The 141,196-nt window shown below is 43.0% G+C and overlaps 1 protein-coding gene across 1 annotated transcript; it reads right to left on the bottom strand.

The window, feature by feature from the left end:
* Positions 1–4,986: 4,986 nt before the first annotated feature.
* thsd7aa (thrombospondin, type I, domain containing 7Aa) lies at positions 4,987–96,753 on the bottom strand. The gene is made up of 28 exons (XM_037473338.2): positions 96,277–96,753; positions 65,694–66,867; positions 60,967–61,215; positions 59,235–59,416; positions 55,039–55,194; positions 52,080–52,283; positions 44,873–45,067; positions 37,251–37,491; positions 35,815–35,930; positions 34,610–34,742; positions 34,192–34,295; positions 32,876–33,070; positions 32,345–32,611; positions 30,850–31,028; positions 30,659–30,664; positions 30,340–30,473; positions 29,679–29,832; positions 29,026–29,167; positions 28,757–28,872; positions 28,562–28,679; positions 24,184–24,329; positions 22,748–22,922; positions 16,718–16,891; positions 16,014–16,109; positions 14,356–14,438; positions 11,786–11,999; positions 10,773–10,860; positions 4,987–7,586 (listed from the first exon to the last, which is right to left on the bottom strand). Exons 1-28 carry the CDS (start codon positions 96,428–96,430, stop codon positions 7,499–7,501), a joined length of 5,283 nt encoding a protein of 1,760 aa, XP_037329235.2. The 5' UTR covers positions 96,431–96,753; the 3' UTR covers positions 4,987–7,498.
* Between the last annotated feature and the right edge of the window lie 44,443 nt (positions 96,754–141,196).

Raw genomic sequence — 141,196 nt, forward strand, 5'->3', positions numbered from 1 at the left:
ATTGGATTTGTTTCTCATTGATAGAGACGCGGGTCAACTCGATGCTTTTTTCCGAGCGCACCTTTTGGTTCCCATTCAGTGCCGGGGGGAGGAAATGACAGGGTAGCCTTTTCCTAATAGCTTACCATCGGGCTGAATAGAGGAGGGACAGGAGATAAAGACAAGAGCGAGGAAGAGGATGATTGCCCAGCTGAGAGATGCTGGCGTGCTGCGGCGTGAATGCATTTTGCTGGCTCTGCTCCATCGCCCGATTGTGAGGGCAGATGTTGCCGCGGGCCCTCAGGCGTGGCCGTGACGTGGTTGCAGCAGGTTTTTGACCGTGGCTGCCGCCCAACCAGCTGCCATCTGGAGTGTCACTCCTCGCGAGTCAAACTGGGCCTGACCAGAAGGGAGGGGAGGAGGGGGGGGGCGAGGGCGCGTTGCCCGCCCACGTGTGGCGTCAAAAGGGCCAGCGGTTGGCTGGTCGCAGTCGAAGCTGCCAGCACTTTTTTAGGGGATTGGGTGAGCGTGGGCGGGGCCAGGGCGGAGCCGACAGAGACAAATGGCTGAGCGAAGCGCTGGTCACAGGATGCAGCTGCTGCACATCAATTGCTTCCTCACCACAATTAGAAAGACTGCCGAGGAGCGGGGGACGGAAGCTCAGCCTTCCGTTGGGCTTATTGAAGGGTGCCAATGCACGTCTTCAAGTGAAAATGCAGCCGGGGATCTGAGACTCATTTTATCTGAAAAACTTTCTAGAACTTAACTTGGGAAGAGTTGACCTTTGGTCTTCATGCTGCTATAAGCCACCAGGGAGCCTGCCATAAGAATAAACAATATCGTTGTACTGCAATATGGAGGTACTTCATTTCATGATACTATAAACGTTTTGGAAATAATATATTTATTTGACAACAAAACAAAATACTGCTAGTTACTTTCTATTTAGATTAGGGATATACATGTGGATATAATAAATCCTTCTCAATTATTATTATAGATTGAGATATTCATCTTTATATATAAATGTATATATGCTCCACCTTTACCAGATGCATCTTTTGTAATAATGTTGATTCACATTAACAATAACTTGATAATAGAGTACCTTACTTTGGGTACCATACGTTGCTGGATGTGTGCAAGGATTGACTGTGGCTTTGAAACTGACTGACTGACCGTAGGCACATTATGATGCTGATACTTTTGTAGTTCTATGTAAGAGTTTTACCTTTTACTGCCTGTATGTAGTGACTCCAGTATGTGTGCGTGTAGTGTGTCCAGCCGCAGAGAGAGCGGAGTAGCCCATCTAAGCCTTATGGCTTTCTTTGGGAATCATGGAGTTAGATGGTATTCAGATCACACATTCATCCAAAGGAACTAAAGCAGCTGATTTCAAGGTTAAAGAGTAGGTTCGTCCTTCAATCAGAGGATCGACAGTTTGATCCCCGGCTCCGCTAGTCTTCATCTTGATGGGTCCTTGGGAAAGACACTTAACCCCAACATAGCTTGCGTAGCTTTGACTAGGGTGTGTAAATGTTAGTTACTGATGGGCAGGTGGCACTGTGTATGACAGGTCCTGTCATCAGTTTCTAAATGGGTGTGAATGGGTGAATGATGACATGTAATGTAAAAGTGACTCAAAGCAATACAGTGAATACAAGTACTGTCTATTTGGGACTTAATAAAGGACATTGCATTAAAGGTTTAAGGATGTTTAGGAAGGAAGTCACATCTTAACCATTACGCCTATCTTAACTTACTAACCCATAGCTCTCGTTTTTAGCGTACTAACCCATAGCTTATATTTTATTATACTTTTATTTTATTTTTATCTTATTTGCACTATGTCGTCTTTATTGTACTGTCTTCATGCACCTTCCGCCAAGACAATTTCCATGTATGTACAACATATTATGGCAATAAACGTTTCCTGATTCCTGATTCCTGAACAGTTCTTTGTACAAATCTATCATGGAAATCCACCTTTTCTGCACAAACAAGAAAGAGACAAAAACAAAGATTCACTCATTTTTGCCACAATGAAATTCTGTTTGCAGTGCAGGATCCTTTTCCAGTTGAAAACCAGAGGAACCTCCTGTTACACAGTGCGCTGTGTTCAGTCTACTGATATTAACGTGTAGAGTCTCTGGGCACTCTCGATTAAAGAGCTCCTTTCTGACCACCACCAGATGTAAAGACAAGAAACGCAAAAAAGATGAAATCAGAACTGTGAAGACAGACCTCCACCTTCTTTGATTGAGGCAATGCTTCATTTTATCAGGAGATTATCAGTTAAAGGGGAAGTCTCTTTATCTTTGGCCCCGGAAAAAACAGAACCCAGAAACAAAGAATGCTACCCTATATGGTCTTTAGTGTTGGACCTAGTATCCTTAATCACATTCTTCTCCAGATCTTGATGTCTCTGAGGTCGCAGCAAAGTCACCCGTTTGAAGTGGGTTTTACAACATGACTTAATTGATGAGGGCAGCCTTTTTCCTTGGCAGAGGGAATTTAATTGGACAAGAGAGAAACGTGATTATGTGAAGTGCTGATTAAATGAGTGGACCAAAACCATGTACCGTGTGTCTGTTTTACTTCCCAACATCTGATCACAATCAAGGGCTGCGCTGGTAGAGGAAATGACATTGACCTCAACAAGCAGAGGACACTCATTTAACCAATGGACGAACAGAATAAACACACCTGTTTTTGCACATGAGTGCATCAGGAGAGAATTGTTGGTCCATAGCCCAAAACACACCTTTGTGTCAGTAATAGTATAGTACTCGTTTAGAAAGACAACTCTTTGCATATTTCTACCAACCAGTTTATCAGAAAATGTCACCTGATACGCAAGGCACCAACGGTCACACATGATGCAAATCATCCATCTCCACCGGCGTTCTTCCCCTTTCGATCCAGGTAAACACCTCCTATTTGACAAAAGGCCTCTTGTAGCAGCAATCTGCGAGCTCTCCTTTACGACATAACACATCCGCCAGTATGTCATGTGTTAGTCCATGTCTTTGGGGTAAGTTCTATATGCACTCACTCTGGAAACCAGTATCCTTCAGTACAAAAAGCTGTCCATCAAAAAGCTGTCAGCCCTCTGAGAATAGAGAAAAACAGGTTTATAGGCATCATTGCATCGCTACAGCAAAGTCTCTCCTGCGGCAAGCTGAGCTGACTGCACACCGTTAGCTGTATTTCACTGACCTCTGCTGGTCATATGATGCTTCATTTTCAGTTCACAAAAATGCAATTAAATACATTATATTCAATTGTCCATATTTTAAATTATTCATTCAAATTCCTTAAAATCATTGTAATCATCAAATTGTGAAACCATTGAATTGAATGCTGTAAATTGCGTGAATATGAATGACTGGGTAACAAGCACTAGCAATAGGTTCAAATATATGAGATTCATTTACCTCCCAAAAGCACCCAAGCCCCCTCTGGAGGGGCCTAGAAGAAGACATAGCAAATAACTTGATGAATTCAATGCTTACAAAGTTATGGTTGAAGTCTCATATGAGATTAAACAGCAGAACCCGGGCCTGAGCCAAAAATATTCTCTTCTCCCGAGTTTAGAAAGATATATTGTGAGTTGCGGGGGGGGGGGGGGTCTTTTTACTGTACTGTACTGTATTTGGATGTAATAAACACAATAAGTGACATACAAGTGAAATATATAATTTAGTACATGAGAAGAAAACGCCACAGATGTGACAAAACAGCTATTTTGGAGATCTTGTCTGAACTGTCAATACTGAAAAGTCCCTAATTTTCTTCTGCTTCAATAAATCGAATCCAGACTTTGCAGAGCGAACGTTCACGTGTGGAGAGGTTTAAAGCTGCAAATCTATCATTGGTTGCATTAATGGTTCCTCCAATGACAACAACCCAAGGGGAGGGTCTGGCCTACGGGGGCACTTCCTGCTTCCCGTCATCAGCGTTTTCTCTGCTGCTCCCATTGCCTAGCAACCTGCTGCGCTTAACAGTAAAAACTAAGAGGGTCATATCTTAGTTAATTCAATTTATTTTGGGGAGTTTTTCCTGTGCCGATGTGAGGGTTTCGGGACAGAGGATGTTGCATGTGTACAGACTGTAAAGCCCTCTGAGGCAAATTTGTAATTTGCGATTTTGGGCTATACAAAATAAAATGAATTGAATTGAATTGAATTTAGAAAGATATTATTCATCTGTGGAGCATGATATATTTTAGGCTGAGAGAAATACATTTTCCAGTAATTTTAATTAAAAATGAAGATAATAAGCAGTGTACTTTTAACTAAAAGTAATATTACTATCTTAAGGCAGAGGAAATCAATCAATACTGTCATCAACCACAGCAAAAAACACTTATATGCACAGATTCTTTATTATTTTCTTGCATATACGAGCCCAATTAACTGTAACCGTAGGATGTAACAGAATTTGTCCAAGCTTCAGTAGCTGAATGTCACCACACATCTTTGTGTGGTCCAGGTTGACCTGAGCCCGCCTTATCAAAGAGGACAGTATTAAGTTTCATCTTAAATGAGCTGACCGAGTCTACCCCCCAGACTGAAAGTGGAAGCTGGTTCCACCAAAGAGGAGCCTGATAACATCCTACTTTTTAAGAAGTAGGAACAACAGGTTGTGGAGCTCAGCCCTCTAGTAGGGCAATACGGTGTTATAAGCTCCTTAAGATAAAACGGTGCCTCACCAGCAAGTGCCTTGTAGGTGAGGAGAAGTACCTTCAATTATATTCTAGGAGGAAATTAACCCACAGAGATTTATGGGATTAATATGTCTGTGGTGACCTGGTATTTGACGCCATGTTCACCTGTTCTGACAGCTTGAACCTTTGCAAGTAAAGGCGAGTTGTGCTGGTCCTGAGCTGTACGTCCTTGTCTTAATGGCGGACTCAGCGCAAACAACTATATGTGTAGTGTATGTGTGTGACATCTTCTTCTTTTGAAATGTAGAATTGGATTTGAATAAGATATAAAACAACAGTAAGCTTTCAAATATTCCCTGTTTATTATCAGCAGTTAATCAAATACATATAAACAAACAGTAGGAAAAGGACAGTTCATCAGCAACGTTGTTTATCAGTATCGCGTTAATCACACCCACATTCAAGCCTCCTGTTTTTTTTTTGCATAAAAATTGTGCAGTAAAAAAAAGGAAACACGTTATGGTACATGAACAATAAATAAATAAAAGAAATATTTAACACTCTATTTACAACTCAGTTTAAGAGATATAAACTAAACATTCCATCAAACTACTAGCAACAAACTCCACAGAATACTGGAATGCCATTCCCTGGCAATGATGATGTCTCACATGGATTAATAACAACGTTTTTGAGGTTCAACCTACTGTTAATAAGAAATACACTGATTCCCCTGGACGGATTTTCTCAGTGGAAAAGATTCTGAATAGTTTGTTGTGTGTGTGGTCTGTGTGACCAACAACAGTTGGAATTCAGTTCATTTTGAAGACTCAAATGTATTGTTGAGAAGAAGTAACCAAAGTAATAGCTCAAAAGTTCTTTGGAAATACCCTGTGATGAACCCTTAGTCCAGTATGGCCATGAGTCCAAGGAGTGCAGCATCAAACTGGAAAACGTTACTTTGGATTCTTATATGACAAAGAACCGTCCTCCGTCCTGGACGCTTTGTGCTCTTGCAACCTGCAGTTGGTTTGCATGTGTAGAGGAGATGTGAACATAATACATGTGCTACCATTTGGCCAATAGGAGGTGCTCTAGCAGCGTTATCATACCACCAAGGAAGGAACCATGGTGCTCTCCTCCTGTACTGTAGTTATGCATAAGCCGAGCAAACTCCGTATGATCCACCTCCTCAAAATGTGACTAATGAAATAATGTCATAGTTTCTGATTGTAAACTTGATGACAAAACAATGGCAGCTTGATCAGTCCCCCTCTCTGCATGCCCTCTACCAGTGTGTGTGTGTGTGTGTGTGTGTGTGTGTGTGCATGCTTAGCTGAGCACTTGTGCCCTGAGGAGTACAGAGAAGACGGCCGTCTTCCCGGTTTGACCAATATTATTTTACAAATGAGTGATGGTAAAACAAAGTAACGCTCGCATCGAATGCACCGCTAGGAGGTGCAGTAGACCTAATGAAAGTCCAATGAAAGAGGCACATTTTCCATTGGCCAATACAGCACAGATCCTTGTATGGGCTTCTTAAAATGATTTTATTAGTAGTACGTATAAAGTAAGGTCTGAGCTCCAGAGAAGGTGAAGTGGTCCACGATAAGAAGTCTTTCAAATGAACTGACAATTTGAACACTAAAAGAAGTGAATCCTTTTTCGGTTGATCTACCCGTTGGGCCATTGAGTATCTAATGAGATATAAGACGTAAGAAGGGAGACTGAGAGATGCAGCCAATAGGAGACGATGGTGGTAGATTTAGATCACTACTGCTTTGAGACATATTCCAGTAATTTTTAGAAAAAGCCAATTTAAACAAATGTAATATAAAGGCCTTTTGAATGAAAGAAATGCGCAATATAAGATGAATCAATACTTCCATATTATTTGTTCTCACTCTTGCTTTCTTTTGGAGTGTTTCCATGAGTGGGGTGCAGACGGAGCTGATGACAGAAACGTCAATAATCAATAGTTTACAAAACTTGAAGATCCTGATCTTTAAACGACAGTCAAACAATCTTCAGCGAATAAATTAATCCAGGCAGAGTTTGTAGTTTAGCTGTACACTTTAAAAAGGTAAAATTGAGACCCCAGAAAAAAGCTTCTATTTACATGAAGTCCCATCGTATCACACGTAAGAGGTAATCAAAGAAAAATATTAACAAACATCGGTGAGTTCCAATTGCAAAAAAAGTCTACTTTTTTAACATTTCTAGCACACGACTGTACACCATCTTGTATTGAGAGGCAGTTTCCTATGGCAAAGCTAGACATTAGTACATATCATGCTGCACTAATATAGTGCAAAATTATGCCTGAAAACAACAAAGGGAGAGGCAGGCAGAAGTGATGGTGGCTCAGGGAACCTTGACGCTTTTGTTCTCTGGGCTTCTTATCTGACCAGATGGACCCAGGCCACAGCAACTGAACGTCCTCGACTGGACACACAATGACAGGCGTCGTGAGAAGAGGCGATTCCACACGGCTGTGACAAAGTCATAAAAAAGCCAAATGAAGATTGTGTGCTTTTAGAGGCAAATCTTTGTCCAGTGACTGGGGTTAGGGTGTTACCGGCAGTGGCAGAAAAGCAAAGGCAAACTTCCAGAAGAAGATACGAGAATTCATGAAGGCTCTTGTGAAACAAAGTATTCAAATGGGAATCAGAAACAAAGAGGCTTGCGAATGGACGGGGATCCCTGGAGGTCAGTCTTTCTGTCAGAATCGTCTTCCCCGGGGTTCGTCCACGTACATGTAGGAAGGGCGATAACCCGCGGCACAAGGGTTCCTTCCCACCCTGCAGGAGGATGCACGTGTGTAGTTCGCTCTGGTCAGAGGGAAGACTTCTACATGTCGGCGTCTCCGTCGTAGGCCAGAGTCAGCGGCTTCAGCCTGTTGTTCATCTGCCGCCGCTGTGGCTTCTTTGGCTTTTTGCTACAGAGCAGACAAACCACAGGGAAAGGACGTTTAGACAATGGAGCCGCAGCCAGATCTGTTTTGGCTCCATTTTAAGCCAACACTATGGTTAGGGTTTGGTCAAAGGTGTTGGTCTGTGTCCCTGTCCCTTAAACTAAATGACATAACGTCAGATGCAGAGTCTGAGGGTCAGACTAGAGGGAGGCGGAGTCTATTCCTACCGCAAGGGGGGCACAGCGAGCCACGTGGCTTATTCATACCGCTGTGGTCAGTTCGGTGTACAATGTCATCGACGCTGGTCAAGCACACATCGATAAGTCATTGTCTCACATCCCATCAAATCGTCAAGCTCCAACTGCTCAGCAGTACTATGCCTTTGTCACAAAATGTTCCATTCAGTAGTGTTTAGTTTTAGTTTTCAGTTTAACACTAGGCCGATTTATTTTGGACAATATTGGGCAGCAGAGTGGGATTTCAAATTCTTTGTTGTTTTGTTAATGTTGCACATAGGTAAGGCATATAAGTAAAGACCTATTAAACCCCCAAAATGACCACTTCTATCTCAATTTTCCTTCTGTGTTACCTTGACTTATTGGAGAAAAGTTATTTTTGTATTTTTGGCTACTATCACGGAACGCAGAATAGTCTTGTTGTAATGTAAGTAAATGTGGCCCATGTTTGAGAAGGCAAAATAAATTGTAAAATGTCTCTGTTTTTGGTTCACCGTGGAGGCAAAAGAGAAGGACCACATTTCTAATGAGAATTCAACTGATAAATATTTGATTTTTTAGTTTTGCATTGTTTTTAGTTCACAACATGCTCATTGTATTCCCTTTGTAAACACAAAGGTTGGTCTTCAATATATAATATAAAAAATATCTAATATGCTAATTCAACTACTTTTAAACTCAATATATTCAATTTTCACAGGTACAAATCCAAAGTGTAGAGCTGGAGTCACTGTGTCTGTGCTGCAGAACAAGACAAGCTGCATGGATGGATGCACTGCTAATCAAGAAATAAGCCAACAAATAACTTTCCATCTGATTGGCTACTACCGATTGCATTGGTTGGGTATTGGCAGAAGGAGTGACATGAGTTAGAGTAATCAGACCCAACCAATCAGAGGCAGATTAGGGTTGGCCCTAGTAGGAAAATAAATAATCACGTGGCGTTACTACGTTACCAATCAACGCTAGTTAGGTTAGATTTGTACGCTGTATCTGTAATTTATAGTAATTTATTAATTGGGCTTTGCATTTTGGCTGGCACAAAACATACTTATAAGAAAGTGCAGTACTGTGAAAATGAAATGGTTGATTCATTAGAGTGGCTGTTAATACATAGTAGTAAAAGCTTCCTGCCCTAAAACATCATGGTCGTATCATCTATTTTACTATTTTACTCATTTTACTTAAGTGCTAATTGAGACCACAAACTAATGTTTACTACAATGTTTACTGACATAATGGGGTGATGGTGGCACATGGAGTAGCAAGATGCTCTGCGAGCCGCAAGGTTGGTGGTTTGAATCCCGGCTGCCCCATGTGCGGCGTTGAAGTGTCCCTGAGCAAGACACCTAACCCCTAGGTGCTCCCCAGGCAAAATGTAAACCATGGGTTTAAAAATGCAATGTCGCTTTTGATAAAAGCGTCAGCTAAATGACATGTAATCAAGTGAGTTTAGGGTCATTTTCTCCTTGACTTCCTTTTTCGCAGCCGGAGGAGTCGCCCCCACCATTCTAGAAAGACACTTCAACATTGGCTTCATTTGGCAGAGGTCTACCTTTGGTCGGAACCTAATGAGCCAACGTATGATGTTTGTAGTGACAGGAACCAACCTACAGTGGTGGTGTGTCAGATGGAGGGTGGGCTGCTCACCTACAGAAAAGTGATCCACGAAATGAGTGAACAGCCACCGAATGTGAACGGGAACATAAGAATGTCAGGCACAACGAGTTCCACCAGCGCAGCCCTGACTACGTGATGAGAGTTTCAAAGGGTGGCGCTGGAGGTGCCGGTGCTTGTTGGGATGGTGGGGGCTGTTGGAGCACTGCCTGATATTGCTGCTGCTGGAGTTGGCAGTTTCTCTGTAACTCGTCGTGCTCATGTTTCTCACAGGCAGGACACGTGTAAGGCGCCGTGAAGCTGTTTTGGTCCGTCCAGTAAACTCCGTCTGAGGGGGACTTGGAGTTCGACTTGCAGCAAAGGCAACAACCACAATAGCTGAGTAGGCGAGTGTGAGGGTGGAGATGGGGATGGAGAGAGAAAAACAGAAAATGAAGGGAGAAATGATGAGGGAACTCAAAGTGAAACAAAAGGAAACAAAATGAATAAGCAAGCAGTGATGTAATGGAGGCCACACGTTCTTATTAGCAGGGACGGTTTGCCTTCTTTTTTTGGCTTACTCAAATATTTATTCCCTATGGACCTTGAGAAGCCACATTGATGCTGCTCTCCAAACAGGGATTAAGCTTGGACTAAAGTCTAAGACTCCTATTATAAAAGATGGTGTGGAAGAAATAAATATAAAGGGATTAGGTAGACCGGATTATTGGGAATTTGAAAGTATAATGTACTCCTGTATTGCTCATTAAAGGCAGGACAAAACAAGCTTGATTTTTAATAATATGGTTATATTTAGCGTTCAAATTTGCGCTGGTTGGGGCAGGTTTAGAAAGATCAGACTTTAACCCAAATTCTAATACCCAAAGTTGACTTATATCCCATCTAACCTGGCGATCCCCAGTGTAGCCAGTAACTTGTTGCTATGCTAACGGAAGAGTATGCTCACTTCGTGGTGATTGATTAAAGGAGCCCCCATAAGCAGGACAGCCTGCCTGAAGAGCAGAGACATTCAATAGGCTAAAACATGAATGTGGAACATTAAAACACAGCAGCAACTGGGAAGTCAAGCTGGATTGGAGAAAAGAGTATATATATTCATTCAGACCATTTCATTTTAGCAGGCTTAGTTCACTCCAGCATCATTTACAAGATTGAATCTATTTATTATTTATTATATAACGTTCAAGCTTTGGAACTTATATAACTCTCAGGTTAATATTGTTTTTTATGAAACATTTGGTAATTAAATGGCAATGACATTATGATCTCCATTACATCACTGAATGCAGGTGACAGTGTGCTGATGGGAACAGACAGACAGTGATAACACATAGGAGGAGGTGAGGGAATACGTTACCATGCTAGGTACGTCATGGAGATGATGAAGACGAGCAGAACAAAGGCTCCTGCTGCTACTCCGTACACCCAGGTCTTCAGCTTCCCATCTAGAAGAGACAATCCCACAAGCTCACTGTTTAACGCCACAGGGACACCTTCACTTCCTTCTCTGGCCTGAAGGAGGCAGCAGAGTTACACAAATCACCAAGCGACCAACGTGACGGAAGCGTACAAATATCGACCAAATATTATATTAAATGTCTTTAATCAACGCCAATGGTAAATGTGTTATTGCATTGAATGTAGATATGATGTGTTAAGGTGAAGAGCTGCTAGTTATTCTAATGGTCACCATTTGATATCATGTATATAACTATTTAGATTATAGCTGTAAATGTCATATTGTGTCTAGGTCCTTTACTTCCTTACTAGCTTCCTGCTTGATTTCTTTCCCTGGTCTGCTTTCTCTTTTCCTAAATGCTCCTCTGATTACCCCTCTCTTCTTTCTTTCCTTTTGTTCTTCTCTTTTCTTTTTGATTCATCGTGGATTGTCTTTGTGTTCCTGTCTTTATTCAGCAATTATTTTCCTATTTCCTATTTATTTCCTGTTTTCTTTCTTCTTGTATTTCTTATTTTTCTCTCCATCCTCTTCCTTTTTATTACCTTCATCATTTATTCTTGTTTTCTTTCCTTTCCCGCATACCTCTTATTCATTTGCAATTTCAATCTCTGTTGTTTACGACTCCTCCCACTTCACCGAGTGTGGCTTAGTAAGCAATAATTTTGTATTCTCAGCAATTGCATACATGTCCTCCTTAAATTCCCCAGTTTGAATACATTTGAAATATTTGGGCAAAGGCTTACAGTTCATTTCTTTGTCTCACTCGGTTCTGCTCCTTTTTCCATGAGCATGAAGGCTTTCCTCCGCACACCCCGATAATCTGTCTTTTCCTATTCTTACATTTGGCTTAGTCTTAAATTCCCACACTCGTTATGCCCTTGAACAGGATACAAACACGTCACTGACAATACCTGGGCCAAAGGGCTGCAGGAACCACGTGCGTCCGGCCCGGCCCGGGGAGCTGGCTGCCGGCTGGGTGGGGTTGAAGGCTCGGATGGTCTTGACGTCGGCCCGGTTGTCCCCTGCAGTGGGGATCTCCAGCACCGGGATGACTGTGCACTGGTCCAGCAGGCCATCTGACGTCATGATCTCTGTGTAGCCCTCCTCACAACCACAGACTCCCGCCTGTGGGGTGGAAGGAACCGTTACATGTATAGTTACCAGAACCTAACATACATGTGTCTTTGTTGATCATGTGACGAATCCAGCGTGACTACTAGCTACCTGTCACCCAACTCTATGAAACAACAGCAATAACCTGTGAAATGACACAAAGGAAACAACAATACTAAAGAAATTCTGTAAAAAAAAAACCCGGCTTCACTTCATCCACTCTGTTTTTTTTTACAGAATTTCTTTAGTATTGTTGTTTCCTTTGTGAGGTTCATCCACTCTGGAGGGGAAAACAAAGATGATGAAAGGACTCTTGGGTAACTTGCTGACGTTCACTCTCCTCAGCTCAGTAACCCTCTGCTCTTTAACATACGTTCATCTGTCTGGCCCCTCGTTTCCATTCCATTCCACAATTGTGAAATCTCTTTAAAAAAAAGAAGAAGAAGAAAACCATCCAAAAAGTCAAGTAGGCGTTCTTTAGAAAAGGGTCCTGGAGCTGATGGCAAACCACATACAATGTGTTTGTGTTCATGTTGAAATGAAATACATACAGCATCTTCAACAAACCATTGAGCACCTTTATTCATTTGACCGCCCAGTCTCATTATAAAATCATCGCAGTCGGATGCTGGTCCGTCTGTTTTGTCAAACCAAATGTGTTTGATTTTGTAGGACACCATGTGTGTGTCTGTGTGTGCACACAGGGAAGCCAACCCTCCTCCACATCTCTTCCTCATGCTGGCTCTATCTATCTCCCTGCAGGGGGTCCCCTGCTCTCCGACAATCAGCCCCCAGAAGCCCCTGCTGTGCAAACAGCAAGTCCAACAGCAGACTGAGCGGGAAATGAGGAAATGATCATTAAAGTCTCCTTAGTGGCAAACAAAGGGACAGCAGTGCACTTTAGGAGCGTGTTAGGATTTTTTTATATGTGGGTTTGGTCTCTAGAGTGGCTTGCTCTAATATTCATTCATTCACATCCTCTTCTCCCCCAGGCACCGAGCATCCTCCTTAGCCACCACATCTCTGGATCGTCCAACCACAGGCTAAAACAAATCTGCTTTTTGTTGCAAAGATATGTATATTTATGTGTTTGTGTGTGTGTTTGTGTGGGTGTGTGTGTGTGTGTCACCATTAGGTTTGTCCACCAAATACATGTGGTGAAGTATTACATACATACAAATAAACTGAAACAAAGAAGTTCAGAAATAAAGTTATGTGTAATAATGGGAAAAAGTATTGAAGAAATTAAAAATCAATCCAGACCCTCAGTGCAAATTAATATCAGCTGGTTCAGTCCCAACTGATGGCCTACAAAAAGGTCTCATTGCCAAGGTGTCACACACATCCCATGATGGGTAAAAGCAAAGAGCTGTCTCAAGACCTTCACAACCTAATTGTTACAAAACACAATGATGGCCTTGGTTTTAGGCGTATTTCTAAGCTTCTGAATGTTCCTGTTGGGGCCATAATATGGAAGTGGAATTTCACCATTAATTTGTTTCGACCAGGTGCTCCTCGCAAGATTTCTGACAGCGGAGTGAAAAGAATAATCAGAAGAGTTGTCCAAGAGCCAAGGACCACTTGTGGAGAGCTTCAAAAAGACCTGCAATTAGCACAGTACTGTTGTTTCAAAGAGAACACTTAAGTAATGCACTCCACCACCATGGCCTGTATGCACGCTCATCACGCAGGACTTCATTGCTGGAAAAAAGTATGTTGAAGCTCGTTTAAAGTTTGCTGCACAACATTTGGAAAAGCCAGTGAAATACTGTGAGAATGTAGTGTGGACACATGAGAGCCAAATGGTATTGTTTGGATGCCATAATACACACCGTGTTTGGAGGAGAAATGGCACTGCACATCACCCTAAAAACACCATACCAACAGTGAGGTTTGAAGGTGGCAACATCATGGTGTGGGGCTGCATCTCAGCAAACGGTACTGGCAAACTTCACATAATTGAAGGAATGACGAATGGGCAAGTTTACAGAGACATTCTTGAGAGAAATCTGCTGCCATCTACCAGGATGATGAAGATGAAACGAGGGACAACGATCCCAAACACACATCCAAGGAACCTCTTAACTGGTTTCAAAGAAAGAAAATAAAGCTGCTAGAATGGCCCAGCCAATCACCTGACTTAAATCCCATTGAAAATCTATGGAAAGAACTGAAGACCAGGATTCATAAAAAAACAATGCAAACAATGCCAAGAAAACCTTGAGGGCCAAAAACCCCAAAACAAAAGACACCACAAGAAGCCGGAGTCCTATCACTCAATTCCTCCTCTAACAGCCCATCCGGGGCAGCAATGTAGCAACACGGTGGAAGCTGGATGGTGGGGCTTGTGACTCAGTCCAAAACTCACCTCTGTGCACAGGGAGCGAGGCTTGGTGCAGCGGGGATCACAGGATCGGTCAGCCATTGGCTTAGATATCACTGGGCATCCACCTGCAAAGCAAAGGCCAAAAGGCCAAACCCACGTGTCAGATGTTGGCAGTCCAAAAAATACACAAACCCAGGTTGCCCAGTTTTTAAAGCGCTCTCCTCTTCAGCCTGCTGAGCTCGAGGCCACTATCTATCTATTTGTACATGCTGTGCAAGCCACATGTCAGCCGGTTTGCTAAGGACGTATGAACCCAATTAAACAGATTTTTGCAGTGATTTAACCAAAATAAACGGACAAAAGGGTAACAAAATACATACAGTACATACACACATACATGTATACACATAGTGCGGTCTCTACTAATATCAAGTATTGTAGCTCTCTGTATCCACCTACGGTACAATAATTGTTCCTCTATTTTTGCTGATTCAATAACGGCAGGATACCCGTGAGGACAGGAGGAGAATCTAGACGCAGTGTCAGAGGAATTTGTGATGTTAGCTTTTGATTTTATGTAATCTACTCACACACAAAAGCTTTGTCGCATTTGGTGTACACAAAGCATCGCGAGCAGCTTCTAGGTTTCCGTCTCTTTCACAATTTGATACCCTTGGAATACTATTTATTTTCATTTTTGCATTAGCACTGAGACCTTTTGGAATTGTGGACTATGGTTTTGAAGTCTCAGTTTGTCACAACGTGTTCAGATTGAGGCTGTACACTGTGAGGGGTAAAGAGTGTGTATTCCCACTGCAGATAAAACAAACTGGATGAAAGAGACAGACAACACCGACATAGATCCAAACTGCAAACATATCATCATAATCTGTCAGAGCTTCGTGAATATTTATTAGGTGGCATGCCTGCAAAGAGAGTTCAGTATGAATATTTAGGGGAATACTACCGCCTGCAAGTACACATCTACAAGAAGGAAAATCTAGCAGTGTGCCAATCAAAGCTGACGCACTGGAGCAGTGGAGCAGTGGAGCAGTGGGTGCACAAGCCCAGAAATGTGACATGGCTCCAGGCCTTTGTCAACATGCATTGTAAATAAAAGCAGATGGCCTGAGGAGAGAAATCCATTTCCTCAGGTATCTCTTTGATAACTTTGAAGAACTGGGAACAATGCTATCAACACTGCGTTCAACCCTACAATGTGATGACAATGAGATTGAACATGTACTGCAGCACTGCTACAGACTAGAACCTCATCTGTTTTCATTTCCCTGGGACTCACTGAAACACGCTGGAAGCGGTTTGGGACGTTGACGCTCAACACAAGATGATTTGAGTAACTCGATATACATGATCATCCTCTTCACACACTGCAACCCCCCATGTGAATCAGCTGTGTTACAAAGCAGCTGTTCAGTGTTCCATGTGTCACACTGAAACTCTAATTATAGTTATAGACACTAATCTGAATTGCCCAACTGTAAGCATTTCATTAGTCTAAAATAAAGTGACGTTCTAAATGTATTCAGTAAATATTCGAGGGGTCAGTTTAGGGTTGGAGGGTTTTGCTGATAGAAGAATGTTTTGGGTTTTTTGCAAACAGTGAAAGGTTGTGAAAGTGTCCACTTTACATAATTCCAGTTCACAATATGTATCATCACTTACTAGGATATTATGCTTACCTGTGACATTGAGTCCATCCGACCGCTGACACCAGACTTGGCGAGATGACCCTCTCCATGGTCCAGTCTTCCACTTGTATTCAAAACACTGACCCTCTACAAGAAGAACATGAACGATCAAGACTGTGTTAACAGCTTTTAGAACATCTGTATGTGTACGTCTATAATGTGCACAACCCAGTTTATTCAAAAGCACATGTGGCACCTTGCGTGCAAGGCCTCTGCCATGAATGAGTGAATGAGTGTGAATGGGTAAATGGCATGTGCTGTTAAATGGGCTTGGAGTGGTCAGAACACTAGAAAAGTTTATCATCCATTCGACCATTGTTTAGGTTAAGATTAAACTACTTGCTTACAGCTCGAAAAAGCAAATCAAGGTTAAATGAATAAGGTAACAACAATGTAACTAATGTGATTAAAAGCATGCTATTGCATTACACTGAAAGCATTCAATGTTACGCAACAAGCCCAAAGTCAAAGATAACTTTGGTTTCCACACAGGATTCAAACGGCCTTCTTCTAGACGAAGGTCATGTGTGTTTGACCCATCAATCACCTCTCCCATCCTTCGATAGAGCCCGTGTTTCCTCATCATATGTTTATTGTCCAAAAGTATTATTCATTTGTGTGCGACAATTCTAAATATTCATCTGTGAATCTCGTTGGTGTCTTTCTGAGGTCCAGCTCGAGTCTGCCAGACTTACCTGTACACGGTCTGGCCTCCAGCTCTTGTTCTGGACACTGCAGCAGGTTCTCCGGATCCTGGGCCACCACCGCTCGGGATCGGACCTGGACCGAGCCGAACCCCAGGTCTTCCCCGCTGACGCAGCTCAGCTGGCAGGGGCTCCAAACAGTCCAGTCTGTGAGGTAGCACTCCCCTACGGATTTCACAGAGGGTTCACAAACAAGAAAACTCTAAATCCTCGTCCTGCAAAAGGATTTTTTTGTTTTTGAAAAAACAAAACAAAGTATATTTGGTTGTAAATGATTATACTGTGCACCCATTCTTATTACAGCTGATCATCATGAATGGATCAAATCCAAAGAAGTATTTAAGTAATTAGTTGGGTCATGCAAAGCAAAATACAATCTAGGAGCGTTTAAAAGCATCGGGGGGAGGGGGGGTGGAATTAACTGCAATGTCTCGTAAGGATTTCTTCAATCAATTCCAATTGTGTTTATTTCACTTAGTATCATCCATACGTCACAAATCAGAGCTGTCAACTACATTGAGAAAAGTGAGCTACTTCCATCATATCAAAGTACAGTTGAAAGAATGAAAAGAAGTGAACCTTCTTTTGTTCTAAATCCATTTCTACCACAGAACTTCCTGAAGATGGTTCACATTAAAAAGGGAAGAGGGTTTTATACTTTAAATAAAAATATTTTAACCTTTGAAGGGCATACGTAACCACAACTATAAAAATCAAATAGGGCAGTACGGAATTACTGAACGGAAGCTAATAAAGCTATAATACAGTTATTGTAAGTCGCTTTGGATAAAAGCGTACGGTGGCCAAGAAGGTTCAGACAAATACAAAAGCCACAACACACCTGCAAATGCCACAACACAACACGAACGCCACAACACAAAATAAAAAAGCCACAACACAATCGCAAATGCCACAACACAACACAAACGCCACAACACAAAATACAAAAGCCACAACACAATCGCAAATGCCGCAACACAACACGAACGCCGCAACACGAAAGCGAAAACGGAAGTAGCTAAGAAACTGCCCACGGGAGCGAGCGTATTTTTGACCAACGGTGTTACGTGCCTACTGGTTTTTGAACCTACTGGTTTGGCTACGCGTGCGTGTTTGTTTTGCCCCGACAGCAGCAGATGTTGTCTGCCTCGGTCACCAGGGGCCTGTTTCAATAAGGAGGTTCAACCAACTCTGAGTTAAAACTTGAACTCTGAGTTGACTTACCCTGAGATGGGAAACTCTGAGTTTTCGGTTACAGAACAGCTGAAATGAGTTAGTTCAATCAACTCTGAGTTGACCTACTCTGAGTTAAGCGCGTGCACCACAACTATAAAAAGCCATTATCAATGGAGCGCAGATATTACGAGTCACCATGGCAACAGCGCCAGACAAAAAGAGGTCTTCATATTTTTCACCAGCAGAACTGGATGTGCTTATGCAAGCATATGGAAAGTACGAACATATATTTTTTTTAAAAAGCAACACGGCTGCAGCGGCGAAGGACAGAGAGTTAGCTTGGGAGAAAATAGCTGCTCGAGTCAATGCGTAAGTTTACATTTGAATTACTGTTATACAGTGTTGTGTGTAATTAATTTCTATGTAATCTAAAAACTGTAATTTAATTCCGTAATTTAAAGTAAAATATGATTTAATTGCATTAAATGCTGCATAAACTATAAAGCAATTCTGTATAAAACAATAGTGGATTTAACATCAAATTTTAAAAGATATATTTTTTCAAGAATAATTCATGCAATTGTATAATGTTTATTTGAAAGCATTAAAAGTGCAGTTTCTTGTCTCTCCTTGTATTGTTCAAGTGGTTGAGGTTGATATGGGATTTAGAAAGTAATTAGTAATAAGTAGATCAATACTTTCTAGAGATAGTCATTATTACATTAATCTAATTACACTGTTGAAGAAGCCAGTTGTAGTTAGTAATATAAGTGACTTGCCCAACTGTTATAATATCAGAAGTGAAACTGGAAGAACAGTGTGTTATTCAACCTCATTTTAATTTTCATGTAGGTGCAATCCTGCAGGCATTAAAAGAACATGGCAGCAGCTGAAAATATAAATATATAATATAAAAACATAATTCAATCAGGTAAGGCTTGAACATATCATGGTTGTAGTCTACCTGACTTTACAAACATTTGACATATAAATAACTAAATAGCATCCAGTGTCTAGCAGTGCAGCAGCATTTTTGACATGGGTCTAAATGTTCATTCTCATTTGACTACTCAGCCAACAGAAAGAAGGCAGAGGCTCGCAAAACGGGGGGAGGACCTGCACCACCACCTCTGACAAATGCAGAGGAGATGGCCCTGAGCCTGAATGCTGGAAGGCCAATGGCTGAGGGAATTCCTGGAGGGACACTTTCCTTACAACTCTGCAAACAGTAGCCTTACTGATATGTTCTGCATCCCCAATGTTATACAGAAAACTACCATTTGCAAAGAAACGTAATGCAACGCAAAGCATCTGCTCGGATGTTAGAGCACGGCCGCGATGGCTGATGTTTCTGATGTAAGGATGGATGAGATTATGGATGTATCTTATTGACTGTAAAGAAAAACGGTACCGCTCAAATAAAAATGAATATGGATATGACAAAAAATCCACTCTGGGTCTCAAAATCCTCTCCCGACGTAAATGCAACTCCCTACGGATTAATGCAGCCTCTTCATCCACAGGATTGTCCATAAAAGGACATGCCATTTCATTCACTTGATTTGATGCGCTCTGCGTGACTGAAATGTGCGCAATGAATGAATACCGAAAGAATGAATGAGGTGATTAAATACCACTTCCTCTTTAAAAAAGGGGAGGAGACGAAATAAACTCTGGGTTTCCCGAAGAAAACCTGCTCCCGACCAGGTTAGGTTCACAGAGTAAGTTGCCATGGTAACTGACTCTGAGTATAAGTTACCTCTCTTTCTGAAACAGGCTTGACTTACTCTGCTTTCTCAGGTTTAACATACCTCCCATTCTGAAACAGAAAACTCAGAGTTTCCCTCATTTCAGGGTTAACATACTCAGAGTTTTCACTTAACCTCCTTTCTGAAACAGGCCCCTGATCCGTCACACATTCGCAAACATATTGCTGAAAATGTTCAAAATGCATCCCATATCCAATGCAGCGATTATGATTGTATAAGTGAACCTTACATCACTGCCACGTATAAATAAATAAATAAAAGAACATACGTTTATTAAAAGATCGCCACAACCTGGATTTGAACCCATGCAGTCGAGCAAAACTTTATAAGACGGCGGCACTACGCCGTCGGCCAACCGAGCTGTCAAGTGCAACTGCTGATTTTACTACTTATCATGAAATTGCAAATCGTCAGTGGCAAGAACATCTTTTGGTTCATGGTGAGCCTAGACAACTGGTTTTTGGTGGCGTAGCGTGAAATACATAGTTCTGTCAGGTTTTCTAGCACATTGCCCAAGTAGGATTACTCTCTTAATAACATCTAAACGCGTAGCCAAACCAGTAGGTCCAAAAACCAGTCGGCACGTAACAACGGAGCTGGAGGATGCCAGATCGTTTAAGAAGTAAGTGAAACATGATTCCTTACTTTAACTGTAGCCGCAAGGAATCATGTTTCACTTACTTTTTAAACGATCTGGCATCCTCCAGCTCCGTTCCTCCAAAATACGCTCGCTCCCGTGGGCGTTCCTCCAAAATACGCTCGCTCCCGTGGGCAGCTACTTCCGTTTTCGCTTTCGTGTTGCGTTGCGGCTTTCGTGTTGCGTTGCGGCGTTCGTGTTGTGTTGTGGCATTTGCGGTTGTGATGTGGCTTTTGTATTTTCGTGTTGCGGCGTTCGTGTTGTGTTGTGGCATTTGCGGTTGTGATGTGCCTTTTGTATTTTCATGTTGCGGCGTTCGTGTTGTGTTGTGGCATTTGCGGTTGTGATGTGCCTTTTGTATTTTGTGTTGTGGCGTTCGTGTTGCGTTGTGGCATTTGCGGTTGTGTTGTTGCTTTTGTATTTGTCTGAACCTTCTCGGCCACCGTAAAGAAGTAAGTGAAACATGATTCCTTGCGGCTATTTAACTAACAAACTAACGTTAGCTAAATGGCGCCACGCATCTTTTAGCTAACGTTAGGTAAATTCTAACTGTAGCCGCAAGGTTCATGTTTCACTTACTTAAACAATCTGGCATCCTCCAGCTCCGTTCGTCAAATATACGCTCGTTCCCGTGCGCGTTCCTCCAAAATACGCTCGCTCCCGTGGGCAGTTACTTAGCTACTTCCGTTTTCGCTTTCGTGTTGTGTTGCGGCGTTCGGTTGTGTTGTGGCATTTGCGGGTGTGTTGTGGTTTTTGTATTTTGTGTTGTCGCGTTCGTGTTGTGTTGTGGCATTTGCGGGTGTGTTGTGGCTTTTGTATTTTGTGTTGTCGCGTTCGTGTTGTGTTGTGGCATTTGCGGGTGTGTTGTGGCTTTTGTATTTGTCTGAACCTTCTCGGCCACCGTAAAAGCGTCAGCTAAATGACATGTAATGTAATAAACACAAACTCAGAAATGGTGAACATGACTGTTGCTGTACCATTGGAATTAGATTTTTGGAAACGGAATTAAATCATTTATCAAGACAATAGCCAAAGATGGAGGAAGTGATGCTTTTGCTTTGACAACTTTAACATGAAATGTGGAGGTTTACTAAGATATGGAATATAGAATATGCTTATAACACAGTGCTGTTAGACAATAGATAATAGACAGTAAAAGCCTGCTATTAGCACTCTAGTCACAAAAATACTTGGAGGACAAGAAGATGTCATTGATGGCTGTCATTGCTAAATTCATTTTTCACCCTAAACCATGAGATGCTTGGACCCTGAGGCAAATCCTGAAAACTGGATCATTTTGCATTTTTAAAACTCCTGATTTTTTCTAAGACATCATAGAAGATAGGACATGTTTCATTATAGTTACACATGCATTCAAATATCAGCCTCACTTACTTACAGTGAAAGGTTGTTTGGTGGGACAAATTATACCGATTGAAGGGAAATCTAAATCAAATCTATGATTTAATATATTTTCCAAACAAAGCACAATCCATTTTTCATTCATATCATCTGCCCAGAGGAATGTCATTGTTAGCAAGGAGAGGTTTCTCTGTTAAATAGCTCACATTGTTTCCTTTTCAATATCTAAGGCGAATTGAGCATATTTCTACGCATTCAGTTAATGACAGAGCCAGAAATCATATAAACCAGGTTTATATCAAAGCCAAGGTGTTCTTTACTGAAGTCAGAATGAACACAGGAACCAGATTGGACAGTCCTCTTTGACCTTGTGGTCTTAACTAAGCCACTTGACTTGATTACACCCACACGCAGTCCAAGCTGGAGTAGTCGTTGTAAGTATCCACATGTAGAGACACACACTCGAGCAATGCCATACACACACTGCAGGTGCTGGTACAGCAGCCAGTTTGCTTTTTTACAGCAGCTAGGTCGCGGCAGAGTGTTGCCATCAGTGTTGCATTGTGTGGCACACTCTGGAGCTCTTGAAGCTCCTACAATCAAACACACTCATCAGTAAGTGCTTTGTTGTCCTCGTGAAAACCTGCCATTGGCATTGTTGGTGCTAACATCATACTGACACCATCTGGTTTTAGCCAGATTTAACCTTGAACTAGTTACACCCAAATTGTTTGCAGAATCTGGACACCTTTCTGCTTTTTTAGACAAAGCAGTGCAGTATTTCTCCTTGTGTTAACAGTGTTCATGATGTGGTTGTTTATTGATATTGGGGATAGAAAAAAACTAGTAACAAGCATTTTGAATAGACATATTGGGTTTTTACAACATCATGCAGTTGAAGTCATTTTCAGTAATGTTGCTTTATTCAAGTAGATTTGTTTATATTATTTTTCATAAGTACATGAATCCAAAATTGCAATCATTTTTAATGCAATTCCTGGGAGGTTGATTGATGCAGGGATGATACTCGTAGACTTAATCTTTTGATTCACTGTTGTGAAAGTATTGTCTTCTTACCTGGACAAGGTACAGTGCAGAGCTCCTGCAGGACGATGTGGGTGTCTCCATCTACTGAGGGCTCCAGATCTCCACACAGCTCATCATCTACCAGGCTGCTTTCCTGCTGACCTGACCCGTCTGACACAAAGCACGACACGTTCCTGTAGCGCTGTCCTTCTCCACATTTCGCCCCCTGATTGAATACAAGACAAATAGATGGACGGGTCAAGCATGCAAACCAAATACCTCATAAAATGCATCAAAATCATCCAGCGATGGCCATTAGTGAAGTAAAGATAGAGATTTGACATGTATTTCCTCAGACATACAGCAGCATGTCAAATGAATGGACTTGCATTTGTACATCCCTTGGTCTTCTGACCACTCTGAACACCTTGTACCACAGCCAGCTCGTAAGAAGGAAAACAAGAACAACACCGAATGTGAGAAAGGAAATAGGGACGAATGAGCCAGAAAAAACTGTCAAACAACATTGGGAGGTGAAGTTTGTCGATGTCCTTTCTTAGTGAATCATGTATCACCCTGCTCTCTTTCCCCAAATGTCACACACAAAGTTATGTGAATGTGTAAATCATGTCTTAGTCAAACAGTGAACTACCGGTTGAAAGTCCTGTGTCTCCATCCCCCTGCCTACGTGGACTTTGTCGATTTTGTTAGCGCGAGATTGACGTTTTCTTTCTATTTTGAGGGGGTGGATGATCGTTGTCTGAAAATGTCAACAGACTTGTCTGTTTGAGTAGCTGGCTGAAAAAAGAAAATATTAAGCCATGGTTTAACTGCACTACAGGCTGAGTCCTTGTTTATCTGAAATGTGCACTATATCATTTTATTTTGCACCGCACTGTTTGTCAATGATTTTTTTCAGTAAAATTTTGAATAAAGCAAGCCAATCCACTTTTCCATGTTGATGAGAGCATTAAAATAAAATAAAAAATTAGAAGAGAAGGGACATTTAGAATAGATACACATTTGCAATTCATTTTGAGATAACAATGACGTAAATGTGATTAATCGTGATTAAATATTTTAATCGCTTGACAGCACTAATAAATATATATATTCATGGTATATAGATATAGATAAAATACTGTGAATATATACCATGGACAAAACGTTTATTGTTGATGGCCCTCCAAACCATATGTGGGAAAAAAAACTCTATGCATTCAGCGGAATTTCCATCTATTCAATAAAAATATATGGGTCTATTGTTATGGGATTGAAACGGTGCAGTTATATTTTCACAACCTGTGGGCAATGAGTATTTTCACAGATATTCAATATGTTTCTGTAGTCATGTAAAAGTACACACACGGTGGCTTTTAAATGTTATTTTATGCTAACTAATGCTGATGCCTGTGCAGTCCCAGTCGTGCAGGCGATACATGGAAAAAAGTAGCTTTCGACTGACAGCCGGACGAAGGCCCTCTCACCTCAGACTTGCATTCAGACCAGGCACTGTATCTCCAGCTGTAGCAGGGCTTCACAAGACAGGGCTTCCACTGCTCCATCTGGGAGGGGCAGGGCCTCCCATCACCCTGGGGGGCCTGGATCACTGTCCGCCTCCTCCACAGCTTGCCTGCAGTACACCAGAAAAAAGAGAATGAATTATGTATTCATGAGGATATTGACTGAGGAAGACATTCAGGTCGAAGCAGCTGGAAGTGTGTGGGTGTGGAGTTATTTGGAATAGTATATCTTCTGCCAAGGTGACCTCTGGGCTGGTCAACACACAGGTATTTCTCAAATCAAAGCTGGCATTAAGATGATGGCCAGCATGATTCCAGAAATCCCAGGTGATAAAAACAATGCCAGTGAAGTTGTTCCTGTATAACTCATGTGAAATTCAGCACAATGAACATTTTCTGTTTTGTCATTCTCATAACAGTGTATGAATGCATGAGTAAAATGGTTAAAAGTAACAATCAGTTTAACATAAGGGGGCACCATCAAAACCATGTGTTATCTGAATGGCAGTAGATTAAAGGTCACTGGACAGGATAGTAGGAGCGCCCTTCACCACATTCCCTCAACAATGTGGGATGTGAGAAAATTCTCAATGAGCTGCTGTCTCCTAAGGAGTCTCCTAAAACAAATAAAACATCAGCGATAATACTACATTTGACATAAGATAGGAAAGTAAGTATGAATAATAATTTTTTTTTTAATATATACATAATAATGATACAAAAAGAGCATTTTACTATTCTTTGGATTGGAGTTTAATTTACTTTAAATAAGTCATTTTCTGAGCTCTGGGTGCATTTAAAGAAATCCTTGACTGCCATTCTTAAAAATACATGCAGGATTTATTAATATGATCTCCAGTGTGTTGTTACTGGCAAGTCCCTGGATGATGTTTCCCTAAACCGCAGGCGCTGCAAGCTCATCTGCCAGCAAACCAACCAACGTGCATTAAAAAAGCTCTCTCAAAAATCCCATATGACTTTCTTGTAGAAACAGCTTTAAGGAAACTGGTTTAATCTTAAAGCTGCATTTGGGAAATTAACTTATTTGCTCACACTGTCATTTTATCCTCATAGTAGTAAATTAAATATATATCAAAAATAACATGTTCATCCGCCTCCTTTTATTTCCCCCAATAAATAATAATAATTCCCGCATTAAAAAAAAGTCAAATTCAATGTCGATCCCAGCTCATTAACGTTGTGTTCTCCCAGTAAATAGCCATCTAACCACTGATCACCTGTGAATCACAGTTCTGTTAGTGCGTCTATTACTGCCCAGAAACACATTTTAGCCTACTGTACACACATTGAAAACAGTTGATCCAAATAGACCTGATCAATCCAATAATGTACACACATGTACTGATGCACAAATCTTAAGTGAATCCGGGCCCCAGAGTGCTTTTCAGAGTGACTTGGCTTCACCTCTGTGTGCTCTTTTGTTCACCAGTTGCAATGCAGCAGTGGCTTGTCCCCTATGCCGACAGGAGCCAGTTACCATTACATTTTATTCCTTTTGCAGTCTCCCTGTGGCCGCAGTGATGGGGATGGTAGTGGTTGTCTGCGCCAGCTGTCCCTGTCAGTGTTTGGCTCGTGATCACACAATGTCATGATTATCTATGCACACAAGTTGGAAAATAGCTGTTTCTTTACTCTGCCTGATTGAAAAAAAGCACCTTGCTGCTTCCAGATGGGATCATATTTTTAAAATCATAAATCCATCTCATTGCTATTTTTTTCTCAGCTAGAAAAATGAACCTGTCCCTCTGCTCCTTTAGCTTAGCTGCTGTTTCTCTGAAGGAGGAAGAAAAAACCATCCTTCTCGCCTGGGGACAGATTAATGTTACCACAGTATATAAAGCCTGTATCGGTTTCATATCTACTATTTGCTCTTGTTCCACCTGGCAGCTGCTCTTCTCAAGGACTCGGGGAGTGCAGAGTGCTCCCATAGCCCCAGAGCACCTCCTTGTAATGGACCGTCAATCAATGGCCTGACCCAACGGAATTACATGCACGGCCGTCATTATCCCCTACTCAGTTGGTTTAGGGCTGGAACGTCTATGTTTCTCACACCACAAAGCGTTTCTGGTTTCCACCATTACCGTAGAGGCCAGCCAGTAAGAGCGGATCACTGCAGCAACAATGATGGGAAGCATGATGGGAAAGCTGTGGGAAGACGCTACAATGCAGGAATTGCAAATAATAGAATGGGCTTTGTTAAAGGGAATGTGTAGTTTTTCCAGGGTATTGATTAACAGGCATGGAATTTGATATTCATAAGATTTCTCCATACTGCCATGAAGAACATCTGTCATTAAGCCAGCGTTGCTTTTTTAAAACTGAACCACAGAACAGTGGCATAATGCTGCCCCAGTGTTTGATTTGGGAACAAATGGCGTCATCACAACGTCTACTACATTGTTCTTTAACTTTATCAAAATGAAAACGTCCTATTTACTTTGGAAGCGGGTCCGTTCATCGAGTCCGCCATGATGAACCACCATGTTTCTACGCTAGCCCGGAATGGACAAAGCAGTCACTGCTTATACATAAAGTATTACGCTACAGAAGGCACGATTATGAAATGACACTAAAGTACAGTAACCATAGGGGGGCCAGCGTCTGACTGCTGTCCTTCCTACGCAGTGTTATTACATGAAGAAGACCCTCTAAGAAACAGGACCAGCGTTACCCTTGTTGTGCTCTTTTCTGGCTCACGTTACTACAGTCTTGGAACAAGGAGGTGCAACAGGAAGTGTATAGTGCAGTTTCCTGCAATCTGCAACCAAAGCAATGGTTGGTTTGGTTGTCAGATTTTACATTTTAATTATGTGGTTTCTCGAGTAATCCGACCTACGGCACACCTTGGGGAGGTTCCTGCCTCATTACTTTGTGAAAATGTTTGACTGTGGTTTACAAAACAATTAATAAAATTGTAATGCAGTTTAGATGTGGAGATCAAATAAGTGGGATTAAAATGTTTATTTTGTTAGAGAACAGAAAAGGAGAGTGTTGAGTCTGGATGAAGCATCCAACCTAGAACCTTTGCTTTTAGAACACATGGACAAGAAGCCTTTGAATTGCAACCGGGCACAATTAAGATGATTTACATATTGTAATATTATCGTTGATTTTTCCAATCTTTGATTTAATTTTAATAAAGGCATAAACCAACAACATTGTCTAAAATGTACACATTCAAAATGTACAAAAGTACGGAGTCTCAACCAAGACAGCAAAATGTATTACTACTTTCAACATTGGCAAAAGCTGCACAGCCCTGCTCTTACCTATGAATAAAACCAAAAAACTTTAAAAGAAATTTGAGTGCCTGACTGTTTGACAGAGGGAACTCAAATGTATTCATAACAATAAAGTAGCTGATAGCTCAATGGGCTATGCAAAAATGTCCTTCAGACAGACTTGTGGGGGTCATTAGCCTCGCAGTGGCAGGCGCTCTGCCTGCATGTATAACCTTTTATTGAAAGATCGAATTTGGTTTTGATGTAAAAAAGGTTTTTGGTATTTTCATGCCATTAACTCTCTTTCAGATAAATGATAACCGGCAGAGCATGTAGTCAGACAATTTGTGGTAAATGTGACAGCTACAGTACAAGAGGTCTTTGAGAACAGCCTGTGCTCTGCATGAGCTTGAAGACTTCAAACAGACACACTGGAGGTTTACCTGTACTAGGATCAAACCATTTGGATCTATTAGCTCTTTTGGCTGCTAATTTAAAGAAGACATATCATGAAAATTCCCCTTTTTTAGTACACGTTAATCTGGGTATCTGGCATATCTACCGATCCAAAAACTCTGGAAAAAAAACACTCCCGTGATTTGTTATGGTTCTTGTACGTCAGAAACACCATGTTTGGGGGACTGCGACTGAGCTTCTCATCACTATGAAATGAGAGTCTCTCTTACATGGCCTTACAACCGATATCAAAATACTCTTAAATGAAGGTTCACACTTCTGTTGATGTCATGAGGTTGTCATGGGATTATAGTCCTTATTATGCTTCCCTGCTGCTGATGTTAGTACTACTAATACTGCACTTTTGACTTTTGTTTCTGAACAAAACTTTTGTTTTTCATCCCCCTCAAGATCAATCTAGCAACTGTTCTCAGACTTTCCATGGCATTAAGATGGAAATGTCTTTGAGCTTTTTAAAGTGGGTGCTCATGTGAATTATTCATTAAAACGTATATTTATGGGAGAGGAAAGCTAAACCAACATTTGTAGGTTCAACACAGATGTTTTGTGTTGAAACAAAAACTGCAACCAAATGCTTGGAACATTCCCCTAACCCTGTTAATGTGCCTACAGTACACACGTACCGGCCAGCCCACAGGTGTGTGTGCACTCAGACCACGTTGACCAATCAGACAGCTGGCAGTTGACTGGACATTCCACAACACACGAAGAATTCATCTGCCATTTCCTCTCCAGGCCCAGCTGCAAAGAAAAACAAGGTTACAGTTAGTCTTTGACAAAAACTAATACCTTTTTAAAAGAAAAGAAACCAAAGTCACCTCTTCACAGAACTTGAGGTCTACAGATTTGCTGTCGCTGCGCACACAGTCCAGCATGCGGGTTTTGATGCCATTTCCACACACCGCTCTCTCGCTGAGCTGACAGGTGCTCCAATCTGCAAGGATAGCTTTCATCAGCAAAAATATTCACAGAGACAAATAGCCTCATGCACCACCAGCATTACATGCGTTGCAATGTAATCCAGCCTGAGTGTGGCTCGATGTTGTTCCTTCCCATGTCGATGATAATTGCATTATATGGGACTCACCAGTGATGTTGTAGGCGTAATGGAAGCAGTTGCTGTTGAGTTTGCAGACTTGTGTCTCTTGAGTTGGAGGACACTCCTTCCCCTCTCCAGGTTGGCGGAGTGGGAAAGCGCTCCTCTCTCTAGAGCTGTTCCCATTGCATGGCTGAGGAGCAGAAGGAGGAGCCCGGCTCAACCACAGGATTTCAGTGTGCGCACAAAAAACCCTGTGTCATTTAGCAATTGACAACTCAACCAATGTTGACCAAAGCAAAATGATGACCTTCTCAAGGTCACATATGTCAGCATATGATGTATACCAGATTACCCGTTCAAATGATAAGAGTGACGGTTGCTGGAGCTCCTAGATGTATTATACTTTCAGTACTGAAAGGACTGGAAGTTGAAGCATCTGGTACTGACAGTCCACAGCTAAATGGTATGGTTAATATTGTTTGGATATGCATGAATGATAGTCAACAGCCTTGTGGAGTGTTTGTATATTCTAACCCTAACCCTAACCCTTCTTGAATCTTTAGTGAAATGAAGGCGTTTCATGTATCATGACATTGTGTTCTCTCATCTCATTAACCGACCAAAATGCTTGTGATAGTGACAGTATTCACGTCATATCTAAATACAAAGCATTGACAGAGAAAGTACTACGTCATTTATACCAGTGGACATGGGTTCCAGGCTCCCCAGTCGGACAACACACATTCCTCTGGGCAGGGCAACTGGCTCTTGCGGGCCCCCAAAGGCATCTCCTCTGGGTCACACAGGTAGTCCTCCACCGGCTCAGAGGGCCCGTCGATTGAGTTCAGCATACATCTAGACACAAAGGAGCAACATACAGTATGTCTATATTTTGAGTTCCTGCCCATTGCTTCTGTCTTCTAAAGACCTACTATCTAGTTCTGTTTGTCTTCCACAGTTGTAGAGGTGGACATATTGTGTTTATGTATTTTAATTGGTTACAAATCCTGAAGTCCATAAGAAAGAATGCTACTTTAAGACAATTCCTAACTGGTCTTCACTTTCTACTACTTCCTATCGGAAAGAAGCCTGGTCCACTGAGTGGATTCTCAGGGAATCGGATGACATATATTTTCTGTCTCATGTCAGCTTCATATGTGAATAAGCACCCACTTTTACGTAAAGTGACAACGACAATGATACTTCTGTAATAATTTGGAAACGATACAAATTTGAATTGAATGGCCTCAGTTAAAGGTTAAGGCTACAGCACAAGGTTTAACATGCAAAGATACAACGATGAATTGACACTAGACAATAAATAGTTTCTCGTAGGTTAAGAAAAGCCTCGCTTCATCTTACCTGACTTTCCTGGTCTGAACACCTTCCCCACAGTTATCCTTCAGGTCCACATTGCTGACCTTCCAAACACTCCAGGGCTCTGCCACCCAAACATACTGCCCACAGTCACTGAGGCACGGCACCACCTCATACACCTGACACACATAGAAGTGACACTTAGGATTTTGTTTAAGAAATATATCTTATTTCCTCAAGCTCTGGAACTAATCTGCAGTTAACAAGAGGAATATTTATTCGGACTAATAATTATTTACAAGAAAATCTAGTTTACACATTCATGCATTGGACATTCAATAAAAAGAAGCCACCGCATACTTACTTGAGCCTGTAGATGGAACCCATTCATCAAAGAAGAGAAAGGAAAGATGAGAGAAGAGAGATTATTGTACTCAGATGTCAACCAAAAGTTTCTCTGGCATTGTAAGAACATAAGACACATTCAGCCTCACCAGGACAAGCATTTTGTTTAAAACATCACAACAACATTGTTGAGAATGAGACCTCTCGCACCTGGTTGACATGGTCCAGTTTAGGGCACGGCCTTCCACCATTGTAGGGCTTTTCTCTGAGCCACTTGGAGCGAACTTTGACCCCACTGCCACAGGACTTGCTGCAGCGCGACCAGTTGGACCACTCGCTCAGTTTGCAGTCAGATGGACAGGGGATGATGCAGGCCTCCTCGATGTACCCTGTATTTATTGCATGATAACAGGCTTACTAATCTGAACATAACTGACTTTCCAAAAATAGACTGCCAGCCTCGGTGACAATCAGTGACTTCTCAAGCAAACATTCTCTCTATTACTCACTAACTCCAGCTTTGCAAATATAATGCCTTCCCGGACTCTAGCATCTTGATCTGCTGCTGTAGCCAGAAGACACATCTTTTAGAAAAAGGCTCCAAAATTCCAGGAGAAAGCAGCGGAAGCGACTTTGAGTCTAGAATCTTTTAACACTCACAGGCTCAACCAAGCCGCCAAATACTGGGACCAAAGCAACCACAGACACACTCGTTCCCCTCAGTGCTTTGATGTTTGTCCCAAGGCTAAAATGCAGAATACGCCAGCGCTGTGATTCAGAATTCCCCTCTCTCCCTTTGTTGGTTTGTACTGGGAAATGTTAATACAGCAAAGTGGCCTCACTCATTTGGTCAGCAATCCATCCCAACTGAACAAATTCTCTTGTTGATTTAAGGGAAATGATCCAAGATATTGGGAAGCGATTACTGATGAAAAAGAATGTACAACTTTAAATATTTCAGATAATATATTCCGTATATATATTAATTTGGTATTTCCTATTGAGCCTGGTGAAGGAGCGAGAGAGTGAACAAGGACTCTGAATGCAAAGCATTATAGTGTATTTGTAAACCCCACTCCATTCTACTCTCTGAGAGGCCATGTGCAATGCAGTCACTAGATCTGCCATTGTACCAGGGTTGTGTTAAATGTCCGCCATGGTGGTTTGGCTCAGCTGCAGAGGGGACAGAGTGGGGGAATGGCTCAGGGAACTGTGTAATTAGCCTCAGCTGCATCTTGTGGAGTTAATTGGTTCTCTACCTTTTATAAGCAGTAGTGGTAATTCAGTGGGGAGAGTGAAAAGTACAGACGAGAGTCCACAAGGGAACAAAATTATAATTCCCGTGATCAAATACACAAACAACAGTGTTTTTATCCGCCTCCTTCGTGCACCCAGAGAACCGACCGGTAACCAGACACGTTACATATGCATTGCAAAGGTGTTTGTGATATAAAAGTAATGTAATAGTAGATGCGCCTCAAAGTCAGCTACAAGTTTTATCAACAATATCTATCAAATGTTTGCCAGCATAACATAACACTATTGGTCAAGCGTGTTGCAATAATTTATGACAGAGAGGTAAAATATACATTCTTTGACAGAGACACTTTGTAATAAACTTGGTCACCACTGGAACTTGATGATTTGTTGTTTTACAATGTGTTTGTACACAAGAAGAAGGATTCTTTGAGCATATATAACTCACCATGGCTGTTGCAGCGAGAGGTCTCCACTATGCGATTGTCCTGGTCGTAGCACACCATGGTTTGGTACCGATATCCTTGGCCACACTCCTTGATGTCCCCTTGGACCTTCATGCCCAGTTGACCCTCCAAACGCCCCCCCTCGGGTAGGACGCAGTCCGACCAGTTCCCCACAGGCTGGGCGTTGTATTTGTTACATGGGCAGTACTGGGTCTCGCTCTGGGGGTACATCTGGTTGTTTTTACACTGGTCACGCTTTTTGCTCTTCCCTGGGGAAAAAAACAAAAACATAAACCATTATCCTGAATAAGGTTCTGGTAAATTATGCCGTTTCATTTCGTTGCCCCTAGCTGGTTCCTTGAGGCCGCTTAGTGACTGCTCCCTGTGGAGCAGCAGACATTTAGGTGTAGAAAAGAACATGGTTGTTTGTAGCACTCTGGCATTATACAAATTAAAAACATCCCATTCACTGATCTTACTCTAGAGGTGCATGTCTTCTTGAAGTGAGATCGAAATCCAAGTCTGTCACTCACCGACTAGCATCCTCTTGCGAGTCCTGACGCCCACGCAGTCGGCTGTGCAGGAGGAGAACTTGGACCAGCTGCTGAGTTGACAGTCTTCCTGGCAGGGCAGCTGGCAGGACTGTGTGAGAGGCGGCATGGAGCTGGCTAACTTAAGACAAGCTTCAACGTCTGACTGCCCACCATCCTGCTTCCGGCACGAAACGGCTGCAGTAGAGATAGAGCAAAGCCAGTTTAATGATGGCGGAAACTTATCACTTTGATGTTAATGATAGCAACATCATCCGTGTGTTCACAGCAGATTGTTGCGTCTGACGCCCCAAACTGACTCCACACTTCCAGTGTCCTAAAAACAACTTTGTACATACATTGTCAATGCATTAAGTACCTAGTGTACTGGGTACTTTGACACATTATTGGATGCCTAAACAAAGTAAACTTTATTATCACCGTTCTGCTGCTATGTTTAGAGAACAAATTACAATTACATTGTTTAGAATCCAAAGTAAGTTTTGATCATTTGTAAAGGTGATCCAGCTGTAAAATGTATGTCCATCTCAATTTTCATGGAGAGAAACATGCCCTATCACTTACCTACTTGTTAGTCATACTTTGTAGATTTGATGTGTGCACAAAAGCATGTGGATACGCCAATACATTTTTAAACTTGCTGAGAAATGTTATCTTCACTTAAGATGATATGGATCAAAGGTATATTTTCCTTTAACAAGTGGAGGACATCATGGAAATACTACTGGTTGGATGGGAGATAAAAGCGCTAACATCCAAGCATCATCACTGAGTCTAGGTTTCTTAACCAAATACAAACATTCATGGGACATACTAGTAAGATGGCTGCAAACTTCTCCATGTTGTATCGAGTGAGTGGTTCAATCGGAAGAGGCTTGTTTCTCTCTTCTCAGAATATACTATTACAGGTAATGGAGGAGCAGGATGCTCATCATTGGAATCTAATAATGGTCTCAGGCTCTGACACAGGAGACTAATGGTGTCACCCCCCACCCCACCCCTCTACACACACACACACACACACACACACACAGATCTCAGCCTCTGGCATTCAAACGCATAATTCAAGTTTATTGGTTTACTGTAGTTGAGAAGGTGAGATTTGAGAATCAGTTACTCTTGGACTGAAACATTCACCTCCTTCATCTCAGACCTAAGACATCGTCAGGTAAATTAAAGTTGTATTCAAGCACCAGGCACCGCTTTGACGTCCCCTGCTCTACTCCAGGCTCTCACAAAGACAGCATGTATACGGAAGGATCTGATCATGTGTAGTCTGTGCATGTCTCTGTCCTTACCTCGAACCTGCAGTCCGGGCCCACATGTCACCTGAGCTCCAGGACTGTCCTGTCGAACTGACCATGGAACCAGCTGGCATCTCCGCCACTTGTGGGTTTTCCATCTGAAATACAATAAAAAGGTATCAGAATCACAAGTGTGTAGAAACCAAACGAGGCGAAAGGGAAAATGTTTCGAAGTTTTCAACCCTGAAAAATTAGCGCAAAATGCTCCACTATCAATGAGTGCTCGAATGTGGGAATAATAATCCATAACCAAGGCCATGATTAAAAGAGTCATTAAATATGCCATGGGAAGGCTTTGGGCAGCATGAGGACATCCTAATCTTCCAAAATGACTCACAACTATGACTTGTAGGTTAACAGGGATGTTGTCACTATGTAATGTGTGCAGGTGTGTAAATGCTGAATAGCCTACCTGTATCCTTGACAGACTGACGGAGCATCACACTCTCTCTCCTGGGTCAGAACTTCAGGACAGTCCTGTCCCCCATTGGCTGGTATCTGGATCATAATACGTTTCCTGTACTGCTTCTTCTTGGTGTTACCGCCTCGGGAAGAAAGAAGAAAACAGGTGTGCATTTGAGAGTCTAGTTTTAGCTTGGATGTGGTTCATGTGAAATAGCATGTCTCAACTTTCAAAAGGTACTATTTGCTGTATTTCAGTTAGTTAATCATCCGCCCCACCTATACTTAAGCCCCAATCATTCACCCAACAGCAAGCCAGCACGTCCTCTTCAATGGTGTCAGGTTTTTATTAATGTCACTTGCCCTTTTTTACCAGGATGTCAAGTCGCCTCGTGCATGTGCAGTTTTTCATTTGTTTTGTCAAGAAGAGTAGTTTTTCAGTAAAATAAGAACCCTGCAAAAAGGTCTATTTGTTGTTGTATGTGTCATCTCTCACAATATGTCAATGTATCTATCTGCTCACTGTAACTCACCACGTCAAAGGGAGGATAATCATGACAGACGGGGATTTAGAATATTATCCCAAGTCTACACGTGCCCTTTGTAGCTCTTTAAAATACCTCAGTTGCTCTGACTCTAATAGCAGAAAGCAAGGTTGGACGGAAAGAGCAGGAGATAGAAACACCAACCAAACTGTTAATAGATGATCTGCACTCATTGCCAGAACTACTGAGCAATGAGACTGACCCATTCATACTGTAAACAGATACAATATGATGTGTTCAGTATGTGCCCTAAGGGAGTAACTATGCCAATGCCTAAAGCAAGACTCGGGGGAATAACAGCCACAAAATGATGAGGCTGAAAATAGTTTGGAGCTCTCTTACTTAACATAACACATTGGCTTGGCACGTGGGTTCCAGTCTGGTTAATAGTAGTGGTGAGATGGTGGCGCTGTGAGCCGCAAGGTTGGCGGTTTGAATCCCGGCCCACCCCATATAAATAAACACAACCATCTCTACCCGTTTCATCACAGAGTCACAGGGTTGTCAACGGCCTTGACCCATTCTTTTCAATATCTGCACACAGTTTTCTTGTTATTCCAATATTTTGGTATATTGCATGACTTGAGGCTTAGGTGCACTCCCTCTCCTGACACTGGTGTGTTTGGCCGTCTCACTGTGTGCGCTGAGGCCAACAGAGAGACAAACCTACCTGCTCGACACGTTGCTGGGCAGAGGCTCCAGTCGCTGTACGGGGTTACGATGCAGTCTCTCTTGCATGGCAGCAGGCAGGGTCTGACGGTGTCTGGGCGCAGACTCTCTGGACACCTGGAAGTACATCATTGACACGCTCAGGCAAGTACACAGAAACCCCCTTAATGTCCAATAGAGATGAGCCGGATCAGAGCCAAAGAACCATGCTGGGAGATCACTGAGAGACTCCCATTGTGCCTGACCTCAGCTATGGATACTTTGACTGTGTATGTGTGTATGCTGGGGCATAGCATTGTGAGGACAGGCAATTCCTTTCATCAACTTAATCTTGTGATACATCTTGTATGCTTTAGCCCTTGCTGCAGCTTGTTACTCTGAAATTAACCAAGACTAGGACGTTTCAGCCAAGACTATACTCCTAAAGACAGTACATTTTACTTGAACGACGTGAATGCATTTACTAAACACTTATCTAGTGTTTTTCAACTTTGCAACAATGGTCCCAAACTATCTTGTTTTAGTTCTTAGCTTCTCAAAGGATATGTTCCTGAAAATGTTTGCATTCTGCATTTCCACTCATCAGCAGTAATTTGACAGGTTGCACTGAAACTGAATCCATTGTCAAATCCTGAAAACCCATAGAAAAAGTAAGGCACCAAGTGTGTGCCGAGCCATTCTCCAAATGCAGAGAAGTGAAAAACCTCTATGGCAAACAGACATTGGTACATGTTAAACATGTAAAAAAACATTTGACCAGTATCCCAACGCATTATTGAGAAATCCAATGCCAATTCCTGTTCAGTGCCGGTGGTCCCCCATCCTGGTCGCAGCTGGTGCTGTTTGTGAGAGGCGGTGCCACTCTCTCCATTGATGTCTAAGTGTGTCCCAAGGCTGTGAGCTCACTGCTCAGAATGTAGCATTGGCTTTAGCAAGTGTAGGAATAAAAAGTGATATTAATTTCCATACACAGCGTGGGAGATGGGGGTTGGTGGTGGCTGTCAGAATAATGATCACTTTCTGTTGAATAAATAAATATATAATTCAGCAGCTCATCAGCTAATACATCTGTTGGAAAGCAACAAAAAAATGACCAGGAGAATAAACTCCACAAAATGCCATAAGCAAACACTTTTGCAACTAAAAGCAGTGAATACCTTTCACTTCTACCAATGGAAGCTTTTCAAAGCCTGCTGCCACTGCAACCAGTTGTTCACAAGTTTGGTGTTTTTAAGCTTGGTGTCTGGATGCTTTTTTTCTGAAATAAGTATTTTAAATTGGGATTATTTTCCCCTTCCATCAAATCAACAGACTCGTACAGAACATCATCTATACTGCCGCCAATTTGGTTAAACTGTTTCCACCCGGGATGGAATGACATTCAACTTTTTGAACACACCTCTATGTGTGAGAAGTAGAAGTTTGGTGAATTCTTACTTTTTTGGAGGAACCTGGCCCACATTGACCCGGACACAGATGACCTTGCGGGTCTGCATCCCCACAGAGCAGGAGGCATCGTCGCCGCGTGTCCTGCTCGCAGAAGTGTTAGAGGCTGGAATGGAGGTATCCTCTATGCACTGCCCCCACGGGCCGGTCTGCCAGTGGTACACAGTACATGGGTGATCGTTGCAGTTCCTCGCCTCCTGCAGAGCACTGTTGTTGGGGCACTGGATTCCACCTGAGAAATGACGAAAAACAAAAAAGCATCAATGTCTGAGCTGGGCTACGGATGGAAACATAACCCAATAGTAGACTACAGTAATACACAGGGATGGGAAACCTCTAAGTATTTGAAGAATTCTAGATTTCTATTTGAATTCTAGAATTCTTTTTGAAGTCTACAATTCTTTTTGAATTCTACAATTCTACTAGAATTATATTCCTCAAATTCTAGAATTCTATTCTATAATCGTGAGTGCAATCCATTTGACCACAAAAGAAAGGTATCTTCAAAAGTCTGGTCTCTTCATCAAGGTTGGTCTGAGACGTTCAATGACATCGTAATCGCCGCTTTCTAATTGTTTATTTGACGCATATTCTCTCTTATCTTGAACATATGTATATTTGACTGAGATTCAACCCATTATTAACCCAAATATTTGATCTGTAACTGAGAAACAGAACCAACCTTTCACAAATTTTCATGAGGGAAATGTCTATCAAACATTTCAGGTAGAATGAAAAAATATTAAGGCTACGAAAAGTCCAAATATGACATCCATTTAAACCCCTTTTTCTTATAACATGGTCAAGGAAAGATTAAAAGGAGAACTCATGAGCAGTTGGGAAGATGAAATTGCCGTGTTTACAGAATCTGACTGAACTTTCACTGAGCTACAAAGTTCTGATGTGAAAGCAGGTGAATGAAATTATCAGCAGCGATGAAACTAAACAATGCTTGTATTTTCCAACCACTTTTTATGAATCATCGAGGACCACCAATGTTGCTCACGGAGTCCCACAAGGTTCTGTGCTTGGACCGATTCTATTTACCCTGTACATGCTTATCAGAAAACATCTGCATAAACGTTTGTCATATATAACATTGTTATGCAGACGATACTCAACTGTATCTATCGATCAAGCCAGAAGACACCAAACCAGCTTGTTAGACTTCAGGATTGTCTTGGAGACATCAAAACTTGATGACCTGCAACTTCCTGATGTTAAACTCGGAAAAAACGGAAGTTATCATGATAGGCCCAGAGCGCCTTCGAAGTCAGCTGTCACGTGATACAGTCTCTATGGATGGAATTGCTCTGGTATCCAACAGCACCGTCAGAAATCTTGGAGTTCTCTTAGACCAGGATATGTCCTTCAACTCTCATATAAAGAAGACTTCAAGGACTGCCTTTTTTCATCTACGTAATATATCAAAAATCAGAAACTTCCTGTCACCCTTCCTGAACTTCCTTTCTCTCAAAGTGATGCAGAAAATCTAGTTCATGCATTTGTTACTTCTAGACTGGATTACTGTAATTCTTTGTTATCAGGCTGCTCTTGTAAATCGCTTAAACCTCTTCAGCTGATTCAGAATACTGCAGCACGTGTATTGACAAGAACTAAGAAATGGGATCATATAACTCCTGTATTAACTTCTCTGCACTGGCTTCCTGTTAAATCAAGAAGGTACTTCTCCTCACCTACAAGGCACTGTCTTATCTTAAAGAGCTTGTTACACCGTATTGCCATACAAGGCATCTGCGCTCCGTAGATACTTGTGGTTCCTAGAGTTTTAAAAAGTAGGATGGGGGCCAGAGCCTTCAGTAATCAAGCTCCTCTTTTGTGGAACCAGCTTCCACTTTCAGTCCGGGGGGCAGACTTGGTCAGTTCATTTACGATAAAGCTTAAAATGTTCCTCTTTGATATTGCTTATAGTTAGGGCTGGCTCAGGTTAGCCTGGACCAGCCCTTAGTTAAGCTGCTCTAGACTGAGACTGTCGGGGGACTTCTTAGGACACACCGAGCCCCTCTCTCACTCTCACACTCTCACTCTCTCCTTCCACAATCATCCAATGTACATCACTAATTCAGCTTCTTTCTGTGGGTTCTTTGTGCTTTCTCGCCTAGCAGGTCTCCGTGGATCATAGTTTCGTGCGGACCCCGGTTCTGACTCCTGGCAGGGCTCTGCTGACACCTGCTGCTGCCATCATCATTACTTTAAATATGATTCATATTACTGTCATCATAAACCAACATATTTCTGCTCTCGCTCCCCACAGAAGCCTCTGTTGATGGTGGTTCGACCTGATGGTGGCTGTCCCTGCAGTGGTCCTGCCGTACACTTGTTCTGCTACTTGCAATTACTTGTATCATTTCTGTTAGAGAAATTGAATGTATTGTACATTTTTACATTGTTGATTCTGTACACATGACATCCATTGAAGTCTGTCCATCCCTGGAGAGGGATTCCTCCTCTGACGTTCTCCCTAACGTTTCTTCCCTTTTTTCCCTATTGAAGGTTTTTTTCATATTTTGGGGAGTTTTTCCTGTGCCGATGTGAGGGTTTCGGGACAGAGGATGTTGCATGTGTACAGACTGTATAGCCCTCTGAGGCAAATTTGTAATTTGTGATTTTTGGCTATACAAAATAAAATGAATTGAATTGAATTGAATTACCATCATGAAGATAACTTTCTATTCTAAAAGGACTCTTGGATGGTAGCCCTGGAGCCCAGAGGGAGTTTGCCAAGATATCCAAGTGCTATGCATGCTGGTGGATTCTAACCAAGATGCACTGGCTTCTTTTGTCCAGTGCTCTGCTATATGTATGTACAGATCTAAACTGGTAACCACTTTACTTGTCATATTATCCATTAATCAATTTCTTTGAGCATTCTTTCACCTCAAAGACTATTTATTTATATTCATGTTGTATGTGCTCTTTTGATTTTCATTCAAAATGCATTTTGAATTGCACTGATTGCATGAATTGTACTACATCATAACTTATGCTTATATGTGTATTATATTATCACTTAAATACATTTAAATGAGGCATACTAATGAATGTTTCAACAAGAGGAGTGCCTCTGGTCTCCACACATTATGAATACAAAGGACAAATTCAAATACAAATTCATTTTCTACACACTTATACAAATGCTAGCACCTGCAGCCTTTACTGAGGAGCAGAATGACTGGGCAGCTTGTAACTAAATATCCAACTTGGCTGGACAAAAGGAAAGGAACTACAATCAGAAAATGAAGTCTACAGAAAATCCAAGGATATAATCATAGCAATTATTGATTTGCAGGATTTAAAAATGATGGACCTGTATAGCAGATAACCAAAGATAATGAATTTTAGTCATTATAGTATATTATAATTGACACTTACTTCATGATTGGATCATACATCATACTATATTATTTTGGTTATCTCTATCAAAGGCTCAAAACATTAACAGTAAGGCTACAGATCAGCTTTTAGCTTTGATATTCAGCACGATCAATCAGAGAGAAGACAGCAGAGAAGAGCTGACCCAAGGTGCCGAATGTCTACAAAGAGCCAGGAGCCAGATATGGACCCAGCTGGGGTGTGCACACTGTGTGACCCTCTTCACAGCAAAGCCCTGTCATATGAAGCAGACATCATCTTGGGAAAAAGAGAACCCTGAGGAGAACGTCATCCATTAACGCCTCAGAATGCATCGAAGGCCATCTCCAGTCAGCAATGGGGAGTCTGTATTGTACACGAGAGAGAGCCGCAGACAGAAGATATGGCTGACCTCTGTGTAACTGCACAGGGCTAATGTCATTTATCAGGCATGGAGCTCATTAACTCTTACACTGAAGAACCATTATATCTGCACTGGATGATTTAATAGTTCATTGATAGTTATTTAAGTGCTACCAGTTAAACTCAAATCATATTTAAGAAATTTGAAGGTCCATGTTAAAATAACTGACAGGAATATGAAATTAAGATAAGAAAAGAAATATAAGAAGGAAACAGATTTTGACAGAATGATTAGAAGTCTTATAGTATGTTGTTTGCCAACAAATCAGAATTTAATTTTTTAATATAATAAACCAATGATTGATACATTTCCAACATTGATCATCGCTTGCTGCAACCGTTGCATTTCTTTTCAGTAAAAGGTTCAAAATAAACTTGCTGCTCTTCTTCTGTCTGGGCTAAATTATATTACGGCGTTGGGCTCCTACCATAGCGTAAAACTAAGGCTGACTTTCCAATGCAGTTTTCTGCTGCAGGAGATAAAACCCCAGAAAGGAATGTGCCTTCACACCTAGGTGTGACTTCTCTCTCTGGGTGGAAAAGTTCTGAGATCCGAGCGGCCAAGCCACAGACATCACAGGGGTCCCCCTGGTGTGGACTGTGAGCTCCCTCTCTCAAACTTTCTTTCCGAATCAACTTGCGTCGATGCAAGGTTAATGACAGTATTTCTCTTCAAATCCCTTTCTGAACTGGCCTTTGCATGGTTAATCACAGCCTCTCCTGAATCTTTTGCTTTCCAGGCTGACCTCAGGTCAGTGTGAGGTTAAAGACAGCCTCTCCTGAATATTTATTTTCCAAACTGGCTCCACAGTCCGGCTGCCTCAGTCTTCACTTCCGGCCCAAGAAACTCGCCAAGAAGGAAAACTTATTCTACTCCCTTGGATACAACTTGTGCGTTACAAGAGCACAAAACAGCTTTTGCGCCAATAAGAAATCCAACGGTCCTCATGATCCCCAATCGATCCCCGCACCAAAAGACAGAGTTAAACGAGACTCGAGAAACACAGAAAACCCCATTAATGCACAGTAAGGCTACGTCTGGGCAGAAATTAGATTAGCTTGTGTTGTCAATTTTGTTTTTGTGTTCACTGTATTGTTTAACGAGATATTGTGTATCTTTACGAACCGCTATTGTGCCTCACTGTTCCGAATAGGCTATGCTTTGCTTTGAGTCTTTCCTTCTTTCTTTGATTTCTAATATACTAACCAATACACCTGTAGCTCCACACATAGAAAGTTACCTACAGACAGAGGTTTAACTTTGTGAGGAACACACGTGGTCGACATACACAGCCTATTACCAACACGTTTGCCATATGCTTTGCCAGCTAGCTCCCTTCCTGAGCTCTCCCCTCCTTATCTCACACACACATCCCCCTCCACATGCATGAATGAATGTTTTAATTTGTTGTTTAGATATTAGAATATCGTATAGTAGCATTTGTTGATTCAAATGGTATCGATCTGATTAGTATTATGTAGTCAATAAAGCCCGTTTTACTTCAAGGAGAAGTGTGTACTGTAGTGCTGGTTAGAAAACATAGTCAGTGTACAAAATCAAACCTTAAATTCCTTGCTCTTAATGAGTGAAAATCAATTATGAGACTTGATTTATAATTTGGTTATTAGTCCCTTTTTAGGGTGGTTCCCTGTTATTTATTTATTTTGTGAATTATCTTAGCAATTATCAATAATTCTATTGATGTCAATGAGGTAATTTCACACTAGCTATTACCAACCCATTACCCCTACATCGTGCCCAACAAATGGTCCCCCGCATAAGGCCCAACAACGGCAAATGCTACTGTTAGTAATCTTATTCCTTTCAGGTTCCGTGACGCATATGTTGAGTCTTTTATTGTGATAGGTTAGAATGGAAGGAGTCAACCATCTTGGCTTTGAATAATGGACTATGTCTTGAATATGTCCGTTCTGCACTATGGGATTAGTTCTTATTTTAATGCTCAATACTTGTATCAAAAGCAACATTTTGAAAAACATATAATGCATGTGACTTAATCGCAAAAAAAGTCACTGTTGTTTAAAGGTCTTAACACTACACTGTCTGTATCCTAAAGCCTAAGCTAAAACCCAAGGAGCATGCAGCTTGCATTGGGTTCTGGTTTGCAATCCTCCCTGTGTCCAGCATGTACAAAGGAAGAGTATCTATCTACATGGAAACCAGCGTGCACACTGCCATGTTGCAAATGTGCCAAAGACAGCAACACAACAAGAGCTCTTAAAATACCAGCAGGGATGTAAAAGATAAAATTGTGATCCGCTGCCAAGCCAAATGCCAGCCATTTGTGCAGCATCCAATTTCCTCTCCCGATGAGGTTCCTTGGCTCAGTTCTCACAGTTTTGAATGACAGCTTGGATGGGCACAGCTTTAACACAGTAGCACTCACGTCAGTCTACTTACAGCCCCCTTTAGATTACCAGTCCTCACCTGGAGTTTGAAGCTCCTTAATGGTAAGAAATGCTCAATACTTCTTCTAATTTGTACGAGATTTCTTTTCTATTCTAAAAGGAATTTTGCTGGGCCAGCAGATCAATGGAACAGATTACATGGATATAGACCTACTTCTACCTCCCCAAAAACAGATGCTTTTGTCTACAAACATTGACCAATGACAGCAGGGAAGGACCTTTTCCTGTGCCGATGTGGGTGTTTCGGGATAGAGGATAGGATGTCGCATGTGTACAGACTGTAAAGCCCTCTAAGGAAAATTTGTTATTTGCGATTTTGGGCTATATAAAATAAAATTAATTGAATTGAATTGAACAGAAGTAAAGGCCACATTGTTGTGAATTAGTTGAAACAAAAGGAAATGTTATACATCAACTTTTAACAATGTAACTAGAGATGGGCGGCTACCCGATCAGCTGTTCGCCAATCGCTCACCAACTCGCTCGCAACTGGCCAGGAGTTAGCTTGTTAGCTTGTTAACTCGTTAGCGCGTTGTTGTTGTGGTGTTGCCACCAGAGGCAATACCAGTGGCTCAACAGGCTTTGCAATAAATCGTTTTCTGATCCAAATTAGGTCTGATTTTCCAAAACCAAAAACCCTCCAAACAGACAAAGCTCCACTCTCAAGTTGTGTTAATGCATCTCTGGTCGATTGTTGTTCCTCCTTTTTCGTGTTTTCATGTAGCAACAAAGTTAACGTTACTTCTTTTTTGAGCTGTACCCAGAATGCAGTTTGGCGTGGTCATTTTTATGAATGTACAATTATTAGTGTTTCAAATTGTTTATGTGTCACAAGCTGTTGTGTTGTGGTGTTTTACCCGGTTAAAGAGAGTTTGTTGTGGGTTCTTCATTGTTGTTATAAAGTTATAACGATAACTCAATCTCAACACACGTGAGACGAGTAGCTCCGATCACTGCAACCTCGGAGATGAGGTGTGAAAATATATTCTGCCGCCTGCCGAAGAGCAACGCCAGTTGTTATGGCGTAACACCAACCGTTATACCGCCCAGCCCTAAATGTGACAACAACCACTGTGCTTTAGGTTTAGTGACAGCTAAGCTGGCCTTACAGTCATATCTTACCCTGCGTCACAGTAACCCAAGCCACAACCTTTGCAGTATAATAAGGAGAGGCAGATGAGATATGAGCAAAAATTGACATTCTGAAACTGGCATCACTGTGGTTCTGGCCAATAAGGCTTTGTCAAGACAGATTCTACTCTTTACCTGGCATGTTTGTTCACATCACATTGTTTGAAAAGTCCACATGGGTCACATGTATTGGCAAAACCATCTATCTGTTGGACACTGTGTGTTTTGCCCTCCTGTTTGGACTTAGCAGTGCTTACCTTCTCCTGCGTTATAGGCGAGAATAGAGCGAGCTCTGGTCTGCTTGCCCTCAGTGTTTTTCCCAGAGCAGGTGTGGGAACACAGAGACCAGGGGGCCCAAGGACTCAGGGCACAGTCCTTTGGGCAAGGCACGTCACAGATAGCCGGCATGGGCAGGATGGCGTCACGGCAGAGTTGCCTCTCCACATATTCACCTGTGAGGACACAATTAGATTAATGGTTAAAATAGATGTACAAAAGGTCACATGAATTTGTGAAAATCCAAATGTGCTTAATATTGACATTATTTCGGAATATTAAAGTTTTTAACCAAAAGAACAGAATCATATGGGTCATTTAAAAAGTTTCAAATAAACAATTTCGTACTACCATAAAATGTAGAGATTATTGTATTATTATTTTTGAAGCACCGCATTACAACATACTGCATTGTTCTGTTCTAGACAAAGGCCAAAAGATAACTTGGCAAAAGGACATTAGACACTGATTCAGGGTTATCAAAGCAGAAAAATAATTTGATCCATGAAATAGTAAGACGATGTGTGAAACAGCACTCCCAGATTTATCGCAATCTACCAACAGACAAACTCACGAGAGAAAAAGACATATAAGTGGCAGAATAATCACCAGAAGCCATAAAGGACAAGAAGAATTCCAAAAACTTAAGATAAAGCAATAGCTTGCAACATCAAAGTTGTTCAAAATGAAACAGCCGCCCCTCAAGGTGTTAATAATGGGCAGAGCATTCCCGAGAGGCTTTTGTAATGTTGTTGTTGAATAAAAAAACCTGGGACAAACTTTAGTTGTTTGTACCCACACTTGAGGAGTTGCTTACTGGATCATAGCAGACACACTAGGTTGTGTTTACAAAACTTACTGAACCTTAAAGATCATGTTGGCATGAAATAGCTTTTTAGTGTTTTCTGGCTCTCTTATCTGTATTTTTTCCCTTACTTAGATTTAATCGTCTTTGAGTACCAAGAAAAGCGCTATAAAAAACGCAAGTATTATTATTATTATAGCTATGAGGCAAAAAAACATCCACAAAACAATTAGTTGTAATGATTAGTAATGATTTTTATTGAGTACCGATACCGGGCAGTTTCTTTTTTTATCTGTTATAAACAAAAAGAAGATGTTGTTACTGTGTTATTGGAATTTTTGATTTGTTTATGCTAATAGTTAGTTTGTCAACATCTGTGTCAGGAATTGTGTCAGTATGTGTGAGCAAAGCCCAGCATGACCTCAAAAAGGTAATAGAATGTATTAAACGAATGAATACAAATACAAAAAAGAAAAGTATTACAGCACATATACGAAATCATACTATATCCTTTTATTTGTACCCTTCCCCCAAAACAGAAATGACCATAGATTAAGAGTGAATTGGATTGAATCAAGCACTAACATGTTCATGTGTCTGAGCGATGATGATTTGAGTAATCTGACAATCCTCATTGGAAAAGACGGTCTACGGCACTCTGTCTACATGTATGTCTCTGGAATAGACAAACCAATATTTTGGTAGATGTTAAAATGTAGGTAAGCTTCAGAAATCTGGAAAGTATTTTGTGTCAGTCTAGTCCAAAATGGGTTTTTCTGCTCTTTCAATCACAGCAATACATAGAGTACAAGACATAGTCTTTATACCTATGAATCATTTGTATATGTTCAAAATTGCACTCTCGGCAGTTGTGAGTGTTGTAAATGGATGTTTGAAAATGGATGTTTGAAAATGTAAGGTCAATATTTAAAAAGGTCTGTAATTTACAGAGCTATGTTTGAACTATTACTTTATTTAGTAATATTTTAGGGATGTGAAAATGTGCTTTTCTCTCCAAGACATCAACTCATGTCTTTTCCTTCTTACCATCGTCAACCGTCATCAAACTGGCCGCCCTCCTTTTGGTCTCAACAATAGTGAGTAGAACCGTAGTTATATTGAATAAATATAATCCAGCTTTGTGTAGAGCTCAAAAACATTCTCATGAAACATGAAAGAACAATTCTCTGAAAATAAATTCAAATTCTTCAAAAGATGTCATCCAAAAGCTCAGTCTGATGAACTATGAAAATACAATGAAAAATTCATCGAATTGATAAATTAATGACTTTTGCTGCAGTTCCCAAAAATAAACAGTAGGGTTAGGGTTAGGGTTAACTGTTGGTTAAAATGATAAATACAACCTTTGTTAGTTGTGTGAGTTATAACTCATTGTTGGAAAAATATGTTTTTTATAGTCTAATGGCACTAACTAATTTCTATCCTGGTGACCTTAGTTTTTCCTTTCTTTTTTAGGGCAGCTGTGATGCTTGTGTTTCCAATATCGATCAGGATCTGCAGGCTGTCCTCACGCTCACCTCAATCTATCCCAGTCAATCCTGCCACTGATATCTGTGAAAATCTTATTGTGGAATGGCAACCACTGAGTTAAATGACACGTCTGGGACCCCGGGGAGAAAACAGATCCATTTTCATCAGAAAGAGACAACAAAAGATCAATAAGAGGCAGTCAAGAGATATTCTGAGGGATACCACATGGCTGTGGGGGTGGGATGGTGCTGGTTACAGGGCACAAATGGAGCAACGGGATGGATGCTGAAAGAAGTCATTACATTTTCTTTTTTGAACTGATGGCTTCGACAAAGTCTTTTGTTAGAGGAGCACTGCATGATTGGGCTCTAGTTCTTGAGAATTTAACACAGGTCTACACTGCTCAACACAAACTAAAAAAGCAAGCATAACGACAGCTCCAAGTGGAAAAGGAGGGACTGTGAAAAATACATACTGTCAATTATCTTACCAGTGGTACTGGTGACCCCTTTTCGTTCTTAACTGTTTTTTTCCACTAGTAAATGTTGGTCTATAGTTGGTCAACGCACCTAACTCCAAATGTCTACCGAAGGCTGTGTCATCGTGGTGTCAGTTCTTGCTTTAGGTGAGGTTTTAGGGAGGTGTCACATGTCAGCTGACAGAAAGAAATATACAGGTAAAATGATTTAATTAATAGGTGGACGTAGTAAAAAATACATGTTTTAATTCACTGGTGATTGAAAGAATTTTAGGGTAAAAGAACCATATCAAAAGAGAAATTGTGCTATAGCAGCAAACGAGTCTCGAAGAACGCACCTTCTTCCAAAATCGCTCTGCTTATTTTACTGATCGAAGAAGCTGAGGAGATATGAGATCACTCTGAGGTCAAGAAGCACTGAAGGCAATCAAAGGAACCCTTTTTTCTTTAACTTTACACACATTAGACAAGTCAAACCACTACCTGAACCTTGTTTGATGGAAATGTACCAGACAGAGGTGGACATCTCCTCTATTCAATTGTGCTACATCCGGGGGAGATTGCGTCTCTTGCAGTCAGAGGTAATGGGAGAGAAAGGAAGACAAAATCCAAACTGGCTGTGCTAATCTAATTCAACAATATGTATAAGTTAATAGGGCGCCATAAAAAGGAAGCCTACACCTCTTTAACTGAGTGCCTTTCAGAAGATGGAAAAAGATTAAGAAAGAGAGATATGAAGATGAAGATGAAGTCACCTTGAAGACTTGTTTATTAACGGCTTAGACTGAAACTACTTCCCTGGACTTATTCACCAGACATTTAAATGGTCAGATATTACAAAAAGTGCCTCAAGGAACAAAGGGATAGAAGGAAGGTATTATATCCATCACTTAGCTCCTCAATGAATGATTATGTGAAGGTTGGATGGCAGAATCTGAATCAAAATATAGCTTTATTTGCCATGTATGCTTATCACTTTACTCTCCAGATACTGTTCAGTATATTTCTTAACGTATACAAAAGGGAAAACACAGTTTTGAGCTTATTCCTCTCCAGATAGTTCTGCCCTCCCAGAAGGCCAGCTATTCAATCTCTTCTCTCTGATGAGGCCGATCACCATTGTGTCATCTGTGAACTTTTGACAGTTGGGTCTTCTGAGATTGAGATGTTGTTGAAGAGGGAGAATAGCAGTGAGGGGGCGCCATGCTGAGTCCGGGTTCTGGAGGGGATTTTTCCCAGCCACATCTCCTGTATCTGGAAGTTATACAGGAGACTGGAAAAAGAGTGAACTTCCCTTTTATCTGATTGTTACCCCAACTCTCTGAAGGAGGCAAGAGTTAACACTCTCCTGAAGAAACGCAACCCAAGAAAACTACAAACTACTCCACCGTAACAACCTTATAGACCACATATGTCAAACTCTCTGGGCGTCCAGCGATGTGTGGACGACTTTGCCGTACTGTCAGCGCCACCCCCCCACCCTGCTGAACCATCAGGATCGCCGGTTGTATCGTCAATGCGGATCTCTGCCTGTCTGACCGACAGAGGCAGAGTTGGTAGGAGAACCTTTCCCAGGATAAAGATCCTGGGAAAGGTTGTCCTACCAACTCTGTGTTAACAGAGACTTTGACTGCTAGGAACCTTGGTGTGACACTCAACTACCAACTCCCCTTGACTCCCAACATTACAGCGACAATTCGACCCTGTCGGTACACGCTCTACAACAGGGGTGCCCAATTATTTCGATCGCGATCAACCAGTGAATCTCAAAGGCAGTACCAGTCGATCACATGCCATCGATAAAGAAAAGGTCGTCACGTCACGCATGCGGGTCCAGTCTACATTCAGGATATGTTCAAACCCTACATCCCAACCCGCACACCCCGCTCTGCATCTGCCAAACTGCTTGTTCCTCCCTCACTGCGGGCAATTTAGAGCCCTTTTTTGACCTTGGCTGCGTGTCTCCATACTGGGGTATTATTGACAAGCATGAGGACAGCTCGAATTCTGTATCCAATAATGGTGGACTGAGGGCAGGACACAACAAAGATCCTTTCCTTTGCTAGTAGTATTACAAGAAATGTTGAGCCAGGCTTTGTGGGCAGCCTGTTGATATGTAAATGCAAACTATTAACATGTTTGGATTGGAAGGATCACTTTGATCAGCAAATTACTCTTACGGTCACCTGACGATGAACCACAGAAAATAGGGATCCCAGAAGCGCATTAGAAAACCTTTACTTCTAAGGACCTTACATCTTACATTCAGGAAAAAGAGAATAAAGATAATTAGCTGTAGAGAGCCAGTGGGTTTGGGACGAGAAGGAGGGTAATAACTGCTAAGGAAACGTTGCAGAGCACAGCAGTCTGCAAAAGGGTTTGACTATGAGTATAATATGGAATCCGATGAGCAACCCCATCCCTCACTCTGCTTCTCCCCAGAGCTCTCATTAGCAGCTGCTGTGGTATGGTTCAGCAATTTACTCCTAATTACCATGGTCCGACAAACACACACACGCACACACACACACATAAACGCAAACAATAGGGAACTAAAAAGATTAGATGAAATTACAAGATCTGGGTTATAATTGATTAATTGTTGAAAAGTGAGTTCCTATATTGGCTCTTTGGGTTACATAAAATGTTCTTTCTAAAGAGCTGATGTTCAACCCAGATCCACCAGCTTCTGAAGATAGCTCATAGAACACAAAAGGCTAGAACCATCGTTGGGTTTCAGATGAAACCCTTGGAATATGAAATGGTCCTTTGTAAAACCTCTTTTGTGAGTTCTTGTTAGCACACTTTAGAAGGTTGTGGATGTTCTGAATAGAGCTGCTACAGAGAATATGTGAGAGATTGTTAGAGAATATTGGCTTTAGCAACTCTTTGATTTACCCTCGTCTGAATAACAAAATATGCCCAGAATTCCAGTTGCTTTCTGTAGCCACCCAATTTATCAATGACTTACTGAGGAAGTTTGATCTCCTTTGCTTAAAGTACAAAAAAGTCCTGCAGATGCAACTTTTAATTGGACCCAGTGGCATGTTATGTATAATGCAGCATAGAGGCTAGTGGATCCTGCTCACTGCATTTGCTTTTGGGAAGTCCCTTAAATTATTTATTACTTTGAAAATGAAACACACAGTCATTATGAACATTTCTCGGCCATGCTATTTGTTCTGTCACTTGTTTTAAATCCTTTTTTCATGATTGGACAGAGCCATTTGAGTCAGTCTGATACTGTATCGCTGTCAAAGCTTGACTCTGAAACACATGTATAAGTGATTCATGCAGGCAAAATGAAGTGAGATTTCAGTGGAGGGACACCAAAAGTCTGGCACACAGTTTGAAGATGTCAGTTTCTCAGCAGCTCCGTTGTCACCCTGTTTTTGAGAAACACGTTTAAATTGTACTACTTAAACAATAGATTTGGAAGTGTAATAAAGTGCTCTTTATGATGGCGGCACATGGAGTAGTGTGATGCACCTAATCCCTATTTGCTCCCCAGGCAAAATGTAAAACATGGGTCAAAATGCAATGTAACTCTTTAGATGAACGCGTCAGCTTGTAACGTAATGCTCTTGAGACCTTTTCACTGTTGATTTGAAAACAGTCAAACTAGGAAGCATAATCAATGCTTCTTATATCCTAAATATCCTTTTTATTGTTTTTGGCATACTCTTGTCTATTGACGATGGATTGGATGAATGAAAACACAACTGAATACTACAACTTCTGTGTGAATCAATACGTGAGGCTACCTCAGTAACCACTGCTATAAATGAAGCAAGTTTTTCTGTCTTCGTCCTACTTTCTTACTTATATATTTTATGTTCTCATGTGGAAAGCATTATATCCCACCCATTTAATCCTTTTTTCATGAAAAAGCAGATTGTGAATTTAATTTTTGAGAGATTAGTCATTAAGAAAACTTAAAACAAGTGAGTGAAAAGGATCTGTTTTGGTTTGTTGCCTGAGACTCCTGGTACCAAATACCAATTATGCACAATTCTTCAAGCTTTTGTGCATCTCAACAGTCCTATTTTCTATCTTCCTTTACTGTAACGTTATGCTACTCTTATATTTGAAAAGTAATGTACAAATAATGTATTGTTATTATTAACATTATGGAAAAATAAAAAAAGAACAAAATAACCAAAATGAGACCTACAATTGTTTTCAATGGGCATCTGCAAACCATGTTTGACTTCATCAACACATCAGTAATGTTGATTTCCAATGTCCCAACAGGAAGGGAGCTAAATCTTAAGAAAAGTAATGTGTGCCTCAGACTCTGATGCAATATGGGCTAGATTTACAATGGTAATGTACCGTTGTTTTCATTTTGTCAGAAACAAAACAGTATCATGGATAGCTGCTTCACATGTAAACATGTCATGTGTCTACTCACCGTCACTGTTGACACACTGCACTTGTGGCATTTGGGTTCCGGGTCCACAAAGCTTGTCATTATCAGGGACGCACTCCTCTAGTTTAGCCACGAGCCACTCGTAGCAGCTGGGGTCTTCACACGGAATCGCCTCCATCAGGTGGGGGCAGTTGCCTGTCCCGCCAGTCGGCTCATTTGTGATCTTCCTCTTCCTCATTTTGAAGCCTGTTGAGAACAACGGGACCTTGATGAATTAACTGAACACAAACCACCCTGATTGATAATCCAAAACGTTTTCATAGTGCTCATTTAGGGAGTCACTGTCTCGTCCTTGTTGAGGAGTGCAAGGTGCCAACCAGGCAGAACCATACAACACTCACACTTTGTTCCTCATGTTTACTTTAATGTTAGGAGACCACACATTGGATGTGATTTGGTCTCCTGCCTTTGCAGATGCAGCGCTGATACTTGACCTGCGATCTGACAAAGAAATCTAACAGAACGAGAGAAGTTGTTTGGCTGAATTCTTCTAGATATATTCCTAACCGGGCTTCACATTTTAATCACGTTTTTTCTCCATGCTAATCAGTTGCTGATTACAAACTAATGTAATGTGTGCGCAATAGCACATCAACTACTGTATATCATAACATTATCACAGCAATAGCACTAACTTCACTCTGTGACCACAGTGTGCCTTGATGATAACCGTAATATTTTATTTAACTTGACAGTCCAATAAACCTGAAGTTGAATGAGAATCCAGGAACAACAAAATAATGAATGTTTTATACGATATATCATTAGATTAGCTTTTATCCAAAGTGACTAATGCATTCCATTAATCCAGCTGGGGTTTGTTCTCATTGTGTTGGCCGTTTCCTCTGCTCAAGGGAAGGGGATTCTATGACCCAGGTCATGGGAAGGGGGGGGATGTCTGCTTCAGCCAAGACAAGGTCATCCGTGCCCTAATCCACACTCCTGATACAGCCCGATAAGTCAGTCCTAGAGGGAAGCCACAGAAATCCTGTTTCCATTTAATTTTTCTCTTTCCCTTTGCAAAAAACTGCATTTAATCAGTCAGGTCGTAGAACATACACCAGCATGCGTGTAGACCCTTTTGATAGAGGTTTTATCTTGGAGGTGGGGTAATAATAGGGGAGATAAAGCTTGGGGTGCAGGGAATTCAATTTGATCAGGCAGTTCACAGTCACTGTGTGCAGGGTAGATGGCAAGGCTGCAGTCAGACAGAGACACATGGAAGCAATCACATAATAGCTCATATAACCGAGGGCTCTGCAATTATTTTAAATCAAAGATGAAGGACTAAATAAAGGGTTAAAAACAAGTTTTTTTAATTGTTGTTAGACCAAGCTGCAATTTGAAATAGTCAATCATTTGTGGCAACGTGGCAATATACAGTATATATATACAATGTGCTTTAAACTCTGTATGGTCACACATAAATACTTTATATAGTATATGAATTGTTTGAAATACTATGTATTGATTTAATAATCGGTCCTTTACATTTTTGTATTAATACCGTTCATAAGACATAAATATCACATATATTTAACAATGCTTTTATATTACAAAAAATATCAAATAAATAATCATTGACTACTAATGAATTAGATTTCATTGTTTGTTAAGTTAAATGTACTAATTTGAATAGTTAATTGCTCATTTCAGCTTTAGAGGAGGCTATGTCGGAGCTGATGAGAGCAGCCTGAAAAGAGGACTTTACCACAATGTGATTTGGTTGTGGTGAACTAAATCATTGTGTACAGAGTAAACACAAATAGAGAACTGTGTATTACAGAGATAACTGAATGCTTTTTCACTTGTTGAAATCACCAAAGAAGTTTAAAAAAGCACGTAAATGAAAACTGTTGAAAACAGAAGTAATTTAAAGCACTTTGCTTGTTTGAAGACTATATTGTGGAGATGGTGTCATGTGGGATGAGATTTCTTATGAAAGCAAATTGGTATTATAAGACAAAGTGAGCCCTTTTTAGATTTTTCTCCAGAGCTGGAGAAAACTACGCAAGACAACTTCTTATCGTTAGGTCTTTGGTTTAAATCTGTATTGGTTTGAATTTCAATTCAATTCAATTATTTTTGTATCGCCCACAAATCGAAAATCAAGAATTTGCCTTTTTTTTGAGAAAATAGGTGTGTGATGCAAACTTATTTTTCAAACCAAAGTTCAAACAAATGTGAAGTAAATCTCAATTTCAATATGAGGGAGAAAGGATACAGTACAAACGAACCATCAACAAACTAACGAGTTGTTATCAAGGCCAAATGATTCCCATGTTCCATCACAGCAGGATAGAAAAGATCGTATATCTGAAGTCCATATACTCTCTGGTTAATGAGAGCCATGCTGTGTGCGTGTATTTGTTTTTATCTTCACATTCAGTTATGTACAGTAAAAATTTAGCAGAAGGACAGAAGCAGAGTGGTGAGGAAATGAGCTAGTGGGAGCGGATCCATCATTAAGATGCATGCTGGAGAATTTCAAGGCGTCCCTTTGATTTGAAGCGCTTCATTAAGGCACAGTCAACACGCATTTGTCATGGCTGCTTTTTCAAGGATAATTAAGAGGCAAGGCAGCGGCCGCTGGTGTACCAGCTCAACCTGCTACAACAGCTCAACAAAATATCAGTGTCAGATGTTTTGTTTAGGTTGCGTAACATTTGGAAGACCAGTGAATACAGCTCTTCCCAAAAGTGTTGTGTTGCCTCAGTTTTCATGGCTGCGATGTTTGATCTCCAGGCTCCGCTAGCCACTTAACCCCAAATCGCTGTGCATGTGTATGAATGGGAATGAATGGATTGTTAGACGTGGCCCATTGCATGGTAGCCCCCGCAATCAGTGTACGATTGTGTGTGGGTTTATGAATGAAATAAAGTGTTAGCTGCTTGACTAGAAAAAGCGCAGAAGTACAGATACATTTGCCATTTCTTCTTACCTTTTTTGGCTGCCTGGTCCTGGCAGTTTTCATAGGTGCAGGGTCCCCAGGCACTCCAGGAGGACACCTCACACTCAACAGGACAACTGATATGGCAGAGCTGGGTGGTGTTCAAGGGGACACCCAGACACAGATCACTGTCCATTGGCCGCAATGCTTTGGAGACACAGATGAGAGGAATATTACATAGGGAAACATGGGTTTCTATCACAACAAACTTCAATGAAAGAGACTAAAATAAAGATGTTCCACAGTTCGTGTCATTGAAAATCCTGCAGACACTATTGATGGCGTAATCAAACTCAGATAACTAGTTCAGTTTGTTAAATGAAGAATGAGGAATGTTTTCCTCTGCCACACCGGCTGGGAAATATTGGTTTCTGACTCGTACATAAGCACCTTATAATCACAGTATACCTCATAGAGTTAAATTAACTCTGTGGGATTCAATTTTAACTCTAAGATGCTGTTTATATCGTCCCGATCTTGTCAGTGTTAAATCAAACTCAACGAAGTGTTAACTCGTGTTAAGTTAACTCGGAAAAAGTGTCAAAAATAAATCTGCTTAGTGTTAAATACATTACACAGCATTTTTGCTGAGGCCTTTATCCAAAGCAATCCCCATTGCATTTTAACCCATGGCTTTTACATTGAGACAAGTTGTTTATTGCTTTAACAAATGAGGATTATTGGCAGAGAGCCCTGAAGGTAAAATTCTCCTGTGCTTGTTTTGGCCACAGAAGGCTTAAATGTACCCTACAGTTAGTATATATTCTAAATGGAGAGAAAAGCAACATTCCCACCTAACAATCCTTCAAAGCTCACCACTGATTGGTCTACAAATTTGGACAGGGTTGAGCTAATTGGCCGGTTAAACTAAGGAAAAGCTGACTGAATATTGGCAAACTGTGAAAATGCCAAATCATTCTAATTGGTTATAACTTGCAGCTGGGAGGAATATAAGGCTTGCCACTGAAATACCAGGAGCTGAATTTAAATCCAGCAGTCCCATTTCTTTCCCATGGGCCATTGAGACATTTTGGAGTGTAATAGCCTTTTGTTCTCTTCCCATCTTGTCCAGTCTGAGGAGCTCTTCACAACCACCACAATGGTTGATTGATGGAAACATCCTCCCAAACTGACCTTACTCAGGTATCTCTGTGCCAGATGGTTTATTCTTCCCTGTGCAGCGCATCCACCCGACAAATTAGGAACCACATGCCACCTGCCAATAATGACCCAACTCCCAGTTCCTTTTCAGTTGAGCATTCAAGGCATCCGATGGCACAGCTGTTACATAGCATGTCCCCGTTCGCTCTCCAATTATGACCAGCATCGATCGGAAACCAAATTGGAAAAAAACTGTAACAGGAAATTTGTTTTTCACAAATAATGGAGATTAAATGTGTGCCACCACGGAGGATAAACAACCAAATCCTCTAATTGAGTAGCATTGTGATAAGCAGTGATACTGCTGGCTGTAATCACTGCATTTCTGAGTGAATACTTTGCTTTCGAACAGTAAAAAAATAAAATAAAGATAATAGCTAATAGTAATCAGGACAATCCTGTCTCTCTGGGATTTACTGATCATGTTTAAAAGCAAATGAGACGATTGACAAGCTTTATTGGGGAATGGAATTATGCGCTAAACTTCCCAAGCCTCTGTTTAAGTATTTAAGTGTGGTGGGTCATTTCTGTGATTTTTATCATGTCAAGTAGACTACAGTTGAACAGCAATTACTGAGCTTTTATGGAAACATTCTTGTTAGCAGCCTCTCGATGATTTTCTTTTAACTATTAAATAAAGCCTAGCAACAAAGAAAGATACTCATGTTAACATCTTTTTTATCTACTTTCATTAGATCTCCTGTCAACTTTGTCCAGTAGAATTAAGATCCCCGAAGTGCTGCTGTAACTAAAAAGCATGGAAACTGGACTATGAAGATCAGAACCTAGAGCTCATACTAGTAAAAATAGAATATAACTTAACCAAAATTCATTCAAGCATCTATGTAGCGTAAATTTAAGAAGGTTATTTAATAATCATAATGCAATTGTAATAACGATTTCATGAAGTTCCACAGGATAATATAAGATTGAAATAACTGTTGAAATAAGTTCTCATATGACCAATTTGACCTGAAATAAACGGCTGTGTGCAAGAGTGAAGCAATCAAGTGAGAAACGTCTGACAAAATGAGGAAGTTGATCATTTTGCATCTGCGTGAGTGTGTTGACAAGGAGATTGCTCAAATGGACAATAAATGGACTGGATTATGGAGTTGGGGTTCGGCTTTGGACACCAGGAGGAACGGCAGTAGAACAGCCAGGCGCGTTATCTCAAACCTACAGCTTAAAATAATCTGAGGTATCCCATCAGTAAGGAAAAACCCAGCGGGCTCAGTGATCCTGACCCTTTAAGTGGAGAGCTGGTATATTTTATCATGACTTGACAGCTTTCATATCGAGTAACTAGCAAAGGTGTCCCTTCCTTTGACACTTTTTGATGCCCCACCTACACCTGCTGGCAGATTCTATTGTCCATGTGGTTTGTTATCTGACCAGACATTTCATTTCCTCAGGCCGATTGGTCAACATTATGCAAACATAAAACAATTTTAATCAATCAATAGTGACATGGCCACCATTGTAAGCCTCCAATGGAGAGTTCAGATGTAACCAACACAGAAACAGCTAAAAGAAGGAAGTGAAAAATTGAAAATGGGGGACAAATATAAGCTCCTCATTTACAACCACATCTTTAGCAGGTAGTTCAAATTAGACGACTCTTTCCAATCTACCACCATCCATCGTTTGTGACCACTTAAAGTCATAATACGTTAATGTCCCTCCACGTTTCCTAAAGAATTACCATGGTGTAATACAGACAGGTTGGCATGGCTAGAGGAGCAACTACTGCTTCCTATCTCATCCTAACAATATACATAAGAGGGAAGTGTCAGTCAAGACTGATACCACAATGGGCAATATGGAATGTTAAAGGCGAAGGAGGAAAGCGCGTGGCTGTGTGTGAACGTCCGATCGGAATCATTTCTAGCAGCAGATGCCAGTTGCACGTCCCCGGCCAGATGGACTGTGTCCGTGCTGGGTAAGCATGGGCTGGCTACCAGGCCACTTGCAGCCTCTGTGTGCTCAGTAATGCCAATTTATGTGAAAGATCCTATTTCATCTGCTATGTGGTTTTTGCGCTTACATTATGATAGTCATATAGTTTATTCCCTAGGTTTTATATGATGGAGAAACCTCTCGAACTATGTATTCTGGGTCACACATGGCTATCGGCAGAGCTGGAACAAATGACAAGGCTAAGCAGATGACGCAAAAGCTCATCAAACTTTTTGGGGTGTGCTGATGGACCCTCACACATTTGATGCGTTTTTTAACCAGACCTAGTCAAAACATGTGTCATTAAAAAAGATGACTCCTCTACAAAACATTTTGGTTAGATCTTATGTAATGATTACAATGCTAGAATGAATGTGGTTTTCGTGTGGATTCGTGTTTTGTGTCCCAATTCTTTAATTTGAAGAAACTTACATGGCGACTGATCAAACGTTCAAAAACGTGTTAAAGGTCACTTCTTAAATAAAAAATGTTTTCAGCACAAAAAATAATGAATACCAGGCACATTAATATACTAAAAGTGTTCTGTGGGAGGAGTAGTGTGCTTCTGGTCGTCAATCATAGTGACCTAGTGACAAAAGCAAATACACCCATTTGGAGAATGTCCTATAATGTCAAATGTAAGGTGTGTAGACCACTAACTGAAATGTATTTAAATCAGTGTAGCCGATCTTTTTAATTAGGTTCTGTCAGTATTTATTTGCAAACGCGGAGATGCAATCTCAAGGTCCCTGGATGCTCACCACTCCTTTCTGGTGCCAAGGGAAAATTAGCATGAAAAATAGCAAACATGTCTGATACAGAGGTGAACACTTGTCAATTCCCCAGCACCAGGTGCCTTCGCTTCAGACATCTTGGGAAAGGATTTGTTTTCTCTTCATTTCATTTTACTTTACTTTTTGATTCTTCTGTATTGGGTATTCCACACCGAGGATGCATTAATACACACACAAGACAAACCATCAAACTAAATGGAAAAAAACACTGGATGGTGAACAAAGCACATTTATAGTAGATCAGATTTCAGGAAAAGAAATGCTGCAAATCACCTTCTTTGCTGCGGAGTGAGCCGCGGTTGGGGGGTGTATCCATGCTGGTCTGGACACAGTAGACCTCTCGAGTCTGAATCCCTCCTCCACACAACCCCGTCTGGTTTCCACGCCGTCGGTCCTGCTGGCTCAGCAGTACGTCCACCCTGCATTCTGTCCACTCTGTGGTCTTCCAGTTGTAGCTGAGGACAGAGGAGGACAGACAAAGTGGTAATCTGATAGAGATTATAAAATCTTATTGTCTTTCCTCAAAAATAAAATTACATTAGTGGAATATTATCTATGCAGCAAATACTGCTGTGGGTCGGTATCAGGTTTCTAAAAAGAGGCGCACGGGAAAGGACATCGACTGTTGTGTAGTGCTGCCATAAAAATTAAAAAAATCGATTCGGCCTGTTGGTCTAAATTGACTAATTAATAATAATAAGAATATGTTTTATTTGTATTGCACTTTACATGTGAACAACATCTCAAAGTGCTACAGGTGCACAGGTAAAAACACTAAAAACATAAAAACAGTCAACAAGAAACAAAATTATATTAAGAAAATGCAGTAAAAAATAATTAGGTCTGTAATTTTTGGATTGTGTGCATATGAAATCAGATCAGAGCTTAATTTTCTGTGCTTTCTGTGCCCAATCAATGGTTACATTAGCCAATTGTGAAACTCTTCGAACAGTATCACAAATAGCGAACAGCACAGTACAGTAAAACAATTTTTTAAATCTTTTTACAGAACTGCCTACTTGTTTTTATTTTCTTATTTAAACTGTAGCCTTTTGAGATCCGCTGAAGTAAAGGGCACTACAAATAAAATGTATTATTTGTTTTTTTTATAGAACATTGAGATCTATCGACATCTTTTATCCTTGGAATCATTTTGACTTTTGCTATGTAAACCTCCAGAGAATGATTTAAATAGTAATTAGAATTGTTTCCCAAGTTATGTGCCAGGAAATTTTATTGGCTACCTAAATAGTGCATCAAATAAAAAATAAGAACCTACCAATGTCCTTATACATCCAGAACCTGTTTCCTGATTGACTTTATGTTATACACATGTTATGTGTGTTATATTATCCTTAATAAAAGAATTTTGTTATCTATAATATTTGGAATTAAAACTATTTCTGTTATTGAGATGTATTATGTTGGGAGTCAATTTGACCCCAGGAAAAACACACACAATTTATGATTTTAAAGGATTTTAAAGAATTCTTGTCCATAGCACTTGTCTCGTGGCGAATAAATTGCAAAAGTGATTTAAAGTCAACAGCAATGTTTACTTTCCAAAAATGATGACCCCGTTACCCAATTGACCTAGTTATGTGAAGATTCATGGACAACAGATAAGAGGAAAATCACTTATTTTAAAAATCTGTCTAAAGGGATAGAGTTTAAATTCAAAATAAGCGGACAACATGTGACTTCAGACTTCGCAATAGTCCTATCTAATAGTTTTTTAATCACAAAAATGTAACACCATAAATGTCAATGTCGCAGTAGCACTAGATGAGTAGTCATCACTGAAGTGGGTTCATCCTCTGAGGGCAGTGAATGTGTGAACTGAATAGTTAACACAGATGTCTAAGCCACGTAGTCAGCAACGATAAATATTGAATGTTCAAAGGGGTTAAACTTCAGCCTGAGTAACCACAAAAATTGTTTACAGAAAGAAATGTGCTATTGCTGTATAAGCAACACTTATAAGCAACACCTGTCCTGTACTTACACAATGCAGGGTGGCATTCCGTCTCTCTGGGGGCTGCAGGGTTCCTTCTCCTCTAGCTCTGGACATTCTGCTCCTCCATCGATGGGGAACTGGCTAACTTTTCTGGTGCGAGTGCGTTCCCCTTTGGGCCCGTTGGGGTCGTAGCACTCCTTGGAGCAAGCTGACCATTCAGACCATTCAGTCACGTCACAGTCTTTGGTCATGACGCAGGCCTGGAAGGTCACTGGCAATGACTCCTGAGAGCACAGGCTGGAGAAAATGAAATGCCGTAAGACAAGATTTAACGTATACACTCCAATGTAGGATTGGAAAAGACAATTCCATGCCATTGACATTGACATGACAACAACTATTCACACACCCAAGGGTAATTAATGAAAATATCTGTTATCGGGAAACAAAGGGGGAACTTGCAAACTCCAGACTTCCAGCCCCGAAATCAAACGCCAAAACCTCAGCAAACCCCACAATAGCTTCAAATATATTACTGTAAAAAAAGATCCTAATTTTATGGAAAATATATTTTCCATAAAATTATATTTTATTATGTACCAAACTCTGTAAAAAATAAAGATATTATCTGTATCTGAACAGTCCAACTGTAAGTATTATGCTAATAATGACAAATTGTTTACGGACGAAATACTGTAATTATTCTAGAGTATTTTACTGTTTTCTTATGTGACATTGAAATCATGTCAAATAATCTTCAAATGACTGGCAGCAGTGGCTGCCAGACAAAATCTGACAAATTAAGGTAAAATAACTAATTTCAAATGAAGTGCGAGAACCATAAATTTACAGGATTTTGAAATCAAAATGTGAAAGAGTTAGAGTGCATCCCATAGTTAACTCAAGTGTCTCAAGTTTGTTTCCTTTTTAATTATTTGTGATGACGAGTTTGCACTCTTTTCATAGTTACATCTTAACCATGGTCTATTTGCTATCACTACAACCTTTTCACATAAATTTGAATGAGATTCAATATTTGGAATTATCCCCAAATGTTTAGGAAATTAAATATGTTTCAGGTAGCAAACACTCCTTGAGCTGCTGCTCTGGTTAAACATTAGGTAGAATACCTATCAATATGTTGGAGTTAGTAAACTCTAACACCTAAAAATCTTTTTGCGCAGTTGAGAGACGTGGCCACAGACATTCATTCTGTCATCACTGTATTCGCTCAATGACCGAGGGCGTGCAACGTTTGTCATTATCATGAACTATGAATGAAGAATCTAATCGAACCTTCACATAACATTCACACACTGCAGGAAAAGCAGGAATAAATTTGGGTTAAGTGCCCTGCTCATCGCCGAAATCAGACTCATTTGGTTTTTCACATATTTTACGATAGTTAGATCAGGAGTGAAAGAGAGAGGATGGACTTTTTTAATATCATAATCATTTAGAAGTCTGAACACATGGGGATAATGAGCTAAACTATCCACAAGATCAAATGCCACAATCACAGCACTGTAAATAAGCTTGACTCTGGGCCACGGTAAACATTACTATGATCATCACTATCAATTAAGCCTCTTTGAAGCTTTTAGCCATCTGTGCATTCCATGACATACTCTACTCGATTAGAGGAGGCCCTGTGTAAGTATATTCATATGTTGTTGTCTTTTAGATAAATATTCCAAAGTAAACATGAATAACATGCAACGCTGGGACATGACGAGTGCCATTTGCTTGACGTTTGAATGGTTTATGGATTTTGAACTTCTCCATGACCTTCAAGGCAAATGTAACTAAAGAGCCACAGTTTTCTCAGGATGTAAAGGACTGTGCTCAGTGGCCTATATCAGAGCCCAGCCAGCACAGTGAGACAGAATGAGGCCAACCCTCTCCCAACAAAGAACGTGGCTCTCAGACATTAGCTGGTGAAAAACATGTATTGAGACTGTACATCAAATGATGTTCAACATTGACTAACTGGAACGGACTGCAATTCTTGTTGCGAGCATTGGTTGTGAGGCCACTCACTGTGGGAGTATAAATGATAGGTATGTATGCCACAAATTCTCTAATTAAACTCAAAGGTTACTGCATGATTTTAGAGTAATTTCAAATAACCCTGAGTAAATATTGTATTAAATGCAGAAAAAAACATTGTTTTGATGAAATGAGCCCTAGCATGTGATGTCATTCACACCAGAGACAAAATTGTAAACTGCAATGTGCTCAAAAGGATCTAAGATTAGATTAGAAATGAGAAAAACTGAAATTATTTTTTTTAAATTGCTAAAAATACTGAAAATGTAGTACAGTAATGGCAGTACTAATTGCAGTAGAAATACTAGTTGTAGTAGTAGTATTAGTGTTAGTAGTAGTAATATCAGTTGTAGTATTATTAATAGTACAGTTAATTAATAGTATAGTAGTTTAAGTAATAGTAGTTTTAGTATTAATGTAGAAATACAAGTAAAGCTTTCATTGTAGTAATAGTAATAGTGTTAGTAATAGTAGAAGTACCATCAGTTGTATTAGTACTACTTGTAATAGTAGTTGTAGTAGTATTCAAGCAAAGCAGCTTCATTCTAAGCCTCATGCTAAGGTACAGATTATCATTGAGGCTTTATTTTTTTTAAATGATTGGATTGTGTGAGGGATAGAGGGGGTCAGGAGACAGAATGTGTGTCCCTCTATGGGGATTTTATTTTGAAATGATGGGATTGGAAAAGAGAGAGAAACGGAGAGAAAGAGGTGAAGAGTGAGTAAGAACAAAAGGGAGAGGGGGAGAGGCAGAGATGAGTGAGAAAGAAAAACAGGGAATACATGAGAGACAAGGATGGACAGAGAGACAAATAGAGGGAAAGAGGGGTTAGTGAGTAGGAGCAAGAGGGAAGTAGAGGGGGGGGGGTGTCCACAAGAGAGGGGTTTTGCAAGATGTTGGTCTGAGTTCACTGAATAGCTGTGTCATGTGACTCCACTTATCAGCTAATACCAATAACCTGTGTGAGAGACTGAGTGATGTGCGGTTGGTTAAGAAGCTGATTAAAGGGGAGATAAAATAACAGATTTACCTACAAGCCACATCTCCAACAAGTTCCCTTATGAGCAAATATATGAGTAAAATCCCAAAAATAAGAATATTTTCTGAGATCCAAGACTCTGACGAACGCAAATATATACTTCACATTTCGAACAAGGACTCCACAGGCAGTTTCAAAAATTTGTACCTTCTGCTTTCTCTGATAAATGTGTCACCAGATTTAGATTGATGTCCTTGGGGGCGAGAGTTGGACTTTGTTTCGGTCCTAAAGGGCTGTGGCTAAAACTATACGTTTGTTTGGATCTAAACTCACATTTCTACAGCCAGAACATAAATTTCTCATCTATTCATCCCAAAATGATGCTTGAAAAAATTGTGGCAATTCTGCTGAGATATAAATACATTTTAACCAGATTCTGAAGATGTTTTCAGTCGCCACTGTAGCCTGCAACATACACACCATGTAAATCTCAGAAATGGTTCAAAAAAACTCATGAAACATAATAAGTGATATGGAAGTTGAATAGATATAAGTTCAAATGGTGCCTGTAGTATTGAAAAGATGTACTGAATTTATCAATACATCTATTTCTATTATCTAGTGTTTTACTCTACATATGATCATTCACCCATGCACACTGATGACAGGAGCTACCATACACAGTGACACCTGCCCATGAATTTCAAAGATTCACAAACTGTAGTCACAGCAATGTGGAGGAGTGTACACATATGCCATTTGATGCCAAATTGAAATGTAATTTGGTTGTAAACAGTAAGATTCCAGGTAAATAATAAGGTGGAGCCAGTGCAGTAAAATGTGTATTAATACTGTATAGCACAGTTTCGGTTTGTCAGTAACCTGCAGAAACTTTCAGTCACACTGCATGCTGCCTGGCACTCAAAGGACGTTTTGCTGATCACAATGGAACCAACAAAGGTCTCAGCATGAGAAGGTAACATTTCAACATATAATACCAAATCCAAACTACTACTCCGTGCTTTTATTACAGTAGTTCTTGAATAGTACATTTGTACATTTACCTAAACCTAGTCCTAATTTTGAGATTAAAATGATTTAGCTTTTTCACATATGTAAAAAAGATTCTAGTTTCATGACAATGACGTTATAATGTAGACTAGCCTTAAAAGAGTTTGACGACAACCCCTATGTTACACAAAGGCGTTGAATAGAAACACATCTTTGTAGATGCCAAACGATATATAAGGAACCTGTAATGGTAAAATATAATGATGCTGTAATGTTTTATTAGATTAATGTCTAAAGCTAATCGTGTTTTTAATTCTGAGGAAGTTCCACAACACCAGCAGTGTGGGAACTATCTGAGCAGAAGAATCTCAGAGCACCTCTTCTCTTTGATCTCATTTGTCTTTGCATAATACAGCCCTAGTCCTAAATCAATCAAATGTATGTTGTAAGCACCTTGAGTTTTCCCTCAGGTCTGGGACCCTAGTTGCCTGCCTCCATTCCTTTAGCATAACAAAAGCAAGGTGTTAACCTTCTCAATCTATAAATATATCTGTGTGGCTCTCGGACATAAAGAAGAAGCTTGCCACTGCCTGTCAATATATAGCTGTTCCAGACCTCTTCCTCATTGCAAGAAATAAACAGAAAATACCACATTGATTCACAAGAGACTTTAAAACTGATTCTCCATTGCATGGGAAAATCATCCACAACAAACCATAAATGAGTCCTTCTTACCTGAGAGCTTCAACACTTCCACTCTTGTGTACACAGGTCACCTCTCGGGTCTGGTAGCCAACCTGCAGTTCCCAGAACTTTCCACCTGGACGGTTTTGACGGTTTCTTGTTCTCTTTTTCTTGATGAGTTGTTTGGTCTCAGGGTCCTTCACCTTACCCCTTTCCCTTAACCTCTCCCGGACTTTCTCTCTCATTTTATCTTTCTTTTCTTTGTTTTTTGCCTTTTTCTGACGTTTGGGCTTTTCTGCTTGTCGGGACGGCCTATCTGGTTTCCTGTTTGCCCTGCCCATTTTTCTGTTGGGTCTGGATGGTTTGTGTCCGTCTCTGGACAGTTTAATTTCTTCTTTGGACCTTTTGTCTTCCTCTTCGTGCTGACTGTCCCCCTCTCTAGTCTGTTTGTCAACCTTACTGGACAGTTTAATACCTTCTCTATTTGTTTTTTCGCCCCCTTGTAATGTTTTTTTGCTGTCTCTGGACCGTTTGTCACCCTCTTTGGAAGGTTTGGATGGTTCGTCGCTATCGCTGGATGGTCTGTCAGCTTGTCTCTCATGTCTGGGCATTGGTACAGAGCAGGGCCCCCACGGTCCCACTCTGAGGCTGTAAAGGCGTTCCTCCTCTTCACAGGGCCCTGGTTGGCATGTCTGAAATTCAGTCAAATTTGGGCAGGCTGCCCCACCAAACAGTGGCGGTGCCAGAACAAAGCGGATCCGGTTTTGTAAGCCCATTCCACAGGTTTTAGAGCAGTGAGTCCACAGGCTGAACTCAGATACCACACAGTCCAGCGGACAGGGGATAAGACAGGCCTGCTCTAGGCGTGGTTTGGGCTCAAAGTATTCGCAGATTGCGTCCTCTGCCGGCTCGCCATCTGCTTTTTGGACACAGCCAACCTCTCGGGTCTGGATGCCCTCCTCTCCCCGTGTGCACACAGCGGGGCGCTGCACCCCGGCACTGCGCATTGACACCGGGACACACTGGTTCCAGGCACCGAGCTGCCAGTCGTACAGGTCTTTGTGCCAGTCGCAGACTCGGAAGCAGCTTTGCTGGTTGTTAGGCCGTTCTGTCTGGTTGCAGTTTGTGTGCAGGGTGGTCCAGCCTTCCGAGTGGGCACACCATACTGCCCTGCTTTGGCTGCCGCCAGGTCCACAGTCACTGCCCATGCAACGACCCCACGGACCTGTAAAGAGTAAGATAAGATAAGTGAAGTCAAGGAAAGATCCATGTTTTAACAACATTACTTATAAAAGAACTGTCAGATGTCAAACTCCCATAATTGGAAAACATATAAGAAGGTATACCAAAATGTTATACTAATAGAGTAGTTCTGATGATCAGGATAAACCTTTGGCCTATTGCAACATGTCTGATCATCATTTTGGTGTTCTTTGTCCCACCGGACTTTGCAGTAGAGATCATGTTCCACATTTAATACTTAAGTTAACTTACTTAAGTTGTATTTTTTAACAAACAAAATATCAACAGAAGCAAGATTTACTATTCCAATGATAATTGTATTATTATTATTTGTAGTTCTTAAGTGCTTATGAAGTAAAGTACTACCTTTGCTTCGGAGTGCGATACTGTGATTGCAGTACATGAGAATGCAATTGCAGTTCTATTTCAACATTACATTTCTTTACAAGACCCCTGTTAGAGGCACAGCAGATGTAGAAGCAGAGTAGCTGCAGACTCAATCAATACAACATAAAAATTTGCAGATGTGATGAATGGCTTTTACCGTCATTCTGGGGTTACAATGCTGGGAAGCAATGCAGGTCCAGTGCAACCCAAGCATCAATCACAAAAATAGATTAGTTAGACAGACAATATTATTTTGCCTGCATTATCTTATAAGATTTTGCCAGACTGAGACCACTACATTCTAATCTGTAATTGAACTATTTGATCTGTTATGACAAGATCAATTAACAATCATCACAAAATCACAGGAAAAACACAACATAAAGGATCTTAGTAGGTTTGCCTTGGAGAATACCCAAAACTTCCTGCTTGAACATTGAACATCTTTAGACTTTATTTAATTTTTTACTCAAAATAATTTTCTCCGACTAACACAATTGTACAATAGATTGTTAAAGTTAAGGATAAATACTCTGTAAATTGTTCATGTCAGTACAAACCATTATGTAAAGACATTCTAGTACAGGGGTGCACAATCCGCGAGACAAGGCTGGTTTAATGCCCGCCATTGAAAAAAATCTGGTGTTTTCTGACACACGGGTCATCCGGATGAGTGGTCGACTGCAGGAGCTAACAGCAAACATGGCAGTGCTAATTAGCAATCCTTGCTTACTAATAAACACATTTAATTTAATTTAAAATGACTGGGGTTACAAAACTAAGTAAAAAAACAAAAATTGACCACTTCCATGCAGAAAGGGAAGAAGACTTTTTTTCACACTGTCCTACTCAATGTGTGTTTGTCTGATCTGTCAATTTATTGTCACTCCTCCAAAGAAGGCACTTTTGGATTGTTCATAAAAACTACAACACTGACATCCCTCCCAAATGTGAGCTAAAAAAAAAATACAGGGGATCAGTCAACCTCATTACTGATTTCCAATGTCTGTCAAACCTTGAATTGGACATTCTTACTCTATGTTAGTCGGTTGAATGAATCCATTGAAATAGATTAATTGACCAAACCCGAAAACCGACTTGAGGACTAAACACAACTATGATTGCAATTGAAATGTGTATTCAATGAATTTTAGCCCTAAGTTCAGGGAGGAAAACTGGACAAGCTGTGCTCCCCTGGTTGCCCCCTTTTTCGCTATGCCACAAGCTGCATTAATCAGGGCTTTATCGTTTCACTAAATAGAGCATTACACCAATAAAAATGTCAACGGAAGGACCAGTATGCTGAATTGGCATACAGCTGCAGGCACGGGGTCTGGATCAATACAAATCAATAGTGGAAGCAAAAAACTGCCCCTGACACAGCAGACAGCTGCAGTCAAAGATGGGGCATCTCTGACCAGCAGCCAGTATCCTCCTTTAGCTCTGAAATGGCAAAATATACCACAGAAAGATTAGGATTTCTGAAGCGCACTGCAACATTTCATGACATATACTCAGTCAGTAATGAGATGCAGAGGTCAGTGACCAAAAGCAATGTCATTCATTTTATTCATCAATGCCGGGAAAAGCCTACATGCCAGACTAAGTAGACATCATGGCTGGATTATTCATCCATATCTAGCCCTATAAAATGGCCCAGCAGGCCATGAAGTATTACCTCCACGGCAGGAAGTATTGTTTAAGCCCCACGCGGGTGTTCGCCGGTATTTATGAACATGCCCATGACGGTTATCTCCAGACCGATGGTGAGCATACAAAAAGTAAACGAGGATGGTTATACTCCCGCTGGCCTACATTGCCTATCACCCACAGAGAGGAGCCAGGAGGCATGAAGGGCACTGTGCCAACGAGGCCGAAACACCAGCAGGTTTGTTACACATGTAATCACGCCACACCCTCATACTACAAACATCCGTCAGTAGTGACATGATTAGACCAATCTGATCTACAGATTATAAATCATGCAGAGCTAAAGTTCCAGTAGCTGGAGATGAAAAATCATTACTAGAGATCATTACTTTTCTAACTGCTCAATATAAGAAGTCATTAGTTTCATTTGGCATTACACATAACTGATGTTATTCAGCCAAGGTTAATCAAATCCCCTTTAAATAGCTTTAAACCCTCAAGACCAAAAAAACTTAATTTATTCTGTGTTTGTGAGACGTAAACCTTTGATAGGTGTCATCAGGTGTAATTTCCTTGGTTTTCATCAACTCCCTTCTTCACCACCGCCAGTGTCCGCGGTGGATTCTGCCAAGCAGAACTTGGCATCACGGTCCCCTTGATTGTCCTGGTTCACCAAAGATTGTGCTCTATTTCAATGTTATAATGGTGTAATAAATGTTTGTCAATTCAGACCGAGTCTTTCCTGATTGAAATGTCATCAGAGAGAGGCAGAAGGTGGGTCAACGGTCTGACAGGAACCGTGAGAATAAAGGAAATCAGCAAAAGACGGCAGTCTCTAATGGTACCGACAATCCACCACATAGTCTGATGATCTTCGGCCCCAAGGTTTTACTGTAAGGTTCCCTCCTCCCCACTTCAGTGCCATTAATGATCCAACTGACTTCCGCTGTAAAACACTGGTACAGTGTGAAGTACGGATCGGTCGCTGTCACACTCCCAGCGCCCCAGTTTAGCTTGCTCCTCAGATTCAAAAACTACATGGAGCATCTGCGTCGCTCTTACTTTACCGTAACCACTTCTGTCAATCTTTCCATTTTGGCACGGCACCTCACAGTGACAGCTACATCTTGATCATAGTCACCAGATCCGTTTCCCTTATTTTATACATTGTCTTTTCAAAATATACCTGTGTGGGTTGGCTTTCTTCAGCATTTGTGCTGGTTCTCGTGAAAGCTGTAAGTTGCATTGTACACAAATGTCCCCAAAACTGATCCCCTGCCCTTCAGGAAAAATATATATGTTCATCTGTCTCTGTAATTATTTTGATTTGAGTTGCTTGTTCAGCAGAAGATTACAAATCAATGGAGTGACAAAAGGATGGTCTTTCAACAAAGTAAATTATGTCTTTACAGCTGCAAAACACTTTTATACCCACTACTCAGAGAGAAATCCACTTTATAGCTGTCAGGCCACAGGGGAGCAGAAAAAAAGCTCCTCTTCATGATGTTTCGCAACAGGTTCATGTCCTCGGTAGCTTGCCAGCTCGAGAAAATTAAGGACTGCAAGAAGTGATTTCACTCCCCAATAATGAGATTGCTCCCTTTGGAAACACCAAACCTTGCTAACGCCCGGACAAACCACCTGGCTTCCCTTCTGCTTTTCCCATGGTGCCAACCGAAGATTGGCATTGGCATTTACAGGAGATAATGGAAACCAGTGTGAAATATGCAATCTCACCAGTTGGTTTTAGATGGAGGGCTGTGATAAATGACAGTGGCAGCAGGGAGTTAATCTGTATTCATATGTTGAACACATGTCTGTGATAAAGGGACTGTGAAAAGGTTAGCATTAAACACTGGATGCCCTCATACGAAGCAAATGTTCTTTGAACAGTGGAATCTCTCATTTTGATTCAGCTGTAAATCCATAATAACTTGCCTTCTGCAAAGATAAACAGCCACAAAATAAATCCTTTCACTAAGGTTTTAAGTCTACTGGTCCAACAGACTGTCCAACTGTTCTGAAAATTGCTTTCCTTTACATGCAGTGATCTTACAAAGGAGTCCCGGGGTACATGGTTATGACTGTGGGTGAGTGGAGAGCGCGGTCGTCCTCCAATCAGAGGATTTGCCGCTCCATTCCAGGTCGTGCTAACCTGCGTGTCGATATGTCCTTGAGCAAGACACTTAGCCCCAAGGTTGCTTGTGTAGCTGGGACTACAGTGTGTGAATGCTCGTCACTGATGGGCTGGTGGCCCTTTGTGTGGTAGCTCCTGCCATCAGTGTGTGAATGGGTAAATGATGACATAAGGTGCTAAAACGCTTTGAAGAAGTCCGAAGACTAGAAAATCGCTATACAAGAACAGTTCATTTACCATCGCAAGATTTGTGTTCATCATTTCCTCACTCTTCGTTGAAGTTGTTCTGCTCTGCCATCTTGAATTTCTGCTCTAAGGTGCAAGGGGGATTTCTAATGGAGCTGTGAGCTAGTAACCATTTTTTTGATTGGAGCTGCAATTTATCTGACAACATACCAGAGTGAAGACAGATCACAGAATAGAATAGTTTATATCACTCTCTAGTTTTACAATGGATTAGTTTTCTGATTCACCATCTGGTCAAGATATGTTGGAAGTCTGACCACAAAGGACCACCAACCACTTTTTTCTTGCATGTTAACATTCTACAGAGAAAAAAACACTGATTCTTTGACAGTAATGATAACCGACTCAAACTCCATCAAAAGTCTGTATAGCTGTTAAGTGCAGCCTTAGAGGTGATCCAGCTGCAATCAGCTGATCCATCTGTAACAGAGTCTGACAATGCTTCACTTGACACATTAGAGCAGGGGTGCCCAATAGGTCACATGTTCGAGCTGCTATCAAGCTCAAAAATTCTCAAATTCAAATTCAGAAACATGGGATGTACACCGTGACCTACTGACACGTCTATTTGCTTATCCACACTCCTCTAAGAATTCCTTTAGGTCTGTCACTTAGTAGAGAAAGTTCAGCATGATTTACCCCTAGTATGCATATTCTGATCATGTTGGACTATTGATGCAAAGATGTGAATATTTTGTGTGCAGCAGTTTAAGAGAAAAAATATGAACACACACACCATACACTGTATCTAACTGACACCTTGGTTTGTTCAACAATCTCCCACATCCATTCAAATAACATGGTCAGCAAAAGCTTTTTGGCTTGAGATGGTACCTCTATTCATCACAAAGGATTTGGTAATGTGAGGTCTGGAAAAAGTCGTGAAACAGAAGAGCTGGAGTTAGACAGACGGCTCGATCTGCTCCAGCTGAGAAACTGTTGTGGTCTATCGATCTGAGTGACAGCTCATTTGAACGGAATACAGTTCAAGGTTCTCCTCATCACATACCGCCTTCCCCCCCCACTTTACCAAGCACTGTACCGAGGGGGTCTTCTCCATTGAGCCCTTTCCCTCTGGAAGAATCCCCCCCAGGACCTCAGACTTTTTGAAAACACTACTCAAAACACTTGTTTTGGGCAGTCATTTCATATCTCAATGTACATAACAGTTTTACATTGAAACGCATGTGTCTTGACATTGTAAGCAAGCTGACGCCTCGGATGACACAAATAGCAGCACAAAAAAGAGGATGTGGTGGACATCCCACAGCTCCAAAGAGGCATCCATAAGAAGAGAAGATATTCAAAAAGAACCCTGTTTCAGATGTATCCACATTGCCCTACTTGTGGGAAACAGGATTTCTTTTTATGGTATTTTACTGGAGCTCAATATCCAATCCTTCCCACCTGCCATGTGTGTTTCAGGGTGAAGTGCTTTCAGCTGTACCCTGACTGAGTGCCTCTATTCTTTGATTGACAGACGCCACAATCATAAAAAGAGGAGGTTGTGTGTAGATGACAGGACAGAGGTCACCAAAAAACAAATTGGTAGCCACTGATTCCCAATGTCTGTCTTCCAAATATAACATTGCAATATGACTATATCTGGTCAATTTGTAAGAGCTAAACCACACATATTTGGGGGTTCAAGAAGTAATATGGAAAGCAGTGAACACTAATCCAAAGACGAAATGGTGGTTGATGTGGCGTTCATTTTATTAGATTAGCATGAGTGCAACAGCCACAATTTGCTGTGAATGAGATAGAGGTAGCAGCAGCAGTTTAAACAAACCAGCCTTCATGCATATTTCATGAGGCTTGTCAGTGAACCTAAGGCATTTCTTTCAGGATGGACGTTACACGGCTCATTTGGGGCGTCTCGCTGCTACATGGAAAACAGCTTCACTGCAGCAGACCATGGCAGACTGCCGCTTGGTAAGTGCTGCGTTTGTAACACACACTGGAAGCATAACATGAGCAGATGGAACTGACTTGTATGTTTGCTTCCCACGTGTTTTCAATGAATGTGGTTGTCATCAAAGCAGTTCTTACTAATCATATCACTGCGACAGCAATTATTTGAGCCTTTTTGTGCAATGATTCTATTTGTGATCTTACTTTCACCTTTAGAAATGTCATTATTAAAAAAAAGAATAGAAGAATAAAAGAATAATGAAAATAAAGCAGAAAGTGATGCCCATAATACCAAAATAGAGAAAAATCAATGACGATGTCTCCGGAAAAAATAGATATTGTGATCACAAAAATACATTTGTACATTTGCACATTAGATTTTTCAATTGGGTTTAGGATTATAGCAAGAAATAATCTGTGTGGCAAACACATGTTTAAGATACTAACATGTTAGGTTTAGCAAAATAATCTTCGGAATCAAAAATGATCAGCACCTTGATGGTTCTTCAAGCCTATATTTCAGAATTGATTTAGACATTTTTCTTGTCAAAAATAGAAATGTAATCCAGTGTTGTGCCAGCACATGTGTAGGTGTGTGTCAGCGGAGGAGGAAGCCTATCTCAAGATGTGGAAATGATTCTCCTTACTGTGAAAATATTTGAAAATTCTCTCTAAGGGTCTTCCAGGGCCGGACCAGAACTACCAGAGCACATTAGTATCATATACTGTGTCACAGGTCTCATTGCATAAGTAACAATATCATCTGAGAGTTGTGAAATTGGTAACCTGCCACATGAAAACTGGTTTTATCATGGAGATCATAGTGATACAGAAGGCTATTTTGGCCCTTTATATAGACTTTCTAGAGCGATGACACAGACAACAGAAAAAAACAAAGTACAAGTACAATCTACGGCTGCAACCATTCCAATTTTATTATTAAAATCCTAGATTAGTTCAATTTTCAATTAGAGTATAATAGTACAATGCAAATAGTATAATAGCAGTGCCCTGTCTTGGTAGATCGGTAACTCTAACTCTCCCCCAGGATTAGATCACGCCGATCTTCGGCCTGTCTGACTTGGTCACGCCAGCCGTGACATTCTCTCACTTTTGTTATGGATCAATGAAGCTGTGCACCTGCTAAAGCCGGTTTATTTTATTGATATATCATAATAACAGTGAGAAGGGATTTGTCGTTTTTTTAAATTGACCAGAGTTTAAATCCATCAATACCAACAGATTAAGAAAAGGCTTATTCACTGAAACTAGGTCAGACACAATTTGTTTGCAGTGAAAGAACATTGTTTAAGACAGCAGATAATAGGATTGGGGTTTATTAAAAAGAGATATTTTTTATGAAACGCTAAAAATTATGAAATGTAGCTTTCTTTGTCTTTAACATATTTAACAATGTGTTATTCAAAGCAATAATTGACCGCCTAATTACTTTTCAAAATAGTTTTTAATCACAGCCACGTTTTTAGGTTGACTAGCTTTTTGTGCTGGTTGACACAAGAAAAGCACGCACACACTCACACGTAACACTGTTATGAATATGTGATGTTAAAGGGGTAAACGTTTCATTTGGCTTTTGCCGCAGAGGGGAGGGCTGTCTCGAGGGCGTGTTTATTTCCCCACATCACAAATAGATAGCAGCAATAGAGATCGAATAAATCAAGGAAGTGATGCTAGTCTAACATATAACAGAGGTTAGAGTGTTGAAACGTTGCCATAGTAACACGCTGGGACGAAGTGCTAACGGCTGCTGCCGTTTCTTTCTCCTAGATGAAGGTGCTGAGTGGACACAGGCACTAACACATCCTTCCATACGGCCTTTGTCGGTAGCGATAAAGTTGGTAATCGGGGCTCTATTAGTCACAGCCATTTATCGGCCACGCCTCCAAACAGCAGAATGAGGAAGAAATAAATACAAAGCCCTATTTTCACTGGCCCTACAGGGGTTGATTATAGGTCACAGAGGAGCTGGTACTGTAACGTGCTGTTGATCAAGTTTTCCAGGTAAGATTAAACATAAGCCTGTGTAATAACATCCCATTGCACTCTAACCCTGCTCAGCAGGGTGCTCACCATTAACACACCAACAGAACACCGGCCCAGTGGATAGAATCCACCTCTGAAATTAGATTAACCTAAACATTTCCTACTATTTCTATTGAAATAAATGAAATAAAGCGCCGACAGAATAAGGAAGTGTGAAATATTAATTTGTTTACATGCTGTTAAAATACAGAAATTGATAGTGCTAAATAAAAGTACTAACCAACCTCACCAAACGTCCACATTACGTGTGGATACGGGAGTGTGTGTCAGACCTGGTGCCTTCATGCAATCACTTCTCCGTGTACACATCAGACTTTCAATACAACTCTGCTAAATGTCACCTGCAAAAGTTCTCACAACCACTCTGCAATGGTGGGCCTCATTTCCGCCGGTAAATACAGGGAACTGAATGAGGATTTCATATAGAAGATGGTGGCAGCCGAACCAAAGAGCTGGTGGTGGACTTCCTCCATGGAAAACACACTTCTCTAGAACAAGGGGACGGACATTGAGATTGTCAAAATCTTCTAACTGGGTTGTTGTACTGACAACTCTTATAGCACTGTATAAGAAGGGACAGAGCAGAGGAGACTTTTGGAGGACAGGGAGCTCTCCTGAGGACCTTCTTCGACTGTCGTGGCATCAACCATCTCCTATGGAGTGGTCTTTCTGAGCAGCAGCAGAAAGAGATTACAGAAAGAGAATACATTTATCAAGAATGTGCGCTGGGGGGGGTCCTGGCAAAGCTATCGTCCTTGATGGACAACATGTCCCACCAGATGAAGACATCCTGGCTGCTCCTTCAGCCAGCGACGGATTCCCCCTCAGTGTGTGAAGTAGAGGTATCCCAGGTCTGTCAGGCTGCACAACCGCTCTGCTCCATGTGTGCCAAAAAAACACGTTGCAATATAAAATACTAGTTCTCTCCGTTTAAGTAGAGTATCTGTGTACATATAATCTATTTTTGTATATAATCTTTCATTGAGTTTATGTGGATTCCTGTTTTGTTACTGCTAATCTCTAATTGTTTCTCTCTGCGTAAACTGTACCTTTTCTGCTGTAATCCCATGAATTGCCCCACTGCAGGAACAATTAAAGGATTTATCTTATTTCAAAAGAAGGCTTTTGGAACATTTTTAGCAAATAAGGAAGCAGTAAAAAAATATAAAGAGCCATCATGCTTTGAGTGGCCGCCGACCTTATCAAGACACCCGAGGCCCCCATGAGGTTGATCTGGAAAGGCTTTTTAGTGAGAAATAGTAGGCCAAAGGGACAGAGAGGAGGAAAAAATAGATATAGTCACTGGGTACAGAGGGAGAGGACGAATGGCAGGAGATAGGAGGGGGAATCTGCCCTTAAGATGAAAAGGCATGGAGCAGAAAGTGGAAGCAAACATGATTGGATTTGGCTGGGGAACATGGGGAACTACACTCCCTGAGGATAAGGGAGAAGGGAATAAATACAATTGACAGATAGAAGAAGATTCCAAAATGAATGAAAAAATGGTCCCCATGTGTACACTATAAGAACTTTGCTGGCCTTGAACGTTGAAAAATACAACATTCAAAAATAAAAACAAGTTATTTTAAAAGTATGTTTAGGTCACATATATTTGAGGTTTTGACATTTTTTCATTTTTTAAAAATCTGCACACTGCAAGACTTCTAATGTCAAAAATGTATATAATTGAAAAATAACAATGTTAAGTCGACCCAATAATATTTTTCATTCACTTAATTTTTATTTTGAATAAATTGTTGTATTTTTCAATGTTTAAGACCAAAACTCAAACTTTCAGGTGGGATTACCATAACTTTTGCATGGACTTGATTTCCATAAAAATTGATGATCCCCATAAGTCACTATTGGGGTCCAGTTCATTCAAATGTATATCAAGGTTCTGTGAATGGATCTTTTAGATCTATAAAAAGGTTTGTTAAAGGCTTATATTGATGACATAAATGGGCATAACATGAAATAAGTAGGTCATCCAATTCAGTTGTTTTAATATTCAGACAGGTAAAAGGAATTAGAAATGATTTCAAGCTACGTGACAGGGCGTGCAGGGTAGATACAGACATTTGCAATGTAAAAGAGGGACCTTCTGCAGACTGGTGGGGAACAAAGGGGGGCAGGGAAGATGGTGGGGGGATGGGGCGGGGGCTATGCTTAAATGTCAGTGGGAGTGGGGTGAGATGAGACAAAGGATACGGAGGGTGGATTTAGCGGGTGGATGGAGGTGTCTGCTGGCTAAGAGACACACAACATAATGCATCACAGAAAACATCCAATCAATGTTTTAAATACATTTGATAAAAGAGCCACCTGGATTAAGAGATAACAAAGAAAGCTCCAAAACAGACCCGGACCCCGTTGCATCCGGATCTGGACATATCAACAATAAACAATTGAGAATCCTTCAATTTGAACTGTCACAGCTTTTGTAGCCTTTACGGCCCTCATTCAGCGGACCAGGAATCAAATTGATCAACAATGTGTCCTGTATATCATCTCACTCAATGTGCTTCTGTCAATCAATATGTGTGTAAGGGTTGCATCTCCAGTGAGGTATCTGCACTTGGCAGAGAGGATAGACCCAAACGGGGAAACGTTTAAATAACCAAACTAACAAGCCACAGCTTGTGTAGGACACCGGGTGGATGTCAAAAGGGACTGAAGGGGGACATTTTTATTTATTTATGTTCTGGGTTGATGCCTAAAACGAGAGGAAGCAAATCGTGCTTTGCACTTTCATACTGTTTCAGTGAAGTGCTCGCTCAGGCAGATTTCCTCTTTGTGTGGGTAATTTGATTAAAGTTTGATTAATTGTTCTTTCCTCTTGTGAACAGTAGAAACTGAAGTAACATTTGATGCTACATCTCTTCTGGTAGTCTTGATTGATCAATGTCTCAGGTTCCCAATTTTAAATAATTGGACATTAAAAGACAGAATACAGAGTTTGGGTTTCTGATTGTAGCACTCTCGACTGGTTTGTAAATAATCATATAATTAGCATGTAACTCAACCATCAATGTTAAAAAATACTCAGTAATACTCATATCAATAGTTTCACATTTCATTTTGCAATCTTTGAAATCACACAGTATGCTTTAGAAAGCCCATTATTGTGAAACCATAACCTGTGAAATTATTATTGTGTAACTTTTCCTCCAAACCAGTGAGTATCTGTTTGTAGTTACAGTACAGTAACAATGATGCTCTTTCAGACCTTCTCCCACTCTGGAATAAACTGAGCACATTGTCCTGGGGGCATTAGCTCAGTGGCTATCTTCTGGATTGTTTTCATCATATGAGAAAGTCTACCACTTAGGTACATTGAAACACAATGTGAAAAAAATCCCAAACGCCATTTTGACCATTTCTACTCTCAAATGTTTTCTTGTTTCAGTCGATGTCTGGCAGTAAACTAAAGCTGATGAATTATTCACAACCGAGATCAGATTATGTTTCACCTGGATGATGCCAAACAAATGAAATGCAGTGTGACACTTTTTGATTGTGTTTAAGTTATCTGTGAGAATCATTTCACCAAACACTTGACATTTAAGATGTTTATTTACACTAGAATTGGATGAATTCATTATAAAAACATTCTTATTAAAGAATATATGTGTTACGATGCTTAGAAGGATGTAAACAATAAAGAGCAGCGAGCCTTAGGACAATGTGTATTCGTAACACACATACACAGTAAGTTTAATTTTCTTACGTCACACATTAAGATGAATATCACAAAGAAGAAACTCTTTTTTGATTATTTCTTTGAAAATTTAAAATGATCAAAAAATGAATGAACATTGATATATACGTAACATTTCATATATTTTGATTGGCCAAGATATCACCCACAACTCTGAGCTGCAACTTGTCAAATTTTTTGATGAGATTGAGATAACTAGTCAGTTACAGTAAAATATTTATACATTGTTGAGATGTATATGTATGTCCATTTTCTGTGTTGTGTTAATGAATATAATCAAACACATGAGGTCTTTGGGAAGAGCTGTCGTCTCCTGTCTGTGTCTGCCAGCCAGCCTGAGGGCCTATTCTTCAATAGACACTCATGCTAGTGTGGGGGATGGGAGTGCACACACACTCACAAAATCACACACACCTGCTCATTATGAATACACATGAAGCAGAATTCTGTCCTTGCCTCCTATAAACTTTAACCAGCAGCACACTGTTCAAGTCATTCTTGCAACCAGGGTGTGCAAATATTTGGATAATTAGAGTTAAATCCATTTTATAGATGCTAATTCTAACCATACATTTAAGCATTGATTGTATTTAGTTTGAAAAGCCAGATGCTACTGGAAGGTGGCAGGATGCTGCAAACAGAAATGGTAAGTACATTTCAAAGCCATAGTAGTATGGGGGAAAGAAAAAACAATTCCATTTTCATATAATTACTCAATACCCCAAAAAGCATTTGCTCTCCCTGTGTTGGCCAGAAGCCCAGAGGAATCTAATCTAAATAAAGTAAATGAATATTCATACCAAAAGAGATTTGAAACACTGCAATGGTTCAAGTGCAAATCGTCACAGCATCTCAACTCTATGTGGATGAAGGAGGGGGCTCCTTTTGTGTGAATTGTTTCATCCTGGCAGAAAAGAGCCCTTGGCTGAAACATTCTGAGTGCATGTTTTGAATTTAATTTTTTATTGTTTATAATTATGCTTAATTGACCAAATAAGCCCTTAGAGTGCAGCTTATTCCATCACACATGATTCATGCAGCCCTTATCAGCTAATCATCTTTATTATTTTACATTTCAATATCAATTGGTTGTTCCTATGAACATCTGAAAGTAAAAGTGAAAAACAGCATCAACTGATTTGGTGCCTGAACTGTATGAACTCCACACTCACTACAATATGTTGTTGCAGACACTTATGCCACAGCATAATAAAAGGGGTTCAGCTGCTGTGTACTAATAGACATGTACACAAATGACACATTTAGAAACAAGGCGCATGCAAATATGAGATATATTAAAGAGGATAAGAAAGAGAAAGAAAGAGGCACTCTGGGAAAACAAGGGAGCGTCCCCCTGCTGCTGCGCCATCTCCACCCGATCATGCTAATTGCAGTAAACAGAGCAGATGGGGTACAGGTGCACCAAAGGGGCTTTATTGAGGTGGGGGCAAAGAGGGGGGGGGGGGGGTGGAAAAGGTGTTGATTAGCCGACATAGACTCACTGGGATCTTGCCTTCAATGTGTTGCCAGCGATATATTTAGCTTCATCACTCAGTGTAAGTGTTTCTCACTTATAGAAACAGGGCGAAGGGTGTGGGGAGGGAGATGATTTATTTTCTTAGTTGGTTATTGCGTTCTCAATTCTTTGGCACAAGCATGCTGCCGTGCTCTCTGACAGACCACAAACGTGATGCAGAATACGTTTCTCTTTGTTTTAAACAAAAGTATTAATACACAGGAGGCATAATAAATTTCACTGGGTTTTTTAGACAAAATGTTATGTACAAAGATTTAAGAGGAGCCATCTGTGCTGCTGTCACGAGAAGACGTATTTCAATTAAATGTTAGCCTTGACCTCATCAGGCGCTGAGTATTATTAGATGAAAGCATTTGTTTGAAAGTTCTGCAGATGAAATAACGCTCCGCGTCCAACCAGAGTAAGAGAGATAACAAAAAAATATGTACAGGTGGCTTTGTATCACAAATGCTGTTTGATTCGACGATCCAATAATCACTCCTCTATCTCATGAAGGGCTTGTGAACATCTACAAAAGCGCTATTCGACCAGTGTGCATTAATATATTCAAATACAGCATATGGCATTGTTGAAATATTAATGTGTTTACAGTGGTGCGAGGCCTGCTAAAGGTCGACAACAAGCAGTGAGACACCAAGCACTATGTCTTAATCCCATGGGATGGAAAGGAAAACGAGTAAAATCATACATCCACATACACATTTCACCACTCACGATGGGAGACACGTGAGCTGAATCTGAGAATTACAAACTGTACTCAACACAGACCATTCTATTAACTAACTTAGAAATCCAAATGCAGAGTTTATTTGGTTCCTTTATTAACTTGTTGTAGTTAGTAAATTGTTTCTCATTCTTTAAGTGTGTAGTGGATACTTTGTCTAAGCTGCAGTTGTGTACCTAAACTGAACTGGTACAAAGGCTTCCATTATACTGTAGACTTTCTTAAGTATCCGAGTAACGAGTTGTTAAACGCTGATGAAATTTGTAGAAATTTCTCCACAATATTGTCCCCACTTGCTTCTCTTCTCAGCCCAAAGGTTAAGTTTGAGTAGTCTCTCACTTATTAGAAAGCCTTTAAGACTGTCAATGTGATGTTGTTTCTACCCCTGGCTTAGCAACCACGCAGAAGGACCGCCATTTTCTGTGTACAGACACTAGTAAAGATCCGGCCGATCTGATTGGAGCCTCCAACAAGACAACAAAGACAGGACTTCTGGGAGTGTCTGCCTCTCTCTCAGCAGGGCCTGCTGCACCAGCCTCCCCCTAACTTGTGTAGCTGAATTAAACTTTTTGAAACATGTGTGTGTGACCTCCGTTTTTTGTTGCCAACATTGAGCCATGAAGTAACAGTATCGACCGCAACATTTCTGAAATTGTGACATCCCAATATTCTATTTGGTAAACTGCTACTGGTCAGAAACGGTGACACATTGTGTCACAAATTGCTAAAATGAAACTTGAATGAAAAAGGGATTATGGAAATCATTTTGAAACAGGTTTTCAGGCCAATAGAAGCTAAATACGATTTTTATAGTGTAGTGATGCTAATGCAAATGTGTCCCCTGGCAGCTGAGGTGGAGGTGTTCATCACCTGACACGAAGAATTGCCCCCCCCCAGTGCTCTGAAAACACAGGAGTGACTGACAGCCCAGAACTACCTCGTGTACAGCATGTGAACAGAAGGGTGAACCGCTGATTGAGCCGGTTTCAGTTTGCCTTCAGGCAACGGAATGATGAGCACAGCTCGAGACACCACAATCTTTCCACTAATATATACCAAAATGTGTCCAGTTTTTATGTCGGGTGGTTTACGGTGAGTTATACAAATTAGTCAATGTAGCTGATGTCAGTCTTTTATCAGTAAAAGAGAAATATAGAATGATAGGTATACAAATATGTTCTTTCTTAACTGTTTGTTTGAATCTAACGCTGAGATAGCTTGTAGATCTTATTGAACTGGCAACTGGTAAAGAAATAAAATGACAAACCTGGGAAAGATTGTGTTAGTCATATGGAGGTTGCATTGTCTGACAATAACTGGCATTAATATTTAATGTTGAAGTATTATTTCATTAGCTGGTAAGGCAATATTTTCTTGCTTTGCAGTGATTTTAATGGAACTCTTAAAGAGCTCACAGAGGAGCGCAGGTCATTTGCAAAGCAGACGTGGCCTCTGAAATAAAAACTCATATAATTCATCTCAGTTTTAAGCCGGTACCATCTAAGTTGTTTCTTTTATTCTTACACAGCAGAATACATGACCTACAGCATTTAGCTCAATAACTCTGGGATTCCACAGAAGCAATACAGAACCCACAAAACAATTGGCTAATGATGGTGCTTGAGTAGTTGGGATATATGGACATGGCTGGTGTAAAACCTCAATTTAGCTGTGGCCACACAGCATGGTCTTCCCAGGGTTAGTATTCAATGGAACTGCACATTAACTCCGCAAATACATACATATTTTTTTGTTTTGGGCAGTCAATTTAATTATGTTGGTGGCATGGAATTACCCACAATGCCTGTAAGTGCTCCCGGGAGAGCCACACAGTGGATTGGACATGTAAGCATAGAGAAGGGGAATAGAGGCTGAATGGCTTCACTCTGAACCGGGGAGAGGGAAATACAATATTAGGTCTTTCACACACTACTGACTGTCAACCAGTTTACAGGGAACCCAACGCAAGCTATTTGAATGAAGTGGTGCACGTGCAAAGCAGATGCATTCACAGGAAAATGTGAACCTAACTTAACCTTTCCCTTTGCTGCTACCTCAGTGCCCTCTCTGACGTTATACAACCCTCAGCAACCCTCAATGTAACAACGTAGGTCCAGGGAGAGGTCCCTTCTTGGCAATGGGTGGCTCCCTTATACCCCCCAGGGAAACGGGGTCTCTGTAGAACTAATATTAATACAGCCGTAGCCCCCTGTGTGGTGATAACAGCCTAAAAAAAAACAGCTGCACAGAACAATGAAAGAAATCCAAGGGCAAGGTGTTTTGTCATCACTGTCTGGGCCAGCGCTGCATAATGCTGCTTCATGGGAGTGAGAAGTCAACATTAGAAGTGTTTGATTTACTCCCTATGCAGCTTCACAGGAAACATGAAAGGATCAGGTAAGGCTGCACGATAATGGCCAAAAACATAATATCGGTAATTTGATCAATTTAGCGTTCACAATTCTGGTCTCACATCCAAGCGTTCCTCACATCCACTTCTCCCAATGACCTCCCTCTCTCTGCGGTCACTAAAGGTTTTGCATGATTACTGCAGCCCCTTTTCCTCAACCCTGCAAAAAGCAACACAGCAGGATGTTCAAGGATGAGAGTGGCCTGACGAGTCCAATGTCGATCATTCCCTGCCAAAAGATTTGTGCTGATTCTTCCAGCTGAGAAACCAAAAGGGGGGACCAGAGAGATGTGAGTGTGAATGGTTGTTTGTCCCTGTGTTAGCCCTGTGATTGGCCGGCGTCCGATCCTTGGTGTACCCCGTCTCTCCAGCCCCCCCCCCCCCCCGCGGCCCTGTGTGCAGGTGAAGCGGTTGAAGATGGATGGAGTACCCTTTCCTCCAGATTTCATGACGGTTCCTTCTGGTTAGACAACAGTAATAATAATAATAAAAAGTATTATTATTATTATTACTGTTGTCTAACCAGAAGGAACTGTTAAAACATAATGTGTTTTTTCATGTTTTTTTTTTTGCTTTTCCACCCTTCCCTATGAGGATTCCAAACAGCCTTAACAGACAAACACTTTGAGTAATTAAGTTTATTTTCTCAAAAAGTTATTACTCATTCCAGAGCTGCTTCACTAGAGATCTAGCGGCTTTCATGGCAGTCATTCCTACAGGTCAATAGAAATGTAAAGAATCTTTAAAAACATGACATTTGGATGGGATTATGTTCACTGTTGGGGAAAATGTATCCTGTTTATTTGCCCGTCCTGCAAGCTCTTTGTGTACCTAAATTATGAACTATGTGGTGGACAGCCAAATCAAAGCAAGAATCCCATTATGGTTGTATGGCAATCCTCTGAGGTGCATCACAGATGGGAAGAAAGTTCACAGTACCAGAACTCTGCCATCTGCTCTTGTTCCTGTCCAAGCGTTGTCTGACTGCAACACGTTCAGGAGAAAAAAAGCTTTGGCTCCGCTTGTTACCCTTTTTATTTCACCAACACTTACCAATTCCACCTGCCCGATTGCTTGCCATTAGCCTGTGAAGTGGCGAGCAAATTACACCTATTGAGTAGATGGAGAACTTGTCAGCATGTGACATTTAGTTAAATGTACTGGCAAAAAATGATGGAACGTCTTAATGATATCAGTGTGCATGTGTAGACAAGAGAAACAACTTGCCCATGTGTGTTGATAGATGTGTGTGTGTGTGTGTGTGTGGGGGGGGGTGTGTGTGTGTTATTGTGTCGGTATTTCATTTTGCTGGCTAGTGGTGTGAAAACAGACGCACCAGGGAACGCAAGTGAGACACTCAGAGGCATGACAAACACACACACACACAGATACAACTCAGCGATCCGACAAGTTTAATAGGGAGAAGGTCTCTGGCTCGAGCCAATGAGGACCACAGAGCTGCAATATAAGTGAAAAAAGAGCAGCAGACACACAGCGTTTCTACTGAACATACATACAAGTCGTACACGCTGAGTTGCCCAAGGTGCTTTGGAGGTGTTTGCATTGCTTTCTATCATTATTTGCTCCACGTGTTCTAATGTTCCTTCGGATAATTTTACATTCCTGGGCTTGTAATTATCTTATTTTGTTACCTTGTAGCAAGTTAACTGCCATAACAATGGTGTAACATCCAGAAGCCTCTGTGGATGGTGGTTCTATCTGATGGTGGTTGTACCTGCAGTGGTCCTGCCGTACTCTTGTTCTGCTACTTGCAATTACTTGTGTGATTTCTGTTAGAGGATTTGAATGTATTGTACATTTTTACATTGTTGATTCTGTACACATGACATCCATTGTAGTCTGTCCATCCCGGGAGAGGGATCTCTCCTCTGACGTTCTCCCTAAGGTTTCTTCCCTTTTGTCCCCATTGAAGGGTTTTTTTGGGGGGAGTTTTTCCTGTGCCGATGTGAGGGTTTCGGGACAGAGGATGTTGCATGTGTACAGACTGTAAAGCCGTCGGAGGCTAATTTGTAATTTGCAATTTTGGGCTATACAAAATAAAATGAATGGAATTGAATTGAATATTCAATTGAGTACTTAAAATAGTAACAGTAACAGTAATATGATTGACCCATTTTAAATATATCATCAGAGGGCTTTTTTGACAGAACCACATTGTCAGTTTAAAAGTAGTTCAAATGATTCCTCATCTTTAATCAGAGCTCTAAAGTAAACTTAAAAATGTGCGAAAAGAAGCAGAGTGGCATATTTCCTAGTGCCCAAATCCCCTGAATATTAAATAATCTTTAATCCAACCCTTCATATTAATACTAGCAGTGCCTGGGATTGTAAGCAGGTCCATTAGATTAGTAAAAGGGATGTAACTGTGCCTCCTTTTCCAAAATATAAAGAACTAAAAGTCCCTTTAGTGAAGTGCAGACGTTTGCCAGGTGTGTCAGCTATGGCTGCGTCTGCAACATTTGACTGAAGAATACGAAATCACAACAAGTCCCCAAAGAGCAGATAACCTGTGAGAGCTGTGTGTGACCCAGTGGGTTTTGGAAAATGGTGTGTTGTGTGGAAGAGGAGGAGGATGGTCTGAAGGAGCATTCCTTGGGAGACTACAGCTCAGTGACTTCCATGAGTAGGGTGATCCAAGCAGGGACTGAACATCGCTTAAGACCAAGCCAAGTGGACACCTACTTGGATACTAACCTCTTCCTCTGCTCTTTCCAGTTACATCACTTTCCATGTGCTTTGAAGACAAAATGTGAAGAATAGAATAGAAGAAGTACAGGAGTACAAATGTTACAGCTGGCAGCCCTGTCGGTTTCGCCAGACTGGGGCGAGGGGGGGGGGTTCCAACCACCATCACACTGACTATGGACAAGCACTTCGTACAAACCCTCTTAAACATCCAGGACTGTTTTTTAAGTAATTTCAAGGACTTTTGTTATTTAGATTTTGATCAAATTTTCCTTTAATGTGATCAAAACGAGCGAACGAGGAACAAGGTTCTCTGCATCAGACAAAAGAAAAATGATTACTTTCGTCACAGCGTTGTTTCTGGTACTTTGGTTATTTATACATGGAGTTGTCATAGATCTGCTGTGATTACATCCACACACGCGGGTGTGTTCATCATGGAAAGGAACTTCCTAAAGTTTTTGCTGGGCTCAATGACTGATTCGTCAGTGATCACATCACCAAAAAAAACATCCATCCATTACTGGAGGTCACAGCCCCAGTTTGCTAAATCTGACCCACTGACACTCCCGATTGGCCGCTATGACCCACTTATTGGAGAACACTGGATAAGCTTGATCACTCTCCTCTAACTCGTCTGTTATTAAGTGTATTGGTGTGAATGTAGGCACAGCTGCAAAGCTGACTCCAGCCCATCTGATCGTGTCACTTCCTGTCGTGTTGGTGGGCTCACTGTGGCTCGGCTGGACGTTTACAGGCAACATTCGGTTTAGAGACACCTCACCTGAAGTGAAGGGAACCCAAACTTAATATCAAAGACTTAATACAACTTAAATGCATTACTAATTGTGTGACGAAATAATAATATTCTTTGGTCTTGCATCTTCAATTCTGGTAGAAAAAGAATGCCTTTAAATAGACCTTTAATCTTCTTTGATCATTTAGAAGTAGAAAGACCAGAAACATAAAAATAACCATCCTGATATTTATCTCAAATGGAGTAAAAGTAGAATGTATGTGGACATAAAAACTCTAGCTACAGATTGACCATAAAAAATCTTCCAAACGCCAACTTTTCATCTCACTTAACCAATCTGATGACCTATCAGTGAATAGTGGAAGAAGTGAGAAATATACGGAGTGACACCGCTGTGACACGCTGCCAGTACACATTTCGTACAATGACTTGGGAGCGGATTTCAAGGAGATTGTGTCTCCTCCATTTAGTTTTACTGCTGGAGGATCATTTATTAACAGGCGAGGATGTTGCCTTCGACCGTGAATGAGAGAGCTCACTCGCTGGGCTCTGACAGTGTTTTGACTTCAGTGGGCTCCGCAGGGCCTCATTAGACCGCCAATGACCGTGTTTGCGTCTTCTAGGGAGCCGCTGCCTGCAAGACCCGATGAATAATACAGTGATGACTACGGTAGAGGTGCAGATGTTTATGCAAATGTTGATGTTGTTGGCTGGAATAGGGATGAATCATTTCACATATCACAGCATATATATTTCCATCTCGCTCTCTAGTTATCTCTCTTAATTAAACTCATTTAATTCAATTCAAAATAAGATTAGGGCTATGAACTCCCTGGAGGTTGCAATAAAGTATTCAGTACCCAGCACAATATTAAAGAGTTGGAGAGTTTTGCTCTTAATGGAGAATGTGTACAGTTTGAAAGCTGATGTGGCCAAATAATTAGAAAAGTTGGTCCCTTATAGTATAAGTATATACATGCCCAGTCAATCAAATAGCAATCTGACAATTATCATGGTGTCGAAAGCTGACCTGTGTCCTGACGATTTAGGAAACCAAAACAGCGCGAGCTAGAAAGGGAACATCCTCTTGCTTCTATCTAAACATTAAGGGCTCTCATCAAACCTTAGGACTCATCCTCTCTGGACCAAAAAGAATCACCACAAATGAAAGAGAATTGCGGTTGAAAGGTTACGAATTACGTTGTGGCAAAAGAAGAAGCCCAAATCAGGTTAATTTCCATAGAAGTTTGAGTTCGGAGTGTCTTGCTTCTATATTACCACATTGCACCTTTTGTATGAAGGTAGATTTGTGTCTTTATAAGGCAAAAACTATTTTGAGAGCAAATTTCTAGCATTGCTAGCGAGTAGTAAAAATAAACTGAGAATCAATTATTTGTTAGTTTTGCTCATGAAACTAGAATTTTGGCTGCAAAACCAAAGCTTTTGTTCACTTTTGTTTTTGGTCAAAAAAATTACTGCTTTGGTCCCGGAAAAGAGATTTGAGTTTGTACGCTGAATGAACCAGGAGTTTCTATTGGTGGTTGGATTGGGCGCTCGGTGTCTGCTTCCACCATTAAACACTGACGGGAGGCGACTGTCAGCAGCGACACAGAGCTAAGTTGACTTTTGGATTTTGTCAAAATGATTTTTGACACAGCAGCTTTGTTTTCATGTTGTTAGTGTTTATTAAGAACGACTTTCTACGTGCATGTAACGATAGCCCACAGAATTTTTGTTCTTTTTGTAGATTACAGTATTTGTTGAGGTAGGAAAGTCCTACTGCAAGTCAAGATATAGCCACACTAATCAATGAAATGCCAACATACTTTCTCCAACTTTATCCCAAATGTTGGCAGCATAAATGTATTTTTGTCTATATAAATAAATACATAAATTTCCTCTCCGTGGGTTGAGATATTTTCTGTTGGCATCAAAATCATCAATAGTTTGTTTTACTTCCCTCTTGCTCTTTTTCAGCGAGCTATTAATTAACTGGCTACGGAGTGACTGCCAGAGGTGAATCTGTGCCTGTGTCAGCCTCCCAGCTATTTAGAACACATTGCACAGAACGGAAATAGTACAAATCCCCAGCACGTTAGTGTGAGTGTCACTAAGCTTCTGCCAGCACATCGTCATAGTGTAGAGATAATATAACACTAACACTATGTCTGATGTCTGATGGCCCACAACCCCATTCCAACCTCAATATATGGCTGAGCCACATTGCCACGAAACAATATGTTTGGCTTTCCAACATCAATCCAACTTAAATGGTTGGTGATAGACACTTCTCTCAAAAGGTGACAATGGTAACTTAAAAAATGTAATTACCACACTGTCTTAAAAAAATAGTAGTTTTGGGTGTGGGATGGAGAAAATGTCTAACGTTGACATCTTGAGACCATATTAATGAGATATTTAACAACGTCTAACCAAAACAAATCACAGTAAGTCAAAGGTTCATGGTCTAAATGAATCTGCAGCCATTCAGAATTAAAAACAAAGTTGAACCCATCCGAAATATTAAGTCTTATTTACTATGCTTTTGTTTAACACATTTCTTTCCATACATGATGGTTTACTTGTCAGATCATTTCAGTATCATGTGAATGCGCCATCTTGCCATTTATCGGGGTCAAAGAAAGGTGGATGAAATAAGGCTCCGGGCGAAGCCGGCAGAAGGAGGTTGGTGACTGTTGAGCCCACTTCTTTACGGAGACCTGGACCTGAGACCGGAGACCTGGTCAAGCTGCAAATGAACACTGACACTAACGGGTTTTTTTTGCTGCTATTCCTGATTGAAAGTATAAAATGAACATGAATGAGCTTCTGTTATTGTTTCATTTTTCATGTTTTTCTTTGTGTTAGAAATGGGCCAAAAACGGAATGTCATCGTGCATCCCGGGTTGTATGAAGGAAATGAACCATCACGTATCCCTGACCTGAGGTTTAGCACAAGGTGAGTGCTAATGGGGGACGGCATGGAGAGGAAAAAGCAGGTTGGTGAAAAGCTCATTATGCTGCTTAGGCCAATCCCCAGGCACGTTTCCCAGGACTAATCAAGCTGCATTGGGTGTATGGAGAAGTCAAAGGCGAAACAAGGCTTTATCTAAGAGCAGGAAGACATCTCTAATCACTGTAATGTGGTTACTTGGACTACTATTGCACCAACACACTAAAGTTGCTCTGCTTTCAACTTTGCTGCGTCTTCTTCATCCTTATCTTTCTTTTCATAATAAATCTCTCATTTTATGGTGAAGACAATGCAATACGGGTGTTTTGATGGGTAACACCTGATGGATTTGACTATGTCTGAAGACAAATTATAGTGATTAATGATTAATACAATAAAACAATGAACTTAACCTACATATAACTATATTATCCAAGTTCAACCATGTACTCATTGGTCGTCCACCATCAAAAAAGAATCGCCTACTGGAACACGCAGGGACAGGGAATTACTTAAGCAATTTACCCAGGACTAATGGGTGATTATTAAGGAAAGAGATGGCCAGACTGTAAATAGATGAGAATACTTGTAGTTGGAAATTCCGTTGACCATTATTTACTCAGCCCTGATTGCCACAAAATGTATGTGTATAATGATAGTCCCAAGAGGATGATGCCTAAACATGTGGTTGAGTACCCTGACAATTTCTCTAATACCACAAAAAGGCCAAATGTCAGTTTTCTCTAAACCCTACCCCTCACATGCACACTGGCCAATCATATCGTAGCATCAGACAGCTTTGACTGTGCTCCGACAACTATGCGGCTCTGCTCCAGACTCTAATGCAATCATTTCACAGCTTCATCTTTTTCAGACTCGATCTGTGGATTTGGAGCAAGTTACAGTCAAAGAAAATTTGAAAACCTCTGGTGCAATGATTAGCAGAGTATGTTAGCATATCATTAACCAGTGTTGCTGCATGGTAGCTCCAATCGTTTGAGAGTAACAGTCTGGGGTGGCGCATAACGCATGGTAAATTTAGCCATCATCACTATGATCCATGACATGATGCTCAAAAGTGGATGGCCACATTCCTAATAACTTTGCTATGGATATTCATGGTTACAGAGCATGGCTGCTATTTCTTACTTCCTGACAGTTTTGATTTTTCCAGCCATTTGGGTATCTTGTATACAGCACATTTAAACAATTAACAAATGACCTTCAAATTTGCTGAGCAAAATGAATGATGCCCATTGGATGAAGCTTGTTGAAATCAATCAGTCGTATATATCAATATCCTCGCAACTAACTTTCCAGTTTTAACCACAGATCGTAAAAAAATCCAATTCCTCTTTTTTTCGTCGACACTTTTCTGGATGTAATACACACAGCAGCCTCTACTGGCCGCCAACCACTCCAGATATTTCATTTAGTTAATGCGTGGCCAGTGTCAGCACCCATACATCTGTAGACCCATTTATCAGTCCAACCTGAGTGTGTTTTGGGTTGCATCAAACCAACCTCACTCCCCTGTAATCACTCAGCCACTTCGTGTCCACTCCCTACAGGAGGAACACGGACAGAAACACTCCTCCCCCACTGGCAACTCTCTCGCTAAGAGTAATGAGGCATGCAACATACACACACTCCGCTCAAAGCCCGTCCCCATGTGTGCACGGATGAGGATCAGTGTTGCTGTAGCTGGAAGATAAAAGTCATTCAGCTTTAGTAAACTGCCTTATTAGGAATGATTTTTTGTATTTGTCAAATAATAAAAAGCAGGAAAACAAGTGTGTTTATTGTGATAGTGTTTACACGGCTGATGTAATGACAAAGTGTGGGGGGGGGGTGTGTGTAAGTATGAGGTACACACAAACAACTCGATGGCCTGCCGGGCAAAATTGAACAACTTGATGAATCTTCTTCAAGCCTATGCAGATTAATGGCTGCAATTTGGCACTTGATGAATCCCAGGGAAAACAGAAACAACCCCCCCCCCCCCTCCAGCTCCTTCTGCACAAGCCAATCTCACACTCAAGGGTCTATTCAACACAAGAAACGCCCTTTAATCACTTGTGACTTGTATTATTAAGACATATGTCTTAAATTGAAGTCGTTCCAACCAAAAGCCCACATTTAATCATTGCATTTTAAGAAAGATAACATTTGTTACAGCGCTAGAAAATATTGATGAGTTCAGCTATAAATACAAAGGTTACTGGCACCTTGAGGGTCAGTATTACTCTCACATTCACTTCACGTCAGCGGGACTTTATTGAATTTACTGGTGTAAATGGCTGATTTACGCAGCTGACACTTGATCTGCTGAAACAGCCGTATCTCACCCTCCACTCCTGCCTCCTTTTTACTGTTGGTACCCTCTCGAGACCTCTCTCAGTTCTAAGGTTAAAGGTCGCTCTGAGAGAGGGAGAGGGTGGTGACAGTTTGTTGGGGCGGAGGGGGCTATGGGGGGTGCTATGGGGACACAGGAGGAAGAACAAAGAGGGGCTCATATGTCTTGAGGCAAAGGATTTTCCTTCTTTTGTGCACCACATTTACATTAGCATCTGCAGCAGAGGGCCTGAACAGAGCCGCACATGGATAAGGCACAGTTATTCTTTGTGTGTGTGAGTGTGTCTGTGTGAGAGGTTCAAAACAGGCTTAAATAGCCTCCATTCATTGGGTCTTATTGAAGCTGACTGGGTCTTTACAGGGGAACTGTCCCATTAATCACCAGCACGTGTTACTGCAGCTTGTTTCTGCAAAGACTTCTGTTGTCGTGCACTGTACATGAAATGGACAAACCGTGTGATGTTTACAGGTCATGGTGGTGGTGATGGGTAGAAGATTAAAGTGATGAGATCAATAAGGGCACTCTAAAAGTATACAGAAGCATGACTGTGATTTATAAGCCTCTGAATACAGAATTAATCTCTAATGCAATTGATTGCACATCTGGTGAGAAATCGCCAAAAAGAGGTTCTAAACTAAAACAGTGTATTTAGGACTGAGAATACAAGCCTAAACAAAAATGTTATTAAATATTATATGAACGTGAAATTGATTAATGAACATTTCTTTAATAATGATAAAATACAGCAAACTGGGCCATATGCCTATAGAACTGAATAAGCATGGTGACATGTTACGTTGTTTCATCTGCACACACAAGACGTAAAGCTGCTTTAGGAAATAATTTCACTGTTCTGTTTGAGGTCGATTTTAAAGAAATCTCTTTGCCAAATAATGAAAGTTGGATCTGTAGACTGTAGAATATTGCGTAAAACTGTTTAAGAACTATCCTGGTTGCTTGTTTCTAGGTCCACTTATCATTGAGATGTGTTCTGTGATGTTCTGACAAAGATACTTTTCAGGGCTATTCATATATGTCAATATTCAAGTTTTGCCTTCCGATCTTTACCTATTGAATGTTTAAATCTTCTCTCAACTAAGGGAAAATTTTGGGGTGAAAAGATGACGATATGCAATTAACCGACCGCCATCCACCTCAGCCGCCATCTACTGCCAGCATGAGACATGCAGGGAAACGCATATTCAGCTCATCATTTTTGTTGAGGAGTAAACTCAGAAGCCACCCTTTTTTCACCAGTGAAAACTGATGGTGGCACATGGAGTGGTGTGGTGCGTTGGGAACCGCAAGATTGGCGGTTTGAATCCCAGCTGCTCCATGTTCCATGTTGAAGTGTCCCTGAGCAGGACACCTAACCCCTAACTGCTCCCCAGGCCAAATGTAAACCATGGGTTGAAATGCAATGTAAGTCACTTTCGATAAAAGCTTCAGCTAATGTAATAATATTTCCCACCACATACTTACTGCAAGTATTTCACTACTGTGTTAGCCCCTCCTCTTTAGAGATTGGCCATTAATGCGATAAAAGATTACCTTGGAATATGTCTTGATTTGATATTGAGTGATGATTTCTTTTCACAAAGATGCTTTTTATAATTTAAGGCAACCAGAATCCACATCAGCTAAAGACAAAGACATTAAAACTACTATCAACAGTTCCATTACTATTACTATTAGTTTTGCAAATGTCATAGATGGACAAAATATTCCTGCTAGAAACTGAGATAGCAATAGCACCAAGTGGTAAAATATTTCCATTTAGAAATAAAAAAATGTCAAATGTGTGATACACTGTGATGTGACTGAACAAATACTTGACCGAAGGTCTACCAAAGTGCAAAATGAAAAATACCAAAATGCATGGACTAAAAGGATGAAGTGAGTTATTTCCACCTTGAATATATGTCAATCATGATACATCTGTGCAAATATAAATAAACTGTATTCATCCATTAATAAATGTTCCATTCTCCAGTCTAGCTGACTGATGAGAATCAACCAGCAACCTCCACTCAGAAAGGGATCTAATCCTGCAACCTTCTGTCCATGGCTTCAGCCAGCAGGTCCCCCGCCAAAAGACATTACACACAGTGCGAGATTACTCATCGGCACAAAATCCCACACAAGTGTAAGGGATTAACGTGATACACATTAATCCACATTGTTTGTCTCATTCATTCAACAGTTTGGGCTGTTGTGTTGAGCAGGTAGGAAAGGATTGAGGCCCCGGAAGGAAGGGAAGGAATATGAAAAAATATTAAAATAACCGAAACAAATGAATGCTTCATTACCATTCATCTCAGTAGCCTGGTAAGCTGGCCAAACTAGCATCATGGAGCCAAGTGCCGGCACACTTAAGCCGAGAGGAGACATGCATAAACGTCTATCCTGTATGTAGGTTAACTTTGTCTGGCCAATCTGCTATGGTTTCTCTTCACATAATCTCCTCCCCTGCCTTAACACGGAGGGAGGCACAGCACATAATACCAGAGGATTTAGATTTATTTACAGTTTGAGCAATAAAGCTGGTAAAAAACAATAACATCATGAGGGCAACAGATTATAATTAAAGAAGCAGAGAAAGTCTAACCCATTTCATTTTTTAGATTATCTCGAATCACGTTGATTATGGCCAATTAACCATAGATATTGACAGTTAATTCTTTTTTAAAACTAACAAATTATTGGTTTTCCTCAGTCAGCTACTTTACAGTGACACAGAAAAAAACACAGGTATTTCTCCAATCAAATCACAACACCAACATTAAATGACTTAGTTATTGTTACAACTTCCTTGCCCCAGCCTGAGCTGTTTTGTCAGCACTATTTCCATTGATCAGCTTCCACCGATGGGGGACTTGCAGGATCCCAGTGAAACCAGTACATTGATCCGGCGAACCAGAGAGAAATTAGACAGAATAGAAAGAAAACATTGATCCAGCTATGTGCACCCCTGTCCCAATGTCCCAATGCATGCGGGGGTTCATCCCCACCCTCCAGCTCCCATCACTCCTCCCACTCCATCACGCTATACATCAGCATTGTGTCCTTGTGAACATGTGCTGCTCTCTCGCTGTGTTAACGAGCATGGACCAGTGAAAGGCACCACCCAAAACAGCAACAGCAATGAGCCCTGTATTGAACTGCAGAGCGGCCTTTAATGTAAAAATACTGCATCTACAACAAGCTGGTTTAACTCTTCAACATCCACTTCTCTGTAGATTAAAAAATCTGCATTATTGCTCAAACACTGCATGTTAAAAGCAGTTTACAGCATTCTTGTATTTCACACATGCAGCTGCAGTGCACACAGCATTTCTCACCAATTACACTTTATGTCAAGCAGTGATGAATGAATCAATAGAAACGCAGGGCAGACGAGGAGTCCCAGCTGCCTCAGTCCAGAACGGCGTGAAGCATAGCCGAAAGACAGCGACCCATCTAACGCCCCAATCGGGGGCGGGAGGAGACATTCCCCTCATGGACTGCAATAAATACCTCACCATACATCGGCAAGATGGCTCCAATACATCAACCTCTGCCACATGAAGGTCTGCATAAGAGACGGGTACAAAAGAAACTTTTGCTTGCAAGATGGTTTAATGAGATCATAAAAAGTAAGGACTGCTATACATAGAAAGAGATCAAAATCATAAAGAAGATGACTTTGAGCAAGTTCTTTCCTGCACCCCACTACTCGAGCATTTATTGCAAGTGTGGTAATGGATAGAACTTCCATCCAGCGACTCAGCCTCTGTTGGACACCTCTCCCGTACCCCAGGTAGTGCAATAGTAAAGAGGGTGGACCGTACCTGTTTGCCAGATGTACAAGGGTTTAGTTTCCATTGCGGTTTGTGCATCCATCTCCCATATGGAGAGGAAGAGCAGCGCTGTCCTCCAGAGAGAGGGGAGCTGTGCCTCTTTCGAGAGCCCCAGCGTTCCCACAGCCCTGCTGGCTAGCGCCATGGCCACCGCACAGCAAATACCGTAGCTCCCAATGCAGTCAAGAGGGAAAAAAACAAGCCGGGCCCGAGGTAGGGAGCGAGACTGAAGTGTGCCTGTTATCTGCCTCTGCTTTGTCTACCCCAATGCGTCCAAGTGTAAGTAATCCAAGGCAAACAGAGCTGAGGTCTGCTCTCATCCGTTCCCTTTCCCTTTCTCTCTTTGACCCTGAGTGAGCGACAACGGGGCTGGCAAAAATAAAACAGGGAACAATAGATCCCTAAGCCCAGCCTGCTGCTGCTGCTGTATAATGGGTTGATGCAGCACCTCTCTCTCTCTCTCTCTTCCACTCCCTCTCCCTCTCTCTCTCTCTCTCTCTCTCTCTCCCCATGTGCAAACTACCCCCCCCCCTCTCTCACTCGTCATAGTGTAGCTGTTCACTTTACTCAGATCAAGGTAGATGGCTGGATCTGTTTGTTGGTAAAATGGAGACACCACAAATGGATTAAAATAGACAATAGGTCTTCATATAAAAACATATTGCCTTTACTAGGAAGTAAAACAGTGATTCCTCAAGGTCAGTGGTGAAAAGTAATCAGATGCTTTACTAAAGGGCTAATACCACACTGTGAAAATACTCCACGGCAGGTAAACGTAAGAAGTAAATGATATAGTATGAATTTCATTTTAAATGGAGTTTGAGTATGATAAAATCACCTACAACGTATATATATATATATAGATAGATATATAAAAACAGTTAAAAACATTGATTGAAACAAATAAGAAAAACAGTGAAAAGTTAAAAATCGAAAAAACAGATTAGAATTTGACTAATAAAATGCAAAAATGGTTTGGCAGCAGCTGACAGAAAAGTCTTTCATCTGGATTTAAAGGAGTGTAGGGACTTGCAGCTTTCTGGGACTTTGTTCCAGATATGTAGAGCAGGAAAATGAAATGCTGCTTCTCCGTGTTGGGTTTTGACTCTGGGAACAGTAGCCATGTCCCAGACGTCCTGAGGGTTTGCGGGGGGCTCATAAGGTATCCGCAGATAAGAAATGTACTTTGGCCCTAAACCATTCAGTGTTTTATAAACCAACAACAGGATTTTTAAGTCAATTCTTTGACAGGAAGCCAGTGTAAAGACCTGAGACTTGAGTAAAGCAATCCACTTTCGGGATCCTAATGAGGACTCAAGCCGTAATGTTCTGGATCCGCTTTTGCTTTCTGATTGACTTTTTACGGTGACACAACAGAGTTACCGTTACAGTAGTTGAATCTGCTGAAGATAAATACATGGACAAGTTTTCCAAATCTTGTTTGAGTCCAAAAGTCCTCTAGTCCTTATATTATAATATATATTCTTTAGCTGATTTTCTAAATGTCTTAATAAGGCTGCCCTGGGTTAAGGCCCAAATCCATGATTACACCTACATTTCTGGCAAACTGTGTTTTTAACGTCAGTGATTGAAGTGTAGTGCTGAATTTCAATCGTTCATCCTTATCACCAAAAACAATTACTTCTGTTTTAACTTTTAATTGACAAGGTCTTGGCACATCCGGTTGTTGATTTGTTCATTGCATTTACCCAGCCTTGGTTTGGATTGTTGTCCTCTTGTGATATAGTTATGTAGACGTGTGTGTCATCTGCATACCTATGATAATCTGAGCTAATGAAAGCATGCCGATGTTGAATCCCACGATCCAGTGATACTAAGACTAAAAAGTCTGCTTACAGGTCGAAGATTGACCAGCTGGTGACGTGATGTCAGAACAACAACACTCTGAATGCTGATGACCCAGTGTGATTCCCCCGTCACCACTATGGAGTCCTTACCCTTTCTGTTCCATGACCTTGAGTGGGAACTGAACATCAGCTCCATCACCAACAAGTCTCAGCTGAAGAGATTCAACCTGCCAAAGACAATGCTGGTGCTCTTCTACACGGCCACCATTGAGTCCATCCTCTGCTCCTCCATCAGCGTCTGGTAAGCTGCAGCGCATCGTTCGCTCTCTTTACTTTTCCTAACTCCCCATGAATAGTCCTGACCATCTTTCTGTGACGTTGACCAACAGGTCAAGGAATAGCGGTTAGGAATAGACGTTAGGAGGTAATCTTTAACATATCTAACTAATCTAAAAGGTTTTATCTAAAAGACTCTCCCTTCATCCAACAACTTTTATATAACATCCAAGGATTTGCTGTGATTCGAAGGGTAGCACCGCCCAGCTTGGCCATTTACTCGTCATCCCTGTTCTTTCTCTGGCACCATCTGGTGGTCAAATCTGAAGTCCCTTGGTCACCTAACCAGTTCTCAACCTCATCAATAAACACAACACATTCAAAGATTATACCTTTAGCCTAAAGCTTCTCTGAGTAAACATAATATGGCAATACATCACTACTATCATCTAATATCCAACACACACTAATCATGACATAACTTATATCATGTTTCATATTGCAAACATCACAAACATAATATACCACTCATTCCATGACTCACAGAGCCCTCCAATCTGTATAAATGTAACATCCCCTGTCCAAAAAACACTAAAAAGAACCATCAATGGGAACAAAATATGGAAAGAAGCCGGTGGAAGGATGTCAAAGTTGAGACCCTTGGGCCAGAGTGCAGTGTATGCGGTTTGTCATACACTGATGAATGATATACAAGATATAGAAAATGTTTACTTCCTGCTACATAAACGATTCTACTATATACATAATATCATAATATAACACATACTATAACTTCTACCACTAGTCATCCTTTTTCTACTTTAATTTCTAACAATATGTGCTTTTCGCTTAGGCTTAGTCGAGGATAAAAACACTTAAACCCAAGACAAGACTTAATAAATCAAATGTTAAAGCCGACAACATCCAATTCAGATATGCAAAATAGATCATAATGTAGTTAAATGTTTGTTATTGTTTGTTTGTTTGATGGGGAATCAATCAAAGCATTTGGAATGATGAAATGAAACACTGCCTCTTTTAAGACTCCAGAGGGAAAAGGACCAGAGATTAGGTAAACGTTAAAATGTGAAGGGACAAGTAAAGTTCAGTTACTTCATGTCTAATGAGGAAAACAAAATTTAGGAGGAGGGTAGACGGTATTAATGAAAACCGGAATTTACAATTCTGCTACGGTTACTTTTGTACCAAAAGTCATGGACCATACAACCCCAAAAGTTAAGGATAGCTGATTTGCTATTGGTACTTTTGTACCAATAGTTGAGTGGGATCTCGAAATTGTTAGCTATCCTGGTTTAGTTGTCTCTATTTTCCTCTAAAATTGAACATAACCATCAAAGCACATGCGGAGTACAGCTATGAGCAGCAGTGGGTTTTAAATTTACATCTGTCAAAGGACATGTTATGTGGAACCGCAAAACTCTCAAGAGCTTGTTTTGACCTGTTCCCCAATCAGGAACAAAGAGACCAAACAGTAATCCGAGCAGCTCATATAAGTCAAAGCAAATCATCCCTGAAATGAGTTCAGCCAGGCAGAGGCTGAGACTGCAACCGGCCTTGAGCCTCATCCCAAGCTCGCCATTGTCTTCCGCTTCATTGGCCCAGAGCCGGTAACTAGATTGAGACGAACAAAGCAGGGGGGGGACCATGCTTTTAGCCCCGACAAAGTCCCCTCAAAAAAAGACTGGGTACTACAAACAACATAAGAGCATCCTCTGTGGAATCAAGCAAATAAATGCAAGGCCATTTTTTTACAGCTAAGCTATAGCTATTTGACACAGGTTATAAAGTGATTCAATTTCATTAAACACTCATCCTATTATTCACAGGAAAAAAATATATTTTCTCTCCCACAAATCTGTCCTCGCGTTGGCGAAAAGCGTCACAAAGTACAACCTCTCCACTGACACTAGAGAGAAATCAAATGCATGAACAGGGCAAATACCACAGTCTTTCCATTCTGTTAATTTAAACCATGAATGTATTTCAGATTCTCCCACTCATACAATTTTTATAAATGGTGGTATTTAAGACCATACAACCCCAAAAGTTAAGGATTGCTGATTTGTCTTTTGATTTTGAAAAATTAATTCTGATTAGGTTGGATAAAATATTTGTCTTTATTTTCCTGAGTCCATCAAATGCACAAAGACAGCACTGAATCAAGTTAGTTAGCTAATTAATTAGTTAGTTAAAAATTCTCATTGAGCAGACAAAATTTGAGACCAATTAAATTTGTATGGTTTCAATACAACTGTAGGCGACGTGGTTTGCTTAGTGTCGCTAAGAGGCTGAGTACAATATTTAATATCGTTTTGCGCCAAAATATAAACTCCGTTTCTCACCCCCTCTCTTTCCCATTTTCCCAACCAAACTTGAAGACGCCCCTTTATCCCCATTGAAACTAAAAAACACCATGTGACTCAATTAACGTTAGCGGCAGGATAAAAGTGGAGTACCAGTTAGCACCAACAATACCTGGCTCCTACAACAACCGTGATCTGACTTTAACAAGAAATATTTTTGAACTGTCATTCTATGTTGTTATTATCTTAACTCCGCCTACAACAGGGGTGTCAAACTCTTTTGTGTAACGGGGGGAGGGGGGGGCGCCCTAATATTAATTAACGCATTACGGCAGTACCGGTAACAATACGGATCTTTCTGTAATTCGCACAGTAGCATAGTCATCCGGCAGGCCACACTGGACCCCCCAGCGGGCCGAATTTGGCCCGTGTGCCTTGAGTTTGACACATGTCTCCTACAGGAAGAGCTGCCGAGTCTGTTCACTGACCATCTGAAATAAGGAGTAACTTTCTTGTGGTGAAGCCAATGTCAAATGTTTAATTGATGTTTGGGGCCTTGGGTGAAGAGGCCTTTCATCATTGCCTGCTCATTGAATGCCACCTCAACCAAGATACTGATTCAGCGCCATTAGAAGGACGCTTTGCAACTCAACGTATAGCGCTATCATCTTCTTTCGGATCCCAAGTGGAATCATAAGGGATGCTAAAGATCTAAAGACAAAGAACGACATGTTTACAAACAGATTTGAGCTCTCTTTGTGTATATTGTAATATACACTAAGAGAGCTCAAATCTGTTTGATATGTTGTGAAAAAGTGGTAATTTGTTTTAGATTCTGTAGTTTCCCCAATGCAAAAAGCTCTCTCTATCTTCAACTCACTCTTTCATTTTCAGTTTCATTTCCGTTTCCATTAATTACATATATTACATATATTAACGCGTTAATTTTGATGAAGATAACCTTTCCTCATTTTTTTTCATTGCATGTCCTCATTAAATCTCTTAACAATGCTCTATTTGTGATTTATTATGGTCTAAGGCCTAATTTTGACTGAATGGATCTGCTGGACTCAATTTATTTCAAAAGCGTTTATGCCGACTCAGGACTGAAGCTGGTTCTCTGCTGAGGTGCTACATGCATCCTTTGTAAGACTTCCTCACTGTCATTAGTGAGCATGGAAGCTCCGAGCTGTACTGTGGAGCCAAGCTTTTGTTTCCCATTTTTATCAAATTTTGTATTGAAGCATATATTTTTGTTGACAACAATGCAATGACAATTTTTTTCAAAATCTCAGTATGGCTTTTAATCAAAAAAACAAATCAATCCTTTACATGTTTTATAAGGGTTGACATTTACAATTATAAAAGAGATAGAAAAAGCTTCTTCTGTCTCCTATTACTCACTCTTTTTGGCTCTGGATATATTTAAAGTCCATGTTTTCAGCTTAAACAAGGATTCAACGTACTTTACAAAGGTGTAAAAATGAGACCAAATCTGTGGAGACTCCAGCAACATAACTAGGATCAATACACAGTACCAACGGTAATTATAGTTGGGGGGATATTAACTCTAACAAGGTCGGAGGAACGACGCAGGTTTAGGTTTCATCTTTCCCACATGCTTTTCCAACCCTTCATTTCCCCATCCCCCAGCATCCCGCTGCACTTCTTGCGACCCCCCAGGATCTTTGGGGCTCTACCAATGAGAGCACTACAGTGGCATTCCTTCCCAGAGACAAGAACCTGGGGCTGTGAGGGCATCCCTCCCTATGCCTGTCATGCTGCTTCACACCAATCACATGCTCCGTGCTGAATGATTCATCTTCACAGAGTTACTGAATTGGTAAAGTGCACAATATGTGGGTACACCTCGGTAGGCAAATTGCCTGCCTGCTGAAGCCATGCACACATGCCAATTTTTTTTTACTTATTTTTCATTTTACAGGTAAAATTTAAAGGATGCCTTGTCGGACTTCTTAATTTTCATTCAAAGTCTAATCGCACGCCTGGGTTCATCACTCCCTTGTTTCATATTGCTTTGCATCAGCATTAAGCTGGGGTGGACATGTAGATTAACTGGAATAAATTATATCAGCTCAGCATAATGTCAATATCTGTGCCATGATGTGTCAGCATGGAGCGTTCTCCGGATGAAAGAACATTCAAGCGAATTTACGCTGTAAACCAGTTCTCAAAGCATGATAAAGCAATCTATAAAAACAGACCTGTTACAACCTGAATAACATAGTGAGTACTCAGACTATAGATAAATAGGTCAACAGATTATGTTTTGTTTCATATGGGCCCTTAATACCCATTGGACCATGCAGTACAATGAATAATCTAGCTCCTGAAAAAGAAGTGGCCCAAGATGTTAAATTCGGGGATTTTACCAGATCAGACAAAACAGGAAGGTGTATGTAATGGAAAAGACAAACTCCAAAATGGGGGATACCCTTTCAATTGTTGATGATCTCAAGTCTCTACATAGATCCTGATTACATCAGAGATCTACTTTGATGTTGTTTGAATCAAAGCTCTACTTTGAAGATGAAAATAATAAAACTCCTTACGGTTGATGACATCACAGCTGTGCTTTGACTTGGTGATATCAAAAATTATTTTTTGAAAATAATTATTTTTTGATATCACAGCTCTTTTATGTTCATGACATGACATCTCTTCTTTAATGTCAATGACATCAAAGCTTTAAGTTGGCTGCTGATTATATCAGAGTTCTACTGTGATGGTAAAGGACATGTCATCAATTTTGATATTGATGACATTACATATCTTGAGTTCTACTTTTATGTTAAAGGACACCAAAACTATTTTCTGATGTTCATTAAATCACAGCTCTGCTTTGAAGTTGTAAACAAAATAGCTCTTGTTTGATAGTGATGGCATCACAGCTCTTCTTTTATGTTAGTTACATCAGACTTTTGTTTTATTTTAATGGCATCACGGATCTACCTTGATGTTGAGGACATTACAGTTCTACTGTAATGTAAAAGATCATCAAAGCTCAAATGTATTATTGATGACATCACAGATCTTCTATGATGTTGAGAACATCAAAGCTCTAGCTTTACTTGATGTTATTGAAATTAAAACTCCATTGTTTAATTTATGACATTTTGGCTCTTTTTAATATTTCCGACATCACAGCTCAATCTTGATGTTGAGTACCACAACTCTACTTCAGTGTTGACATCATATTTCATCCTTGATATTAAGGACATAAACCTTCTACTTTGAAGTTTACAATGCTTTTTTTATTTTAATGACATAACAGCTGTAGTTACATGTTGATGACATTAAGGCTCTACTTTTTAATATTAAATAAATCAAAGCTCTTCTATGATGTTGATCAAATCAGATTTTCTCTTTGATGTCAGTGACATCAGTGCTCTTCTCTGAAGTTGGTGATGTCAAAGCTCTATTTTATATTGATGACATCACAGCCCTAATTTGCAATCTATTATATTAAACCTCAATCTTGATGTTGAAGACCACAGTTGAAAACAGCTCTATTTTGATATTAATGACAGCACAGCTCTTCTTTGATGGTGATGACATCACATCTTATCATAAATTTCCAGTCAATGAAATCACAGCTCTACCAGGGACCATAGTTACATGTATACCCAGGGCCAGAGCGGGCGACATTGAGTCTTATCTTAAACTGCTGGCTAAGGATAAACGTAAATACAATAAGACTGTAATTCACGTCGGCGGAAATGACTCCAGATTACGCCACATGTCGTAATGCGGCCAATGGTTGTCAAGGTCGTGCCCAGTAAATAATGTGGGCTTTGTTAATCACTGGAAGACATTTTGCGGAGAGCCTGGTCTGATTACACCATCCATCCCACTTTGGATGGAGCTGAACTAATTTCTAAGAATCTGACCCAGTTTCTTAATGGACTTAATCCATGACCCAGAGTTCAGACCAGGAAGCAGAGTCTTACACACTTCTCTGCGCCTCCGTCCAAGCAGTCACTCACCCAAACCACAATTAACCCCATAGGAACTGTGTCTGCACCACGGAGAGTTATGTAAATCAAAGGTAAACAACCGAGGAGCTATACTAAGAGGCTGAGGACGTGGACGCGCCTCATTCCCCCGCCGCCGCCCAAGAACTGCTGGAGGTCCTCACTCGAGCAGCTGATAAACTCAGTATCAGCTGGCCAGCGGATAGGCAGCAGCCTACTACGAGCGGTAAGCTGCATGAACGGTTTCTACCTTCCCATAGAGTACCTCGGCGCCGGTGCTTGCCTTTCTTCCCGGATGTCCACGCTGAGGTGTTGGCGTCGTGGGAGAAGCCAGTGTCCGCTCGCGTTTACAACCCGCGTACGGCTTTGTATTCGTCATTAGCTGAGGCTAAGCGACATGGCTATGCTAGCATGCCGGCCGCGGGGGATACGTGGCCCGCCAGGGCCCCCTCCGCGGTGTCGTTTAGAACACCGGTGCTGCCCACCGAGCCCCTGAGGACCACCGAGCCGCTGGTGGGCAAAGCTTATTCGCCAGCAGGACAGGCGGCTTCCTGCCTGCATACGATGGCGCTCGTCCAGGCGTATCAGGCAGAACTGCTTGCCGACGTGGCCGAGGGGAAGGAGCTAACACTTGAGGTAGTTCGTGAGCTGCGGCACACGGCTGACCTCGCGTTAAGAGCCACCAAGGAGATGGCCAAGTCCGTTGGCCGCTCCATGAGAGCCCTGGTAGCCACGGAGAGGCACCTGTGGCTGAGCCAGTCCAGCCTCAAGGAGAAGGACAAATCCTTCCTTCTTGATGCCCCTCTCTCCCCGTCAACCCTCTTCGGGGGGCGCCATTGGGGCAGTCGCGGACAAGCTCCACGCTGAGAGGCGGCAGGCTGAGGTGCTCGACGCCTTCCTTTACCTTCAACGGCACGTCTGCGGGGCTGCTCGAGGGCGGCCCCGGCCGTCGTTAAGCACGGCACTCTCAGGCGGGTCCTTCACGTGGCAGGGCTGGTCTGAGGACGGTCGCCGCCAAGAAGGCTTCGTCGGAAACGGCCCTGAAGCCATAATTACCAGGGCCCGGAGGGTGATCGCCACCGGGGGAATCAGGGTTTCACCGCACTACTCGCTGCTCCCATCCCCCCGGTACTCTCCAGGAGTGAGGCTGCTGTCCCCGCCATCGTTTCGGGGCTCCAGCGAGCGCAAGCCCGACGGCCGTTCGCCCCCTCCAAGGAGGGTTCCGGCTCTACTAAGCCTGCGCTTCCCTGCCAGTGCGCAGCGTCTGCAGACCCAAGACTACCAGAGACCAGCCCCTGAGAAAGTTTTTGGGAGAGTGGAAAACCCTCCCCAATGTATCACAATGGGTCCTGCGTACAATCGACAGGGGTTACGCCATCCAGTTCAGGTGGCGACGCCTCGATTTGGGGTACTACCCACAGTTCTATCTCCATGCAGAGAGTCAGGCTATTACAGCCGCTACTTCATTGTTCCAGAGGTTTGCTTTTGGGGACAAAGCTCACCAGGACCGGGTTCTTCCTTTTGGCCTAGCCCTCTCACCCCGTACGTTTACCAAGTGCGTGGATATGCTCTGGCACCACTGCGTTTCCAGGGCATCCGCATCTTGAACTACATCGACGACTGGTTGATTTTAGCACCATCCGAGCGGCTGGCGGCCCAACATCAAGATGTTGTGCTCGCCCACATCAACCGTCTGGGGCTGAGACTCAACGCCAGGAAGGGCGTACTGTCCCCGCTGCGAAGGACCACCTTCCTGGGCGTGATTTGAGATTCAACCATGACGCGGGCACATCTGTCTCCCGCTCGAGTAGCTTCGATCCTCTCTGCAGTCAAGCAGGCCAAGCTAGGCCAGCCACTCACTGTGAAACAGTTTCAGAGACTGTTAGGTCGGCTGGCAGCGGCATCCAATGTGATCCCTTGCGGCCTGTTGCACTTGAGACCGTTACAGTGGTGGCTCAGAGCCAAGGGGTTCTCCCCAGGGGAAACCAGCGCCGTCTGATCAAGGTCACTCTGCGTTGCCGGCTGGCTCTGGCCATTTCGTGGTCCCTCGGGAAACTCCGCTCATTGTGAGCGATTTATATCCCAGGGTACCTAATCCAGGGGGCAGACTCCCTGTTGAGACGGGGGCCGAGGCACGGGGATTTGAGACTCCACCCCGAGGTACGCCTTTCTCCCGGTTGCTCTGCTCCCAGGGGTTCTGAAGAAGGTCCGTCAGTCTACTGTTAGTAGCCCCGTTCTGGCCGGCCCGAGTATGGTTCGCGGACCTTATATCGCTGCGCAGGCGTCGGGGTTCATCGTTCACCCCCGCCCGGAGCTATGAAAACTATGGGCGTGGCTCCTGAGGGGGCCCGCCTCTTAGGATCTGGTCTCTCGACCGAGGTCGTGGAGGCCATCCTCCACTCCAGAGCCCCCGCTACAAGGAAGGCGTAAGAGGCTCTTTGCCACTTGGTGCGGGGAACGACAGCTAGACCCAGTTAACTGCCCGGTCGGTTCAGTACTTGAGTTCCTGCAGGAATTTTTCTCCACAGGGTTATCCCTGTCTACTATTAAGGTATATGTGGCGGCCCTGTCGGCATCTCATGCCCCACTAGATGGGCGTTCTCTGGGGAGACACCCACTGGTATCCCGCTTCCTTCGTGGCACCCTGACGCTGAGGCCAGCACTAGAGTACCGTCCTGGGACCTGGGCGTTGTACTAGAAGGTCTCTCCGGTGCTCCTCTCAAGCCCATCGCAGAGGTCGCAGTGAAGTATGTGGCTCGTAAGACCCTCTTCCTGCTTGCTATTTCTTCCCTCAAAAGAATTGGAGATATGCAAGCCCTCTCGGTGGCCCCCTCGTGCTTGGAATTTGCACCAGGCATGGTGAAGGCGTTCTTACTACCTTCCCCGGGCTATATTCCTAGGCTCCGTCCACTACGGTTCGGCCTATTGTGCTGCAGGCGTTCTGTCCTCCTCCGTCGGACCAAGCGAAGCTCAACCTCCTCTGCCCAGTTAGGGCATTAGACTCCTACGTCCGCAGGGCTGCCCTGTGTAGACCTTCCGAACAGTTGTTTGTGTGTTTCGGACCACCCAATACTGGGGGCCCGGTGTCTAAGCAGAGGATGAGCAAGTGGGTGGTTGAGGCCATCTCACTTGCTTACGAATTGGCCGGTCAGCCCGTGTGAGGCACCTTTATGTGGTAACACAATTGGGATTTTATATAGGCAAAACATGTTATTATAATAGTTGAAAGCATTCATGAGAATCGCAGATTTTATTGTGTTGTACAGCATTGATTGGGGGGGGGGAACCAGGTAAAGCGGAACCAAAGTGCGAGTGGCGTTGCATCGCGCCGCCTAGAGGGACGGACGCCTTACTTTTCTCATATTGAGTTTGAGATCTAAAGATGGCGGTTCGTTCATTCTCTCGCTAACAAAGGGATTCTGTTTTCCAGGTTCGTACTCAGTGGTAAAAGCAAGAACTGTTTCCTCCCGGGGTGTGTTGTAACTGTTGCGGGTTGGAAGTTCAATGTTTGGTGGGTGGAGCCGAGTGGGAGAGCCGCGTTCGTGATCGCGGGAGAGGGCGTGTGTCGACTATGGCGCGCGCAGTTGCTCAGCATGAGCGTATGGATACTCTGAATGTATGGGTTGGTGCATTGGTGTCCTCACTCCCCAGCGGTGCCTTATTCATTTAGTTTGTGAATATCCTGACATTTTGTGAATATGTTGTAAATAGTGAGAAAAGAGAGAGATGTTAAAATGTAGAAGAAATAATATTACGGTTACTGTTTGTTATTGTGACCTGATGTATTGTAATAAACATATTGAGTTTGAGATCTAAAGATGGCGGTTCGTTCATTCTCTCGCTAACAAAGGGATTCTGTTTTCCAGACGGACATCGAGGTGAGAGTAACGAACCCCATAAAGAATCTTTTTGTTACTGCCGTTACTTCCCATTTAAAACCGGTAACAAACTGTGGGGGCTCGTCCGGGATCACTCCTCATCACAACCATCGGGGGAGCTGATCCAGAGATACAAGAACCACGCGACCAAGGTGACGAGACGGCCAGGAGTCAACCCGTGGGTGTCCGAGGAGGGAGGTCAAAGAGAGAAGGGATCTCCGTCTCGCTTAGGAGCCGCACTGTTGATCCTGAGGCCAGCGCACGTTACTCACCGGGGAGCCAGCGCTCGCTACTTTCCAGAGGGCTACACGCTGATCCTGTGACCATCGCACACCAGCAGCACACTGTGATTGGGAGGTCAACACACCCACACACGCCATTTAAGACACTACGGCGCTGATTTACTGAACTCAGAAACGGACATCAGAACTACACACCATGTCGGCAACGCGTAAAGAATTAGTATGGGGCATCAAGAAACAACTATTCAGACTCTCAAGCGCCGACATATTTCAGGTTGCAAAAGACATTGCAATTAGTAGTCAAGATGAAAAAGAGCTGAATGCGAATGATGAAGAAGACTGCATGGAGTATGTAGTCTCCTACATGCAATCTGACGCTTTACTGGACCTTGAGGATGAGGGTATGAGTCAGCTGTTGGTTTTAAATGATTTGATAGGTAGAGTAATTGATGTTGATGCTCCTAATCTGCCAGTGGGTACATTGAGTGATGGTAGCACACACGTTACACCTAGTCAAAGTCCATCCACTACAGGTCCAAACCCTACAACACAACCTCACTCTAGCGCTCATACCAATACAACAACACAGCCATTAGAAGAACTGAGGAAAGTCTATGAAGAACTGGGTGAGAAACTGAGACGACAAGAATGTACAGTGACCACATCACCCCCAACTCACCTCCACCAGGGTGAATCAGAGTTACACTACATGTCCCTGATGAACTCAGAGAGACCAGTACTACTGAAAGACCTTTCCTACCTGCAGCGCAGAGACTTTAAGGTACATGGTGGTCAGGTTGGGGATCAGAACTCTGATTTAAATTACAACAACATCAGTAAACAAATCGATGAGGGAGTGAAAGAGGGCTTTGCAGAAGCAGAAGTGGTGAGAGGGGTGTTGAGGATCATCAAACCAGGTGCTTTTAAAGATATGCTGGTAAACAAAGACTCAATTACAGTATCTGAACTCAAAGGTTTCCTCAGGTCTCACCTCGGAGAGAAAGCAACAACCGAGATGTTCCAGGAATTAATGTGTGCCAGACAAGCAGACCAAGAATCACCACAGCAGTTCCTCTATCGCATGATTGGACTTAAGCAGAAAATCCTTTTCCAGTCCCGACAGGCCAGTGCAGACATTTCTTATGATCCCAAGACCATCCAGGAGGTGTTCCTCCATACCATCTACCAGGGCCTTGGGATAAAACACGCTGACCTCCGACAGAGACTGAGACCTCTAATTTCAAACAGTCAAGTCACGGACGAGGAAATCCTTCGCCAGGTCATGGAAATAATGAGTGACGAGAATGAACGCCAGCGCCGACTGGGCCAACCCTCACGACAAAAGGTAACACAAGCATATAGTGCCAAGGTTGAGACAGGTGACCTTAACAACAATAACAAGTCACGAGACACATCATCAGACAAGGAAAACCATCAGACAATACAACAGCTCACTTCTCAGGTAGAGGCCCTGACACGCATGGTGGCTTCTTTGATAGAGCAGCGGACAGAAAATACTCGGGTGACTTACCCTCCTCCTCAGCCGACCTCTAACATGTCTGTCCAACCACAGCGGAGACAACCTATAGTCCAGGCGAGAGGAAGAACAGCTCGATGTCCGGAGTGTACAGAGCAGAATGTGCAGGAGTGTAACCATTGCTTTGTGTGTGGAGAAACAGGACACAGAGCAGTGGGATGCCTTCAACGAGTCAGGATGCAGGGAAACGGAGCTCGGTCTTTGTCGAGGGACGCTCAGAGACCGGAGAGCAGCTTCAGTCCCAAACATTAACAAATGACAAACAAATAACAAGACACCCCAAGCAAAACAAACAGCAAAATTCACATGTATTGACCAGCCAGAGTAACATCGCTTGCAAAGCACCCCTAATTGGGAAGAAAAGTCTGCTGAAATGTTTGATTGGCGGGTACCCAGCTACAGTCTTGTTTGATTCAGGCTCGCAAGTGAGCATAATTGACCAACAATGGACTGAAACTCACATTCCTACTCATATCTTGAGACCTCTTTCGGAGCTTTTAGAGGAAGAACTCGGCGTCTATGCAGTCACTGGCCATGCTGTCCCCTACACTGGATGGGTTGAACTCACTGTTAATCTTGCCGGTAATGAAGACCCAAATCTAACTATACAGGCCCCTTTCCTGGTCAGTCCCCTGCCATTGCCCCAGCCCCTTCTAGGAGCCAATGTACTCCAGGAGATCATCAGAAGGAAAGAGTCCTCTGGCGGTGCAGTTGCAACGGTGGTCAGCCTTCTCCGCAGTGCCTTCGGAATAGAGGAGGAACAGGTGGAGGCTATTGTGAATTTCATCCAGGTGCCTCCTAGAACATACGGTGATCCAGTCATTATTAGAGTGGGCCAAGAGCATACCATCGTTCCCCCTGGCAGAACAGTCCATGTATGGTGTAGGGTACCACCAAACTTTGATGTCTCAAACCCCACTGTTTTATACGAACCAACAGAGGGGAGCACTGTATTAGAGCAGTTGAGTGTAGGAGAAGGCCTCTTGAAAATTAGTCACACCCGACGGCCTTATGTTAAGGTGCCCATCGCCAATCACTCAAAGCATGAGGTCACCCTGCCAAGGAGAACCACACTGGGAACCATTCAACATGTTATGAAGGTCATTGAGACTGATGCACCAGAGTCACATCAAGCTGATCCCGCACCAAGAAAGACTACCTCAGTCGATGTTAAGGCCGTCGCTTCTCCCAGCATCTCTCCACCTGAGTCCTGGCTTCCTCCGGTTGATATCAGTCACCTCAGCCCTGAACAACAACAGGCAGTAAAGAAAGTGCTCTACGAGGAATGTGGAGCATTTGCTCGTGACAGTGACGATATAGGGTGTATCCCCTCCCTACAGATGGAGATCAGGACTAAGGACGACATCCCAGTTCAGAGGGCCTACGCGTCCATCCCAAAACCACTCTACAGGGAAGTTAAGGAATACATCCAGGAGTTGTTGGTTAAAGGGTGGATTGTGAAGTCCCAGTCGCCCTATTCCGCCCCGGTCATCTGTGTGAGGAAGAAGGATGGGTCCTTACGCCTGTGTGTCGACTACCGGCTCCTCAACAACAAGACCGTGCCGGACCGTCACCCTCTTCCCAGAATTCAGGACCTCACGGACTCCCTGGGAGGATATGCCTGGTTTTAGATCCTCGATCAGGGCAAAGCCTACCACCAAGGCTTTATTGCCGAAGGATCAAGGTACCTGACCGCATTCATAACTCCATGGGGGCTCTATGAGTGGGTTCGAATACCCTTTGGGCTATCAAATGCCCCAGCGGCTTTTCAAAGGAGCATGGAAAGCATGCTTGACACACTCAGAGATGAATGCTGCATCCCTTACCTCGACGACGTGTTGTGCTTCTCCAGGTCCTTTGATGAGCATGTGGAGGTGCTACGCAGAGTCCTCCAAGCCTTGCAACAACATGGGGTAAAGCTGAAGCCGGAGAAATGCGAGCTCTTCCGCAAGGAGGTCCGGTATGTTGGCCGGTTGGTGTCAGCTGAAGGAGTAAAAATGGACCCCAAAGACCTTGAAGCAGTACGGGCATTGAAAGACAAGAAGCCACAGACAGTTGGGGATGTCAGGCAGTTGCTTGGGTTTCTGAGCTATTATCGAACATATGTGCAGGACTTTTCTCGTATTGCCAAGCCCCTATACGACCTGCTCCAGTCAAAGCCCAGCACCCCGCCGACCAAAACGTCAGGAGGAAAAACAAAAGGCAGTCAGCAGTCCTCCCGTACTCCGGTAGAGTGGGATATGCAACACCAACAGATCCTTGAACAGCTTGTGGACCGGCTGACCAAACCCCCAGTGCTGGCGTATCCCGATTTCAACCAGCCCTTTACACTCCATACAGATGCTTCCCAAAAAGGTCTCGGTGCCGTCCTTTATCAGAACCAGGATGGGAAGATGAGGGTGGTTGGGTACGGGTCACGCACGCTAACATCAGCGGAACGAAATTATCACCTGCACAGCGGGAAGCTAGAATTTCTCGCATTGAAGTGGGCAATATGTGAGAAGTTCCGTGATTACTTATTCTACGCTCCACATTTCACAGTCTTCACGGACAATAATCCCCTCACATACATCCTGAGTTCTGCCAAACTGAACGCCGTGGGTCACCGGTGGGTGGGGCAATTGGCCGATTTCAACTTTGATATCAAATACCGGCCAGGCAAAACCAACATCGATGCTGACACTTTATCACGCTGCCCACTGGATATTGACACCTTCATGGCTGGATGTTCGGAAGAGATATCGGAGGAGGCAGTATGTGCTGTATGGGAAGGAAGCCAAAGAGCACAACAAGGGGATGTGGCCTGGGTGGCAGCCCTCAACCTAACATCCCAAAGCCAACCTCAAGTTGAGGCTCTCCCGGAAGTCAGTCATGATGAGCTTCTGAGAGGACAAAGAAAAGACCCCGCTATAGGGAAGGTGATTGCGCTGAAGGAAAACGACACACCACCAACGGAGAATGACAAAGGGAGAATGGACACACAGACAAGGAGGCTGTTAAGAGAGTGGAGCAGGATGTACATAGAGAATGACCTTCTCTTCAGGAAGAGTGCAGGTCGACAACAACTGGTCCTGCCCGCCACCTACAAACGAACAGTACTCACCCAGCTGCATAACAACATGTGCCATGTTGGTGTTGAAAAAGTTCTGAGCCTGGCGAGGGAGCGATTCTACTGGCCTTTCATGAAAAGAGACATAGAGGAGTACGTGACCAGAAAGTGCTCTTGCATTAAGCAGAAGAAGCCAGCCACTCATGAAAGAGCACCAATGGGAAGTATAACATCAAATTCGCCCCTTGAGTTGGTGTGTATCGATTTCCTTCACCTAGAAGCCTGCCGTGGTGGATACGAGTATATCCTGGTAGTGGTTGATCACTTTACAAGATTTGCTCAGGCCTACCCTACCAGGAACAAGGCTGGTAAGACTGCAGCTGACAGGCTTTTCAATGATTTCATTCCCAGATTTGGGTACCCGGCCAAACTACACCATGACCAGGGTCGGGAGTTTGAAAATGAACTCTTCAGAACTCTCAGGCAGTTAGCTGGTGTCGCCCACTCAAGGACTTCTCCATATCACCCCCAGGGCAATCCAGCAGAGAGGTTCAACCGCACGTTGTTGCAAATGCTCCGCACCTTGGGAGAGAAAGAGAAAGAGAATTGGAAAGACCACCTGCCCCATGTGCTCCAGGCGTACAATTGTACAAGGCACGAGGCCACAGGTTTTTCCCCACACTATTTGCTGTATGGCCGCCATCCTCGTCTACCAGTAGACATCCTCTTTGGCCTCATAACAGATGAGGGAGCTGAAACTAATGGACCAGGAGGATACGCTGAGAGATGGGCAGGAAAAATGGTGGAGGCATACAGAATAGCAGACGCAAACAGTCGACAGTCCAGCTCCAAAGGCAAGAGATCCTACGATAAACGGAGCCGAGGTGTAGTTCTTCAGCCTGGGGACAGAGTCCTGGTACGCAATCTGAGTGAACGAGGGGGCCCTGGAAAGCTCAGACCGTACTGGGAGCAGCTGATCTACATAGTGAGAGAACAGGTTGGAGATAATCCTGTCTACAAAGTAAGTCCGGAGGCCGGAGGCCGACCAGTTCGCACTCTACACAGGAACCTCCTGTTGCAAGTCAACGACCTACCTGTAGAGCCACCTCAGGACACAACAAACAACACAGCTGAGTCACGAAAGAGAAAGAAGAGAGTTCCAGACATCCCGAAACCCATGCATGAGACACGAGACTCAAATATAAGTGACTCAGAGGAAGATGAAGGCGCGCCTCGATACTGGTTGCGGATACCGAAGGAGAAGCCAAGAGTTGAAAGTTGCTTACGGGTGCCGCATGTGAATCCTGATTGCCGAAACAGTTCCGACCAGGAAGAGACACACATGGGAGACACAAGTTATGCAGAACCTGAACAGGACAGGGAGAGTGTTAGGGGCGAGGAACAAGAGACGTCCAGTGAGGAAGAACAGTGTATGGAGCTGCAGCAACCAGGAACCGTTCAAGATGAACTGTATGCTGTCCATCAAGAGAACAATGTCCCCACACCACAACCTGAACATCAGGTCCCACTGAGACAGTCCACCAGGGAGAGACGGCCAAAATGTGTGTTCACTTATCCATCCCTGGGTCAACCCGCTTATCACCCTCGGCCCACTGTGAGTGCAGTTGGAATACAGCCAGTACCGTGTATTTACCAGAGTCTCAATGGACCATACCTCCACCATTTCCAACCCCCGTCCATGCCACCATACCCGTACCTGCCTGTAGTGTACCCAGCTCACTGGAGATGAGAAGCCATGAAAGACAATTACACATTCCATATTCAGATGATATCTGGCGCACACCTTATAGAACAGATAGGATACATTAAGAATTGAAATATGTTGTGTAAAAAAAAAAAAAAAAAAGTGTGAGTGTTAAGAGTGAAATTGTTCAGAATATCTTGTGTCAGGAGCCACTTTTATTTTGTTGGGGAGTGTGTGAGGCACCTTTATGTGGTAACACAATTGGGATTTTATATAGGCAAAACATGTTATTATAATAGTTGAAAGCATTCATGAGAATCGCAGATTTTATTGTGTTGTACAGCATTGATTGGGGGGGGGGAACCAGGTAAAGCGGAACCAAAGTGCGAGTGGCGTTGCATCGCGCCGCCTAGAGGGACGGACGCCTTACTTTTCTCATATTGAGTTTGAGATCTAAAGATGGCGGTTCGTTCATTCTCTCGCTAACAAAGGGATTCTGTTTTCCAGGTTCGTACTCAGTGGTAAAAGCAAGAACTGTTTCCTCCCGGGGTGTGTTGTAACTGTTGCGGGTTGGAAGTTCAATGTTTGGTGGGTGGAGCCGAGTGGGAGAGCCGCGTTCGTGATCGCGGGAGAGGGCGTGTGTCGACTATGGCGCGCGCAGTTGCTCAGCATGAGCGTATGGATACTCTGAATGTATGGGTTGGTGCATTGGTGTCCTCACTCCCCAGCGGTGCCTTATTCATTTAGTTTGTGAATATCCTGACATTTTGTGAATATGTTGTAAATAGTGAGAAAAGAGAGAGATGTTAAAATGTAGAAGAAATAATATTACGGTTACTGTTTGTTATTGTGACCTGATGTATTGTAAAAAACATATTGAGTTTGAGATCTAAAGATGGCGGTTCGTTCATTCTCTCGCTAACAAAGGGATTCTGTTTTCCAGACGGACATCGAGGTGAGAGTAACGAACCCCATAAAGAATCTTTTTGTTACTGCCGTTACTTCCCATTTGAAACCGGTAACACCCGCACCCTTGGCTGTCCGGGCGTATTCTACCAGGGGTATGGCGGCTTCTAAAGCCCTCTTGTCGGGTAAAGTATCGCTGCACGGCATTTGTATGGCGGCAGGCTGGTCCTTTCCCCACACGTTTCGTGAGGTTTTATCGTCTAGACCTTAACTCCACGCCTTGAGCACAGGTGCTCTCGTCTGAGTGTGCGCGCTGACTTCACACTACGGTCACATGCTCGTATGGCGGAGTGGGTATTGGCGTTCCCACAGCGTTTCCACCCAGCTCGAGTTCCCTGAGAGGGAACGTCTCCGGTTACGAATGTAACCTTAGTTCCCTGAAGGGAACGAGACGCTGCTTGTCGATACCATACTCCCGGCTTGCCCGTGGCACTTGATTCGGCCGTTCAGAGATGAATGGTCCTGCCCTTCGGGTCCCTTTATAGCTTCCTGGTCCTGGCGTCGCCCGCCTATGACGTACCAGCTCGCCATTGGTTAGATTTCACACGTGCTTCATGACGCGGTCACGCAGAGGCGTTCTCACAGCGTTCTCACAGCGTTTCCACGCAGCGTCTCGTTCCCTTCAGGGAACTCAGGTTACATTCGTAACCGGAGACATTTTCAGTCTTTCGCAACCAACCTGGAAAATAATACAGCTGGTTCTCTTTGAAAATAGTGTACAGGGCCCCAGGGGTAACGGAACAGACACTCCAAACAGGAAAGTCGAAATGAGGAACCAGTATATTGATTAACAATGAGAAGTTGCGATGGGCACCGTAGTGGATGGTAAATAATGAAGGATGTGGAACCGTGGATACTGACAGTCCATGCCGATTTTGGAAGAAGCCGTGGGGGATGAAGCACACACCAGTGTTGGGAGAGAGAGATATCCTCAGGCTGCGATGATCAAGACGAAGGGGGTTGACGAACCGGGAGAAACAGGAGACACAGAAGACTCAAACTTCTGCGGTGATACTCTGTAGAGATATGCTTAAAAGGGCAGCGATGAAGCTTTGTGAGTCCTACTCATTTACGAGACCAGACAGCAAAGAAAGTGCCAGCGTGAGGTGTGTGCTATTATGTGTTTGTGGTAATGGGGTGCAGGTGCTGGTGATTAATTAATATTCAGGTGATAGCGATCTCAGTGATTGGGTGGTGGTGGAGCCTGGCTGATCCCTGACAGTACCCCCCCCCCCCCCCACGGCCCCGACGTCATGGTGGCCAGCCTCTTCCTCGGGGTGCTGGACAATCTGGGTGAGAATCGTGGAAAGCGGAAAGGAGAGTTGGGTCTACGACAGTGGCGACTGGTGAATTTTATTGTAGGGGGGGCAAAGTAAAGTTTTTTTTTCACATACAAACGAAGCATTCTGGTGCATTCTGACAAAATAATAAAGACAAAATAGAACATTTTCTTACAAAGGCAAATGGGGCCAAGGAAAAAGTTTTAAATTAATGTCTTGTAGAATTTAGTAAGAGTAAGTGCAAATACATCAATAGAAATTGGGATTTAAAGAGAAGTTAACAGAATGTGATTCTAAAATGGGTGAGTGTGTTACGGCCAATCTATTGTGTTGGTCAGTGTTGGGAAAGTTCACTTTCTACATGAACTAGTTCAAAGTTCAGTTCACACATTTTAAAATGAACGAGTTCAGTTCATAGTTCAAACTTCTAGTTCAGTTCTTTTTTTCCATATGTTGCTATATGTAAGTATTATTTTTCAAAATTATTGCCACAGCCCATATAGAACCACAGACAGCAATTATTTTATCAGTTTTAACACTGAAGCTATGCATGAGATTTAATCTTCATATCCAATTTTGAATCCTTATCCAACCAGGGTTTACATTAGCATTGAGGGGACAGCATTTCCCCATTGTTGCTTTAATGTTGCTGTCCATTCACTCCACACTAGCTGCAGCTGCAGCGTTCACCCCTACAGTACATTTTCAAACACATGCTGCTTGAATGGTCTTTTTAAATAAGGAATAAAAACACGACAGTTATCATTAAGGTGCAAATGTTTGCAAAGAAAGGTCAGATTCCTCCCATCCTCACCGACCTTGTCAGTCACTTCATAAAACTCTTGAAATTATTATACGCCGCCTCTTTACTACACGCAGCTGTCGCCTCCATGGATTTCTTTTTTTTTTTGATGACGTAAGCGGCAGTGCGACACTGGTGGCTGGTGTGGCCAGATTGGGTGATTTTTCCGCTACTTATTAAGGTGGGTTTACGGTGTGTTTTCTATAGAAATCTGGCACCCTATTGAACGATGTTAACCTGAAAGAATGTGCCGTTCATAGACATCAGAATGAACGAGTTCACAGTAACGTTCATCGGGCATTAATACAGTACAATCAGTTGACGTTCACCCCAAAATATGAACGAGTTCATGGTTCAATGAACGCGTTCAGGCACAACACTGGTGTTGGTAATATCCCCACCCCCCTTGCTCTCTTTGCTCAGTTACGTATGACGCAAGCGCGTAAGTGCGAGCCCCAAATCCTCATTGAAAACGCAATTTTCGAAAAAAAAGTTTTGACATGAGAGTCAACAGGAGAATGCTTGGACAATTTTCCACATCAATGAATTGGCCCCGAGAGAGGCGGGACTCGCGGCGGGACTCGCGGCGGGACTCGCGGCGGGCGCGCGAGACCATTTGAAAGGTGACCTGAATCTGACGAATCTGATTGGACAATGACAGATGATATGTCTAGAACACTGAAAACTACTTTTGCTGTGATAGAATTTGTTAAACCCCCCCCCTCATTCTCCCAGTTGGTGGGGCGTTGCCCAAATCGCCCCTATACACCATCCGCCCCTGGTCTAGGATGTCATCTCTTGGAGTCCAGGAACGCTCCTCTGGTCCATAACTCTCCCAGTCCACAAGATACTCCAAGCGAGGGTTGATCTGTCGGATGATAATGATGGGACCAACGTATCTGGGACTCAGCTTCTTGCAGGGCAGGCGCAGCTTGATGTCCCGTGTGGATAGGCAGACCTTCTGTCCTGGCTGAAAGGTAGGTGGTTCCGCCCTCAGAGTGTCTGCCTGGGTCCTCTGTCTGCGGATGATGGTGTGCGTCGTCCCAGACCCTCTCACTCTCTCGGAACCAATAGTCGACAGGGGGGGCGTCAGAGGGTTCCCACCTGTAGGTGGACTCGTCCCCACCAGTGATCAGTCCAATGAGGGTGGTGTCATCAGCAAACTTCAGGAGCTTGACGGACTGGTAACTGGAGGTGCAGTTGTTTGTGTACAGGGAGAAGAGCAGAGGGGAAAGAACGCAGCCTTGGGGGGAACCGGTGCTGATGGACCGAGAGGCAGAGACGTGTTTCCCAAGCTTCACGTGCTGCTCCCTGTTGGACAGGAAGTCAGTGATCCACTTGCAGGTGGAGTCGGGCACGTGCAGCTGAGAGAGTTTGTCCTGCAGCAGAGACATTTCTGTGGGTAAGCCCTTTAGGGGGAATAGACAGCAAGATTTTTGAGAATCTGTCAACTATTACGATGATGAAGGTATTACCGTCTGATGGAGGTAGGTCTGTGGCAAAATCTACTCCCAGGTGTGACCAGGGTCATTGAAAAACGGGCAACGGAAGAAGCTTGCTGGATGGAAGGTGGCGCAGGCTCTTGGAGATGGCGCAGTCATGACCTTGTACGAACCTTCTCACGTCACTGGTCATATTAGCCCACCAGAAGCGGTCTTGTAGCAGTGAGAGGGTGCGGTTGGCCCCTGGATAGCCAGTGCCCACAGATGTATGTGCCGAGTGAGAGAGATTGATTGGTCGGGAGGAGACCCCGGCGGAGATGGTTTGAAAACACTGGAGGACATTTGTTGATCGAGGGACCACTGGATGGGGCATACGAAGATCCTTTGAGACAAGATGGGCTCAGGTTCTTCGTTTTTCAATTCAATGGTATAGCTACAGGATAGAGCATCTGCCTTACAATTCTTTGTACTGGGACGATAGGAGATTGTGAAATGGAAACACGTAAAAAATAAAGCCCATCTTGCCTGTCTGGGGTTGAGTCGTTTTGGGGTTGAGATTTTTGTGGTCGGTGAGCACCGTGAAACTTTCCTTAGCTCCCTCCAACCAGTGTCTCCATTCCTCCAATGCAAGCTTAATGGCAGGTAGTTCCCGGTTACCGATGTCGTAATTCATCTCTGCCGGGGATAATTTCTTGAAGAAGGCGCGTGGGTAGAGACGAGGTGGAGTCCCTTGCTGCTGAGATAATACCGCTCCTACTCCGGTGGTCGAGGCGTCAAGTTTAGCCATGAATGGTTTATTCGGATCTGGGTGGACTAGGAGCGGCTGCTGGTGACCAGGACAGAGACTTGGGTTTGTTCTTGAGAAGATTGGTTAACGGGGAGGTGATGGAACTGTAGTTGTGAATGAACCGGCGGTAGAAATTTGAATATCTTAGGAAACGCTGAAGTTCTTTGATTGTTGAAGGGATTGGCCAGTTTTGAACAGCTTCCACCTTCCCCTCGTCCATCTGGATGCTGTGTTCACTAATGTTGTAGCCGAGAAATTGGGTGGTAGACTGATGGAATGAGCATTTCTCGGGTTTAAGAAAGAGCTGATTTTCACGGTGTCATAGCTGGCTCAAGCTATGCCAAAACATCAGGAGCAGGAGACAGTTTATAAGATGAAAGGAATACATGTTTATTAAATTATAACCCTAACAGAAAGAACTTCAATAATAAACTGAAATCACATATCCAAAAGCCATAAGGATCCTATGAGGTGGGTAATCAGTAAGTCAGTGTTGTAAGTGTGGATGTGTGACAAAATGGTGTGGTGCGTGTATGCATGAAGAGAATAATTCAACACAACTGAAAACGCATGGAGAATACTGCCGGAGCGAAGGCCGGGGCTGCCTCCTCTCGAGTCCCCCCCTCCAACTGGCAGGAGCCTGGCATATATAGACCTCAGGAGAGACACCGGGCCCAGGTGCTCTCCATTAGCCATCAGGACAATGCCCCACCCAGGCTCACCTGTAGGGAGACAGTTAGGTAGGCACCATCCACACACTCATTATGTGTGTGGGGCATCACACCCCCCCCCCTTAAAGTCGTGGTCTCACTACGAACCACAGTTCCCCACTCAATACTAACAAAAATACCGGAGTGATCACTTCTATTAACATAAAATTAAAAAATAACCAATTAAGTGCACATCCATCAAATTTACAATGTTAACATTACCTCATACTAAGTTTTAACTAAATCTTAAAATACTTTTAGACGTTCCTAGAAGTTTAACCCTCAGAGTGTAACCACTCTTAGCCCTGCACCACCTGGACTCTCCTCCCCCCTTGACAGCTGGATCCTGATGTTTCAGCTAGCAATAAGGCTGTCAGGAGAAGAACAGGCCAGGGGCCACACCGCCAGTCTCTACAAAAAACAAACAAACAAACAAAAGAACATCAGAGATTAGATAGGGCTCTAAACAGGAGCACGAGACAATGCATCTGCCACCACATTATCCCTCCCTTTAATGTGCCTGATATCCAGAGCAAAGGACTGCAGAAGCAAAGACCACCTAATAAGCCTTTGGTTCGGACAGTTAAGTGAGTTGAGAAATGTAAGTGGGTTGTGATCTGTATAAACTATAACTGGTACCCCAGACCCAACATACACACTAAAATGCCCCAAAGCCCACACCAGTGCCAATGCTTCCTTCTCAATCACAGAATAATTAAGCTGATGCTTATTAAACTTTTTGGAAAAAAAACAGACCGGCCTGTCCACCCCTCCACCGTCAGCCTGCAACAGTACTGCACCTGCTCCAAAGTGACTCGCATCAACCTGCAGCTTGAACTGTCGATCCATGCGAGGAGCTGCCAACACTGGAGCAGAACACAACAAGATCTTAGCATTTTGGAACGCTTGCTGACAGCGGGAGGACCAGACAAACTTGACCTTGTCCTTTAGAAGATCAGTAAGAGGACAGACAACAGACAAAAAGTTTTTGCAGAAACTTCTATAGTATCCAATTAACCCCAAGAAGCGCATAAGTTCCCTCTTAGTAGTAGGAGGAGGGTAAGACTCCACAGCAGCGACCTTTGCCTGTACCGGCCGGACCTCACCCTGACCGACCACATGGCCAAGGTATGTGACTGTTGCACGAGCAAATTCACATTTTGCCAGATTCACTGTCAACCGCGCTTCAGCCAACCGCTGAAAGAGAGCACGCACACGAGCAATGTGACACTCCCAGGTGTCACTGAAAACTACACAATCATCCAAATAAACGGCCACGCCCTCCAGGTCACCCACGACCCTATTCATGAGGCGTTGAAATGTTGCCGGTGCATTTCTCAACCCAAATGGCATAACTTTATACGAATAAAGACCAGATGGAATAATAAATGATGCAATCTCACGAGCTCTCTTTGAAAGCGGGACTTGCCAATATCCTTTCAACAAATCAAACTTGCTGACAAATCTGGCCGACCCAACCTGATCAATACAATCATCCATTCTAGGCAACGGAAAGGCATCTGGTCGTGTCACGTTGTTAACTTTCCGAAAATCTGTACAGAAACGAAACGACCCATCGGGCTTAGGAACCAAAATGCATGGCGAAGCCCAGCTAGATATTGTCGGCTCCGCAATACCATTCTCCAACATATATCGGCACTCGGCATTCAAAACCCGCTGTTTGTCTACAGAGACCCGATAAAAACGCTGACGAATGGGTTTTGAATCAGTCAATGCAATATCATGCTCTATGAGATGAGTTTGCGAAGGTGCATCACTAAATAAGGTTGGGAATTCCGCAATCAAATCAACCAACTCTATGCGTTGCGACATGGAGAGATGACACAACAGGTTATCTAACCTGCCCAGGGTCTCAGTGTTTTTCAACCGCCCATACACCAATGTGTCATCAAATGTGGTGGTGTCCTTGCCCTCACCAACCACTTTAGAGACAGGACCCATGCTGGCTGCTAAACACACAGGCAGAATTTCCTCAGACTCACAACCATAGTATGGCTTTAACAGGTTCACATGAAATAACTGAGAAGGTTTACGACGGTTAGGAGTTGCAATGAGATAATTTTCATCTGAAAGTTTCTCAACCACAGTATGTGGACCTGTAAACTTTGCTTGAAATGGTGAGTTGATAATTGGCAAAAGAGCCAGAACCTGATCACCCGGACTGAAGTCCCTTCGTTCAGCCCGCTGATCATAAGAGCGCTTCATTTTCACTTGAGCACTTGCCAGGTTCTCTTTAGCCATTGAACCCGCCACATACAACTTCTGCCTGAACCCATTGACAAAGTCAATCAGATTTTTGGGAGGGTCGGGCGCCTTAAAATTGTCATGAAGCAGTGCAAGCGGCCCACGAACTAAATGACCAAAGACCAACTGATTTGGACTAAACCCGGTACTCTCCTGCACTACTTCACGAGCAACCAGCATTAACCATGGCAAGCCATCCCCCCAATCTTTTCCCAACTCTGTACAATATGCCCGCAGCAATGATTTCAAGGTCTGGTGAAACCTCTCTAGCGCCCCGACTTTGAGCATGATACGCCGAGGACTTAGCATGTCTTACCCGGAGTTGTTTCAAAATCTGGGCAAACATGTGAGAAGTGAAATTTGGACCCCTTTCGCTCTGGAGAACCCGCGGAATGCCAAATATGGAGATGAACTGTGACAGAGCTTTAACCACAGCTCTAGTTGTAATGGAACGCAACGGATAGGCAGAAGGATACCTAGTCGCCTGGCACATCACAGTTAGCAGATACTTAGCACCAGACGCCGATGGAGGAAGAGGACCAACACAATCAATTATGATATGTTCAAATGGCTGTCCGATAGCAGGTATGGGGTGTAATGGGGCAGGCTTAATCGCTTGATTTGGTTTACCCGTCATTTGACAGATGTGACACGTTTTAATATATGCTGCAACATCCCGTCTTAGCCTAGGCCAAAAAAAATATTGCAAAATGCAGTAGTATGTTTTCCTTACGCCTAAATGCCCTGACTGGTCATGTGAAAGTTTCAAAACCAAATCCCTGTATTTAGCTGGCACCACCACCTGAAACACCGGTTCCCCCACCCCATAATCTCCGCAAGGCACCCACTTCCTCACCAGCAACCCATTATCAAGAAAGTACCCATTAGCACTATCCTGCACCTCACTACCTGTCAGAATTCCTTCAAACAGGCTGTTGATGGATGGATCGGAGAGCTGCTCTGCAACCAGCTCTTCCCGCGACACAGAAATAGGCACATCAGACCAAGAAAATTTTGAACCTGTATCAACTTCATTACGCTCAATTTCACGAGCCCTGGCGCGCGTCACAGCCGCTGCCGCAAAAACCTGCGGAAAATCCCGCTCGCTCTCATCTGGACCATTGCCGACAACTGGCCAAGGACTCACCAGTGGTGCTGGGGGCACATTAGCCCACACGAGGCCACCAGCATGCATATTTCCCAGGAGTACATCAATGCCCGCCATCGGAAACTCCTTGCGCAATGCCACCTCCACCTCACCATGGACCAAGCCACAGTTTAGCTCAATTTTGTGTGTAGGAGAAGAGATTATGGACATGCCCATCCCACGGCTCAACATAGCATCCCTCGTCGCTGATTTAGATGAAAACGGCAGAATAGACTGCAGAACATATGTGCCCAACGCCGCAGTGTCTCGCAGGATGTTCACAGGCACCTTTTCTCCGGACCCGACAAGAGAGACAAAGCCCCTCTCCACAAATGGTCGGTAAGCCACATCTACCCCACCAAGACTACTATCGCTCACCTGTAACGGACCCCCAGAACCGACATCAGCCACAGCAGGTGCCACAAATGCTGCCGATTTCACGTTTTTTTTATTTCTCTGTTGGAGTGCATAACAATCAGTTTTGATATGACCTTTCTTCCCACAGAAATGACACGTTTTTCCCCTGTCACGAGCAGCCCAACCTTTCTCATCCTCCGTTTTAACCCTACTGGTGAATGGTGCGTTATTGTTATAGCTGGGTGCACTATATTGGCTTGGTGCAGTGTCCCCCCGGTGCGTATTTTGCGCACCTCGCTGTACCCAATCTCGGTGAGTCAAAGCATCTTGATCAGCCAAGGCGGCCGCCTCCCCCACAGTTTTAACCTGCTGTTCAGTGAGAAACATTGCTATGCGATGTGGAATAGCGTTTTTAAACTGTTCTAACAGCACCAAGTCACATAACGTCTCATATGTCGTTCCACCTGCAGCGCCTCGCCAACGGTTAAAGTTGAGCACCAAGTCCCGTGAAAACTCCAAGTACGTTTGTTTTAGGTCTTTTCTGCTATCTCTAAAACGCTGACGGTAGCTCTCGGGCACCATTTCATACATTTTAAGAACAGCAGCTTTAACGGTGGTATAACTTAAACTATCAGTTACCGATAACGCTGAATAAGCCTCTTGCGCCTTCCCAGTAAGGACGCATTGCAGCATGACAGTCCGATCAGCATCAGGCCAATCGTTCGAACAATGAAAAAAACGTTTCCGGCTCTCTCTCATTGAACTTTGGTATCAAGCGCAAATTTCCCACCAAATCAAAATGCTTGTTCTCTGAATTTGAAGCTCCACCTTCACCACCCAAGAACCTCTGATCCATTTTTCCCACTTTCACGAGTTCTAATTTCTCTCTCTGCAACTTAATATTCAGTTTTTCATTTTCAAGTCTCTCTTTTTCTAGCACAACTTTCTCTCGCTCCATTTCAGTTTGATACCTTACCCTATCCATCTCCAATGTAATAAGCATAAGCTCTTTCTGTTGGTCAAATGTTAACCCTGGATTTGTTTTTACACCTTTAATAGGTAGGCTTAATGGCTCCGCAGCAGCCACCCCACCTCCCGGCGTTTCCTCCAGGGACGGCAAAACATTTAATTCTTCCAAATTAGCAACTAAAATCATCTTTAGTGTTGGTAATTTACGTCTCCTGTCCCCAATGTCAATGTGGTAATGGTCCGCGATTTCCAGCAACTGATCCTTTGTACTGTTATTTAAAAGATCAACTGATGGTGATGCCACAAACTCATCAATATGAGCCATCATTAATTGGTTGGATAATTGGACACCGCTTTGACACACCGATGCAACTTTAAACAAAGGAGTGTCCCCTATCTGCCTAACCAAATATTCACTAACTCAACCCTAGCTCTTCATGGGGTTCGGCAGGGGTAATTATGCACTGACTATACGCTGGGGACAACACAACTTTTAAACATCACGCTGTCAGCCACGTACTGTGCTCCCGAGACAACTGCTACTACTGCGTTCCCCCAACACTATCAAAAAAAATATATATATCCACGAAAGTTTAAAAAACTAACGTGGCTCTGCCTGACCTGGGACAAAGAGTAGCTCCCGTACTTATTTAAATACTCAATAACTTAACATCGATGTGTCATCAAACTTAATTGATCCATCCAATTAACTCAACCAATGAAAAGTCTAAGTTATAATAACGGCAACGGAAACCCGCACGCAACGCCAAACAATTTGAATCTTTTGAACAGCATCACATGGCTTAACCGAAATTCAAAACTTGAAAATGTGATACTCACTGATTCTGGACGAGCCCCCATTTGTCATAGCTGGCTCAAGCTATGCCAAAAGATCAGGAGCAGGAGACAGTTTATAAGATGAAAGGAATACATGTTTATTAAATTATAACCCTAACAGAAAGAACTTCAATAATAAACTGAAATCACATATCCAAAAGCCATAAGGATCCTATGAGGTGGGTAATCAGTAAGTCAGTGTTGTAAGTGTGGATGTGTGACAAAATGGTGTGGTGCGTGTATGCATGAAGAGAATAATTCAACACAACTGAAAACGCATGGAGAATACTGCCGGAGCGAAGGCCGGGGCTGCCTCCTCTCGAGTCCCCCCCTCCAACTGGCAGGAGCCTGGCATATATAGACCTCAGGAGAGACACCGGGCCCAGGTGCTCTCCATTAGCCATCAGGACAATGCCCCACCCAGGCTCACCTGTAGGGAGACAGTTAGGTAGGCACCATCCACACACTCATTATGTGTGTGGGGCATCACAACGGAGACATTGGAGGACCTACGCAGCAAGGTGGCGATGCTCTGCCAGGCTCCCGGAATATATCAGAATGTCATCTATATAGACGATCACAATATGATGGAGGAATTCACGGAGTAACTCGTGCATAATGTCCTGGAATACGGAGGGGGCATTTACCGGGCCATAAGGCATGACCAAATATTCATAATGGCCAGTTGGGGTTACAAAGGCAGTCTTCCACTCGTCCCCCTCACATATCCGGACAAGATAATACGCGCTGCAGAGGTCCAACTTAGTGAACACGGTTGCGCCACAAAGTTGTTCCAGGGCTGCTGGGACGAGAGGGAGTGGGTATCTAAACATAACTGTTATCTTGTTGAGGGCGCGGTAATCGATGCAGGGCCGCAAGCCTCCATTCTTTTTAGCCACAAAGAAAACACTTGAAGCAGCAGGGGAGGTGGAAGGGCAGATGTAACCTTGCTGGAGGGCCTCTTCCACGTACTCCTCCATGGCCTTCTGCTCTGGAAGTGATAGTGGGTAGATTTCACTGTGGGGCACTGGCTCATCTGGAAGGAGGTTGATGGCACGGTCCCATGGCCAATGTGGGGGTAATGATGACGCCCGTTTTGGATAGAAGACCTCACTGAAGGGGGCGTAACAGGTCGGAATGTCAATAGACTGCTGTTCCAGAGGGCTCTCGATGGACGTGGAGTTGATCGGAATGTGAGGAAGATGTTGGTAGCACCCCGGAAAGCAGCTATTGCCCCACTTCAGAATCTCTCCCATTACCCAGGAGATGGTGGGATTGTGTTGTATGAACCATGGGCGCCCTAGGATGATACCAGCGGTGGAGTTCTCCAGAACCAGTAGAGTGATGATTCAGAATGAAGCAGTCCAACTTGTAGGTGGATAGGTCCCACAGAGAAACGGACGTTCTTTTAATTGAGTGGTTTGCCAGTTACCGAGATTACTTGGTACTAGGTTTCAGTGGGCCTTTTCTGGAGGTTGAGCTGGCGGCAGAGGGAGTCAGAAATAAATGTTCCTGCGTCCCTGAGTCAAGGAAGGCGTGTACTGGAGAGAGGAGATGCGGGAAGTGATAAGGATGACTTCAGTGGTGAGTGGTTTGATATTGACCAGGGAGGAATGGATAACACTCTGGGCCTGCTGAGACAAAGTGTCCACCACACTACATGCATAGACCCTGAGTCAGCCTCCTCTGTCGCTCCACAAATGTGAGGTGGGTGTTATCTTGCATGGGGACTGGTTCTCGAGTGCTGGTATTCTCTGGTTGGCGGGGTAGAAAGTGTGATGGCTAGTCGTGCAGATCTTCGATGCAGGGCTGTATACGACAATCAGTACGAATGGCGAGCTGCATAAACCGCTCAATACCCATGAAATCATCGTCTGCAGCGAGATGCAGTCGTAGATGAGGATCTACCAGAACGAGAGAAGTTGTTTGGCTGAATTCTTCCAGACGTCCCCATCCAGGCTTCCAATTTTTGAACACGTGCCTCTGATGCGTTCGTTCGATCCTTCTCTTTATAAGTGACCTAAGGATATGTGGGGATGAGCGAGTACTCATTCCATCCACAGGTCGCCTCTAGAGTCCAGAACTTGATGTTGTAATCCGAGACGGACACTTTCACTTGGCGAAAATGCTACAACTGTTCACTGGCGGTAGAATCGCCATTTGGAATTCCAAAAACTTCACGGAAGTAAGTGGTGAAGTTACTCAGACTGTGGAGCGTCGGACTTTTGATTCCAGAGGATACGAGCTCAATGGAGCGCTTGCATCTCGATGGCCACCGGACACTGCGGAAGGAATCCATCGCAGTCTTCCGACAAACCAGAGTAGGGCGCCGGGTTGGCCATGGGACTGGAGGCCACTGGTGGTGAATGAGGGGCGGTGGTGCGGCAGTAGGTCCGGAAAGTGTGCGCTTGAGTGCATCTACAAGATCCTGAAATGGATCGGGAGAACTCGTATCGGCGGTGGCGGTCTGGCCTTCTGTAACAGAACAGACAGTCCAAACAGGAAAGTAGAAATGAGGAACCAGTTTATTGATAAACAATGAGAAGTAGCGATGTGCACCGCTTGTGCTTTTAAAGAATACCAACAATGTTATTCACTGAGTCCCACAAGGTTCTGTGCTTAGACCAATTTTTACCCTGTATATGCTTCCTTCGGGCGACGAGAAAACACTGCATGAACTTCCATTGTTATGCAGACGATACTTGTTAGACTTCAAGAATGAATTTGAAGCCATTCTGTGGATGGTGGCTCTATCTGATGGTGGTTGTTCCTGCAGTGGCCCTGTCGTACACCTGGCTTACTACTCGCAATTATTTGAATAATTTCTGTTATAGGAATTGAATGTACTGTACTGTACATCTTTTACATTGTTCATTCTGTACACATGACATCTATTGTAGTCTGTCCATTCCGGGAGAGGGATCCTTTCTCTGACGTTCTCCATAACGTTTCTTCCCTTTTTTCCCCATAGAAGGATTTTTCATTTTTTGGAGAGTTTTTCCTGTGAGAGGAAAAAAGGATGTCGCATGTGTACAGACTGTGAAGCCCTCTGTGGCATATTTGTAATGTCCGATTTTGCGCTTTAAGAAATGAAATGAATTGTTTTGAATTTAAACTTTTATATGTTGATAAAGATCTGAACTATTTTATAATAAAAACACATTGTTGATATCTATTCAACTTTCCTCAATATCACTGATTATTATCATGACTTTTTCAGTCCGTTTATGAGATTTACATGTGTGTGTATGTATTGCGTTTCTCAGACTGAGAGTTGAAGATCTTGAGTGCAGCAGCGTCAGAAGTAAAAAATATATGTCTATCTTGCCCTCATGGCCACAATACTCACTCTTCGGGCTTCATGGATGGATCAAAATGATGCAGTGCTTGTGCTGGTTGTACTCACGTGGCTATGGAATCCCACAGACATTTACTTTTAGCCTGAGAAGCCTGGGAAGCCTGAGAATGAGACAGCGGCTGCCTCAAGCTCCATAGGCCCCAATACAAATCTGGTGACATATTTCTCAAAAAACAGAAGGTACACTTTTTGTCAATTGCCATTAGAGCCATATTTATGGCCACAGAGACATGGACGCGTTCGGTAGAGTCTTATGTCTTTTGAAATCATCTTGTTTTTTAGATAGCCGTTTATAGTTTTGCGTTAAAGTACAGTTGTTTGAGGTGTGGATTCGGTGTAAATCGCAGTTATGCTCTTCGCCCTTTGATCAGCCCGTTAATTAACTCAGCTGCGTCGTTACCATGGTTACTCAGACACGTTGCAGTCTCTCTCCCTTTCTCAATACCTGAGATGGCGAGAACAGACTTGCGTTCCTGCAAGAATAGACTATGGTGACAGACTTGGGAGTCCTGACTCACAGTTTCGGGAGAATGGAGAACGGACATTTCCATTAAAACTTATGAAGACTCGTTATAGTACAGTTAAATCTCATGTATAACCGCTACAGAGACGTAAAAACCAGCTGATTTCACAGAAGACTTGCCGACTTGCTCTCTGTGGGCTGAGATGAAGCTGACCGCCCAGTGCTGGAGGGTCTGGCGGTCCGTTAACTACAGGTCAAATCTCCGACATCCACAGAGCTAATTGTTACGAAGGCTGAATGTTGACACACCGACCGCAGAAAAGTTGCTTTAACAACTAAATTCTCGTCTGAAAAAGTCATAAAATTACATTACATTACTTAAATATAGTAGTATTTATAAACTTCGACATAAAGTTGTGTTTATTTTTGTAGCCGTTCCTGGCTATCCGTTGCCGGGTTCGTCGGAATAAGGGCACGGACACTTGTCGTACTGTGATCCTTGTTCTTTATTATTATTCTCTGTACAGTGATTCTGGCTTTGGCCACTTGCCGTCGTCGCCTCGACCCGCTCTGCTCAGGCGTCCCGGCTCCGCGTCCTGCTCACTGTTTTAAATGGGGACACACAATCACACTGATGCCGCCCAGCTGCGTTAATTAAACCCCAGGCAGCGTTCCCTGAACCACTCCCCCGTTCTCGCCCCCTGCAGCCGCGCTAACCACACCCCGCCACCACATACCCCCACCGCCCGACTTAGGCCGGGGAGCCATCCGGCCGAACCGACTCCCCCCCCTCCCCCTCCTGCGGGCGAGAGAGGAAGTCCGCCACGACCATCTGCGCCCCCGGCCTATGGACCACTTTGAAGTTAAAGGGCTGTAGAGCCAGATACCACCGAGTGATCCGGGCGTTTGTATCCTTCATGCGGTGGAGCCATTGGAGCGGGGCGTGGTCCGAACAGAGGGTGAATTGGCGTCCCAGGAGGTAATACCGCAGGGAGTCGACCGCCCACCGGATGGCCAGGCACTCCTTTTCCACTGTACTGTACCTGGCCTCCCTCTCTGATAGTTTCCGGCTGATGTAGAGGACCGGGCGGTCCACCCCCTGCACCTGCTGACAAAACGGCCCCCAGCCCTCTGTTCGACGCGTCCGTCTGCAAGACAAAAGGGAGAGAGAAGTTAGGGGTGTGGAGTAGTGGCTCCCCGCAGAGAGCACGTTTCACTGCCTCAACCGCCCACTGGCACCGCTCCGTCCACTGGACCGGATCTGAGGCACCTTTCCGGGTCAGGTCAGTTAAGGGGCTGGTCAGCGCCGCAAAGCCCGGGATGAACCTCCTGTAGTAGCCCGCCAGCCCCAAAAACCGCCTCACCTCCTTTTTCGTCTTGGGCCGCGGGCAGGCCGCGATGGCTGCCGTCTTGTCCACCTGGGGTCGCACCTGCCCACCGCCCAAGTGGTACCCCAGATACCGTACCTCCCTCCGCCCAACTGCACACTTCCCCGGGTTGGCGGTGAGCCCGGCCTGCCTCAGGGACTCCAGCACCGCGCCCATCCGCCGCACGTGCACCGCCCACGTGGTGCTGTATATGATGACGTCGTCCAGGTAGGCGGCAGCATAGGCAGCGTGCGGACGCAGCACCCGGTCCATAAGGCGTTGGAAAGTGGCCGGTGCCCCGAACAGCCCGAAGGGGAGCGTGGTGAATTGGTATAACCCAAACGGAGTGGAGAATGCCGTTTTTTCCTTGGACTCTGGCGACAAGGGAATCTGCCAGTAGCCCTTGGTTAAATCCAGTGTCGTAAAAAAACGCGCGGTGCCCAGTCGGTCCAGGAGTTCGTCGACCCGGGGCATCGGGTACGCATCAAACCGTGACACGGCGTTCACCCTGCGATAGTCCACGCAGAACCTTATGGAGCCATCCTTCTTGGTGACCAGAACGATGGGGCTGCACCAGGCGCTGTTGGACTCCTCTATTACTCCCATCGCCAGCATAGCAGCCAATTCCCTCTGAACAATTTTCCGCTTTTGTTCAGGTAACCGGTAGGGCCGCGATCGCACCGTCACGCCCGGTGCCGTCTCAATGTGGTGCGCTATGAGCTCCGTGCGACCTGGCAGGAGGGAGAACACATCATTAAATTTGTCTTGCAACTGGGCTATGTCTGTTTTCTGGGCCGCCGAGAGCTGGGCGTCGAAATGGAGCCGGGTCGGATTGGTGGACTTCGGGACCTCGGGCCCCAGCTCCTCTCTCTCAGTTACTGCAGACACCAGGAAAACAGACTCCGCCTCCCTCCATAATTTGAGGAGGTTGAGGTGGTAGATCTGCGTAGCTCCACCCCTGTCAGGTCGCGCCACCTCGTAGTCGACGTCCCCGACCCGCCGTGTGACCACAAAGGGCCCTTGCCACTTGGCGAGTAGTTTTGAGCTGGAAGAAGGGAGCAATACAAGTACTTTTTCTCCCGGTGAAAATTGTCTTAGCTTGGCCCCTCTGTTGTACAGTCGCTGTTGACGCTCCTGGGCCTGGAGCAAATTCTCCCGTGACAACTCACCCAGTGTGTGGAGTTTGGCTCGCAGGTCCAGGACGTACTGAATCTCGTTCTTACCGGGGCTCGGACCCTCCTCCCAGTGTTCCTTAAGCAGGTCGAGCACCCCCCGTGGTTTCCTGCCAAACAGCAGCTCAAAGGGAGAAAATCCCGTGGAGGCCTGGGGGACCTCCCGTACTGCAAACAACAGAGGATCAAGCCATTTATCCCAATTACGTTCATCGTCGTGAATGAATTTACGAATCATGGATTTCAGTGTTTTATTCAGCCTTTCCACCAGCCCGTCGGTCTGGGGATGATAAACACTGGTCCGAACCGGCTTAACCCCCAACAATTCGTAAAGTTCCCGCAGTGTGCGTGACATGAACGAGGTGCCCTGGTCAGTCAGAATCTCTTTCGGGATTCCAACTCGGGAGATGACCTGAAACAGAGCCTGCGCAACGCTCTTTGCAGAGATGTTGCGCAACGGCACTGCCTCGGGATATCGTGTTGCGTAATCCACCAGAACTAACACAAAGCGATATCCCCGTGCGCTCCGGTGAAATGGCCCGATGAGGTCCATGCCTAAACGTTCGAACGGCGCCTCCATTAACGGGAGTGGCCGTAACGGCGCCCTCGGAATGGCCGGCTGGTTTACCAGCTGACACTGCGGGCAGGACGCGCACCATCGGCGCACATCCGCCCAGATGCCGGGCCAGTAAAATCGGGCCATTATCCGGTCCATAGTTTTGTCACTACCCATGTGGCCGGCCATCGGGTTATAGTGAGCCGCCTGGAAAATAATTTCCCGACGGCTTTTTGGCACCACCAACTGAGTGTTCTCCTGCCCTGTTTGAGTGTCACGGCTCACTCTGTATAGTCTGTCCCTAATCAATGAAAAGTGCGGGTAGGATAATGCTGCATCAGGGCGCACCCGTTGACCATCAATTCGTATCACTTGGTCGAAGGCAAAGCGTAGAGTGTCATCCCGAGACTGTTCCAGTGGAAAATCTTCCATGGAGCGTAGCTCGGGAGCCGGCGGAGTCTCCGTGGGAGGCTCCGTCGGTTCCCCCCCCCTGTCTGCAGTGTCGGACAACCTCGCGTCACCGCTGAGCACAGCACACATCCCGCATGTCCCTGCTGACCGTGAACGCACCCCCGCGCACTGCCCCGCTAGTCTATCAAACCCCGCCCAATCTGTTCCCAGGATTAGGGGGTGCATCAGGCGGGAGCTAACCGCTGCCTTTACTCTATGCTTTTTGCCCCTAAATCTAATCTCTACTGGCACCACTGGGTAGTCGTGAATATCCCCATGCACACATTTAATACTCACCCGTGATGCCTCCACCAATGCCCCGGGTCGAACCAGCCTCTGGTGGATCATGGACTGCATGCAGCCCGAATCCACCAACGCCTGGTGTATACCCCCCTGGATCCTTACCGGAACGCAGTACGTCGCTCCTGGGCCGGGGGAGGGTGTTGGAGGCCCGGCAACCCGCACCGACTGGCCCACCTCCATCAACGGGCACTCCCGGCGCTGGTGTCCGGGCTGCCCGCACCTCCAACACTCCTGCCCTGACGATTGAGGCGCTCTCGGTGGGTCGGGAAGGCTGGCGGGTCCGCCCGGGCCCGGGGCCCGGGGCCTCGGGAACCCGGAAAGGGGTTGGTGGTTGCGGGGCCTGCGCCCCGGTCTGCTGCGGGGCCCTCCTTCGCGGCGCCGGGACCGGCCGGGCGATCGCTGGAGGTCGGGCGTCCTCCCTCTGCCTGCCGGGGTGGACCGCCAGGTGGTCCTCGGCCAGGGTGATGGCGGCTTCCAGGGTCGCCGGTCGGTGATAGCGGACCCACGCCGCCGTCCGGGGCGGCAGCCCCTCCAGGAGCTGCTCCGTCACCACCTTCTCCACCACCGCCGACGCTCCCCCCGCGCCCCCCGGCTGCAGCCACCTGTTCGCCGAGTCCCTCAGGCGTTGTGCGAATGCGAACGGGCGGTCCCCCGGGGAGAGCCTAGCCTCTCGGAAGGCCCTGCGGTGGTCTTCGGGGGACAGCCCTACCCGGTCCACGATGGCCCTTTTCACCTCCGCGTACGTGTGTCTGGCCCCAGGAGGAAGACCGAGGGCTGCCATCTGCGCCTCCCCGGTTAGGAGTGGCAATAGGCGGACCGCCCATTCCTCCGCCGGCCAGCCGCACGACCCCGCCATCGCCTCAAACATCTCCAGGTATGCCTGGACGTCGTCTGTGGCTGTCATCTTGTGGACAACCAGTCCCGCGTACGCCGAGGAGCCTGGTGCCGGAGGGGCAGCCGCTGGCCGGGCTGCCAGCTGTTCCAACGCGCGGGTCTGCCGGTCCGCCTGCGCTTGCAGCGCCCCCATGAAGTGCCGGTTGGCCTCTGCTTGGTCCCTCTGCATGGCCGCGATCTCCGCCAACATCTGCCCCAGCGCGATTACCGGCTGCGCCGCTCCCTCGCTGTGCTGTCCGTCCATGCCCTGGTCGTCCCTTGGTCAGGCGCCACTGTAGCCGTTCCTGGCTATCCGTTGCCGGGTTCGTCGGAATAAGGGCACGGACACTTGTCGTACTGTGATCCTTGTTCTTTATTATTATTCTCTGTACAGTGATTCTGGCTTTGGCCGCTTGCCGTCGTCGCCTCGACCCGCTCTGCTCAGGCGTCCCGGCTCCGCGTCCTGCTCACTGTTTTAAATGGGGACACACAATCACACTGATGCCGCCCAGCTGCGTTAATTAAACCCCAGGCAGCGTTCCCTGAACCACTCCCCCGTTCTCGCCCCCTGCAGCCGCGCTAACCACACCCCGCCACCACAATTTTCCTCTGTTGTTGTTGCCTGTTGCTGAGGTGAAATGCATTCTGGGATATTTGGCTCTCACAAGAACAGACGAGCCTGCTCCAATGCATGCCCGATAAAATGGGCGGGGGGAGTCACATCCGGGTATTATGACCGTTCTCGTCCAGATGCAGACTTTAGAATTGGAACACAATTCGGGCTGCGACTGATGACGTTTCACGAGAACAAAAGTCCACACAAGAACGCACATTGACAAAGGGCCTCTGTGTCTGTTTCTCACACATTTGAACCATAATAGCTGATTAGTGGAGTCACCTGACACAGCTATGCTGTCAACAGACCAACATCATGAAATCCCTTCGTTCTCTTTCTATCTCTCTTTTTTTCTCTTTCTTTCTCCTCCTCTCTCTCTCCCTTCTTCACCCTCACACCCCTTCCTCGCCGAGTTCTTACTGTAATGTTTGTGATGAGACCTATTCTTCCTCTATTTTACTACAGCGATATCATTTCTATAAATATAATATAAAATGGCATCAAAGACACCTTCAGAAAACTGGGACCACCTTCAGAAAACTGGACACACTCTATCCTTCACCACCCACCACTGTAATCTTTACAGGCGGCTACAACACTGAATGCTTGTGGTCTACAAATCCATTTTGGGAATGACCTCTCAAACCATTTGCACATTTCCGACAGCAATTGCCATTTAAGATCCAGTGACTCCATCAACCCTCACTTCTCTCTCTTCCATTTTTCACAAAGAACATTTTTCGTACATGTTTAATAATTTAACTATGTTGTTTTTAGCCATTTGTTTTCATGTGTGTCATACTGCATTGTATCTGTGCTGTGTGTCTCTTGTGTGGACTGTGCTACTGCCTCTTGGCCAGGTCATCATTGTAAATGAGAATTGGTTGTCAATTGATTTTACCTGGTTAAATAAAGGGAGAAAACATACTAATAATAACTTCTTAGTTTGAAAGACAAACATTCTGTCTCCCAACCCAATCATTTCAAAATTAAAGCCTCAATGTTTATCTGTACCATAACCATGGAGCTCAGAATGAAGCTGTTTTGTTATGATACTTTTGCTCTTTCAAATACTACTACAACTACTACCAATATCACTAGCACAACTAGTATTACTACTACAACTGATACTGCTTCTACCATTAATAATACTACTAGTATTTCAACTGCTTTTAATACTAAAATACTATTTCTACCCGAAGTAGTGAAACTGCAACTGATATTACTACTCTTACTACATAACAAAAAGTACTACCAGTATTTAGTAAAACTACTACTGTTGGAAGGTATTGTGCTCATCTTCCTAACCTGCAGGTGAACAATAGCGCCTGGGAAGAGTGAAATAATTGACGCAGGGGTAGTGGAATTCTATCAAACCAACCTCATGCGGTTCACTCAGAACAATGGGCTTGGCCCAATATTGATTTCAACACCTTGCAAAAACTTTGTAGTACCCCCATACAACTCCTCCCCCTCATCCTCCTCCTCCTCCTTCTCCTCCTCCTCCACTAGTGGTGTCATAGGGGATGATGGTGGGGTGTGGATCATCAAAGATGGAGGATGGGGAGAACTGGGTGCGGTTCATGGTGAGGGTTCATGGTATTTTTCAGAGTCTGAAATAAAAATACTTTTAGTTTTCTTTTTGAAATAAACCTGGTAATATATATATAAACATAGCAATAGCAAACAATAGAATTTTGGGCATGACCATAAGATATGGGCATGGTTGGCGGATCCGGGTTAGGGGAGTCATTGAAACCATAGATAATTGAGACGCAAAGACCTAGAGCAAGCAAGCAGTCAATCATAGATGGCTATGCTTAGGGAAGTGAGGGTATTCTGATTTAATCAAGTGTAAAACCTGTACAAAGTGGAAGAAGTTAGATTTAGGCAAGTTGAATCTAGATAACAGTCCTGCAAAATCAGTAAAGTTCCCATTGTCATAAATGTCCCTACATAAGCCTTTTACATAAGCACATATGTGCAAAAAATAGGGTCTGGCACCGGAGGGTTTTTTAAAGATGGGGCCAGAGTAGAGGGTTAGTTCAGCCCAAAATGTTTACGGAATTTTATCCAGATTTTGAGAGTTAGTGACTATTGGATTTTTTGAGATACTGTGGGTTTTAGTTCCATTTGGGCCCACATCGAGCTGTTCCTTGGCCCATCATCCATCCAGCTTTTCAATGATGCAAGCCCAATAGTATTGAATCAAATTAACAAAAATTAACCTGGCCCTGTAACAAATACAGGGGGAAAGCAGACCAGCAGGTCATATTGGATTTACGGTTGTCAACAAGAGGCTGAAGTTTTTGCAGAAGAGATTGTTAATTGTGACGGCAACGCCAAAGTATATAAATCCTTCAGTGGTCACATGTGGAAAAGGAGATTTTGGTAATTTTAGGAGTAGCAAGCCGTAAAAACAATAAGAAAACAACTCGGTCAAAAGGAGGGAACCGTCACAAGGATTCCACACATTCTTAGTCATTACCTTACTCGATGACTTGCATTGATTGAAGTCAGCCTGGGTTGCTTTTGAATGATGCGTCTGTTAGTTAGCACGGATCGCTAATTTCTTTATTGATGGCAGGCGATCGAATGGTACTGCCTTCGCGATCGATCGACCTATTGGGAACCCTTGCTCTAAGGTATGGAAGTAAATCTGTGCCATCGGGGGTTGAAATAAAAAGTTGATTGAATTTCTAGCACTGAATATTTATGCATTGAAATTATGTACCTGAATGTTTTTCAACATTAAAACACCGCAAAAAAATTCAACCTAAAAAAAAAAAATGTTGAAATATTCGAACTGGAGGCTACAATATTCAACCCAAATAAATTCAACCTTGGCACACCAACATCCGGGACACTAAGGAACAGCAATCGATTCTAGATTCAAGATCAGGAGCGTGCGTCAAGCTAAAGGAGCGAGCACCCAAAACACCTTCGGCTTTGGATTGTAAACATGTCCAATAATAACGGGGCTTTAACTCTTCTTCATGTCATCAGTGTGGCAACGTATGAAGAAATACATAAAAGAACATATAATGTTCACCCTAAACCAAAACGTTTGCTTGCCACTGACGATATACAACTCTATTAAAATATACAAATCAACTGTAAACCCTTAAGCTCGGTTGGCCGAGTGGGTAGCACAGCCGCTCTGTGGCACTACGTCATTTTGCGCGACACGGTTCGAATCCCGGTTGTGGCGGACTTTTAATAAATGTTCTTTTATGTATTTCTTCATACGTGGCAGTGACGTAGTGCTCACTTATACAATCGTAATCGCTGCAATGGATATGGGATGCATTTTTGAACATTTTCAGAACAATATGTTTGCAAATGTGTGACGACTCAAGTGACGGAGGCAGACAACACCTGCCTGCCGGGGGGAAACAAACACGCACCCGTAGCCAAACCAGTAGGTTCAAAAACCAGTAGGCACGTAACACCGGGGGAAAACAAACACGCACCCGTAGCCAAACCAGTAGTTCAAAAACCAGTAGGCACGTAACACAGTCACTGAAAAATGGGTTCTCGTTTCAGACTTTACGAGCAAATACAGGATCCCTTTGAGATAAATTCTAAAGCCTCGCATTAAGACGTACATCCCTTTATGTAAGACTCTGCGCTACTTGCAGGTCGCTGTGTTGTGCCAGATCCTCAATAAAGTTTACCCATGGTCATGAAGACTCATTTAACGTTACGTGGACTTTGAATGTCGCTTAATACCCAACTGAGATCGGCTTGTGCCGCTGTGAAAAAGGATCCTTCCACCGACGCTACTGCGGTTATTCCTGCATGTCCTGTCGGGTTTATGCGTCTGCACGCTCCGCTAAAGCCGCTGCCGCTGCCCCCCCCCCCACTACGATACAGCGGCTCATCTGCCTCTTCAAGCGCGTTCCTGGTTTTCAAAACTCCGCCAATCACTCCTAACAGCTTGTCCAAGGATCTCAGCATTATTAAATTAATTCAAAACTAGAAGAGGCGTATTGTGAGCGGCTGTACGCTCTCGTTTAACTTCCGCTTAGTTCATGTCCAACACAGTCTGTTAATGTACAAATGTCAGCTGTCTATTACGGAATCTTACAGACACAAACCACACTGATGACATGAAGAAGAGTTAAAGCCCCGTTATTATTGGACATGTTTACAATCCAAAGCCGAAGGTGTTTTGGGTGCTCGCTCCTTTAGCTTGACGCACGCTCCTGATCTTGAATCTAGAATCGATTGCTGTTCCTTAGTGTCCCGGATGTTGGTGTGCCAAGGTTGAATTTATTTGGGTTGAATATTGTAGCCTCCGCATATTGGTGTGCCAAGGTTGAATTTTTTGCGGTTGAATATTGTAGCCTCCATTTCGAATATTTCAACATTTTTTTTTTTTAGGTTGAATTTTTTTGCGGTGTTTTAATGTTGAAAAACATTCAGGTACATAATTTCAATGCATAAATATTCAGTGCTAGAAATTCAATCAACTTTTTATTTCAACCCCCGATGGCACAGATTTACTTCCATACTAAGGCTTCTAGTTTTTTTTACTACTACCAACTACTCTCTTGGTAGCAGACATTGGCGGGGTCCAAATGAATACCCTTTCCCCATCATTTTTATTTTTAAGCAGGTGTGGGCAGCTGTGATGTGACAGCGGTGTGCGAGAACCACGTTGCAGAGTCGCACCAACAATCTAGAGACCGATCCTCAACACAAAAAAAGGTTTTATAAACCAACCCATTTGCAGAATCCCCTCTAACGGTAGTTCATAAAAGGAGAACAAATATTTTACATATTTTCTGATGTATATTGGGGGGGACCAGGCATTGGTTTAAAACACCTTTTTTGTTTGATTACAACAATGTAGAGTACTATAGTGCAAAAAGGTGTTAATAACTAAATGCCTATGCCTCGTTTTGGTGGGTTTAGGCGTCATTCTCAGTCCAGTTGTGTTCTGACAAAGGTGGTGGATTCTTTGGCTGATGAGCAACATCTTTGTCAGTGATTTGCCCCGTAGAGCGTTGACCGCAGCCCCAAGTCGAATAGCTCCGCCATGATGCGCTGCAGATTGTGAGGGCCTGAAAGCGGTCTCCGTTTAAGTTGGCCTCCAAACTCGCAATTCGCTCATTTTTAGTCACTGAGGCTTGTCTAGCTCTAGATTTGAGAGCTACGAACAAAGATTTCAGTTCGGCAGAAAGGTGAGATGATATCGACTTGCGATGTTCCTCCAGCAGGCTAGCCTGACTAGTTTGGGACATCAGGTCATCTTTTTTAAAGTCATCCTTCCTGCTCAGCTCACTTTTGCTGTTCATGGTACCATTAGAAGATAGTACTTGCCTTTGCGCGATCTGTTAATTGACTTGTGTAATTAAAAAAAAAAGAAAAA

The sequence above is a fragment of the Pungitius pungitius genome, chromosome 17 (assembly GCF_949316345.1).
Source record: "Pungitius pungitius chromosome 17, fPunPun2.1, whole genome shotgun sequence".
Taxonomy (NCBI): Eukaryota; Metazoa; Chordata; class Actinopteri; order Perciformes; family Gasterosteidae; genus Pungitius; species Pungitius pungitius.

Excerpts from the sequence above, each read along its gene's own strand:
- thsd7aa (XM_037473338.2), bottom strand. The coding sequence starts at position 96,430 with ATGGCGCTAGCCAGCAGGGCTGTGGGAACGCTGGGGCTCTCGAAAGAG. Across the intron at positions 32,612-32,875 it reads TCGCAAGAGGATGCTAGTCG|GGAAGAGCAAAAAGCGTGAC; the intron begins GTGAGTGACAGA and ends TTTTTTCCCCAG. Across the intron at positions 24,330-28,561 it reads ACACACCTGTGGGCTGGCCG|GCAAGCTGTGGAGGAGGCGG; the intron begins GTACGTGTGTAC and ends GGTGTACTGCAG.